A 107,932-nucleotide genomic window follows, 5' to 3' on the forward strand; every position below is an offset into this window, starting at 1 on the left:
TGGTAGACTGCCTCAAAATAGAGGCTCCACACAGCAAATCATGATGAACCATTAGTAGTCACACCCTCCATGAACTTTTCTAACCCCCTTTTAAATCCAAAGCCAGTGACCGTTATTTGTGGCAAGCAATTCCATAAATGAATTGCATCTCTCAATCCTCGCCTGATCCCAATGTCTATATAGATTTGCTGGTGTAAAGGAAGCTGCCCCATGTTCAGCACTCCAAACAAGGCAGAGTGGGCGACTTATAAGAACAGCCCTGCTGGATCAGGCCCAAGGAAGCCTATCTAGTCTAGCATCTAGTCCTATTTCTAGGTCTAGTCTAGTCCAGCATCCTGTTTCACACAGTGGCCGACTAGATGCCACTGGACGCTTACAGGCAGGAGTTGAGGGCATGCCCTCCCTCCTGCTGTTACTCCCCTGCAACTGGCACTCAGCTCAAAGTACATGTTTTCCCTTATTAGCAAAGTAATGTGTGAACCCATCCCAGGTCAGCATAGGAACACAGGAAGCTACCTTACACTGAGCGAGACCATTCGTCCATCTAGCTCAGTATTGTCTACAATGACTCGCAGCTGCTTCTCCAGAGTTTCCAGCAGGATTCTTTCTCCACCCTACCTGGAGCAGCTGACTTTGTGATCCACCCAGAGAATGATTATTACCACCACGACCTGGAGATGCCAGGGATTGAATTTAAAAGCTTCTGCATGCAAAGCAGATGCTGTGCCACTGAGCTATGTCCCCATTGCCTGAACTCCTAACCTAACTTCTGCTTTAAAAAAACCAAAAACTAACTACTACAAAAACGTATATACCGCTTTGTGTTTCCAAAGCAGTTTACATCGAGAAATACATAAATAAGATGGGTCCCTGTCCCCAAACTGCTCACAATGAAAAACAAACCATAAGATAGGACACCAGCAACGGTGACCGGAAGGATACTGTGCTGGGAGTGGATGTGGCCAGTTGCTCTCCCCCTGCTAAATAAAGAGAATTACCTCTCTGCCTAGTTATAGCAGGGGAGAGACAATAAAGTTAAGTTGTATTGCTAATTTAAAATCAAATACACAGCTCCTATTCCAAGCAGGGTTCCCTCTAAGGCGTGCAGACATGCCTGTGCTCACAAGTTTTTTTTAATGTCCGCTCAGTTAATTTTAGAGCCCGCTCAGGTTTAATTAAGGAACTCCCACTCTGAATGCATGTGTGCACACACTGCCTTGATACTCCCGCCCAGAACAAAACTCATTCCGTACAGGGATGAAAAAAATTAGAGAACACACTCGATTCCAACATATATTTCACTCGGAGCTCACTCCAGTGATTCGCAGGCCTGCAAGAACAGGTAGGGCACCAATCTAGGCTGTTGAATATACATAGCTGCTCCACATCATGAGCACCACAAGGGTATCCAGAGCACGCAGTATGGGGGTGGGGGAATTAACCTTTCTTCAGCACACTTCTCACCCAACACCAGGTACAAGCAGCTGCCAATCTGGGGGGGCGGGGGATCTTTGTTGTAGCAGATTTTAAAAAGATAATTCAGATTTCCAATACACCAAAAATGTTTTTACTTTTGTTTTCATTAAGTACAGAGAAAGTATATGAACTAGGAAGGGGTGAGGGAAAAGAGTATTCAAGAAAACATTGACATAGCATCTCAGAATATTCTTTTTCATGATCTGTTATAAATAATTCACACAAGGTTAGCTGTATGGAGGGGAAACACATTCCACTTGAGGGGGTAACTGCATGTTGCCAACATCACAGATGCAGGATGCAGTTCCTAAAATGAGTAATGGTGATGAGTGTATTTATCCTCTTACATACAGCTCATTTGCTGTTCTGGGAAAACACATCAACAGGAAAGTAAAAGTATATTGCTTCCGAAAACCATCTGTAAAAACACAAGTTGCTCCTTCATAGGTTTGGTTGCTTTGGAGAGATAGCATGTGACCTTCACAGAAAAAGGTATCACAGATATCCTGCTACATTTTGTGGCTTTTGGAGAATCATAACAGTGTGAAGAATTGAACAATAGAACAGAGTGAGGAAGCTCTTCATCCCGAAGGAAGAAAAGAGTTGTCTTAAGCTGTGCCAGCAATCTTTCCATCACTGCCTACCAGAAAAAACTGGTTTTAGACTGCGACTTCATGGAAGCATCTTGAACATGCCTTGCCAAGCAACAACTTGATGGGCATACATCCCACCGTCGCATCTGTTGCTATTCAGTCACCACCAGTAACTTAGCCGTTCCCAATATTCTTCGCTTGCTCCACTCATGGGGGTAGATCAGTAAGGAGCACACGTGTTTGTGGAAGTTATTGATTTTGCTTCTGGCTCCTTCCTTCTGCTCAGCAATGGTGATGAAAGCTAGTCTTTAGCAACAGCACAACAGTGGGTGGGCTTAACCTCAGCATCCCGATTGTAGGATGTCTCCCCCTGAACGCTTCGTCACTGACAATGTGGTGAATATCTAAAAAAGAGAGAGCAAAACCAGTTGGATCATGTGGGACAGGACTGCAAAAACAGCAGATAACGGTGAAACCACCATCACAGGAGGTTGCACTGGATCTTCACCAACAATGCAATTTCCCGCGGTTAAGGTTGTGAGAATGTCACAGCCAAACTCACGTGCTGCATCAATAATGTAATACACCCAAATATTCATATTATATTATGGCATACTTGAAGTATCAAATTAAACTTTCTTCATTATGTAGTCATGTACATAAGTGTGTGAATATTTGTTTATTTGTTGCATTTTTATACTGCCTTTCTGCCTTGACACAGAGCCACCCAAATAGAGAGGAAGGGAATACTTACAACTTTTATAAAATCAAATAAATATGTAAAAGGCACTTTGCTTCCTAGTATAGCATTCTCAAACTTGGGCTACAACTCGAATCATCTACCTTCAGCCATTATAGAGATGGGGGAAGAGAGCTGGTCTTACTGCTGGTCTTACTACTACTACTACTACTACTACTACTAGTATTTATACACTGCTTTTCCACCAAAGTACTCAAGGCGGTTCACAGAGGAAAAGATATAGTGAATAAATATGGTTCCCTGTCCCCAAAGGGTTCACAATCTAAAAAGAAACAAGATAGAGGCACCAGCAACAGCCACTGGAGGGATAATGTGCCGGGACTGAACAGGGCCAGTTGCTCTCCCCTTGCAAAATATAAGGACTATATATTTTATAATATAAGCCCTGCTGGATCAGGCCCTCCAGCATCCTGTTTCACACAATGGCCCACTAGATGCCACTGGAAGTCTACAGGCAGGAGTTGAGGGCCTGCCCTCTCTCTTGCTGTTACATCTCTCCACCATCTCTCCCCTCTTAAAGCCATCCAGGCTGCTGGCTGTCACCACATCTTGTGGCAGAGAATTTCACGTTGATTATACGTTTTGTGAAAAAGTACTTCTCTTTGTTGGTCCTAAATTTCCTGGCAATCAATTTCCTGGCATGTCCCCTGGTTCTAGTGTTATGTGAGAGAGAGAAGAATTTGTCTCTATCCACTTTCTCCACACCATGCATGATTTTATAGACCTCTATCATGTCTCCCCGCAGTCTTTTTTCTAAACTAAATAGCTGCAGGTGTTGTAGCTTTGCCTCATAAGGAAGGTGCTTTAGGCCCCTGATCATCTTGGTTGCCCTCTTCTGTACCTTTTCCAGTTCTACAATGTCCTTTTTTAGATGTGGTGACATCTAAAGGTGTGGCCGCACCATAGTTTTGTATAAGGGCATTATAATATTAGCTGTTTTATTTTCAATCCCCTTCCTAATTATCCTTAGCATGGAACTGGCCTTTTTCACAGCTGCCGCACATTGAGGCGACACTTTCAACGAACTATCCACCACGACCCCAAGATCCCTCTCCTGGTTAGTCTCCGACAGCTCAGATCCCATCAACATATACTTGAAGTTGGGGTTCTTCATTCCAATGTGCATCACTTTACACTTGCCAACACTGAATAACATTTGCCATTTTGTCACCCACTTCCCCAGTTTGGAGAGATCCTTTTGGAGCTCCTTACAATCTGTTTTGGATTTCACTACCTGAAAGAGTTTGGTATCATCTGCAAATATGGCCACCTCGCTGCTTACCCCAATTTCTAGATCATTTATGAATAAATTTAAAACCACTAGTCACAGTACAGATCCCTGGGGGACCCCACTTCTTACTTCCCTCTATTTAAAGAACTGCCCATGTATACCTACCCTCTGTTTTCTCTCCTTCAACCAGTTACCAATCCACATATGAACCTGTCCCCTTATCCCATGACTGCTAAGTTTTCTCAGGAGTCTTTGATGAGGAACTTTGTCGAAAGCTTTTTGGAAGTCCAAGTATACTATGTCAACTGGATCACCTTGATCCACACACTTGTTGACGCTCTCAAAGAACTCCAAAGGGTTTGTGAGGCAAGATTTCCCTTTGCAGAAGCCATGCTGGTTCTCTCCCAGCAGGGCCTGTTCTTCTATGTGCTTTACAATTTTATCCTTGAGGATGCTTTCCATCAATTTGCCTGGAACAGACATTAAGCTAACTGACCTGTAATTTCCCAAGTCGCCCCTGGATCCCTTTTTAAAAATCGGTGATACATTTGCTATTGCAGGGATAAGTTATATATTTTAGCAAGGTGGTCGGCAATTTCACACTTGGGTTTTGAGGACTCTTGGATAGATGCCATCCAGCCCTGGCGATTTGTTAGTTTTCAGTTTTTCCAGACAGTTTAGAACATCTCGACACTTCTACCTGACTCAGTTCATTAGCCTCCATCAAAAAAAAACCTGGTTCAGGAACAGGTATATGCTCAGGATCCTCTGCCATGAAGACGGACGCAAAGAACTCATTTAGCTTCTCTGTAACCTCCATATCCTCCTTAATAATCCCTTTCACTCCCTCATTGTCTAATGGTCCAACCACCTTCCTGGCAGGTTTCCTGCTTCTGATGTATTTAAAGAAGTTTTTGTTATTCTCCTTGATGCTTTTTGCTAAATGTTCCTCAGACTCTCTTTTCGTCTCCCTTATTGTCACCTTGCATTTCTTTTGCCAGAGTTTGTATTCCTTTCTGTTCTCTTTATTTGGACAGGCCTTCCAATTTCGGAAGGAAGTCTTCTTCCCTTTTATGGCTTCCTTGATGTTACCTGTTAGCCATGCTGGCAGCCTCCTGGACACCTTAACTCTGGTTGGTTCCAAGACCAACTGTTCTAGGGCAGTCATTCAACATATCTAGAAATTTGACCTCTTTGTCATTACCTGACTGTGAATTTACCCAGTCTATGTGTCGGTAATTGAAGTCACCCATTATTACTGCCCTGCCTCTCCTTGACGCCTCCCTGATTTCCTCCTGCAACTCCCAGTCACTGTCAACGTTTTGATCCGGAGGACTAAAGCACGTCCCCAGTAGCACATTTCCCCAGTAGTTCGTTAAGATAATCACCACTTTATATTTGAGCTCTTTAAGATATGGGGCCAGTGGAAGGGCACCTACTCCGCATGCAGAAGGCCCCAGGTTCACTTCCTGGCATCTCCAAATAGGGCTGAGAGAGACTCCTGCCTGTAACCTTGGGAGAGCCACTGCCAGTCAGTGTAAATAATACTGAGCTAGATGGACCAATTATCTGAATATAAGGGGGCTTCCTATGTCCCTATGATGGGACATAGGATCAGTCTGAGAACCAACCCTGGTTGGTGACAGTAGTTTATGCTAGGTTTTACACCTCTTGCTTGCACTCATCCTCACAACAGGCCTCTAAGATAGCTCATGATCAGAGTTCTTTAATAGTTAGGGAACAGGCAACTGGTAATTTGCTCGAAAACATCCAAGTGGGACTGAACCAGCTGTAAACATCCTGCCTATTTGGACCATGCCGCCCATTGTGCCTGCTGCTGTCTAATCACAGGTTTCATTGCCAGGAAGAGGATGTGCTGCAAGAACACCCAAAGCAAATTCTTGCTCAGAGCAACACACTGCTATGGAACAGTGCCTGCACTTTCAAAGAGAGACAGGTGAATCCTGGGTGTTCCTACTAATCTTATTCATAATCTGGGGGCTGGGGGAGGAAAACACACACATACCCCCTCCATAGTGCATGCATTTGCTAAAGACAAACTGAATGCTCTCATCACACAGTAATTCCGCTCGGAAGGCTTCTCACTCCACAGAATAGAAATAATTTAGGACAAGATCACGTGGCTTTCCACCATATGGGCCTCTTAACTTTATGCACTGAATGAAGATACCAGAGATCTCTGAAACTATACACTGAACAGTGTGCTGAAAATTAGTGAGCAGCTACTGATATGTGGTCAAATATTATTTGCCCTGTAAGGAAATGTAAATCTGCTTAGGACAAAAAAGTTTCTTGATTAGGACCCACTGAAAGGAATGGGGGCCCAGTCAAAGAAGTAACTGCATCCTAAGTTAAGTACCATTTCACATGTTCTAACTCCTACACTGAACTGAAGGCAAATTATCATATGTGTGATCACACCTTTTGCCCTGTATGCACACAAGCTGGGAAGCTATAATTTGTAGGTCATAAAACACTCACGTGTGCAATTATCACAAAAGAATCTATGCACAAGTTTCATTTTAAATTACATTTTTATCCTTTCCTTTGGGGAACTCAGGCAGCATGCATAGTTTGCCCAGTCTTGCTTTATTCTCACAACTGCCCTGTGAGAGGGAAGACTGAGAGCTGGTGACCAGTCACCAGCTCGTGACCAGTCACCCAATGAGTTTTACAGCTGAGTGGGGATTTGAACCTAGTACTTTTCACCCCTAGCCCAGAGTAACCAGTACACCACACTGGCTTTCTATTAATGACAGCTCCTAAATGGAAGTCTGTTCCAGATAATGATTTTGTAATATGCAAGATGGCTCTCAATTTGGGCTGAATGACACACAGTATTGTTATTTATAAGGTGGAAATGTTAGACCTGTGCAGGTTCAGAAAATTCAGATTGGGATTCGATCCAATCTGACTTTGATGATGTTGGATTTGGATTCTATGGGTGCCAGTGATATCTATTTGGATTCCAAATCCAAATTCCAACTTCAATTCAGATTTCCCCCAAATTGGGGGGGGGGGTTCCCCACAAAAAATCATAGGTTGTCCTAGAATATTGAAACATGCCACACATGTGGGGAAGGCGGTCAGGAGCCCCTGTAGTGAATTTGAAGAGAATCGGTCAATTTCCTGATTTTTGGTGGATTTTTTTTTTTAAGGCTAAAAATTGTGAAATCTGGCTTGTTTCAAGCCAGAGTGTTACAAAAAGTTCTGGATCTGAAGCCCCTCCTTAGACAGTCATTCCACCCCATGTGGAGGGAAAAGGACATTCCTTTGATTTTATTTTAATTTTTCTCTTCCCCATTTTGTGAAGGTTCCATTACAGGGGACCCTGACCTCCTTCCCCACACGTGTGACAAGTTTCAAGGCTCTAGGACCAACCAGTGGTTTTTGGTGATCTACCCCCACCCTCCCTATTTCCCCATTCACCTCTACGAGGAAAAATGGCATCAATTTGTGAATTCCAAATTTCCAAGCTATTTCCAAAATTAATTCGGACATTTCAAAATTCCAACTTTACTAATCTGATTTTCAGGGGGAAAATCGGATTTGTATTTTGCAGATTTTAAACAACTTTGGGCAATTTCAGATAAAATCTTAATTTCCAAATCCAAATTTTCACAGGCCAACAGGTAACTTTCCCCCACCTTTTTCAAGTGGTTAAGTGGAAGTATTACTAGATCAGCTTCCCATGTCATTTTCTGGGATGTAATAATAGGCAATTGTACAGAAGGGAGAAGATTCACCAAATCACTATGAGAAGGAATGCATCATTTTTCTCAGTTTCTCTCATGTATACTAAACCCCTTGGTAGTCCTTCCTAGTAAAATTAAAACTACCAACTATTTTTGTAAATATTTATTCACAAGGAAGATGATCCTGACTCCCACATAATTTAAATTGGCTTTGCTTTAGATGCATATGAGAAGAGGCAGCAAAAATATGAAGCTGCCTTCTACCAAGTCATACCACTGGCCCCTCTAGCTCGCTACTATCCACATCGACTGACAATGGCTCTCCAGAGTTTCAGACAGGGGTCTTTCCCAGAGACTGAACCCAAGACTGTCCACAAGCAAAGCAGGTGAACTATTACTGCTGGACCACACAGTTCTTACATCTGTAGTGGGTCTTGAACTGGTGACTTGTGAGATCTCAGGTGTGGAATCACCCGACTCTGGCCACAGGAGTGAACAGCCATACTAATCAAGGAAGCCTTGTTACCAATAGGTGAAGAGTTGTGTGTTGCTCCCCAATTCCTATTAAAACAGGGGAAGTGAAGCTCTCCAACGGACTATAGCTCCATCACCCCCAGCTGCAATTTATGAGGAGAGTTTTAGCCCAACTTCTCAAGAGCCTCCAGCTTGGCCACCTCTGCTATGAAAGCTTGTGCGTTCAAGTCAGTGAGCAAATCAGAGATTTACTCTTTGCTGGCTACAAATAGTCTTCATGGGATTTAGGTCTGATGCTTGTTGGCTCACCCGCCCCCACACTCAAAACGTTCACTCTCCTTACGATGCTTTTTAGTTCCTGGTTTAGAAAGGAAATTGAAAAGCAAATTACAGGATATCTGGTAAGCTACCTTTATGTTGAGTTTTATTGGGCAACTGATATATGAATACAAAACAAAGCTAAGTATAGGTAGGAAGATTACAGGAAATCAAATCCACTTCAGTCTAAATGCTTCAAAGCAAAAGTAATTAGCTGGCATCAAAGTCCTCTCTAAGGGAGAATAAACTGAGAGCAGAAGAGCATCTGCACCCATTAGCCATGCAAATAAGCCTAAAGCTCCTGAAGAAAACAAAGATCTGAACATACAGGCAAGCCCAGGCTGCTCTGTATGTATATAATGTCATGGGTGTACAACCACTGTTAAAGTGCATAAAATTCCACATACAACCAAATATTCTTTTTTAAAATGCAAACTATTATCTACAGTCATTCTCAGGAAACCTTTTCATCTTTGGCCTGTTCATCACCACAGTTACATAAACTAATCTTTGATAAAACAAGTGCAGGTGGCTCTCGTTATCTGCAGACTCACAGATTGTGGTTTCACATATCTGTGGTTGGGTCTAGAGCCAGTTTCTTTATCTGTAGGTAGAAAAAACAGATGCAATTTGCCTTTTTGAATGGCCAGAAATGACTTTGATGTCATTTCTGGCTGCCATTTTATAACGGAGAGCCATTTTGTGGCTCTTTTTAAAGTAAAAATTGTTGGTGAATATTCAACTGTTTTTCAGTGTCTGCATGGCATTGCTGGAGACCTGAAGATATTGTTATTCGCAGTTTCTGTATTCATGCCTACAGACGAGAATAGAACACCCACAAATAATGAGGGCCACCTGTACCAGAAGTTACCAATTTTGATATGTTGGTATGTGTAACAAGTCTGTAACAGGAAAAAGTAATTAATGTGGGTGGGGAAAAAGAGAGATGAGTAAACATCACATCCAATCTCTGCAGATTGTTTTTTTATCATTTACAGTTCTTTTGAACCTATTTTGCCTATCCTACAATTACTGCTAAAAATTACAACTAATCACCCATGTATTCAAGTGTCCAGATAACAAAGATAATTCCCTTTTGTGCATCATACATGCACATTTTCGATTGAGCAAATGCTTCCCACTCTGGTATCTTCCATTTCAGGGGCTCTGAAAAACACAGAACTCTTTCTCTCATCGTTCTAATAGCTTATAAGAGCAACCTGGCATCGCTACGAAAGGTAAAGTTTATGCGGCCAAGTACTTTCTTGGTGTAGCGGGGAAATGACTTGACTAGCAAGTCAGAGGTTGCTGGTTCAAATCCCCGTTGGTATGTTTCCCAGACTATGGGAAACACCTATATCGGGCAGCAGCAATATAGGAAGATGCTGAAAGGCGTCATCTCATACTGCATGGGAGATGACCATGGTAAACCCCTCCTGTATTCTACCAAAGACAACCACAGGGCTCTGTGGTCGCCAGGAGTCAACACCAACTCGACAGCACACTTTACCTTTACTTTCTTCTTTGCTTTGCTACTGTGTACACAATGGCTGGAAAACCCATAGTACAGGGGAGAACCCATGCCATAATGCAGGGATTCCCAACCTCAGGTTCCCAGATGTTGTTTAACTACTACTCATTATGCCCAGCCACAATGGCCAAAGGGGACTGAGGGAGTAGTCCAACAACATCTGGGCACTCAAGGTTGGGAACCCTTGTCATAATGTATAAACCATGAATTGTTTTAACATCTCAACTGGAGCCTGCCCACAAACGCTGGTTTGCTTGGGGCCAACAAATAACAGTCTGATATCAAAGACTGAAGCTACAGGTTTATGCCAACATTGGTTTCCTGTCATGTCTGAATTCAGAGACCAGGAACTTACAAGTCACAGTAATGGCTCTGGCCCAACAGGCTGCTGAACCATGTAAGTGGGTACAACTTTAAAAAGCTGGGATGGGGCCATAGCTCAGTGGTAGAACATCTGCTTACATGCAGAAGGCCCCAAGCTGAACCCCTGAAATCACCAGGAAGGGCCAGGAAAGACTGAAACCTTGGAGAAGCCACTGCCAGTCAGTATAGACAATACTGAGTTAGATGGACCAATGGTTTGACTCAGTATATGGCAGTTTCCCAGGTTGGGTCCTGAGCAAATAAAAACAAAAGCATCTCCAAACCATGGTTTGCCTGTTGTACATCTGGGAACTAAAACCATATGGCTACCTATGGTTAGCACCAACTATGGTTTTGCATTATGTCTAAACCCAGACATTGTCACAGTCATGTGGGTCTGATGAGAACTTGAGACAAACGGAAGCTTCAACTATAGGAATATTCGGGTCATAGCCACGGTTCATTGGAACCCGGCCCTAGGATTGGTTTTTAATCTCAAGCCTTGAAAATGTGTTTCATTACTAAAAAGTACTAAGAACGCCTTGAGCTTGTGCAGGAGCAGCTTTCCTCCATATAAACTCACTACCTACTATTTTAGGATTAATGTGCAGGACCACTGGACAAATTGCATGGTTTCTCAGCAAGGTCGAGTCTGGCTCCCTCACTCTATTTCTTGAGAAATTAAACATAAGACTTACTACTACTACTACTATGTATTTTATATGACATGACAGGATTGAGCCTACCCTTCTAGCCGACATCTAGCTGTCTATGTAAATTGTGGGGGTTTTGCATAGAGAAGTAATCCATCGTATGAAAAATCCAAAGACAGATCTAACTGCGTTATACTGAGTCAGAGAATTGGGCTAGATCGGTCATTTCCAACTGGGCTACTAGGGGTACTTGAATGACTCCCAGGGGGTAACTCAGAGCCCTCCTACCTCCCCATGGTACAGTCACACTATTTGTTCCCCAACTGAGGATCACCAGTTTGAAGACAAACATCTTCAGCAATGCAGAAGGGGAGGGAGGTGCATGAAGACTCTCCTCCCTCTGCTCCCAGTTGGCTGGCTACTTGCTGGAGCTCAGTCTACCCTCAGCTTGAGGGCTTCAGAAAATTAGCACAGAGTACTCCCATTGAAAACAGGACAAGTACACTTGTTCCATTAGTTTATATGGAGATGCTTATGAGTAACTCTGGATGTAAGCCAGTGACTGGAGAAGCTTGTCTCATAACTAACATTTTAATTTGTGTGAACATGTATCTGCACAGACTAAAATCTCTTGGGGTCCAGAAGCTGAAGGTTTGCAACAGAAGGGGTACACTTGTTTTAAAAGGTTGGGAACCCCTGGATTACAGACCAGTGTTGTCTCCTCTGATAGACAGCAACTCTCCAGAGTCTCAAGGAGAGAATTTCCCTACCACCTGTTGCTTCATCCTTTGAAGAAGGAAACAAAAAACTGGGAGATGTTGGGGATTGAACCTGGGACCTTCTAAACGTAAAGTGCGTGCTCAGCTACGACAGTTCAGTCCTTCAAATGGTCCGAGATGGTACAGTGGAGAAAGAGCTTTACCCTCTCATCTCCCATTTATGAGAACTAGGGTTACATATAAACCCAAGACAAGAGATCAGTAGGCCCTCTTCACATCCCACTTCAGAACTATTTCAGGCCCTAGGGTAGTTATTACCGTGGCAATACTTTTGCATTGGATAAATTGAACTCTGACCCACCATGAAAGCTTATGCCACAATGTATTTGTTAGTCTTTAAGGTGCACCCAAGGCTGCTCTTCCCACTGCAACAAATTTAACATGGCTACACCACTGGAATTTAGTACAGAAAATATTAATCACAATTATAACTGGGTGCAACAATGCAGTTTATCGTCTTGCACCCTCCAGAAGCCCCCTCAAGCACTGATTAATGCTGTTGCAATACCAGTACCTGGATGTTACCAGGTACTGGTATTGCAACAGCACTGTTCAGTGCTTGAGGGGGCTTCTGTAGGGTGCAAGACGATAAACTGCATTGTTGCACCCAGTCCCACAAATTGCCATTTCAATGCAGTAGCTCAGAAGAACAATTTGGAGACATTTGCTCTCAAGGTAACTGTCTGGTGTCCAGCTCAGAGAAATTACCTTGTTTGCTACCTTGAGAACCAATTCCTCCCGTTCTATAACCCTGGGCATGAGAGCGAATCCGAGAACGAACATCAATGCTCTCTGTAAGCCAATACTGCATACATACCTCTGCACAGACTGGATGAATTCCTATCGTGCTGTCCAATTGTTCTTTTGTAATTCCACATTTTATGGCAGCCGCAAATCCTTGGGTAATTTCTCCAGCATTTGGTCCAAGCACATGAAAACCAACAATGCGATCCTAAGGAAAAACAGCAGGAACAACCAACTGATTCCAGAAGCCTGAAACCATTATTTTCTTCAGATCGCCTACGGATTACTTGCTCCTAAGAGAATTGTCACCGGATACCTTTCCAATCCTATTTTTTAAATTGGATATCTGTTTAGGAGGTACTGCTTAATCCAACTCAGATAAATTCTAAGGCTCCGCATATAGCAGGATCAAAGAGGCAGCAACAAGAGGCTTTTCGAGCCTGATATAGAACTCTAACACAGGCTAAATATATTGAATGACATCCAGACTAATGAAGCAACAGCACACAGTGAGAAGCAGGTGGGGTTACTAATGTTATTCTGTTTCTGCAGAGGGGTGATTTTTTTTTTAACCTCCCAAGGAAGCATCCCCATCAAGCCTCAGGGACCTACTTCTGGGTTGCAGGGAGCACTTCCTGGGGCAGGGGAGATTGGCAAACATCACCAACACTCCCTATGAGTGTTCACATGGCATTACACTAGAACTCAGTAGCCACACACATGTAGTCTTGATGTCCACCATTATGTTGTTCTGGTTTGCATTTCCTGGAAAACTACTCAAGTGGAAGTTACTTTAGTTTGACCAAAAAATCATGAAGCCACAGACTCCTGCACATTATCACAAACGGCTTTTGAAAAGCCTCTTGGTTTCAAAATTAGGTTTAGCAGAGGGCACAAGGATCTGCTCTTATTATATCGACGCTGCCCTTCAAGATAAATATTTGCAGGGTGGCTCATTGTAAAAACACAAATAGCGAAACAATGATTACAAAGAGCAGATAAAAAATAAGACCCCAATTTTAACTATATAAAGGCCTAGAAGAATAAAAGTGCCTGATGAAAAAATGACAGAATGGGTGTCATGAAAGCATTGGGGGGGGGGGGCGCGTTGAAGAATTTTTTTTAACTTGGGCAGCACAGCTGTGAAGACCTCAGCTGCCACTTCAAGTCAAAACTGCTATTTGGGCAAGTAGAATGTGTTGGACAATCCTTTGAGAGCCAATGTGGTATAGTGGTTAGAGTGCTGGACTAGGACCAGGGAGTCCCGAGTTCAAATCCCCATTCAGCCATGATACTTGCTGGGTGACTCTGGGCCAGTAACTTCTCTCTCTCAGCCTAACCTACTTTATTTAGGATTGTTGTGAAAGAGAAACTTAAGTATGTAGTATACCGCTCTGGGTTCCTTAGAGGAAGAGAGGGATATAAAATGCAAATAATAATAATAATAATAATGACCAAAATAATCCCAGTGGTAATTGGCGCCCTAGGTGCAATTTCAAAACAACTTGAAGAGCACCTCAACACCATAGGGGTCATAGAAATCACCATCAGCCATTTACAAAAAGCAACTTTACTGGGAACAGCCTATATTCTGCGATGATATCTATAATAACAGCAACAACAATGATAATAAAATTCAGTCATCCCAGGTCCTTGGGAAGGACTCGATGTCTGGATCAAACAAACCAGTCAATAACACCTGTCTGACTGTGTAAATAAATAAAAATAATGACTACAACTGTTGATGCCTAAACAAAGGCATCAACAGTTTTAGTCAGATACCATCTTAAGCACCATGATAAAAAGAGGAAGATAGCTCTTAATGATAGAAGTACGGCCAAGATTTATTATCTAGTTCACAGAGTCACTGCAATTTAGAACTGAGTTTGTGAGTATAGTTGCTATTTTTAGATAAAGTTCAAGACAATCACGAATATGAGAGTAGTTTTATCCTCGGCCAAACTGAATCTCAGCATTATCATCATGAAATTGATTATGAAGATGGTGCAATTTTTTTAGCATCACAGGCATAATTATTTCAGTACAAACAAAATGAACATTTAATTAAAAAACAACAACCTTCTCGCTAATCCAGGAAAGCAACTAGAAATTTGCTGCATACAATACTGTAGTTACCTTATCTCGAATATGGCAAATGACTTTTGCATAACATTTGTTGTTGTCCCGGGATGGGACAGTCCATTCCAGTGGCCAGAAATAACTGTGGTAAACCTGGAAATGCAATAAAGACATTGAAGTATTCATACAAGTATACAGTTAATTAAAGATAATACAAGTGCTAAATATAAAGAGGTGAAAATAGCAGCAAATCGATTTGTGCTAATCATGATTTATTCTCCCAACCAGGATTTGTTTTCCAGATATATGGACAGGCCATAGGAAGCTGCCTTAGACCAAGTCAGACCACTGGTTCATCTCGCTCAGTATTGTTAACACTGATTGAAGCAGCTCTCCAAGGTTTCAGGCAGGAGCCTCTCTCAGCCCTACCTGGAAATGCCAAAGAGAGAACCTAGAATCTTCCGCATGCAAGCACGCAGATGCTCTTCCACTGAGCTGTGGTATCATCCGCTAAGAGGAATATTTTACAGCTCTCACATGAAGTCACCCACCCAAATGTAAATTAAGGCAGACCATGCTTAACAAAGGGGACACATGGATGCTACCACAATCCCCATGGGTTATGTAGTTCTCCTCTGCCTTCCTTCAGAATCCAGAGATGCTTTCTCAAGCAGTAGCCTCTGAGGACAAAGCACCACTCCAATCCATGAAGGTGCAACACAAGACCACCGTTTGCTCAAACAACCTCAAATTGTGATTTCAGAATTTGAACATTTTGGCACAAGACATGTTTTTTCAGATGATATTGGCTTCATATCATGCTCTACCCTGGTTTGGCATTCCATCTGAATTATCTCAATGAATCAATCTCAAAAGTGCAAACGTAGGCCAATTTAAATGTGCCACTTTATCTCTAATCTGCAAATACATGTGAACGCCTAAACAGACTCTCTCCAAGAAAATCAGCAACACTCAGTCCCGGCACTTAGAAAAGCCTTCAGAATGCTCCAGGTTAGGCCCCTTATCTTGGACTAATGAGATGCTCTTCAAGTGTTGGAAATGTGGGCCTAGTGACTGACAGGCCCAAGTCTCATCATGAGTGGGCTGAATTTATCCTCCTTCCTGCATTGTTTGGCTGAAACTCTAGATCTGCTTAGAACTTATTCTGTTATGTGTCCAAGAAATAGTGCTAACTATTTGCCTCTGCATGCTCACATTCATTCCTGATCGATTCTCAGTCCTGTTGCACATGGTGTAACAGGGCTAATATCTCCCTGAGCATTGCGTAAATGGCCCAACGAGAGAGCAAGAAGCTTAGCCTTTTAGGAGGACCAGTCAGTTCCTAACCTGCCTTTTGAATTTATAGCATGGAACATGCAGCAGTTACTTGTCATTGAGTGGTGGGTGCTGTTATGCAAATAGATGTGAAAAGAGGTAACTTTAGTGTGGTTTTCCTTTCTGTAGTTCCCCAGGGCAAGGGACATTTGGGAACAGGGGGTTCTCACAGGTGAAAGGTTGCAACCTGACCAAATTCAGGCCATTAGGCTCTTCTCCTAATCAAGTTTCCCATGGATAATTCTCCTAGTGAAGCTGTTCAGGAGATGCTAGACAGACTGATAAACATGTAACTTCAGATGCATAAACTTTAGCGGGAGGGTAGATCAGCAGAGAATGTAAAGAGCCATTTCTATTCTCTTCATCAAAGATTGGTCACAGAAGCTCCATTTTGTACATGGCTAACACAGCTGCTAAGTGTACACCTGTACCACACTGGTATTCCCTACAGCAAACACAAAGTGTGGATGACATACACGCATTTAAAAACCATCTGTGTACTTGCATACGGAGATCCTAATTGGCAGGGACCCACCATATTTACATGGGTGATAAGGTATTTAGTGCTTACTGCTGGAAACGCCATACCTGATGCACAGGTGTGGAACTAGATTTCCCTCACCTGCCATTTGATCACTGGAGATGGTTGGGGTACAAAGCCAAAAGTGGAAGCTCCAGTTCAGAAAAAGGAGGAGATAAGCCATGAAAAACAGATGTCCTTAAAAAGTGTACCTCAATATTGTCCTCCCCAAATTTCTCTATGGCTTTTTCTTCGGAATAGCCACAAGCTCCATATTCCAGAGGTGTGAAGACTGTGGTGGGAACATTCACATAGTCACACTGTCAAGAGAGAAAAGTGTTTACATTTTCAGAACTACTGGAACACCAGCAATATCAGAAATAAAACAGCAGACTTGTCACAGGAATAAGCAACCTTTGCTCTGTGTGTTGGTAGATAGGCAACAATTTACTGTGGCTGGGGATGATGGAAGTTGTAGTTCAACAACAGCTGGAGTGCCAAAGGTTGCCTAGCCCAGCTTAACATCTCACCGAGAACTGTTGGCTGGTTAGAGTGGGGGGTAACAATATAGGAACACAGGAAGCTGCCTTCTACCAAGTCAGACCATTGGTCTATCTAGCTCAGTATTGTCTACACAGACTTGGCTTCTCTAAGGTTGCAGGCAGGAGTCTCTCTCAGCCTTATCTTGGAGAAGACAGGGAAGGAACTTGAAACCTTCTGCTCTTCCTAAAGGGGCTCCATCCCGAGTGGATTATCTTACAGTGCTTACATGTGGTCTCCCATGCAAATGCACCCAAGGCAGGCCATGCTTAGCTAAGGGGAAAAGTCATGATTGCTACCACAAGACTTGCTCTCCTCTTGCTGGTGCTACTATAAGGCCAGCTCTCCTCCCCATATGGTCTGTCTGCAGCAGGTTTTCAAATCCTTTGGAAATGCAAAACCACAAAAAACAAGACCTCCAATGAGGCAAGATCTCAAAGTCATGGTAAAGCAGCCAGTTCCAGAACACCCCTATGCAAATCAGAAACAAATGCATAAAGCATGCTGGGAAATGTGCAGAAACAGGTATCCAGAATTACCAATAGTTTGAAGCACCATCTCTTTGAGGAATAGCTATTCTGCTTGAGGCTTTTTCATTCCGAGAAAAGACGAAGATCAGGGAGGCATGCACAGAGAGTTATAAAAGGATACATAGTTTAGAACAACAGTTCTTAACCCTGAGCCCTCAAAATTATGTTGGACTACAACTCCCATCATTCCAAGCCAAAAGTAGCTAGGGATGATGGGAGTTGTAGTCAAATATCTGGGGACCAATGGCTAAGAACCTCTGGTTTAGCTCTTTAGACCTTAAGAAGATCTTCTCACACAACACTAGAACTCAGGGTCCAGCCAATGAAAGTGACTGGCAGGAGAGCCAGGCCAGACAAAAAAGGAAATACACAACACACTTTATGGAACTCACTGCCACAGGATATACTGGACAGCTGGGGCCATACTCCCTGAGTGCACTGCAGCTCCTCCTCACTCGCTCCCACACATGCCCAGGAAGCATGCCACTGAACACCAACTGCTGGGGAGCTCTAATGGGAGAGGGCTACTGCTTTCAAGTCCTGTTTGTGGCCTTTCGATAGTCATCTGGTTGCCACTGTAAGAAACAGAATCCTGGACGAGGTGGAACTTTGGTCAGCAGGGCTCTTCTTGCGTTCATATGGTGTCTCTTGGCCCTCCACACTACCAATATGTAAACAAGGGTGTGTGGAGGAAAGGTGCAGCAGCTTCCATTATTTCGGATAGGAAAAGACTGGTTGGTGTTTGGAAGGACTAGAAAGGGACAGGCCAGGGCTTGACAAGTCCCAGGCACCAGGGAGCCACGGCACCTAGAAATTTAGCTGTGGTGCCTCGACTAGTATATTCAGAGGTAGGGTTCAAATCCAATCCTTTATTGCAGTCAAAGGCCAGTACAACAGCAATACATACACACAGAAGAGGTAGGGTTATTTAATAAAAGATGTGTTTGCCCCAGACAGCCCTGTTTCTGTTCCAAGTATATTCCTTCTCAAGGGCATAAAGAAAAGCCCATTTATCCTCCCCCTCCACAATGTCCATCAAGAAGTCTCGGAATTTTGTCAAGTATCCATTGTCTGGCTCTTGAATTGATCTAGGAGTTGGCCTGGGTCCTAGATCTAAAGAAAATCTCTTAGGGTTGTTTTGTATAGTCAAAACTGGCACACAAACTGGGAGGAAAGGGGCCAAGGAGGAGCTTGCTCCTTCCCTATTAACTGCTCACACTGCTTATGGAGACCCACTTCAGTATGAGGAGAATCCAGAGCACAATCGAATCTGGAAAGGGATCACATCTGCTAATAACTGCTCACTCACCTTTATGCGTGATCCACCGTAAAGCCTCCGTACCAAGAGCCTCCCTGCATGAATTGCCACTGGCGTCAGTTCCATTTTGCCTTCCAACACATCTCCAATGGCATAAATGTAAGGCACATTTGTTTGCTCCCCATCATTGACAGGGATTTTTCCTGTTCTGTAAACAGACAAGAAAGAAAAAAGGACATTAAGCAATTTGCAGGTTATGAACTGAAATGATCTGGTTTGCCAAAATGTTTTGTTCTGTTGCCAGGGGGAGGAGCCATGCTATGTTGTTCTGCGTAACTAGGCTAAAAAGAGTCACATGCAACTTCCTGCCAAGGGATGCATCAGTGTAATGCTGATTATTTTAAAGAGGTGCAAGAAGGCATTGAACACAAGTCAGTTTTCAGGACTAGGCTGGGCCCTCTTATTAATTCAGTAGTTCAATTAATGATTGGGCAAGCTTGTTTTTGCACATAGGCGACACTGAGCTGCCACTTCAACAACACTGCCTTAAAACAGCTTCTCCTATAGGCTGTTGAGGATGGGGCCAAAGTTCAGTGGAAGAGCATCTGCTTTGCATGCAGAAGGTCCCAGGTTCAATCTGAGATCTTCAAGTAGGGCTGGGAAAGACTCCTCCTTGAAACCTTGGAGAGCCACTGCCAGTCAGTGTAGACCGGGACTGTTCAACTTGGGCCCTCCTGCAGATGTTGGCCTACAACTCCCATAATCCCTGGCTACTGGCCACTGTGTCTGGGGATTATGGGAGCTGTAGTTCAAAAACAGCTGGGGTGCCAAAGTTGAGCAGACCTGGTCTAGACAGTGCTAAACTAGTTGGACTAATTCTCTAAGTTAAGGCAGATTCCTATGTTCCATAGTTTGATTATCCCTAACCCTGAAGCCTTGGTGTTCTCCAACTGAGAGTAAGTGTAGTGTAATGGTTAGTGTCAGATGAGAGACCCCCAGGTTCCAAACAGCAAAGCAGTTTCTAAAACAAAAAGGTATGAAAAAAGTGATTTCCTGACCATAAAGGGCTCCCACAAAGAAAACACCAGGAAAAGCCTCTGGAGATATGCTTAGCTGGGCCGAAAAGGGATAACTGACCTCGCTGCTAAGATGAGAGCCATCACTTTAAAAGGTGCCTCTTTGTCCAGTTATAGCACAGCTAACACAATAGTTGTTTAGAAAGGAGAATCGTTCAAAGTTCAGCTTCTCCCATCACAGCAGTTCTATGAGGAGGAATTGCAGCTTGCAAATTCTCCCTCTTACATGATGACGGAGTCCTATCCTGTATCAAACTTTGCAAGATAATGGAGAACACATTTTACAGTGATGACCACATTTTTGTCGCTGTAAAACTGAAGTGTGCTTTTTCTTGGTGCTGTGAAACTGACAAAGAGATAATGCAGGAGCCTTGATTGCTGGCATGTTAGTCATTAGCATTTTAATTATTGCAAAGTTTGCCCTTTTGGCACGCTCAGTAATGGGTAGCTGTAGATTAAGAAGTTCCTTCTTACTGCAACAGAAACAGGCTGGCAAGGAGATTTAAGTGCCCCTGAAAAATGAAATCCTTTAAGCCTGTGCAATTGATGTCCCAAGAAAACAAGCCACACAGACTCAGTAATTAGATGGCAGAGATTTAGCCTTACTTCTCATTGATCTTCACTCCAACTTCCTCCAAGCCGATTTTTCTTGTGCATGCATCCCTTCCTATAGCAAGCAATACCTGCAGAACAGCAACAGTAGTGTTAGTTATTTCCTGCATGCTTAGAAGGGTGTTCTTCAGGGCATTTGTTTATTGTTGCATTAGGGTACAGACCAGAAGATCTGCCTGGATGCAGTGCCCATGATACTAATTCACAGTGGAAAATGTTCAGACAGTGCTTTGCACAGGAGCAGCTGCAGCGTTGCCACCCAAATGGTGATACACACCAGGCTGCACACACACAGCACCCACAGCCATTTCTACAACTACACTTTTTATAGTACCCACATTGATGCAAACAGCTGAAACTAGTCACAGCCCAATTCACACCAGCCACAATTCCTCACACACTTACAGATATGCACAGGGTCATGACTGCTCACATGTATGAAAACTGACGATGTGAACCAGCCCTGTCCAACATCAAAATGTTAACACACACACATCCCATCTCTCAAAGCCATTCAGCGCACAATTTTAACAAATGGACAAATGCAAGTTACTTACTGTGTTGTATTCACCCTCAATTACTTCAGAGTTCTCTGCAGAATGAGCAGTGACTTTCAGTAACCCAGGATACCCTTCCTTGATCTGTTCAACCTGAAGTTCAACATATAAAACATTGCCTTCATATGGCAGAAGCAGATATATTGATTCAATCACAATTTATTGATTCAAATATCCAAAAAGACGTATGAATTCTTTCCCCTGCCTTACTTTCTAGCAAAGCTCAGTTAGGAGAAAAGTACTTGGGCTGGAAAACCACAGAGAAGTAAGGTGAAAGATTCTCCTCATGGTATAAAGTAGCTTCCTGTATTCCTAAGTTAGACAATTGGTCCATCTAGCTCAGTATCGTCTACACTGACAGGCAGCAATTCTCCCAAGTTTTAGGCAGGAGTCTCTTTTGGCCCTACCTGGAGAAGCCAGGGATTGAACCTGGGACCTTCTGCATGCAAACATATGCTCTACCACTGAGATATGGTAGGGATGTGCACAAAACTGGTTTGCCCGACTTGGCTTGAATCCACATAGTCACACAGAAGGCCTGTGTGCATGTGCTGTGGCCCAAAAACATGACTGGCGCGTACACAGAGGGCCAACCAGCCCCAAACTGGCCAAACCAGCCCCAGGAGACTTGCGGGGAGGCAGAGGCATCAGAGACAGCCCCCTGCAGCTGCAGCCAGTGGTAATTAATTCATTTACACACAATATTTTAACACCCCCACCACCCTTAAACCAGGCCAAAACTGGCCCGAGAAATTTGGTTTGATTTCAGATAGAACTAGGTCTGGTTCGGTTCAAAGTCTAACATCTGAACCGGCCTGGTTCGAGTGTGAGCCGGTTCGATATAGAACTGGTTTGCACATTGCTAAGCGATGGCCCTATCATCCTACAGCGCTCACATGTAGTCACCCTTGCGGACTCAAGGTGCACAAGGTGGACCCTGCTTAGCAAAGGGAACAATTCATGCCCCCTCCCACAAAACCACTCTCCCCTCCATTTCATGTTAAAATTATAACTCTCCCACCCTAACCCCTGTTTTATATGTAAATAGGGCAGATATGAAAGACATTTTTTCACTCAAGCTTTTAAACTAGACTTGTGGGTTTAAATCGTTAAGACTTATGTCTGTTTTAATTTATGTTGTTGTAAACCGCCCAGAGATGGACGTTTGGAGCAGTGTACAAATATGTGGCAACATGACCAACACATGTAACATAGCTCCAACTGCCAGCATGGATTAGGTAAAAAAGAAAAAGACGAGAAAGATGTGCATTGAGGGAACTTTGAGCATAAGCCCTAAATTTCTACACAATCTAGAAAAAGAAAAATGAATCAATGTTGCCTTATGAAATATAAGCTTCCTCTCTGCTGCTGCAGCTGTTAAAGGTCTTCAGTGTTAGGTTGTATGCGATATGCAGAATTTTGCTCTTCACAAATAAATATGTCGTTTCAATGACAGTTCTGTGAACACTTTTATAACTTAACTGTAGGGGAAATGAATATAAGTGTGGTTGCTATTTCCATTTTCTATTTATAGTGCAGCATCTGAATTCAAATATAGAGATAGAGAATGGGGCTCTTACAAACCGTAAGAAAATTGAAAAGCTATACATAATTGGAAGTGCAATCTTCAGAATACAAACTAGCTTATTTCATCTAACGAAAGGCCTTTAACCTCCTTCAGTGACAGCCTAAAGGTGCTTATAATAGCTTTGTGATAGGAGAAAAATTCATTACATTTATATACAGCCCACTCAAGTCTCTAGGCTGGGTTTTTGGTTTTTTAAAAAAATCAACGCTTAAGTTTGGCAGGTTTCTGCTTTCCCTTTGCTCAGGACAACTGTCTTTGGCCATCAGGTGGTCTAGCCCTTCCTACGATTGAATCCATTTGACACAATACCCTCTACAATCCCGTTCTATACCATACATTGGTACAGTTATTCATACATTATGTTGAATGCAGGTACAGCAGTACACTTTGTATCTGTATCCTGCATTGGAGGAACCTTTACCCAGGTTCACTTTTAAAGTGAACATTTGTATAGTTATTCACATGTGTCTGAGTGCACAGACATTTGTACACTTGGACAATGTAATGTCTGAATATAGCTCCTGTCATCTTGAATATTTTTAATAGAGAAGGGACTCATTTATGAACAAATAAATGCACCTTGCAAAGTTGCACACAGGAACTGGCTTCCCCTCATTTCTTCTGGGAATCCAAGAACATTTTCCCCACTCCAAGAACACACTGCACCTCACAGATCAATGACAATAAAGGGGCTGATATTGCATTGAAACTACTTAATGTAGCTTTATCAAAGTTGAAGTGTTTTGCTTTCTTTTTAACCCAGCTACTGATACAATTTATGCACAAAAGCCAAACATAAAATTCTCTGATTTCCATTCTGCTCTCTCCCAATAAATCATATTTTTAATCAAGGGGGCACATTTGCTCAGCAAGAGCTAGCCAGACATATTGTGATTTCACCACTTGCTGAGCTAAGAGCAAGACGGAGGATACATGTTTAATTTAATGTTCCGATCTTTGGTCTCTGAAAAACTATAATGCAGCATTGGCTTAATGCCTCACTGAAATTGGAGAACCATCTACCTCCCATTGGAAAATTATTATGTATTTATCATTGGGGGGAGATGTTCCCAAACATAATCATCTGTTTATTCGCTCTCTCTCCCTCTCCCCAACTCCCCCCTAAAATTACAAGAGCATTTTGGGAAGTTCTAGAATTCAGAAGGGATGAAAGATCTTCAGTATACCCAGTTGGAGGGAAGAGCAGAGATAGCTGACAAGGAGTTGACTTGGCACAGAGAGGCAAGAAGAACTGGAATAATGGGTTGTGGGAGGAAGGAACTAAGTGGAAGAAGCTTGTATCTGTTATATATTTTGAAGTTTATGGATTTGTTTGTTCAAAATAAAGTCATACTTCCTGATTACCTAGAGATACCAAATTTTGCATAAACAATCCTGCCACTTAAATTAGCTGAATACACTACTTTTTACACCAGAATATGCTGGGGGAAAGGTTTTTTCAAAAATGTATTTTTAGAAGAAATTCTGGTTACAATAATCATATTTGAACTGTTCTCCACAGATTTTGAAGTCAATGATCAGATCAATAATTCAAAAATGGCATGTTCAAGAGAAGCAGATCTTTCTCAAATGTAAATTTATTATGAGTCAAATTTAACATATATGGTAATGATTCAATAAAATGAATAATGTTTGAAGTTGAAACCCTACAATTTCAAAGTGTTTTTACTTCCCTTTTTCAAACGAAGTAATAAAAAATTCTATCACATATATTTAATTCCTTGAACTTTCCTATAAGCGTAATCTACACAAAACAACTTTGCTGGGTCAACAGGCCTCACCCTACTAGTTTGTTTATATTTATTGTCTTTATACTCTCTTCTTCCTCCAAGGAGCTAAGAGCAGTGTTAAACAGAGTGATCGTTAGTCTAAATAGCTCAGCATTGCCTAAAATGGACAGGGATTTCCCATGTTCTCAAAGAGAGACTTTTCATAACCCAGCTTCGACATGCCAGGGAATCAACCTTGGATCTTCTGTAAGCAAACCATGTACTCTGCCACTGAGCACAGCTCCTCACCCAAGGAGTTTTAACATATGGTTCCACCCAATTAATGGTTTGGGAGCATCTGATGCTGTATTAGAGCGGAAGCTAAGCAAACGCAGACCTAATCAGGTATTTGAATGGAAAACCACTGGGGCTTTTATAAAGTGGAAAACAATTTTAAAAAAAAAGTAGTTCCCAGGTTAACAGCACCAGAACCGTTTCAAATACCATAGGTAGCCCTCGTAACGGCCAACAGCTGGATGTGAACCTTGTTTTAGATGGGGTGGCGCTGCCCTCAAAAGAGCTTGTTTGTGATTTGGGGGTCCTTTTGGACTCACGCCTCCTGCTTGAGCAGCAGCTGGAAGCTGCAGCCAGAAGTGCTTTTGCCCAGCTTCATCTGGTTCGCCAATTACGCCCTTACCCTGATAGGCAGGCATTAATGACAGTGACCCATGCCCTTGTTATCTCCCGTTTAGACTACTGTAATGCTCTCTATCTAGGGTTATCTTTGATGACGATCAGGAAGCTGCAGCAGGTCCAGAATGCAGCGGCTCGTCTACTCATGGGTGCCAGGAAATATGACAGGGTAACACCTCTCCTACAGTCATTGCACTGGTTGCCTATTCACTCAATTTAAGGGTTCTGGTTCTGATGTTCAAAGCCTTGCAGGGCCGGGCGCCTGTCTATCTACAGACCTGCCTCTCCCATCCAGTTACATCCCATCCGGTTAGATCAGCTCAGATGGCCCTTCTGTCGGACCCTGATTTCCGAGATGTTAGGGGCTCTAGGACCCGTGAAAGGGCCTTTTCTGTTGCTACCCTGCTCCTTTGGAACTCTCTCCCCCTACAGATCCGGCTAGCACCTTCCTTACCGATCGTCAAATCGCTATTGCAGACTTTTCTTTTTCGCCAGGCCTTTACCAGAAAACAGAAAAATGAACTACAGGGCAGTTACTTTAGTTCTTTAATAATTTTTAATTATTAATGTAATGTAATTTTTAATGTTGCCTGTTGTACACCACCCAGAGTCCTCGGAGTGGGCGGTATATTAAATGTCTCAAGTAAATAAATAGCCTCCAACTCTTAAATAAAGGTTTGGGAGTAGATGGGAGACTATGGCTCTTTTCATGTGGCACTTCTATTAAAATAGTAAGATTAATCTAGGTCACTGTGCACACAAGATTTGCACAAGGAGTTGTGAGACAATACAGCCATTATATATAACAGCCATTACAAAACAGTACAACCATTATATATCACACAACTCCATTTGCGCAGAAGTTATATTCCATCACATGCCTAATGTTGCACAGTAAGTCAGCTAGTATGACATTTTAGCTGACACAGTATGTCAGCTAAAGTGCGGGGGCGGTGGCCAGGACGATGACAAATGAACACTGTTTTAGGGCCTCTCAAGAGTCTTAAAAAGCCATGCGTAAGACTGAATTAAAGACATTTGTACAAAAGTTGCTTTTTAAAATCATTAATCCTCATTGAACCTTTTAAAAAACCTCTTACCTTCGTGGGCACATATCTTCTAATGAACTTGACACCATGTTCTTCCATGTGTTGCCCTATCTGGTTGGCCATATCCTGATCAAAACCTCTTAGGAGAATGGAACGCACCATCACAGTCACATCTAAACCCAGACCCGCAAGAAATCCTGCACACTCAAGGGCAACATAGGAAGCTCCAACCACCAACGTCTTTCCTGGACAATAAGCCAGGGAGAAGAGGTCATCACTGGGGAAAAATAATAATGCAAATGAATATTGGAACCAATATACATGGGAATGCTACTATGTCCAGGGTAGCCAATGCCAGGCAAACAGAAAAGAGCAGCACAAAGATTAAAATATAGTGGCTTCCGCCATCTCCTGATGCAGAAACAACAGCTTTCCAATGGGAACCAGTAATGGACTGTGTTGTCACTTAAACTTTGCCTCTATGTGCAGCATTGTAAGCTTTGATTCACTTTTGAGCCTCACAATGTTAAAGCAGAGGGAAAAGTGGAGAGGCATTTGCAATGGAAATGAGCATTCTATCCAATGTAGGTCTTACATTTCACTGTACTAGATAACTGAAGCAAGAACTGCCTTAAGCTTTTGAATGAATACTCTTAAACTTGGAAGAGCAAATCAAAGGGCCATTTTAAAATGCTTACAGTGTAGGAGAGACCTCTCAATGGACTGTATCATCTCAGTTTTCACCTGGGCCAATCAGGTTTGAAAGTGCCCCCATGCTAAAGTCAGGCCATGCATTAGAACTTACGAAGCAGCTTGAAAACTGGTCTTCACGGTGATGAGGTACACAGGATTATGCATCCCTCATTCCCTTGAACACTGAAGTTCCAGGAACTGTGCAGGACACCCGGCACCACACAGATCTCCTCCTGAGCACTGTTTCCTCTAAGGTGTGCACACACTCACGAGTTTTCTGATGTCCACTCAGTTAATTTTAGATCCCACTCAGGTTGAATTAGGAAGGCCCCACTCTGAATGCACATGCGCTCACTGTGCCTTGATACTGCCGCCCAGAACAAAACTCATTCCACACAGAGATTTAAAAAAAATTAGAGGGACCACTGTTCCCCAGAGGTCTCATTTCCATTGCCATTTTTCAGAGATTAAGAAACAGCAGGAATCCTTTCTAAGCAGTAGGAGAGGGCTCCCACTGTTTCTTACCATCTCCCTATCCCAGTGCAAATGACAGAAGACTCATTTCTCTCCTAAGCCCGCAGCCTGTGTGCTAGCAAAGGATCTAAAGGAAGCAAAAGGATTAGTGGCAACTACAAACAATGGCTGACTAGTGAGTTAAGTCTAAATTTGTGGATCCCTGCTGGAGACTTCGAATCCAAACACATTACTTTCTGTTGGCCACGCATATCACTGTTTTATTTTATAAACAGCACGTGTGATGGCATACAAAAGACTGGAACCATAGTGAGGGGATAGGGAGGCTTTGTCACGTTACACCCCGACAATGGTTCCAAGTCAAATTGTGCACTCCCACATGTGCTATTGATATTAGGGGAAAAGGTTCCATTAGCACTTTGCTTCAGTGTTATGGAATAAGCACCCCACAGGACATGAACATCAGACACTATGGAAAAGACACTGTATGCCAGTATTGTACAGGTGAAACTCGGAAAATTAGAATATCGTGCAAAAGTCCATTAATTTCAGTAATGCAAATTAAAAGGTGAAACTGATATATGAGACAGACGCATTACATGCAAAGCGAGATAAGTCAAGCCTTAATTTGTTATAATTGTGATGATCATGGCGTACAGCTCATGAAAACCCCAAATCCACAATCCCAGAAAATTAGAATATTACATGGAACCAAGAAGACAAGGATTGAAGAATAGAACAATATCGGACCTCTGAAAAGTATACAGGGTACTGTGCTTGATTGGCCAGCAAACTCGCCTGACCTGACCCCATAGAGAATCTATGGGGCATTGCCAAGAGAAGGATGAGAGACATGAGACCAAACAATGCAGAAGAGCTGAAGGCCGCTAATGAAGCATCCTGGTCTTCCATAACACCTCATCAGTGCCACAGGCTGATAGCATCCATGCCACGCCGCACTGAGGCAGTAATTGCTGCAAAAGGGGCCCAAACCAAGTACTGAATACATATGCATGCTTATACTTTTCAGCAGTCCGATATTGTTCTATTCTTCAATCCTTATCTTCTTGGTTCCATGTAATATTCTAATTTTCTGAGATTGTGGATTTGGGGTTTTCATGAGCTGTACGCCATGATCATCACAATTATAACAAATTAAGGCTTGACTTATCTCGCTTTGCATGTAATGAGTCTGTCTCATATATCAGTTTCACCTTTTAATTTGCATTACTGAAATTAATGGACTTTTGCACGATATTCTAATTTTCCGAGTTTCACCTGTAAGTGGGTGTGGAAGACCCACCCCATCAATCACCTCACCCATCACCACCTTCACTGCTCATGGTTTCAGCAGCATTACCCTGAAGAGGCAAATACCATATCCACAATGGCACCCCAGCCTCCCCATCACATAAACGGCAGTGATTACGCTTACAGCATTCACCTCTTCAGGCAAATGTCATGGTAAGCATGAAGAGTGTGGGCAGGAGGGTGAGCGACGGGATGGGTGTGGGTGGGAATTCTGACCTGTTTGTCATGATGCAAGCATGTGTGTACAGCAGCGTTATACGCAACAGGGCTATGGAGTGCATGTTATCCTAGGTTTCCTTTTGTAAGCAAAAGCTCCCTGATTAAAAAAGTATCACTGGAGCTATAATTCAGTGGTGGGATGCTTGTTTTGAATGCAAGAAGCTGGAGATACTTTGCTTTTCCAGTAAAAACGCAAGTTGTGTAAAACAAGTTACTTCCTTTGTTCACAATCTTATGGCCATTTCATGCATGACACAGAGACAAACCCATGTCTGCCACTGTCCTTTTTCTCAAACAGCTGCAGTCAATCATGACTTCTAGGTACATCCATATAATATGTTTGCAATCGCTCATTTGTTGCATTCAGACATTACATCCACTGGTGCGGACTTAAAACATTTTAGGTATATACCTATTATGTAACATTTGAAATGATCCAATTCATAGCTTTCATCCATTTTACAGAAAGAGCTCTGTCTGAAATCTCCCCTGACTCAGATGGGATTTTGGTCTAGGTGTTTAACTTCAAAGAACTGAGTTCTTTGCAAACTAGGAAATTCACAGACAGCAAATCACTTTCTTCCTTAGAGGCTACAGATTTTTCCTATTCAAGCACTTTATTTTACCTGGTGATGCAATATTCTTTGTCTCCAGGGATGCCCAGATAACGAGGCCTTTCACCAGTGGCAATCAGAAATCTCTCTGCAGTGTAGAATTTCTCTACTCCTTTGTTGTTCGTTGCCTGTGAATAAAGTAACAGACCACAATCAGTTTTTATTATAAGCCTAGGGGAAGGAAATGGAAGTCCTCTGCAATGCTGCACTCTCTCAAACACACTGGGCATTCATCTACGGAAGGACTATGCAGTGTGCCATTAATGGACCTGCCTGTGGCCCTTAAGATCTCACTTGTGCATGTGAAATAAGATTGTGTCTATAAAGCACCTTTAGCAATATTTTTTTGTACATGAGCCAGGCCAAGGCTTCAGCACTTTGGAAACCTAAGAAAAATTAAAATAGCCCCCTGCATCAATCCCTTGGATTCTTCTTTCATTTTGCTCTTCCTTGTGGTTTGACCAGCACACTGGAGCCTCTTGTATTCTTTCACCATTTTTCAGCTAGCCATTAGCTCCTGAGGTCTACCTTTCTGCCCATCTTCCCTGCACATCTGCGGGCTGCCAATATTGCATCAGAACTAGAAGGGCAGTCATGTTAAGCCTGTTGCAGCAAAAAATGAAGAATCGTGTCACCTTAAAGGGCCAAACTCGATGCAACTCAGGAGCCCCCAATAGAATTTTCCCCCTCAAAACACAGTCCTATTTGCATGGGAGCTGTGGCACAGTGGGCATTACCCTATGTCCTGCATTGATTGACAGATTGCTCCCCTAAACTGGTGTTCACCATAGAAGGGTGAAACTTACAGGAACCATTTTTGTGCCCCTAAGTTTCCCCCATGCAGCTCAGAGCAGTTTTGGAGTGGAATCGGATTAAAGACATGGCACAGGGGAAAGGATTCTCTCACACTCCACCCTAAGACTGCTTTTTGAGAAAAAAATTTGTCTGGAACAGTCATATCACAACTCATTTGGCCCAAAGATTAACATTTATTAGGGCAGAAGCATTAACAAGTCAGGGTCCACTTTATCAGATGCTCGAATTATTCTCAATTGGAGGATATACATATTTATATTACTGTAGAGAGAGAAAATGTCGTGGGGCCAACACACCATGAAATGCAAGGGGTAAGCAGCTGCAAGTATGTGCCATTACTATGCAGACAGAGGACGGCATACACAGCAGTGAACCAAGTGAACTATTTAGAAAAGCAGTCTGTGATGATAATTCTGAGTAGCTTCCAAACCACGATCCTTTGTCTTAGAACATTTCATATCTGCAATTATTTCCCCCAATGCACTACTTCCCTCTGTTGCCCAGATGCATGTCCCCAAGGGTCATATTTCTGCGAGGCAGCAGAGCAAAGGGAGGGACTGGGGGCAAATCGTTACATGTGTTCAACTTTCCAATGAGACAGTAGCATTATTCTTCATGCTATTCAGTGTCTGTCTAGCTGTGTTAAAGCTAATTCAAGCCCAATAGGGGGAAAGAAACCCATAGTTGTGATTAAGTCAAAAGGGAATCAAATTTGCTGATGAATTTTCAGCACACAGTTCCATGCTGAGGTTCACTCTGAGAGGTGTGATAACTTCAAGGTCAGTCAAAGAACATCCTGATAGACTGAAACCATCTCCCACAGATTTCTGAATGCTGCTAATGCTGATGTCAGTTTTATGCCCATTTATCCTGTTGCATTGAGACTGACTTGCTTGTCCTATGTAGGCAGCCAAGGGGCATTGCTGGCAGCTGATGGTTTATATTGTGTTGGAGGGTGTCCAAGTGCATGAGTCTCTAATGGAACAGCTGACTTATTAGGTTCTTTACGAGTGTCTGGGTAGATACAGGGACAGAGTTAGCAATTGGATATGCTACACTGCCTGGTCCATGGGTTTATCTCTCGGTAGATATTATTAGGGATTACAGTCTAAGCAAGGGGAGAACAATTTAGATCAGGGCAGAAATCTCAAACTGCTGCCCTCCTGCAGATGTTGGCCTGCAACTCCCATCATCCCTAGCTACCAGTCATTGTGGCTGGGAATGATGGGAACTGTAGTCCAACAACAGCTTGAGACTCCTGGATTAGGGGTTACTGGATCACATACTGACTAGTATCATGTATGCAGACAAATGTTTCACTCATGCGCAGAAAATAGGAGAGACTTTCATCACCCCCCTAAAAATAGGTCCCTGAGAACTGGAGAACCTTTGGAGACATTTTCAGCAGGCACTAGGAGCAGTGGCATGGAGGTGTCAGCAAAGTTCACCCTTCTTCTCTGTGCACAAGTGAAATGTCTATTGTGCGGCCCATTATCTGTAAGCAAGAACAAGCCAAACACCTAAGGCTGAGAGTAAATATTTGTTTCTCAGGATAATACACTGGAGCAGTCAGTCTGTTGTCATCATATACATTTAGTAGGTCTGGACAAAATTTCTTTGAATCTAGGAGCTAGTCCAAAAAATTAGGAGCCAGACAAGGGACACTTGACAAAATGACCGGACTTAGTGATGGACACTGGGGCAGGGCATAAGTGGGCTTCTCTTTATCCCATTTAGAACTAACTTACTTAGAACAGAAACAAGGCTGCCTGGGATAAAATATTCCATTAAATAATTCTGCCTCTGAATATTGTAGTCCAGGGATCATGGTTAAATTTCTAAGTGCCATGGCCCCCTAGCGCCCGGGATTTGTCGAGTCCTGCATTTAGCATCTGCACAGAAATGTTACAGATCTACGACTACCTCTTGCATTCCATGGCCTTTTGATGCCAATGTTCATAATTGTTTTCCTTCTGTATCTGCGTGTCCACTTCAAGTGAGGTTACACTCCATGCTTCTGACCAACTGGGGCTCAAGCCCACAAAACTCTGAACCACAATAAATCAGCTTGTGTATTTAAAATATGTATACACGGCCTCTTCATTGTACTGGTTCACTGGAGGGCCAATATAAAATGTCACAATCAAGATATAAACATCTCAGCAATGAGTGTCACCATTGTATTTATTTATTTAACTAACATATTTTTATACTACCCCAAACTCACGTCTGACAGCATAACGTCAGTAGCATCAATGCATATGAAAAGGGGGGTGGGGGAGACCAGTGTTTTCAGTTGCTTTTTAGAGGGAAGCAGAGAGGAAGCCCAGTAAATGCATGGGGGGGGGGACATTATAGAGACGAGGTGCCACAGATCAGAAGGCCCTGTTCTTGGTTGCCACTTCCTTATTTCAGAAGGTTGGGGCACACTAAGCCGGGCCTTGAAAAGGAGATTAATATTTAATTTTTAAAATTATTTTTAAAATACATTTATGTTCCACTCTTCCTCCAAGGATCCCAGAGTACAAAGTTAAGTTTCGCCTCACAACAACCCTGTGAAGTAGGTTAGGCTGAGAGAAGTGACCGGCCCAGAACCACCCAGCAAGTCTCATGGCTGAATGGGGATTTGAACTCAGGTCTCCCCGGTCCTAAGTCCAGCACTCTAACCACTACACCAATAGTCAGACAGGTTTGTGTGGGAGTAGTCTTTCAGCTACAAATGCACAGACAAAAAATCTGCAGCAACAGTGTTGTCAACAAGAACCACTCTCAAGGGAATAGGCAATTAAAAAAAAAATCAGCTCAATCAAACTACCCTGCAAAGACCTCAACAAACAGAGGTCACTGTAATAGTTTTATTTAGCTGGTTGATGAAGGAATTGAACATTCCCTTGAGAAAGGCATATTAAGGACCTAAGAATCGCCCCGCTGGATAAGGCTCAAAGCCTATCTACTCCAGCATCCTGTTTCACACACTGGCCCACCAGATGTCTCTGAGAAGCCCACAGCAAGAGATGAGGGTATGCCCTCTCTCCTACTCTTGCTCCCCTGCAACTGGTATTTAGAGGCATTGAAACATGTTGGGAACACAGTCTTAGCAGCTGTCCTGTCTATGCATTTGTTGTTGGTTTACAGCTGTCTCTAATCCACTTCCTTGTTTGCTATCTAGTCTTTCGCCTATCCTGGTTCCAAGCCATTCAAGGCTTTCAAGGTTAGAATCACCACTTTGAATTGCACTCAGAAACAATTTAGCAGCCAAATGTAGTTATCCAAGAACTACCAAGGTTCAGCCCCCTCACATCTGAGTGTTTTTTGCCTTTGGCAGAGTACCAGAAGTCCATTTCTTTATGGCAAGCTGCTCCAAGGGCCTTATCTAGCTGAGAGATGTGCAGAACAAGTACTATAATAAAGTAAATTGCTGTGTCTTAGCAGACAAATGTACCAATGGGGTATGACTGGGAAGGAGAAGCCCCTTTTACTTGCTGCTTCAACAGAAGTGCTTCCTGTTACACAGCAACACCCGACTACCACCTACAACTACATAGAAATAAAAAACAGTCTGTTCTGAACTAGCTGCCAAGTTTGGTTGGACTGTCACATTTAAAGCAGACTTGCTGTCCCTTCCCTGCTCAAATAGAAAGTGAGTAGAGGAGCCGTAATGTGAGCAAAAGGGTATGACAAACTACTCAGAGGAGCTTCAGTACCTTAATTTTGTGTGGCCCAACGAATTCTCCATAAGCATTCTCGTACGTGACATTATTCTCTCGAAGAGACACTCTGTAGCCCCAGTTCAGAGAGCCAATGTAGTTTTGAACCGCTTCCGTCATGGTATCCCAGCTGTGATTTACTGTAAAGGATTTTTTTTTTAAAGGGAAAGAATGAATTGAGCTTTTCAACTGTGTGCCTAGTTTCCCACACAGCCTTCAATTTACTATTATCATGCTACACAACAGTACATGTGCTGATCTTTCATCATAATAAACTGAATTGAATACACAAGAGAACATGCAACTTGGCCCATGGCTGGGCCCCTCCTACTTTAAGTTTAATTTTCCAAGGTTTGTGGGATTTTGCTGATATTATGCAAGCATGGATAAATATGGCCTAGAGTATTTTGTAGATCATGCAACATAATCTTCTGAAGCCACGCAAGCTCTAATTTCATATTTCTTTACAAATAAGGAGATCAAGTTTACTTGGATATCAGTAGTACTGCTGTACTGATCTCTCTGCTATGAACCATGTTTGATCATTGCCTCCATATAATCCAGTGTGTGGCAATAAAGCTCTTCAGTCTTCGGTTATTAAGTGGGATAAATAAGTAACAACAAATGCTCTTAGAGTACATGGCTTCCTTACAATTTAACTTTTGAATATATTCAACATCTCTGAATCCTGCCTGACCCCTGCATTCCCCTCCAGTCCAAATTCCTGAACAGCAGAACACATATAGACAGTGGGGATTACAGGTGGACCTCACTATACAAGGTACCGCTATTCACGGTTACTCTTATCTGCAGGTGCCTAATTGACAACTGACCTCATTATCCGTGGATAAAAATGGTCAAAACCCACATATCCATGGTTCATAGGTGGCCGGAAATGACCTCAGGGATCTTTTCTGGCCACCATTTTGTGGCTTGTTTTAAAATGGCATTTCCCCCACAATTTTTCAGGGGGGAAACTGGGGGACATTCCTAGACAGCTGGAGACCTGCGGAGCAAGTAGCACACTTTCCCACACCTTTTCTCATGTTTTTTTTCACCCCCTTTCCTGTCTCCAGGAACCTCCCCAATCCCACTGACTTTAATGCCCCATTATCCACAGTTCCACTATGGAACGAAATCCCCGCAGATAACATGGTTCACCTGTACTATGGCCATACCTTTCTCATCCAACTGCCATCCAAACTTCGGTGCATCTTTTATGGCTTGTCCAAGCAAAGCTGTCTGATGCATCAGCTTTTTAGGGATGCAGCCTACATTTACACATGTTCCTCCAAGACCTGCAAGAGGAAGACATGTCAAGTTTCATATAGCAACTTATGCTGTCATTTCCACAAAAGAGATCAGCCAGCCACTTAGTAATCAAGTGCACCATCAGCAGAAACAGCCATCTGTAGAACAGGGCTGCACAACTCTGGCCCTTCTGAAGATGTTGAACGGTAACTCCCATCATCTCTGGCTTTTTGCTACTGTGACTGGGAATGATGCGAATTGGAGTCCAACAACAGCTGGAAGAGCAAAATTGTGCAGACCTACTGTAGACCATTGCTGGATGCCTTAAAGGTCTTTACCAAGGGAGGTGGCTCAGCCTCCTCCAGGTAGACAGGAAGAGCCATACCATCTTTCATTTGTAACCAGTCAGAACTCTGCCTTCCCAGCAGGACACAGGTGCTATTGCCCTTGGTCTTATTTCTATGGTATGCAAATGGCGAAAACAGGAAGCCATGACAAAGCCAGCAAGTTATTAGCCTGTATGTACTGTGAAAGGTTGTAATCAGAAAGAGTAAAAGGAACATAAGAAGCTGCCTTATATGGAAGCAGACCACTGGCCCAACTAGCTCAGTACTATCTACACAGACTGGCAGCAGCTTCTCCAAGGTTGTAGGCAGGAATCTCTCTCAGCCCCATCTTGGAGATGCCAGGGACGGGAACATGGAACCTTCTGCATGCAAGTGCTCTTCCCAGAGAAGCCCCATCTTCTAAGGGGACTATCCTACAGTGTTCACACATCTCCCATTCAAAGCAAACTAGGGTGGACCCTGCTTAGCAAAAGGGGACAATTCATGCTTGCTACCATTAGACCAGCCACCTAATAGCACAGTGGGGAAATGACTTGACTAGCAAGCCAGAGGTTGTCGGTTCAAATCCCCACTTGTATGTTTCCCAGACTATGGGAAACACCTATATCGGGCAGCAGCAATATGGGAAGATGCTGAAACTAAGATACTCTCTCATACTGCATGGGAGATGGCAATGGTAAACCCCTCCTGTATTCTACCAAAGAAAAACCACCGGGCTCTGTGGTCGCCAGGAGTCAACACTGACTCAACGGCACACTTTATTTACTTTAGCAATAGACCAGATCTCTCATACACAGTTCAAGAGAGCACAGAAGGGAGACTGGAATAAATGCACATGCATCATTGCCCTGCCCCTCCCAGCTGGAGCTGAGTCATGAAAAGCAGAAGAGACTCCTGTCTGAGACCCTGGAGAGATGCTGCCAGTCACAGTAGACGATACTGAGCTAGACAGACCAAGGGTCTGACTCAGCAAAAGACATCTATCTATGGATCTTTGATCCAATCCAGCACAGCTGCTTTTATGTAAAATAAAAATTGGGTGCAGGGGAGAAAGCAGTTTCCTGCAATTAACATGCTAGCTTAAAGGAAGTGACTTTTGGATCCAGTGCAAGATCTGCATGCCTCTGACCTCTATTTCCTTTCACCCTTGACTTGACTTCCTAGAGGCAAGCTAGCCATGGAGGAACAGGACAAACCACACTATGTGAAGGGAGGTGCCTCCTCCCACTGCCTGCCTTGTGTATTCCTCCCTGGAGATGCCAGGGATTGAGCATCCTGGGACCTCCTGTATGTAATGAAGATGCTCTGCAATTGAGCTACAGATCTAGCCATATCTGTTCAGGTATTCAATTTCCCAACCATATGCCTTTGGCAAGTCCACCACCAGACATGAGGGCCACAGTACTCCCCCACTATTCCTTCTCCACTTCCAGCTTTCAGAAATACCTTCTGAATGCAGATTCCATTTAGTTATCCTAGCTACAGTCATCCCTTGCCACCTGTGAGGGTATCATTTTGGGAAAACCTTGTGCTTGGCAAGGCATTAAAACCGATGGGAAACAGGGGGTTAGGGGAATTGCGGCCGTGTAAAGACCACAAAATACAGTTAAAAATAGAAAAAATCACCTCCAGAACTCCTGGAATTCACTCCTGACCACCCCCCATCACAAAAAAACCCAGATTACCAAAATAATCTCACCAAACTGCAAATACGCAGGTCGCAGTTGGCGAGACCTTCCAAAATTTCCCAGCCGCGGATACTTAAAACTGCAATTGGGAAACCTGCAGTTGGCTTGGGATGACTGTGGAAAGTTCTTTCCTTCCCTGAATTTCCCTAATCTCTTTATAAAACCATCTAAACCATCATCACATCTTGCAGCAGTCAATTCCATAAATTAATTATGCAGTGTCTGATCTACTGCCAGTCAAGTCGCAGTGGCATGGGAGAGGAAGAAACAAAATCAGCAGGTGCCACAAAGTCTAAGGCCTGCAGTAAATAATGAATCTAAGCGACTGGCTATTCCCAGAGCAGCAACAGTTGAGAAGCATCAACGTACCCCATCTCGTTCCCAAAGGTGTAGGGACAACAAAATCCAGCACCAAGACCTTCTTCCCAAGTTTGGCAGCTTCCTGGGGAATCAAACAAAACAAGACAAGCCATTGAACACCAGACGTTATGAATGTGCACACCTCTTATATGGCTGAAAACCTAAATCATAAGTTATAAACAGTGTTGAGTGAGTTGCAAAGAGACAGCTGCTGGTTCTCTAGGTTGTAATTCAGTGTTGAAAGGCAGAAAAGAAGTAGTGAAGGGCCGGGAAGAAGTGAAAGGGAATATGTAGAGATATGTACAAACAGACAGAAAGAAAGCTTATGTAGCTTGTTAGTATGGAGCAATGGCAGCTCATTGAGCAAGCGCAGTTGCCTCTACCAAGAACTGAAACCGTCCACATACTTGCTCAAGAATAAGCCCACTGAGATTAGTGAGACTTACTCCTGAGAAAATGCAAAAGCAAGAGTCATAAAGAGAAACCAGGAGATTAACTGAGCTGCCCTGCTGTCTTCAAGAACAGGGAACACTGTTCCGTCCAAGGCGTGCACATGTGCATGCACTCACAGGTTTTTGGATGTCCGCTCAGTTCATTTTAGATCTCGCTCAGGTTGAATCAAGAAGGCCCCATTCTGAATACATGTGCACACACACTGCCTTGATACTGCCACCCAGAACAAAACTCATTCCACACAGAGATGAAAAAAATTAGAGGGACCACTGTCAGGAAAGGAAAGTCTATATTGGTACCTGGCCTACAACCAGTGCCATGTGAATGTGAAACAGGAAGAATAGCAGCAGAAGAAACAGCAGCACACACCACTCGCAATGAAACAGAGGAGTGCACTGACAATACTGGAGGATGCAGCCACTGAAGCAAGGAAGGCAAAGACCCACTGGCATGCAGCAACTATGATAGCAGCAAGAAGTAGACTTCCATGGAGGCCATAAGAACAAAAGAACAGCCCTGCTGGATCAGGCCAAAGGCTTATCTAGTCCAGCATCCAGTTTCCTACTCTGGCCCACCAGATGCCTCTGAGAAGTCCACAGGCAAGTGATGAGAGCCTGCCCTTTCTTCAAAAAGGTCCAAAACGTTGTGGAGACAATTCAGAACTTGAACCCATTTTCAAGACAAACAAGCATTCTGCTTTTTCATTATTATTTTGTGGCCAGGTTGGCGAACCTTACACATATGCTGGAAACCAGATGTGGTCCCATCTCAGCCATTCCTGGGAGCTGTGAATTGCAGTCCTGGCCAAGAAACAGACTAAAGGAAGCCATATTCCAGAACACTGGCTGACATCCTGACCAAGTTACTCAACTACAACTACTCAGGAGTTACTCTAAAGGACTACTTAACTTCAACAAAACTACTTAGGAATAACTTAGTCTGAACATCAGTCACTGTCTCCAATAGGTGGCCAGGTATCAGAGTGCCCATTCATTAGAGCACCTGAACTGACTCAACTTCTACATTGCCTGGGTCAGCAGCTGCTGGGTACTGAAGAACTGGGCAAGCCAATTTAAAAAAACACAGAAAACTCCAGTTCCCATATAACAGTACAAGGGTTTCGGTAAAACAACTCTCTGGCATCACTGCCATTATACCTTGCTGTTATGCTAAATATCCATGGGCCACATACTGATAAAGATCAACACAGGATTTTGTTAGAGCATGAATGATTCGACATCACAAGGGGCAATTGTTCCTCCGTAAGCAGGTTACTAATTGGTATGACAGTCAAAACTATTACAGAAAAAGAAACATTGGTAGACTTACCGTGAAGTGTTCTTTTTCAAGGTATGGGGAGGGCATCCTAACTTTATGGGTCGTCAATCCCGACATGCTTCGAGACAGGGCCAATCAGAATTGATTTCTGCTAGCACTATGCCAGGCCAGCCACCATTAACCCAGTTCCGGGACTGTGACTGTGGAAGGACAACGATGCTCTGAAAGGAGGCTAATCAGAACTACACATAGGAAAAAAGGGCAACAGGCAAGCAAACAGAAGGTAAGAAGTAACAGGGATAGCCAAACTATAACCCTGGCAGTCGGCCACCACCCACAGGCAGAAAGAAAGAAGAACAAGGCCTTCAGAAGATGAACCAGGTAGCATTGCCAGGTGGCAATGAACCACTCAGCTGTCATGAGTAAATGGAGAATCGGCTGCTGCCGAAGGAGGCAATTGCGCCCGCACTGCCCGAAGCTGCAACCTCTCACTCAGCAGAGCCCCGCCGGAGGCCAGCTGCTTTTTCTTTTTCTTCTTCTTTTCAGTGGGCTCCTTTAAGTGTTTTGCCTTCTTTGCCGCTTTTCGCGGCAGAGCCAGCTCTAGGCGCGAAGCCGTCTCAGAGCTTGGGGCGTTCGCGGCTATAGCCGCGCTTTCAGAAATGGCCCCTGGTGCAGCGGGCTGAATAGAGGCCGGGGACGGCCTAGGAGGGGGGCCTGGGATAGCCTCTGACAAAGCCCCCTCCGACATAGCCCCTAGCAGCATATCGCCACAGTGAGAGGGATCCATCCGGATAGGAACAAAAAATATTTAAAATAATAATTTTTAATTTAATATTTTTTTTTAAACAGAGGAAGAAAGAGAAGAGGATCAAACGAACTCCCTTCCCACCCTGCACACAGAGAAGAAGAAGAGAAGGTAAAGAAGGAAAATTCCTACTAAGGGAGGCTGGCCACAGACTACTGTCCAGAAGCAAAGACAGGACCGGAACTGGGTTAATGGTGGCAAGCCTGGCATAGTGATAGCAGAAATCAATTCTGATTGGCCCTGTCTCGAAGCATGTCGGGATTGACAACCCATCAAGTTAGGATGCCCTCCCCATGCCTCGGAAAAAAACACATTGTCAAGATCTGTCATTTTAACTTTGCCCGAAGTCTTTTAGTACACATGGGAGGGACTTTTCAGGGCAATTTCATTCAACCCCCCACCCACCCCCCCGGCTTTCATTTTCTCTCTGATGCAAAGACAAGATTGGATTTTCATGGCAATTATTTCAATCACAAAGAAAACACCACCTAGCTAAATGCCATGGAGGCAAAGCAGGGGGAAGGTGTAACAACATGAACTTAATTAAATGTTGGACGATAATTTGGCTGCTTTTGAATGACTACAACTGGGACAAATGATGGGTTGAATTCTATTGTATGAACGGTTCCCAGAAGTATTTGCTTCTCGGTCACATGCTATTTAAGATGATGCCAGCGTGGTGTAGTGGTTAGAGTGCTGAACTAGGACCGGGGAGACCGGAGTTCAAATCCCCATTCAGCCATGAAACTAGCTGGGTGACTTTGGGCCAGTCACTTCTCTCTCAGCCTAACCTACTTCACAGGGTTGTTGTGAAAGAGAAACTCATGTAGTACACTGCTCTGAGCTCTTTGGAGGAAGAGCAGGATATAAATGTAAAAAAATAATAATAATAAAATAAAAAAACAACAACTACAAAATTCCTTTTTGAATTAAACTTTGCCTTTGGGCCATTAAAGTGATGTGTTTATTATCAAATGGTGCATGGCAAACCGGAAGTATGAATACTCTTTCTTTATCTTTGTTACAGTCACTGACCAATACAGAGAAAGAAATACATAACAAAGTGAGTACTCTAAATCAGGCCTGCTCAACTTGGGCCCCCCAGATGTTTCTGGACTACAGTTCCCATACTCCCTAGCTACAGTGGCCAATAGCCAGGGATTATGCGAGCTGTAGACCAACATCTGCAGGAGGGCCGAAGTTGAGCAGCCCTGCTCTAATTGCAAGGATGAGCCCAAGGTTCTGATTGTTTCTCTGGACTGAGTAAGCTACTGTCCAGGACTGTGATAGTCAGAGGTGGTCATCTACCAAAACTGAACCTGCTCATCTCCCAGTATGGCTACTGCAACCACAGGCCAGCTGTGACAAAGCTGAAGAGAAATTGATGTGCTAGAGGACCCAGATTCTAGAGACATAGTCTTGTTAATCTATGGCAGCAGAAATAGCAGATTGGTGGCACTTTAGAGACTAAAATGTCATGCAGAATAGTGCTTCCCGGCTAGATTCCACTTTATCACAGAGCTGCACAACTTCAGCCAGCCAGCTGTTGTACTACAACTCCCATCATCCCCAGCCACAGCAGTCAATAGCCAGGGACAATGGGAGTTGTAGTCTGAAATTTGCAGGAGGACCAAAATTGTGCAGCACTGCTTTATCAGATGCATGAAGTAGTATTGTCTTTAGGGAATAGATTATATAAATTATATCTTTCCTCTGCTGCCGCATGCACATGTGCATACACATGCTTATAGGCAAAAGGTGGCAGCATGAAGGAAATATTATGAAGCAAGTCCGGGAAACCAACAATGAAAGAGTCCAGGTGTGTTGCATTACAATACAGAATGCAACTGAATGCAGTGATCAAAAGAATAAAAGATCCAATCATAATGGGTGTTACCCACTTCCAACAGGAGATGAATTGGCAAAGCAAAACAAATAGTGTACATAAACACAAACACACACACACAAAATTAGGTTCTAGAGTGAGTAGCCACTCCCAGTCTCTATCAGTGTTCCCACTAATTTTGTTCATTTGTGTGCAGAATGAGTTTTGTTCTGGGTGGCAGTATCAAGGCAGTGCACGTGCACATGTATTCAGAATGGGGCCTTCCTGACTCAACCTGAGCGGAATTTAAAACTGAGTGGACATCAAAAAAACTTGTGAGAGCGTACACACACGCGCCTTAAAGAGAACACTGGTCTCTACTGAGTCGAATTCCACATATTCATTGTATATTCATATTGGAGTCTCTCTCTGAAATTTTTGGTAAAGTTTAGAAGTTTTCAAATCTGCTGCAGAACGTCCAGAGACTGAAATATTTCTCCACTTGTTTCTAAAAGCTACCATTTTATATCTATTTGTGCTCATGTATTCTCTTGTTTGGAAACTGTCCAGTTTAGCCTATAAAATTGCTTAAGGAGGCATTGCTAGCAGAGGATGGGTGTCAAAAGATGTTTTCTGATCCACATTCAAATAAGAACATAATCAAAAACAGCACAGCAAAAGGAGCAAAATGGCAGCTATAGCACAGTCCAAATGTTCCTCAGTAGGCCTCTGTTGGGACACACTCAGGTGGGAAACCAGTACATCTATCTTCTGAACCATTTGTATGTACTACCAGTTCCATCCTGTGTTGGTCTTCCATCTGGTCCATCTGTGCCCAATTACAATGCAGAGCATGGAAAATATGTGCAGTTAAGATAATGCAATAGTTATCTATATTTTCCAAGTAACTAGTCCATTGCTTCAGTCAATCACCACTTCCTGCCCCACCAAAACTCCAATGTTATTGTGCTTATTTGTTTAAGGTACATCTTCTTTGTCCACCTGTTTTCACTTTGAAACTGTTTCCCCCCCAGTAGCCTTCACACTAAATTAAAAGGTAAAGTGTGCTGTCAAGTTGATTTCAACTCCTGGCGCCCACAGAGCCCTGTGGTTTTCTGTAGCAGAATACAGGAGGGATTTACCATTGCCGCCTCCCACGCAATATGCGATTATGCATCTTCCTATATCGCTGCTACCAGTGGGGATTCGAACCGGCTACCTTCTGCTTGTTAGTCAAGCATTTCCCTACTGCGCCACTTAAGGTGACAGCCTTCACCCTACAACAGAGATAGGATCAGAACCAATGACTTGCTGATTCATGGTCTCTTAATGGTTATGCAACGCCATATCAACAGCTTGAAAAAGCACATCTTAACTACTTCACGGACATGGTGTTGCAGTACATTGAACTGTTTGCTCTCTCCCCCTCTCAAAACAGATGGACCTTTTCTTTTTGCTAGCACTGCTCCTTTTTTCAGATTGTGTTATGCTTGCTTCAAGAACACTAGGACTCAAGCTGGTGATAAACATAACCTGCTGCAGATGACCTATATCACTATCGGTTACATTAAGTTCTTGTGCTTCTATTGCAATCAACCATAGAACCTGTATTGTCTGCCAAAGCACCAGAATCGAACCAAACAATCCCCTCATATCTTATTGTTATTAATCACCAGCCCATCTCTTTTAAGCTATCAACTACATCAAATAAATCAGAACTTTAGAATAACCAACCCACTCTGCCTGGAGCACCAAGACCTATAAATCCAGTTTAATTATTCAAGGGGGCAGGGGGAGAAAGTAGAGAAGACAGGAAAAAGATGGGAGCTCAGTTTTGAAAAAGATGTTTTAAAAGAAAACAGATTGTACTCCTATCTAACAAGAAAAAGGCCTAAGTGTATGCTTGGTGAGCAGTTATTAAATCAGATGCTCAAAATATGCAATTTAATGTCATTTTAAGCGGGTCTGTTTTTAACTGCCTCATTCCAGCTTCTGACACAGGCAGTAATACTTAGAACAAGACTAAATGAAAGTAGCAAAACCACCCACCCAAAAATATTTTATAAGTGTAAGCCAATGTAATTCTTTGAAGCAAAAATGGGATATAAGTTTTATGCTCTTCAAAACTATTCTATAAAAACCTCTTGTTCTATTAGCAATGAGGACCAGACTGAAAACATAACCAAACATTTGTATAATAAAGTGTCATTTTAGGGTTAATATTTCAAATGATAAAATATTCCCCAATAATGTTGTTACAACTGCTAAAACCTGCTTCAGGATTCTCAACAAAGAGTCTTATTCAGGAAGCATTCACTTGCCATCATGGCTATTTCACTTTTTCAAGAACTACAAAAAACCGAAGAGGCACCAGGACATGATTCTAAAAGAACATCTTCTTTACTATGAGCCCTATCGCCCCTTGAGATCATCTGGAGAGGTCCATCTGCAGTTGCCATAGCGTGTCTGGTGGCTACTCAGAGGCAGGCCTTCTCTCTCATCCCAAACCTTTGGAATGCACTCCCTATTCAAATAAGAGCCTTTCCATCTCTGAACATCTTTTAGAAAGTCTTTATTCACCCAAACGTTTAAACTAGAATTGTGGTTTTAAATTGTTTTAATTTTTGTTTCATGTTGTTGTAAGCCACCTATGTCTGGGTTGGTTTACAGATAATAAATAAAATGCAAACAGGAACTTTCCCCAGTGCGATTTGGATCCCTCAACATCTCTCTTTACATCAGAGAGACACTCTATGGTCACTTACCGAGATAGATAGTCTGGGATCCCACTCAGCTGGAATTCAAACAACAAACCTAAGCCCCATTTGAGGCAGAAAGGTTTTTGGAAAGCAGGTATTTCTGAGTACACTCCAGAAACAGTTCCTGAGGTGAACCCAAATGGCTTGGAAATTTCCCCAGACCACACTAGCCTTTATCTTGAATGTCTAGAAGCTTGAAATGCAAGAAGTCAGTGGTGTAGCTGTCACACTGATTTGAGGACATGCACAAAGATAACTACCTCTGCTAGACCTCCCTGTATCCAGCCAGGGTGGAATGCAGAATCAATTCCAGATTCCACAATCTACTCCATAGGCTGGGCAGACAGGAATGGATCCATTCCTGGCTTGGCTAAAACCTATCAGAGCAGAACCATGCTCTCATTACCAAGTTGTTCGTGAACACGTTCTTGTTGACCATACCTTGGAAGCTGCAAGTCCACCTGAACCCCCGCCAATGACAATCAGATCGTAGTCATATGAAGGCTCCTCTACTTGTCCATTCACTTCAAGGAGCTTAAGAAATCCTATTTCCCGATGCACCTGAGCAGAGAGAAAAAAAAGATAGTTTCCTATAAACAGAGCCTAAGATTGCATGGATTGGAAGTGAAAGAGGAAAATTACTTCCAAAAAAGAAGAGATTGGGAACACCACACTGCAGCTGGAGGTTTTATTTTGATCACTGAGGTGCGGCCACCAAGAACTGCTTTCTCCGCAGCCTTGCTTTCCAAAGATGCTGCAAGGGTGAGGTGCCATTTGGGAAGGGGGCACTGCTGGTCATATCCCATGATGTTTCAGACCACAAACTAATGTTCCTAAGGAACTAATTATATCTTTATCAACTCACTCATTCCACAAACCGAGCAATTATTGTTATAAGCAATTAAAATTCATCTGTGCACTAGCTCTGTAAACAGAGTCGCGTTGCTTGAACATGGTGACTCCTCATCCTCAGTGACAGTGCTGCTATAGTTATTGTAGTGATGAAGGACGCCAAAGTAACCATAAGAAATCCTCTTAACATACACTACTTTTTTGCAATGTAATCTTGATATATCTAACTTTAAAATGTTGCCAAGAAGCTTACCCCCTCCTACACACCCTGCTTCTGAAATGGTTCTTTGCTATAATAAGATTGTTAAGATGGCCTTTTCAGTCAACTGCAGCAACTCAATGAGGCACGAGGGAAGAAGCAGGTTGCTCAGAACCCCTCCAAAATGAGCAAAGAGACGCCTTTTAAAGTGGTGATTCTCTTATATTTAGCAGTGGGACAGCAACTGGCCCTATCCCACCCAGCACAGTATGTATCCCTCCAATGGCTGTTGCTGGTGTCTTACCTTATGTCTCTCTTTAGACTGTGACCCACCCTTGGGGGACAAGGGACCATCTTATTTATGTATTATCCTATGTAAACTGCGTTGAGAACTTTGGTTGAAGAGTGGTATATAAATATTCATAGGTTCTTCAATAGGCAGAAGCACAAATCCTTTGGGGGCTCTGTATTAAACAAGCCCCTTGAAGGGGGTACCAGGAGGACACTGAGGGGGCACGAGGAGGTCTCTGCAAATGTTGCTTGCTCTTAGCACCCCAGGCCCAAAAAGAGGCAGCTTTGCATTCAGATAGGGCCCATAGCTCAGTGGAAGATCATCTGCTTTGCATGCAGAAGGTCCCAGCTTCAACCTCTGGCATCTTTGGGTAGGACGGGAGAGCACTCTTGCCTGAACCTTGGAGAGCTGCTGCTAGACACTACTGAACTAGATAGACAAATCATAGGAAGCTGCCATAGGCTGAGTCAGACCATTGGTCCATCTAGCTCAGTATTGTCTACCCAGACTGGCAGCAGCTTCTCTAAGGTTGCAGGAAGGAATCTCTCTCAGCCATATCTTGGAGATGCCACTCCTATCACTGTTCCCTCTAAGGCATGAGCATGCTCACAAGTTTTTGGATGTCCGCTCAGTTCATTTTAGATCCTGCTCAGGTGGAATAAGGAAGGCCCCACTCTGTATAAACATGTGCACAACAAAACTCATTCTGTACAGAGATGGGGAAAAATGAGAGGAACCACAGACTCTTAGTATCTCCAGTTAAAAGAATCAGGTAGGAGATGCTGGGAAAGCTCTCTGCTGAGTCCCTAGAGACTAATGTGAACAGATAGTGTCCAGCACCAAATCAGGCATATCCCTGGGAAAGGGATCACCTTTGGAATCTGTGGGAGAATGCTAGGGTTTGCAGAAATCTTATCAAGGTGGCTGGGGGGGTGGGCGCGGGGGGAGGATTACAAGGAAAAGGATTTTAGATCCTAGGCCTTTGTCAGAATCTTTGCTTTAACACAGTTTCTATCCCCCTTTGTTGTGGTGTGGTGCTAACAATTGTACCCATATATTTTCCTCTACAAGGAAAAAAGCAACTGGGGAGAGAGAAATTAAGCAAAGTAAATAAATAAAAATAAATATATATCTCGCAACTGGAAAGGGTTAAGCAGCTGCCTGTCTTGCTCACTCTCCCTCCCCATTCTTCCATTTAAACTTGAAATCAGGACTGCTTCTGGCTTTAAAAAAGTCAAGGGCAAGTTACACATCACTACATGTCACATCTAGTTTGGGCCTTAATCCAATCCTAGAACTTTTTCCTGCTAGGGTGTTGGCATTGTATAATCATTCTTTTTAAAAGCATCTTTGCTGCCCCACTGACTGTCTCCCATGAGCAAAGCTGCACTCCTCATATATAATATCCATGCCTCTAAATCATTAACAAACCTGAACTGCCAGTCTACCCGCATAGGGATCACATCTGCATACAACTCTTTGCATTCAAAGATGATCCCTGCAATTTTATAATAGCTGCAGGCATAAGGTTCAGGACCACAGAATGACTACCCCAGTGCCAGCTCTTTGGAATGTATACAAGTATCTAGACTGCCTTTCTGGGAAGGTGAGAGGTATTATGTCAGAGGCCCAGTGTTCTCTTTCACAGGGATTCGCAGATGTTGTTGACTACAATTCCCATCATCCCCAGCTAAAATGACCTCTTGCTGGTGATTATGAGAGTTGTATAAGAATGTAAGAACAACCCTGCTGGATCAGGCACAAGGCTTATCTAGTATGAATGTGCATGAAACCGATTTTGCATTTTGTTACGAGCTCCAAACAAAACACAAGATGGCTGAAACATTTCATCAAAAAGACAGCCGAGCTGGCCGTTTCAATGGAACTCAAATGTTTTGAGTGTTCCAGCCATAGGGAACAATTGGGAACTCGAGACATCCAATTGTTCCCCATGGGTAGGTCCTAAAGACACCAAAGTGGGCTGGGTGGCAGGGCATAGTGGGGGCCACCTACCACCCAACCCACAAATGAAGTGGGCAAGCAGGCAGTTCTCAACCAATTTTTAACTTTTCCCCAAAGGCATCTTTCCTCTGAGGCAGGAGGTGGCCTATATAACTATCAGACTAGTAGCCATTGATAGACCTGTCCTCCATGAATTTGTCTAAGCCCCTTTTAAACCAAGCTAGCAGTCATCACCACATCCTGCGACAGAGAATTCCATAGATTAATTACACAAAAAGTACTTTCTTTCATTGGTCCTAAATTTCTTGGCAATCAGTTTCATGGGATGATCCTTGGCTCTACAGCTGGGAGAGAAGGTGAAAAAAATCTGGAAATCCATGTTACAGGGAACATTGCAAGGGTTCAAGTTACCTTTTGCAGAGAGCCAATAATTATGTGCCACTGGGGCTTTCTGACCCTTACAATAAAGGGGGCCACTTTATTGGTCCACAGTTGGCTTGAAGTATATTTCTGCATATGTGCACATCAGAAACAGTCAAGACACTACATTTTTCAACATGCACTTTTCCTTTACCGACTTTTGGCTTCTACTCCAGAAATACAGATGAAATCAAATGCTGTTGCAGTGTGCTGCAGGAGAATTTGGCTTGTAATCTACATCTGTCGTTTAGCTGCCATTATTCTGCTTTAATTATTGTCCGAATTTCACAAATGCATTTTGACAGCTAGGGTTTGCAAAACACACTCCATTAATCTCCATATCCCTCAGTCGTATTGTGTGCACATGCCCACACTTCACCAGGAGCAAAATCTGGTTTAGCAATCCTGCCCCAAGATAAAGAATTCAACTACCATAGGCCTTAGAGGTACAAGAAAAGGACGGCAAGTACAGGCCAATGCCGAATTAGGACATATCCAGACTCCAGAGCCTTAATCTTTGGGAATGGGAAAATTTGTTTCAACACTTCCAGTACCCACTCTGGAAGATCAGTATAGACATAAGCATACACTGTGCTTATGTCCATATTGATCTCTACATGCTGACAGACACAGGACAAGTGTGGGACGGAGCTGTTGCTCAGTAGCTCTGCTTTATATGCAGAAGGTCCCAGATTCAATCCCTGGCATCTCCACGTAGGGCTGTGGAAAAACTCCTGCCTGAAACCTTGGAGAAACTGCTGCCAGTTGGTGTAGACCAGGGATTCTCAACGTTGGGTCCCCAGATATAACTGGACTTAAACTCCCATAATCTCCAGGCCCAGTGACCTTTGGCTGGGGATTATGGGAGTTGAAGTCCAATAACATCTGGGGACTCAACATTGAGAATCCCTGGAGCAGACTACTAAGCTAGATAGACCAATGGTCTGACTGCTAAAGGCAGCCTCCAATGTCCCTATGTATGACTGGCAAGACTCCACGTGTGGTCTGAACACAGAAATGTATCAGGGGAAAACCCTTCCCCAGGTCATTTCCTGTACACCTAGGTGAGCACCACAGCACCCAGCCAAAGGTACAACAGGCAGCTCAACAAACCCTTTTGTGATCAGGGCTTCTATTTCCCATGCCAAAAGATAATGCAGTGAGACCTATTCTGTGTGGGCCCCTACACACTCCCTTTTAGCTCAGTCCTCAGTCTGCCCCCTACACTGCTGTAACCAAGCATGTCTAACCAAAATTAAATACATATTCCTCTCCCATTTGACCTTTATCTCCATATCCCCACCCCGCTCCATGGTCTCCTCACTATTTTAAAGCCTTCATTATATATATTTTAGGCCTGTTTCACACAAGCTAACTGCAGTGGAGTGGCTTGAATGTTAGAACCCAGTTCATTCTGCTATGGCACTTGAAAGGTAGCCTTGGGTAACACTGTCTCCCAGCCTGACTCATCTTGCAAGGTTATTGTGAAACTCGAATACTGCTCTGAGCTCATTTGAAAAAGGGTGGGTTACTCACACAACAAATGATTATCTCACGATCAACTACCATGTTACGTCGGGCAAAGATCAAAGTAGTAGTTTAGTTGCCAGTGCTTTTCACCATATGTACTTCAACAGGAGTAGGCAACCTTGGCATTCCAGCTGTTGTAGAACTACGGCTCACATCATCCCCAGCCACAAATTGTTGTGACCAAGGACAATGGGACTTGTAGTTCAGTAACAGCTGAAGTGCCAAAATTACATCCCACTACTGGAGTGAGAACACTCGGCCATTTTTATGCTGAAACCATGAAGAATTATAAGAAGATGAGAAGAGCAGTGCTAGATCAGGTACAAAGCCAATCTAGTCTAGCATCCTGTTTCTCCACAGTGGCCCACCAGATGCCTCTGAGAAGCCCAAAGGCAAGAGGTAGTGGCATGCCCTCCCTTGCAACTGGTATTTAGAAGCATCTTGTCTCTGAGGCTGGATGTGGCCTATAGCTATTGAACCACTAGCCATTAGTAGACCTGTTCTCCATGAATTGTCTAAGCCCCTTTTAAAGCTATCCATACTAGCGGCCATCATCACATCCCATGGCAGATAATTCTATAGATTAATTATGCGCTGTCTGGAAAAGTACTTCTTATTGGCCCTAAATTTCCTGGCAATCAGTTTCATGGGACGACCCCTGGTTGATGAGCGTATGGGAGAAAAAATTCATGTCCACATGAAGTCAGGGGACACGAAAGACCTGTTGATAATGGATCTCACTGGATTATAGAATGATTACTACATGCGAACAATGATTGGAATGTTAATTGGGGTTCACAAGGTTTGAGAGAATTCCCTTCCTTGTTTTAAAAAAAATACATATTTTTAAGGTCTGTTAATTATGCTATTATTATCCTTATTTATGCCATTATATTTATACTACTGATAAACATTTTTTTGGAAAATGAAAATAAACTAGGCAGAACTTAAACACAAGGGACCAAGTACTACTGCTTTCTCGAAAACTTACACAACAATTGTATAACCTCACCCTGGCTAGAAGGTACAAATTATCTTCTGCATTATCTCCCACACTAACCGGAATCACCCATGACACAGATATCACGAGGCAGCATCAAAGGGGCTTTTAATAATCTCACATGAAAATCTTCCAAAACTCCCTAGCCCCAATCCGAAATGCAGAGATGCATGGCAGTCACTTAGCCCTGTCAAAGAAGCTGCCAACCAAGCCAATGGGGTAGTCTGGCAAGATAGGAGAGTGTGGAGGAAGTTACTCCAATCCCTAGGGACGTAGCTAGGGGAGACGGTGCCCTGTTCACCCCTCTCTCTGGTGGCTTCCCAGAGTGAGGGAGATAATGAAGAAAATAGGGATTAGAAAATAGCTCCTGGAGGGCCCTCAGGAGCCGGAGGACCGGGTTCTTTGAACTCATCTGCTCAATTATAGCTACACCCCTGCCAGTCCCACACCCACACACAATTGCTCAGCACAAGTGGACAAGACTGCAAGTGGGCATGTGTGGTTCCTCATCCAACTGGGGTTATACACATGGGACGCAAAGCACATGGAGTTACATATGTCTCCCTTACAAATATGGCCCTAGATAGCTTTAAAGCTTTGAATACACACATGTCTAATACTAAGTCCTACCAGGGGTGTAGCTATAATTGAGTGAAAGGGTTCAAAGAACCCAGGTGCTCCAGCTTGAGCCCTGCCTATTTTCTTCAATATCTCCCTTACTCTGAGGGACCGCCAACAGTGTTCCCTCTACAGCATGCACGCATACCTGTGCTCACACATTTTCTGATGTCCGCTTGGTTAATTTTAGATCCCGCGCAGATTGAATCAGGAAGGTCCCACTCTGAATGCACATGCGCGCACACTGCCTTGATACTGCCACCCAAAACAAAACTCATTCCGCACACAGATGAAAAAAAATTAGAGGGAACACTGGCCGCCAGAGAGAGGGGTGAACACGAGCCCCCTTTCCCCTAGCTACACCCCTGAGTCCTACTACTAAGTCCTACAGGGATGTGCACAAAATGGTGCTTGGCCAGTTTGGCGGTGGCAGGAGAGGGTGTTACCTTAACGGAGCAGGGAGGATGCTCATCCCCAACCCAGCCTTTCCCCCACTGGCGTGGTCACCAAAGCTGTATCTCCTTGCCGCCCTGGTCGGCGTCTGACTGGAAGTGCCCAGTGCGCATTCATGACGTGCTCACTGGCCACTTCTAGTCCAATGCTGACCAGGGTGGCAAGGAGACATGGCTTTGGGGAGAGCACCAGCGAGGGAAATGCGTTGGGGGGTAGGGATGAGCATCCTCCCTGCTCCATAAAGGTAAACCCCACCGCCACCACCAAGCCAGTCGAGCACAGGTTTGTGCACATCCCTAGAGTCCTATTTACACATTATGTTCAACACACATGCAACCTATGTTCAACACACATGCAACCTACTGCATATACACACATAGATCTGCATGCATAAACAGACCCAGGGAGAACTGTACAGAACCAGGGAGACCTGAGTTCAAATCCCCATTCAGCCATGATACTAGCTGGGTGACTCTGGGCCAGTCACTTCTCTCTCAGCCTAACCTACTTCACAGGGTTGTTGTGAAAGAGAAACTCAAGTATGTAGTACTGGGCTCCTTGGAGGAAGAGCGGGATATAAATCGCCACAGGGCCACTAGCACTACAGCCTCTGAAGGAAAAACTTGTGTGCCTCACCAAAGGCTAATCCTCTTTCAAAGCCACACTATTCATTCTTCAAACAGAAAGCTTGTGAGGGGTTTGCCTTATGAAGCGTTTGGAGAGGCGTGCAGAGGGAAAACCCAGCTGGAGGAAGCCAGAGCCTGCCCCAACCCAGCCGCGCCCACCCTGCTGCCCTTCGCGCCACGCAGCATCTAAGAAGGGCGCGCGACTCCCGCCATTGTCCCCAAGCCCCAGAGGGCACGTGAAGAAGCGGGAGAGAGACACGCGTCGCCTTACCACCACCACTACTGCTAAGACCTTCACAGAGCTCCGCGAACACTCCGCTGCCCCCTACCTACCTTGACAGTTCTCTCGTAGCCGCCTACTTTGGTCTGCCGAGCATACACGACGGGCACCGAGCGCTCCATGGCCAGTTCAAGGAGCACTACTTCCAGCCGCTGCCCATCTTCTGCAAATGAAAGAGAAGAACCGCGCGTGAGGTCTCCCTTTTATGAGGCTTGGCACCGCTCCGGCAAAGAAGCATTGGCCAGGGGGCGTGGCCTTTCTTTCACAGCACACGCGGACTTCGCTCACTTCCCCGTTCGCAGGGTTCGTTTCCGGCAACTGCCTGACGCTTAAGGCTAGAGAATGAGCTGCCTCGCAAGCATGACTTGCTGTTTTTCCCCGCGCACCCGCTCCGCGCCCTTCCCCCGCCCGCTACACCATCTGCACCCTGCTGGCGTGGTCACATTCCAGCCCCCTGGGGTTTAACGCCAGGCTGGGGACCTCAACCCCAAGTACACAGTCCTCAAACACGCTTATAGCACAAACAGAAATCGACTCAAAAGTTGGTCTCTGCGTTCTTACTCTCTAGAAATCCTAAACTTTAGGATTGCAGCTGCGCTCTGCGAGTAAGCCCCGCTGAACGCAGTGACTTTTCGTTTTAATTTATTTAAAGTATTTTATACCCCGTCCCTCTTACTCCTCGGACAGCTCACATCAATTTTTAAAAAAATACAATGTAATATAAGACTAGTAAAGCTAACCAAATTTAAGTTAAACAAATTAAAAGACCAAGCTAAAACCATATTTAAAATTACTTTTTAAAAGAAAAAGTTTCAAATTATGTTTTTTTAAGCTAAAAACTAAGAACTATAAACACTCTTGCTATCAAGTAAACATGCTTAGTTTTTAACATTAAAAGCAAAATGTCAATATTTTCCTGTGCCACTTCAATAGAAAAATATATTCTATTTTTGAAAAATGTCTCTTTATATGAGGGATGAGCCTTTTTATTCTCTTCCAGAGAAGATATTGTTTAATCTGACAGTTAAAGGATCTCCCACCCCTGTCCCGCAATACATGAGCATCAAACTACAAAATCATTTAGGCTGCACCGGAGAGGGAAGTTGAGGTTGACTTTTCCATCAGAAAAAGAAAGAGACTGCCTATTTTTTAAAAAAATTCAGTTATTTTTACATTTATATCCCACTCTTCCTCCCAAGGAACACAAAGTGGTGTACATGGTTATGTTTATCCTCACAACAGGCTGTGAGGTAGGTTAGGCGGAGAGATAAGTGACTGGCCCAGAGCTACTTATTTATTTATTACAAAGAGGGGGGGGGCTGCCTATTACAAAGGTGGCTTAGATCCCACCTTTATTTATTTATTTTTACATTTATATCCCGCTTTTCCTCCAAGGGGCTCACAGTACATGGTTATGTTTATCCTCACAACAACCCTATGAGATAGGTTAGGTTGAGAGATACATGACAGGCCCAGAGTCACCCAGTGAATTTCGTGGTTGAATGGGGATTCGAACTCAGGTCTTCCCAGTCTGAGCCCAACACTCTACCACTATGCTATGCTGGCTCTCTTAGCAAAGCACTATCTCTCTCACTCTCTCATTATGACAGTTCACATTTAACCCACCCTGGATGTGCTTACTCTAAAGAATTCAGCAGGGGTGGGGCTGGCAGAGGTATCCCAGGCAGAAGTGATTATATCTCACTTCCTCTGGGGGAGGCTCTTGACAATGCTGGGAAAGATATTTTGAGAACCTTGCCTCTTTTCTCTCCAGCAATTGCCTTTGGGACAAGGAAGTTGCAGTTTGTTGGCTCATAAGAGGGCTGCAGCCTTCTGAAGTTTAGGGTTCCTGCTGCTGCAGCCTTTCCTTCCTTGCAAGTGGATAGGTTTGGCAGGAGAAGCTGCAGCTTGCTGTGCAAAGTGGAAAGCAGAGATCACTTGCTGCCACCAGATCTACTTGCAAGTAGGGGCTTCAGCTGGCACCTGTGCTGAGGCTTAGTGTTTAAAGGGCTAACAGGCAGAGACGTTTACTTTAAATCACCTAGTGCCACCTTAAAGAGTAAAACAGGTTTACTGTGGCATTTTTATTTGATTTGTTTTTATATATTATATATATACATTTATATCCCACTTCTTCTTCTGAGAAGCCCAGAGTGGTGCACATGGTTATATTTATCCTCACAACAAGCCTGTGAGGTGGGTTAGGCCAAGAGATAAGCAACTGGCCCAGAGCCACCCAGGGAGTTTCATGGCTGAAGGGGGACTTGAACTCCGTTCTCCCCGGTCCGAGTCCAACACTCTAACCATAGTATGCATTTTACCATATGCACGAAGTGTGATCCACAGATGACAGATTGTAGGTATAGGACAGTATTCTGACTAGTAAGTCATGACCAAGCACCATTAAGAGAAAATGTGCCAGGTGAGGACTGGGCATAGCTAAGTGCAAGAGCTTCTGTTTTGCATGCAGAAGATTCCAGGTTCAATCTCTGCAATCTCCAGGTTAGGGCTGAGAAAGACCCCAGTCTGAAACCTTAGAGAGCCGCTGTCAGAATAGACAATAATGAGCTAGATGGACCAATGGTCTGACTGGTAAAAGGCGGCTTCCTAAGTTTGATTACTTTTAGTCATGAGAAAGTCCAAATGACTTTTTCTGTGTGGGGCTTCTAAGATGGCAATAAAGTGTGGGATCTGCAAAGATTTTGCACAAGTTCCAAGCTCAATCTTACAGTTGAAGACACTCCTGCAAGTTTCTGCGCTCCTTCATAACTCAATCTTACCCCCTGTACACACACCAAAGCAGGAACCTCATGTGCTTTCCACAGGGTCACTTGTCAGTGACCCTCTTGCATTCTGTGAAGAACCCACCCTTTCCACAGTTGCCATCAAAGTAGTAATGAACAAGTTGTTCTAGTAAGAACTAATCAGCCTGCTTTCCTTTTACTGTCTCTACATCTAGACTAAATTTGGTGTAAATCGAGGCCCACAAGTTAGATCTCTTGCGCCACAAATGTGCATGTGTCCACCATCTTGGATCAGGGTGGATGTCATCATTACAAATTCAGAGAGACATCTGGACAAGACCTTCAGGGACATGGTAGAGGTATCCCACTCCAAGGCTGATAGCTCCTCTGCTGTCAGAGAGAATAAAGGTCTCAGAAGGAGGACACAGGGGATACTCCTCCGGGGGGGGGGCCTCGTGTAGGGATGTGCACAGAACCAGTCTGGAGGCCCTTTATGGGCCTCCAAACCAATTCAAAGGAATGGTGGTTCAGCCGGTTTGAAGGTGGGGGGGATAACTTTAAGGACTGGGGAAGATGCTCTTACCCCCCCCACACACACACACAACGCACTTCCCCCACCAGCACCGTTCTCAAAAACAGTCCCACCAGGGCGGCAGCGTACCTCCTTGCTGCCCCAGGACATTGTGGACCTGAAGTGGCTGCTGTGCATGCATACAGCGCAACAGTCACCAGTTCCATGCACATCCCTATCTCCTTGTAGTGGGCGATTCAATCATTAGCTGTATCAACAGATGGGTCTGTGACCCACATGTAGACCGCACAGTGACCTGCCTGCCTGGTGCTAAGGTTGCGGACATCGTGCAGCATCTAGATAGGCTGTTAGGCAGTGCTGGGGAGGAACCAGCCATCGTGGTGCACATCGGCACCAACGATGTGGGGAAATATAGCCGGGAGGTCCTGGAAGCCAAATGTAGGTTGATAAGTAGCATATTGAAGTCCAGGACCCCCAAGATAGCATTCTCAGAAATGCTACTTGTTCCATGCGCAGGGTCAGTGAGACAGACAGAGTGGAGGGGTCAATGTATAGGTGAGACGTTGGTGCACGGAGGAGGGTTTTAGAATTGTTAGGCACTAGAATACATTTAGAGGCAAGCAAAGCCTGTACAAGAGGGATGGGCTGCACTTGAACCAAGCTGGAACCAGACTGCTGGTGCTTAAAATCAAAAAGGTTGCAGAGCAGCTTTTAAAATGACACCTGTGGAGTAGCTGACAGGAGCTGGGCAGTATCCAGTTCGACAAATGCCATCCCTTAAGGTGTAAAAGATTCAGATATAACAGAAGGGGATAGAGTAGAACCACATAAAGGGCAGACAGGAGCCTGTGCTAGCTGGTCAAAGAGATCAGAGAGCTAAAAGAAAGATAGCATACACCAGGTAATTCAGCACATAGGTGCTTATATGTCAGTGCCAGAAGCTTCTGAGCCAAGATGAGTGATCTGGAGTGCTTGGTTGCTAATGAAGAAATAGAGTGGGCATAACAGAAACATGGTGGAACAATGAGAACCAGTGGGACACTGTTATCCCTGGATATAAACCCAAGGGAGGGGCACCTTGGAGGTGGAGTAGCACTGAATTTTAAAGAAGGGATAGACTCCAATAAGCTAGAAAACCTAGGAGGACCAGAGTCATCCTCAGAAACCCTGTGGGCAGAGGAGCTCTTACCCCTGGACTTTAGGGCCAAAGTCCAGGGCCTCCACAGCCCCTGGGGCCCTCTAAATCCTCTTTAGTTGTCCTAAAGAGTCTGTCTGTCAATCCTGGGTAGTGTGGTTGCCTGGCTGAGCATGCTGATGCACGGAGGGCCTCCAAAGGCCTTTAGGACCAGGCTCCAAAGTTACCTAGGTGCACCTCTGCCTGTGGGTAACAATACAAGGCCTGAAAGGAAATGTGCTACTGGGGACGTGCTATTGCCCTCTGGATCAAAATGCTGACAGTGACTGGGAGTTGCAGAAAGAAATCAGAGAGGCTTCAAGGAGAGGCAGGACAGTAATAATGGGTGACTTCAATTACCGACACAGACTGGGTAAATTCACAGTCAGGTCATGACAAAGAGGTCAAATTTCTAGATACGTTGAATGACTGTGCCCTTGAACAGTTGGTCATGGAACCAACCAAGGAAAGGCAGCCTTGGACTTAATCCTGAGGGGCACCCAGGACCAGGTGCGTGATCTCAGTGTCATGGACCCTTCAGGGAACAGCTACCATAGTGTGATCAAATTCAGCATACATGTGGAGAAAGAATCAGCAAGGAAGTCTAACACAGACACTTTGAATTTCAGAAGAGGAAACTTCTTCAAAATGAAGACTATGGTGAAAAGAAAACTGAAAGGGGAAATCAAGAGAGTCACTTCACTCCAGAATGCATGGAGTTTACTTAAAACCATAATACTAGAAGCCCAGTCTAGAATGGATACCAAAAAGGAGGAAAGGTACCACCAAGACCAGGAGGAGGCCAACATGGGTAACAAGTAAAGTCAAGGAAGCTAAAAAGGGCAAGAAGACTTTCTTCAGAATTTGGAAGGCCTGTCCAAATGAAGAGAACAGAAAGGAGCACAAACTCAAGGAACACAAACTCTGGCAAAAAAAAATGCAAGGCGACAACAAGGGAGGTGAAAAGAGAGTCTGAGGAACGTATAGCTAGAAGTATCAAGGGGGAGTAACAAGAACTTCTTTAAATACATCAGAAGCAAGAAACCTGCCAGGGAGGCAGTTGGACCATTAGACAATGAGGGAGTGGAAGCAGGGGCGTAGCTATAATTGAGCGAAAGGGTTCAAAGAACACGGGCCCCCAGCTCTTAAGGGCCCTCCAGCTCCACCCCTCCCTATTTTCCTCATTATCTTCCTCACTCTGGGGGGCCGCCAGAGAGAGGGATGAACATGGCCCCCTCTTCCCTAGCTACGCCCCTGCCTGGAAGGGATTATTGAGGACATGGAGGTTGCAGAGAAGCTAAGTGAGTTCTTCACATCTGTCTTCACAGCAGAGGATACTGAGCTTATACCTGTTCCTGAACCGGGCTTCTCAGGGACAGAGGATAAGAACCAAGTCAAATAGAGATGATAAGAGATGACATTCTAAACTGTCTGGAAAAAAATAAAATCTAGCAAATCACCAGGGCCAAACAGGATCCATCTAAGAGTCCTTAAAGAACTCAAATGTGAAATTGCCAAGCTCCATGCAAAAATATATTTTATCCCTACAATCAGGCTCCATACTGGAGAACTAGAAAGTAGCCAATGTAAAGCTATTTTTTCCAAAAAGGTATCCAGGGGTGATCTGGGAAATTATAGGCCAGTCAGCTTAACGTCTGTTCCAGGCAACTTGATGGAAAGCATACTCAAGGATAAAATTGTAAAGCACATAGAACAACAGGCCCTACTGGGAGAGAACCAGCATGGTTTCTGCAAAGGTAAATCTTGCCTCAATAACCTTTTGGAGTTCTTTGAGAATGTCAACAGGTGTGTGGATCAAGGTGATCCAGTTGACATAGTATACCTGGACTTCCAAAAAGCTTTTGACAAAGTTCTTCATCAAAGACTCTTGAAAAAACTTAGCAGTAATGGGATGAGGGGCCAAGTACATATGCGGATTGATAACTGGTTGGAGAACATGCACTTAGTGCATGCTTGTGCACACGCCTGGTGTGCGCATGCACACCAGCTACTTCTGGCCACTTCCGGCCAGGGAGCAGATGGGCAGCAGGGAGATATGCTGCCGCCCCATAGGACTTTGTAAATACTGAGCGCCAGCGGTGGGAAAGCGAAGGGAAGAGTAAGTGCACCCTTCCCCACCCTTAAAGTGCAACACATACCCCACCATTGAACCCCCCCACCTGATTCCATGCACATCCCTAACAGATGCAATACAGAAACTCACCAATGTAGTGTTCTCATCCTCTATAATAAAGAGGTTGAGTGTGCGCCCGTGTCCCTGCCCGTGTCTTTCTCGGCCGTTCTGGGCATGTGCGGAGCGCATGCCCAGAACGTCCGAGAAAGATACGGCCGCAGGCACCAGGCAGCCATGTTGGAGGAGGAGAAGCGGCGGGCCGAAAACGGCCTACGGGGAGGGCAGATGCGGCAGCGGCAGGACCGGCCCTGCCGCCGAAAGGGACAGAGGCGGCGGCGGGTTTGGACTGACTGCGGGAAAGATGGTGGTGGGTCCGACCCGACCGCGGGGGAGGAGAGATGGCGGTGGCGCCACCGCCGCTGAACAGGGTGAGGAGGCAGCAGGAAAAGGGGCCGGGGCCGCCGCCGCCAACAGATGGAGGGAGGATCCAGCAGGGGAAGCTGGCCAAGGCGCCGCCGCGCAGAGGAAGGAAGCAACCGAAGAAGCCGGGTGAGGAGGCGGCAGAGCTGCCACCGATGAACAGGAGAAGGAGGAAAATACTAACTGCCTCCAAGCCCAGAACAGCCGGCAGCCCACATTCATCCCCGCAAGCCGCCATCTCCAAACCCGCCTGCCGCCGCCTCAGACCTATATTGTGCAGCCAGCTGCTCAAGCACCTCCTGCTCCTCCTCTACCTTCTCCTCAGCTTCTGAGGAGCCCAGATACTGGGGCGGAAGGTGTGGGGAGAAAGCTACTAGCGCCCGTTATTTCAACGGGCTGAAAGATACTAGTCTTATATAAATAGCATTCCCACAGGGTTATCAAGGACCTCCCTCCTCAAAGGTTTCCAACAGACTAAGTAACTTGTGATAAACTAGAGCTATTTATAACAGCTGTGTCAAAATCTATTAGTTAGACCCAAAGTTCTTAAAGGGATAAACCATTCCATATATTGAGAATCAAAACAGCAGTCTTAAAAGCATATAATTATTTTTTAAAAGAGTATAGTTATTTCTAATCCCATGAAATTGATTGCCAAGAAATGTAGGACCAATAAAGGGAAGTACTTTTTCACACAGCGCATAATCAACTTGTGGAATTATCTGCCACAAGATGTGGTGACAGCCAACAAACTGGATGGCTTTAAGAGGGGTTTGGATAACTTCATGGAGGAGAGGTCTATCAGCTACTAGTCTGAGAGCTATAGGCCACTTCCAGCCACAGAGGCAGGATGCCTCTGAATACCAGTTGTAGGGGAGTAACAGCAGGAGAGACAGCTTGCCCACAGCTCCTGCCTGTAGGCTTTGCAGCGGCAGCTGGTTGGCCACTATGTGAAACAGGATGCTGGACTAGATGGGCCTTGGGCCTGATCTAGCAAGGCTGTTCTTATGTTCTTAAGGAAAAGCATACACTAACAAGTGTATCTCACTTACACGTGATACAATTAAATCATGTCTTGTATCTATTTCTAAAAGAGCTGAACATGTTATGATCTATATGGATGCATAACTGTAGCACCTATGGGTGAGAGCAGGTACCAGAAAACTTGGGAGTAACCTGCAAATATGTTGCTTTCACAAAAATCTGAAGAAAAAAACTAAGGGGGTAACCCCACCCCAAAGCTGCCCCAAAATGTAACTCAATGGAGTGGAATGTTCACAGAATCAGAGAGTACTTGACAGATAACCAGGTGGGTGGGGCTAATGGAACTCAGTGATGTTGGGGGCGGGGCACGGAAGGAGGGCTTGAACAGAAAGAGTGGGGTGTTTCTCAGTGTGAAAAATACTCCAGCAAGATAATCACAACCCCCTCTGTTTCTGAGGGGGAAAGGCACCTAATACTTTCACCATCAGGCACAGGCTCGGTAACACATGCACACCAAGGATATACTGCAACATTTTGTTGTGGGTCCATATTTGCTAAGCATATTAGGCTATCTGTACTTATGTTCTGCAGTTATTTTCTGCCCTTTTAGGACCCTTCACCCAGGGGCGTATCTATGGGGGGGCAGGGGGGGCATGTGCCCCGGGCACCACTTGAAGGGGGTGCAATTTCTTAAAATTAAATAATTTTTAAAAATGGCCACCAAAAACAAAATGGCCACTGGGCATGCTCAAATGGCCTCTGTGAGGCCCTAGGGCATGCCACGCCTCGCAGAGGCCATTTGAGCATGCCCAGTGGCCATTTTGTTTTCAGCGGCCATTTTTTAAAAAAATATTTTTAAAAATGACCACCGCACATGCTCAAATGGTGCCTGTGAGGCCCTAGAGGCCAGTGGGAGGAGGGGGAAACTTTGCAGACCCCCCACAGCCTTTAAGATGTCCCCCGAAGGGGCTACAGGTATTTTTTTTAATTAATATAATATGTCACTGTACACATATTCAGATTGGCACTATGTACAGAGAATAAGGGCTTGTGAATACTGAGCTGAAGTTTATGAGCTAAGATTGTATCCATTTGCTCTTACTTTGCTTCTTGTGATAAATGAGTTAAATGTGATGTCTTAATAATATGGCTATTAATGGTGAGTTTGTCTTTGAATCAATGTGAAATCCTTAGTATTAAGGCCCACTGGGAGTTTCTTGCTCTTTCTCTCATTTTTACTGTCTTTCTGAAAGACTAGAATATATTCCAAGCAGTGACACAGTTTACTCTGCATATCATTTAATTATTTTCAGAGTATCTGGGAAAAGTCAAATTCTCCATTTATTTTTAAAACTTATGTAATCGTGATGCTACAATGCATAGCAAAGAATTAGACAGGCACTTCTTTTAGTTTTTCCAAGTACAACTCAGCATAATATTTGGGGATTTCATGAGCCCCAGCATACTGAAATTTGTCGTTTTCCAGCATTTTAACCTGAGCTATCCAAACAAATTAATGATAGCCCCACAATTTGGATAGTTTTAAAAAATAAATCTGAAGTGGTAGATAGGAGCTTGACCACATGTATGATATTGGTAATTTTTGTAATTTTTTAAATTTTTAAAATAAAAGTTTTCTGAAACATGTGTGTCAGTCAGATGTATGTTGGGGGGGTGCGGCGGGGGGGTGCAATTTCAGTGCTTGCCCTGGGTGCCGTTTTCCCTAGTTACGCCACTGCCTTCACCACAAAAGTTCTGGCCACGTCTGGTGTATATGCAACTAATAAAGTCAAAAGGAAGAAATAATCCCTTATCACCTATACTATTGGATCACTTGCCTAAGGCCTCATATAAATCTGTCAGTGTATTTAGGAACAAGTTCCATCAAGATCTAAAGGGGGGGAAAAGGGTGCAGTGTTTCATACGGATCAGCCAGTTAGGACCATATCTAATCCTCTTAAATCTCATAAAGTACCTTTTAAACAAACACTTAATTATCTGTCACTTCCCTGAAATTACAGGATAGTTGTAGACATGGGCCGAAAGCAAAACATGTATGTGGAGCGCTTCAAACTGCCACTCCCTCTTGTACAGGGCAAGCTGCCAGCGGCAGCATGACAAAGCAAAACAAAACACAAAACAAAGGGGCTTTTTGCAATATTGTGGCAGGGATCTAAAGCACACGTGGTTCTCTCCCACCACATACATAGCCAGAGCTCTCTCTCTCTCTCTCTGCCCTTCTGCAGATTCCACTGTCCGGATATAAGGCTGATAACATCGAACAATTGCATCATACTTTTAGAGTGTCCCAAGCATTTCACCTACATTGTCTCGGTAATCCTTATAACACCCTGTTAGGTAGGACAGTACTCCTATGCCCATGTTGCAGGGTGTTGTGGCACCTGAGGCAAGGTGCCAAATGCTGCCTTGCTCCAAACCCTGGTGGGGGTCAGCTCCTGTTCAGAACGGATCTTTTCAAAGCTAGCAAATGACTTGAGAGGCCAGGAGGGGGGAAGCTTGCCAGCAGCCTCCTCTCCTCTCCTTGAGCTTCTTACAAGTTTTTCAAGGAGTGCAAGGAGTGGAGGGCAGCCTTCTTTCTTCCGCCCCTTGCTAGCTTTGTAAAGAGCAGGAAAGTCCATCCTGGAGAGCTGCTCTGATGGTGGTGGCAGTGGTGCTGGAAGCGAAGGACTCTGCACTGCCTCATGCCTCAATGACAGAGGGGGACAGATTAGTGAGTCAGAGGGCTAGAGGGGTCAAGACATTGGTCATTCCTCCTCTCTACTGCTCTGACACTATCCCTTTGATATGTAGATTGCTACTTTCAGGGACTTCCTTCCTGCCTGCCTCCCTCCCTTCCTCTCTTCTCCCTAACATACACACACTTGCCTCTCTCTCTACACCATGTGTGCAGAGATGCAGACAGCATCTCTCCGCATCCAGCTAGCTAGCTAGATTAGAGATTCTATCTCTCCACTTTCCTATCTAGAATGGAGTTCTCCAATAAAGACTCCTTATATTGATTCGAAACTATGAACTGGTTCCAAGTTTCTTTTACTCTCAGCAAACACGCATGCCTAGTCAGACTCTGCTGTGTTTTGCCTCTGTGCACTCTGCTGTAATAGAAGGGTATCTCTTACCAGAGAGAATTCCCAACAAGTGGGAGACATCTTGCTGCCCTACTGGTGTCCCAATAATTTGCCTGAGGTAACCGTCTCACCTCACCCCATGAAATGACCACCCCTGCTTAGCAAGTAATGTTAACACAAGACCTCATATATTTGGGGATGGGGCTGTAGCTCAGTGGAAGAGCATCTGCTTTGCCTGCAGAAAGTCCCAGGTTCAATCCCTGGTATCTCCAGGTAGGGCTGGAGGAAAACCCTGTCTAGAACCCTGGTAAGTTGCTGCCAGTCAGTGTAGATATTACTGAGCTAGGTGGATCAAAGGCCTGACCTGGAATAAGGCAGCTTCCTATGTAACCTAATATATATTATACATCCATATTCTAATATATAATTACCATATATTATACATCTCTCTTCTTTGGATTCTGACCCATGCATTTCCACCTCCTATTCCACTGCTTGAAGTTGTATGGTACCAACTGACTACCTGGAATTGTGTGTTTTGGAGAACACCAAATATAATGGTCCAAGAGGAAGATTTGGAGGAAGATGACCTTTTATCACCTAAAGATGGGACTTTACTTTTCCAATATTATTAAGGTCTTCCAATATTATAAGGAAATATTATCCAACTTGGCTTCTGTTAGCTCTTTACCTAGTACATTGCCTAAAATAAATCTCCAGTGTTTCTCCATAAATAAATCTCCAATGAGCCCCTGGTGGCGCAGTGGTAAAACTGCCGCCCTGTAACCAGAAGGTTACAAGTTCGATCCTGACCAGGGGCTCAAGGTTGACTCAGCCTTCCATCCTTCCGAGGTCGGTAAAATGAGTACCCAGAATGTTGGGGGGCAATATGCTAAATCATTGTAAACCGCTTAGAGAGCTCCGGCTATAGAGCGGTATATAAATGTAAGTGCTATTGCTATTGCTATTCTAATATAAAAGCCCTATATAGACATTATGTTGACTGCTCATACGAGTGTACAGTGTAATCTGTATACAGATCTGTACACATTATGTTGAACACAGGTACAGCAGGAGACTTCCTATCTCTACCATGCATTTGAGGGCCTGTACCCAAGTGCATTTTTAAAATGAATGCAGGTACAGTACTTCAAACAAAAACATGTACAAGTGTACACTTGTATAGCCCCAAAAGAGGAAATTTACATCATCCTTCGGTACCTGCTACTGCCACCATTGGGGAAGCCAGCTGGACCTCGGCAGGAACATCATCTGGATGTTTCCCTGCTGCAATTGGCAATCGCCCCCAATGGGACAGCAGCAGCAGCACACAGAAACACCCCTTTGAGCAGTGATGTACAGTAGTTGCAAACGGAGAAGTGCAGGGGCTCTTCATGACAGCCCCCATGGCCATGGCCATGCCCACCCCAACAGCCAGAAGTACTGGCGTTCCAGTACTGCATGCCCAACCATTACTGGAGAGCCCTGGGTTGGCCAGCCTGTTGCAGGCTTTGAAAATGCATAGGTTTTGAAAACTCCCATCCCTGGGCTGCCTGATCACGCTTGATACATTTCATCTATCTGTCTCTTTATTACATTTTGATACCACCCTATCCATTCAAAGGCTCTGGATGGCACATGATAAATTTTAATAGTCTTTTTCTTGGTTTTTCAGTAACAAACCATTGTTGTGGCAGGCATTAATATATGCCAGACTTCACTGTATGACACACGACGGTACGGATTTGCTTTTATGTGCAGCTACAAAGGTAAATGGGGAAGGGGGGAAAGAGGGAGTTACATCAACTGGTTTTGTTTTGTTTGTATAGTTACTTACCAAGTGTAGATTGTATGTATTTTACATGAGAGATCTAGGTGATTCTTTTCCTTTCTCTAGGTATGATATGAATGATTGTCATCTAAAAAATAATAATAATTTGACTGCACTTTATTTTATTTTCTGTTGGTTTGATTACTTCTAATTGTATTGCTTAACTGTATTTTGCGCATCTGTGGGTTTTTTTTTTTCCCTCCCTCTGCTGCTGTGTTGTACTTTTTGGGTCCTTTTAAGTTTTGAAATGTTGATATTAACTGCTTTTATAAATAATTTGAAAAATATGCTGAATTGTTATGATTGAACTGCTATGGAATCGCTTTTAAGAGTTATGTTTTGAAATGAACAGATAATAGTTTGTTATTGCGAGGAAAATGTAGATGTAACATTGTTGTCACGCACATTAAATGAACTATTGTGATGTGCTGTTTTGCTATGTTTTGTTATTTCTGTACCTGTTAATGTTACATCTCATTCTCTATATTGTAAAACACTTTGGGCATAAAAGGTGGGAAAGCAGCATACAAGTAAAGTGATGATGATATGATACAGTAACCCAGGGCTGCTCAACTTCAGCCATCCCACAGATGTTGGCCTACAACTCCCATAATCCCTGGCTATTGGCCACTGTGGCTGGGGATTATGGGAGTTGTAGTCCAAAAACAACTGGGGGGGGGCAAGGTTGAGCAGGCCTGAGTTGCCACTGGTGCAACCTTAGGTGTGTGTGTTGTTATTGTTTACACAACGTAGTCTCTACATAACACCTCCCCCATTCCATCTATCACAGTCTTCAGACCTGCACTTTTCAGTATTGTCCAAAAGACACCCTTTTCTTTCTCTGATCCTTCTATTTTGTTTTTCATTTTGCCCAACAACCAGACTGAAGATGAGTTCTAGGAAACTAAAAAAATTGCTCACTGTCTTATGACATTTTAGTTGGAAATATCATAACTAGAGGAATTACCCTACAGTTATGCTTAGGTTCCCCACCACCACCAAAAAAAGGGACCAACACATATGAAGCTGCCTTCCACAGAGTCAGACCACTGGTCCGTCTGCTCTGACTGACAGCAGCTCTTCAGGTTTTCCCAAGAAATTTAGCCTGGGGTCTTCTGCATACATACAAAGCAGATGCTGTACTACTGAGCTACAGCCCCATCCCTTAAATATGAAGCTGTCTTTCTACTGAGTCAGACTATGGTCCATATAGCTCATTATTGTCTACAGCAGGGATTCTCAACGTGTGGGTCCCCAGATGTAACTGGACTTCAACTCCCATAATTCCCAACCAAAGGCCACTGGGGCTGGGGATTATGGGAGTTGAAGTCCAATAACATCTGGGGACCCACACGTTGCGAAACCCTGGTCTACAGTGACTGACAGCAACTCTCCAGAGGGTCAGACATGAGTCTTCCCCAGCCCTGGAGATGCCAGGGTCTGGACCTGGAACCTTCTGCATATTAAGCAGGCCCTCTGCTACTTAGCTACAGCCCCATTCTGAAAGGTAGCATGGCTTCCTGGTTGGAAAACAAACAAATGGATCATGGAACAAATCAATCCAGAATTTTCACTCGAGACACAAATGACCAGGCTCAAACTATCATACTTTGGACAGATTATGCAAAGACCCAGCTCCCTCGAGAAGTCCACAATGCTGGGGAAAGTTGAAGGAAAAAGAAGAAGAGGACAACCAGCAGCAAGGTGGATGGACTTGATTACGCAATGGACTTGATTACAGCAATGAATGCACCACTGAGAGACCTAAAAGGTGGTTTGTTTGTTTAACTGAAAGGCAGATATAGATATTTTAATTTAATATTTATTATTTACATGACAATGTGAACAGTTGAAAAACCGGACTGCACTATCATTACATTAGAGGAATCATATTGAATCACATTAGCCACAGATAGTATTAGGATAGTATTAGAATCACATTAGCCACAGATAGCATTAGGATTGTCCAGATGTGATTCTGAATGCACCCAAAGGGGGGAGCAGAATTGCGGTCCCTTGCACTCACTGGCCCGTCCTCCTGTCCCCTATGCACATTTGGCATGACATTTGAAAGAGCCTGTGTGTGTACAATTTATACATTTATAAGAGCTGCAAAAGAGATGCAGCGTTGCCGAAAAGGCAGGGTTGCTGTCAGCGCAGATAGTTTGCACTCATGTAGACCCTTTCAGACATTATGCTGAACACACACTTTGGTGTGGCAGGGCTAGTGGGTGTGACCCCTCTCCTCCTGTATGCACATTCAGAATACTGTCTGAACAGTGCTATACTTTCAGGATAAATACAACATAAACATTTATTTAAGATATTTATATAATGCTCTTCAACAAAAAAACAAGCTATGAAAACAAAGTGGTTTGCATAGCATAAGGAATGAGAAGATGCTTCCCTCTCCAAAAAAGGCTCACAATGGGGGGGAAAACCCCAAAGAGGCGCCTGAAACAGTCTCTGGGAGGGATGCTGTGTTAGGTTGCTCTCCCTTTGCTAAATAGAAGAGAGTCACCACTTTAAAAGGTGCCTCTGTACCCAGTTAGAAGGGACAAATCTGTCTTGTGAGAAGGCATCCTTAGGGTGCAATGAAATCAATTAATAAGTAATTAAATGCAGTAATTATTATTTTGGCCACCTAATGGTGCAGTGGGAAATGACTTGACTAGCAAGCCAGAGGTTGCCTGTTCAAATCCCTGCTGGTATGTTTCCCAGAATATGGGGAACACCTATATATATACAGCAGTGATATAGGAAGATGCTGAAAGGCATCATCTCATACTGCACGGGAGATGGCAATGGTAAACCCCTCCTGTATTCTACCAAAAGACAACCACAGGGCTCTGTGGTCATCAGGAGTTGACACCGACTCAACAGCAAACATTACTTTAATTATTATTTAGAGTATTTTTATACCACTTTTCAGCAACAAAAAGTTCACAAGGTAGCAGGGGTGTAGCTATAATTGAGTGGATGGGTTCAAAGAACCCGGGCCCTCCAGCTCCTGAGGGCCCCCCAGATCCACTCCTCAATATTTTCTTCATTATCTCCCTCACTCCAAGCGGCCACCGGGGAGAGGGGCAAACACGGGCCCCCTCTCCCCTAATTATGTTCTTGCAAGGTAGCAAAAAGAATTAGAAGATAATTCCAGTCCCCAAAGGGCTCACAACCTGAAAAGAAACACAAGAGAGATACCAGCAATAGTCAATGAGAGGGTTACTATGCTGGGACCAACAGGGACAGTTGCTCTGCCTTAAACGCTGCCCCTTTGTGCAATAAGCAGGGGTCATGCTCAGTAGCGGAGTCAGGCCAGCAGCGGCCTGTGTCCAGCTGCTCCACCAGCCACACCCCCTACATCTGATGTCAGACATGGGGGTTAGCCATGCCCCCTACATCTGATGGCAGACGCAGGGGGCATGGTCTGGTTCCCGAACGGGGCCGCATGGCACCGCTTGGGAGCTAAACCAGCCCTCCCAGTATCTGACATCAGACGCAGGGGACGTGTCGGGGACGTGAGGAGCGGCCCCTGAGGGTCAGTGGCCTGGGTTCTTTGAACCCGGTCACCTAATGGTGGCTACGCCCCTGGTCATGCTACAATCATATGCATACTTCCTTGGGAGAAAGCCACATTGAATTCTGAGGGAGTTACTTTCAATAAATACACAGAGGATTGGGCTGGAACACTCCTTGGCAGACTGGTAGGTGGAAGAACAGGGAGAAAGAATCAGGTCAGTCCTTGACCTTCAAACAACTGGTTGTGTAACTTCCTGAAATGCTTGTGAGTGAAAAGGAACAACAACTTAAGTATGAAAATGCTGTGGTTAGTAATCTTTACTCTACACCTTAACATGCAGATCTAAGATTAAGATCTTTGCTCTGTCTGTGCATTACAGAGTGATAAACAAAAGCAATCAGGAGGGTGAGTCTAGAAATGAGAATCTTGCTCAGGCAGAAGTCTGGAGAAACAAATAAAATGGATGCCGACACCACAGCTGCACCATGGAAGATGAATTTAGAAAATAATGAGGGCTTGACATTTTAAACAGATCTGTCAGTGTGATGGTTCTACACATTAACTGACTGCAATCCAAAATAATGGGTATTTAACTGAACACTAGAGTCTTCTGTAAAGGTTTTGCTAAGAATGTTGGGGTGCTTCCATTTGGAATAGTCCCCAATGCTGTGTACAGAGCATGTGCATGTAGAGCTGTGTGTGCACAGAGTCCCATTGTCCCCTTCTGCTGAATACAGAGAGGCTGGGAACAGGACCAGCATTTGCAATCAGGGCTACTGAAGCAGGTGGCAATGAAGCTAACAAGGATATGAAATGCTACACACATGCACACAGGGAGCATTTTCAGAGAGCAGGCTTTACTGCGGGTTTGAAGCTGCCCCCCAAAAAACCAACGCAACAAGTGGATGCTCTTGGCCTGGATATAAATCGGGCTACATTCTCAACACGCAATGAAAAACCCGAATTTTGTGTGAGGTGCTCCCCAATAGCTCGCAGGGACTTTGGGGTAACTCTGGCAGATATGTGAACACGCACTCCCTGTTCCAGAGAAGATGCAAACTAAAAACCCTGTGTGGAAAAGTTCAGGTTGAAATTCAATGGCTTATGTAAAACCTAATGACAAACGATGGTCCTGATTTGATATCTTGGTTTCTTCTCAGTGTTTCCCAGCTGTTTTCATCCCAAGGCACACCTACATTAAAAATAAATTGGGTTATATTGTCCCGCTGATATACACACCTTTTTTTTTGGGCGGTGGTAGCCAAGCCACCACTTGATTTTTATTTAATTTGAGTCAGCTCCAAAAGTGGGTAATTTAAACTGCCCACTTTTGGAGCTGGCTTATCCCATAATACACTAGGGAGGATGTGTCCCTCCCAGTGCATAAGGGAGTGAGTCAGCTCCAAAACTGTGACATTTAACCCCCCGCAAATCAATGTGGAACATGGGCCAGCTTCAGTTGAGAGAAATGCTCTGTTAACCAACTGAGTTTGTATAAACCACAGGGCCAGTTCAGATTATATGTTTGCCAGCCCATCCTAAATGCATGGGAGAAGAGTGTGGGTGCACACATCTATCCCCACCTGGCACGCCATCCAGATGCTGCCTAATCGTGCAACATGCATATTGGATGCAAATTGAATACAGTGGTGCTCTGTGCAATTAGACAGTGGAAGGATGGCACATCAAGTGCGGGGAGAGATGTGCACACCCATGCTCCTCCCCCGTGCATTTAGGATGAGCTGATGGAAGTATCATCCAAATCAGTCCAGTTCTGGGATGAAATGGTAACCTGTGGTTGGTTACAAACTGTAAATGGAAGCTTCTAGTTATGTGAAAAGGAGGGAGGGAAGAGGCGGCGGGAAGCTCATGAGTCCAAGCCTTGTATGTGCCCATCCACATAATAACAGACCACAATTAGTCATTACATCTGAACTAGGCAATTCGGTTTTTCCATCCATAAACAGTGCAATAAGCTAAACCATGAATGTCTGCCTCTCATCTGAGTGTTTCCTAGGTGCTTTAAAGTAAATGTTCAAGACTTTATGCATTGGGCCACACTCTCTCTTACACACACACACACACACACACACACACACACACACACACACACACACACACTTACTTCTGAACTGCTCTAAAAGCTTCCCATGTACCTACTTAAATATCTCAAAGCATCTTTAAAAGATTCCATTTCTGTCACTTCCCAGCAGCGACAAACAGGTACAAGAAGGAAGAATGTAAGTCCTTTGTGTGAAGTTGCCACTCCCTTTTTGCACTGTGTAAACTGCTAATCACACATGACATAGCAAAAAAAAAAAAAAGGATCTAAAGGAAGTACATGTATATTGGGTTCATTCCTACCGTATGCATGGCCAGAGCCCACTCTTTTTTTCACTGCAGTGGTGAGTGTTCCCACTGTACTGATAGAATAATGATATTTCGTATGCATGTGTTCTTGCAAACATGCAGTTGAAATCCCATGGCTGAGGAATTGCTTGGGTACGTTATTCTGGAGCAGGAAAATGGCAAGCTAGAAAAGGGTTAAGTTGTGTATTCTTCCTCACCTCAATTTCTAATTGCATCCACCAGAAACAGCTTTTTTAGTACAAAAGAGGCTATCAGACTATATATTGGTATGCAGTTTGTTATGTGAGCTTCAGACTTAGGGAGGATCTATTACCAAGCGTCCATGTGCTATGAACAAGAGCCTGCCAGGAAGGGGAGCTGCTGGAGGCAGCGGGGAGTGCGGGGGGAGAGTTACTGCAGATCCCACCATTCACTGCCCTCCCATCCACCCTCCCTCCTGCTACCAGCCTCTGCAGCCCTGCTAACCATCACAATTGCCGCAGTTGGTTTGCTTCCCTTTGTCAACCGCAGCATGGCAGAATGATATCATCGCCCGACACCTGTTATCCCAGGGAAAACAGGCACCAGGCAGTGATGTCATTACACAGGGCCGCAGCCAGCTTACTTCTATTTGCTGGCTGCGGCACAGGGGAGCCCTGAAGATTAGCAGAGGACAGTGGCGGTAGGTGAGTGGGGAGGCAGCAGTGGCAGTAGCCCACCAAAACATTCGGCATGGCCACTGCCAGTGCTGCTACGCCACTGAATCAGGCCTGTTCCTTCTTCCGATATGACCGTTTTTATGCAATAAAGGCAACTAAAGTTGATATTGTTTTATGACTTTGGATACCGAATTAGTCCAGCAATTGCTCCAAGGAATGTCTAGATCCTAGACATTCCTATATTGCCCATGCTGGTTCCAAATATTTCTGGATGATTTTCTAGGGTTTTGCAGAAATACACCAGAGAGTGATGAGTCAGCAGAGAGTGTAGTGGTAGACGTAGTTCCACTATTTTTGAGAAATGCATCAATGGATATTAGAAATGGACCAACTGGTTTCAAATCTGCAGAATCCCCCCTCTGAAAGAGACCTCCAGGAAATCAGCATATATGCCCTACTGACCCATTGGAAGGAATCAAAATTAGGAGGACAGTTGGGGTGGAAAGATGCTACAAGCAGGCTTTTCTTGCAAGGAGATCCTGGTATACCTCCACTTCAATTGGGGTGGAAAGAGCCATAGTTCAATGACAGAGCACACACACTGCATGCAGAGGATGTTGTTGTAATCTTTGGTTAAAAGGATTAGACTGTAAGCTTGTGAGCAAGGCTTGTCATTAATGTTATGTTCATATAGCGCCTTGCTTTCAGCTATACAAAGAAGTAACCATTATTATTATTATTATTATTATTATTATTATTATTAGAGTTCAAATAGGTGATGATGCAAAAGGTCTCTGCCCAAGACCCTGAACAGCTGTTGCCTGTCACAGCAAACAATACTGGGCTAGATGGACCAATGGTCTGATGCAGTATGAAGCAGCCTCCTATATGTAAGAGATGGAGATTCCTGCAAAATTCACCTAAAGCAAACAAAAAAGACGAAAGGGTGCAAAGCAGGAATTGGGTCTTGCAGTCACCTTCTTGATGTGTCACTTTCTCGCAACCACCTTCACACACACAGGTCATAAAACCAATGTAACTCATCAACATGCACATCGAAAAGGACAACTTGTGATGGCTTCTTTAATGGTGGCACTAACTGGCCTGGAGTATAATCTGTGGGCAAACTGTTGGAAACAGCAAATGGCAGCTTCCCTCATAAACACAAAGTAGTCTTAGTAGTTTAACTAATACTTTATTCAGAAACAACTCCATTTTTAGCCTACTTTCCAGTAGGCATTCGAAATTACCCAACATTCCATGTCTGTGTCCTCCCCACCCCAATCAACTTCACAATGCCTGTACCAATCTGAACCACATCAAGTACTGTTGAAGGGACACATAGGGACACCTCAGTGGTGTAGTTTGTGATGATGTCATCCACTCCAATTCAAGATGATCGACGTGTAAACATTTGAGGCCCAAGTGGGCTAACTTGTGAACCGCTTAACTGTTTTGAACCAAGTTTGCTACAGCTGTAGGGACACATACTGATGCCTCAGTGGCATAGTTTGTGATGATTTCTTTCACCCCGATTCAAGATGATAGATGCGTTTGAGGCACAAGTGGGCTAACGATGACATCATCACAAACTATGTGTTTGAGGTGTCCCTATGTGTTCCTTTAACTGTACCAAATTTGGTCCAAATCGGTTCCCACTTGCACCTCAAACATTCACGTGTCTGCCACCTTCAATCAGGATGGATGACATCGTTACAAACTACATCCTTGAGCCATCCCTATGTGTCCCTACACCTATAGCAAATTTGATTCACATAAGTTAGGCGGTTCACAAGTTAGCTCAATTGCGCCTCAAATGTTAACGTGCCTACTACAACATAGTAGTATGTAAATACAGTAATGTATGCAAAATCTTGCCTCCTTCCCTTCAGGCTTTAGCTCAAGGCCCAGCTCCGGTTCAAGCCTCACCTCAAGTCCCGAGATCCAGCAATGAACAGCAGACAACTTGGGTGGTTCTCTACCTCAGGACTGGATTTGGTCACAGATGTCCATGACCACAGCAGGAGGAGCATCCTTACAGGGGCTAAAGCGTTTTGGTTTTTTTTAAAGGAAGATTTTTTTCTGCCTTCTTAATGCCAGCCATAAAGTCAAATGTTTTAGCAACAATTGATACCATCGGCCTTTGGAAACTGTAATAAAAAAGGCTGCCCTTTTGCTTTAATTTAAGGCATCTGCTCTTCAGTGACTTGAGCATCACTCCCAGTCCCGATGATTGAATGTACAACCAATGAGGAAATAATCTTGCAAAATAACCAAATGAGTACATAATTTGGCAGGAGGGTTCGTTTGCATGCAATGATATTTGAATGTAACTGCCTTACCTGTTTGGTCAAGTTCAAGAGAACAGTAGGGAATATTCATGGATTTGAACAGATCCTTCACCTACATAAAACACATTATATAAATACTGTTAGAAATGTGTTGTTTGAAAGGTGTCCAGAAACTACAATTGGTTCAAAATGCAGCTGCTAGGGTGTTGACTGGTGCAAGGCGCATGGAACACATAACACCAACTTCATAGGCTCCCAGTTGGTTTCTGGGCCCAGTTTCATATGCTTTGACCTTTAAAACTCTTAGGCCAAGGATAGCCTAAGCATCACCTGTTCCTGTATGAACCTACCTGTATACAATGCATGCTCATAGAGTAGTCAAACATTATGTTCAACACATGTACAGTAGTACATTTCTATCTATAGCTGCATTTGAGGGGGCCTGCAGCCAGGTTCATTTTTCAAATACACACAAAAAACGTGTACATATGTAGACATCTGCACAGACATTATGGAAAGTCTGAAGAGGGTTTTTATGGCAGAATCTTCTGGTCCCTGGTAGTTGATCTACCCATTGGATCTACCCATTTAATTAAGAGATAGCATTTAATTAAGAGATAGCATATTAAACCTTTAAAACCCTTCAGTCCTGTATAAGTAGGTATTTTCAGGTGGTACATATTACCAGTAGCCATCATTTGCTGGATGATTAGGTGGTCCACACTGGGGTAAACAAGGGGTCTGCAACCTTTCAAAGAAGAGCATTTTTTCTGGTCTTTTACCAAAATATTTTGAGAACTGCATCATGCACATAGATGCATATAATGTATGCACACACACACGACTAATGGATACTAGTGGATACTAATTGTGACTGATGTAAGAGTCACATGGGGGAATTAAATGCAGCTGATAAATAAGCCCCTTCTATTATGCTTGTTATTCATGACCAAAACTATATTCATGTTGTTATTTTTTCTGAACTTGTAATATGACTTCTGCTCTTCGACTTCTTTAGAGAGTTCCTCCATGTTTAGGGAATACGCTGAAATTGTCATCGTCAGGCAAGACTCACATCTTTCAGCTGGCTCCTTAGTTTGTATTTTATGAAATTCATGTTAGAAAATAGTTGCTCACAACAGTATGTCGAACTGAAGATTTAGTTATTTATACCCACCTCCCCAGTGCGATACTGCTTGGGGGGGCGGGGAGGCTAGATTGAGAGAAGCCCAAATGCTATTTCTTCAGTCCACTTCTTCGGTCTACCCACTTTGAAATTCTTGGCGTTCATCTTCGATGTTTCTCTTTGCCCTTGGTAGCTCCATGCTTGAATGTTTTTTTTATTTTCTCTAGTTTATTTCCAGTTGTGTCCCAGCATCTTCTGTGACACTGCAAGGAGTCCTCAGGGCCCTTCCGCTCAAGCGTCTCTAAAATAATGTCACCTCAGGCAACTGTGGCCCACTGTCATGAAACTATAAATCAGGACCAAGTGAAAAGAGATCCCAGCCTTGTTCATGGCCTGTCTCCTCTGCACTGGAGCGTGCTTTGACCTGTGTATTATCTCGGAAGGTTGTAGATGCAGCATTTATCAGTGTTCTCATGATTAAACATTTTTAGAAGTACTACTTTGAAGAAGCCCAAAATCTCCCCTTATGTTACAAAGTATGTGAGATAATACCATCAACTGGCATTGCAACTGTCTCTCATATCCATGCTCTGACTTCCTCTATACTCCAAAATGAGAGGATTGTAGTTTACATTTAGCCTCTCTTGATTATGCTTTGTTGCTAGAAGAACCCTCCCCCAAATCTTTAGAATAGATAGCACAGATCACAATTAAGACACACATGCAGCATATTCTATCAACTGTCAAATATAGGATATGAAAGGATCATAGGAAATCTCTCTCAGCCCTCTCTGGAGATGCCAGGGAGGGAACTTGGAACCTTCTGCATGCAAGCAGGCAGGTGCTCTTCCCAGAGCGGCCCCATCCCCTAAGGGGAATATCTTATAGTGCTCACATGTAGTCTCCCATCCAAATGTAAACCAGGGTTTACCCTGCTTAGCAAATTCATGCTAAGGGGGGCAATTCATGCTTGCTTCCACAAGACCAGCTCTCCTCCCATAAGGCACATGGTGTAGCAATGTGCTTTATGGCTAATCAGCTAAACACTGACGTGGTCAATTTTTTTGATGGGGGCATGCCCTAGAACCCCATGTATCTCACCCTGAGTTCCATGGAGAAAGGCAGGCCATGCATGTAATAAATTGTGAATCAACTTGTATTTTGCTTATAAAATATAACCATAACTTATTTCCAAAAGAAACCAAGGAACAGTTTGTGCCTTACTTTAGCTGATTGCATAACAGGCATCTAAAGCCATGGGAAGGGCAGGAATGAACAGGGAAAACCCATTTTTATTTTGGTATCCATCTAAAAGGTGTGCTCTCAGAAGCACTCTGAGCTTAAAACTATCAGAGGGATGAATGCCTCTACCCCAGACTTTGACAAATGTTCTTTGGCGCTGCCAGCAACCAGTCCAAAATTTAGGGGCCAGATTGCCCTCTGCTCCATGGACGGGGTCAGACTCACCGCCTGCTGCTAGCAATGCCCTTTGCTCCAGGGGTGGACTCCCTGCCTTGTCTGTTCATTCTTCCTCCTGGTCGCATCTGTCAGGCAAGCAAGCCAGACACAACCAGGACGAGGAGTAAGCAAAGCAAGGCAGGGACGGGCTGCCCCCTCCTCTTCCATGTCGTGTCCAACTGGCTCAGGCACACGATGGACTGAAGCAACCAGGCGGCAACCTGAAGCCACTCCTCCTCCTCCTCCTGCTCACATTCTTGTAAAAGAATATTCTCCTGCATTATTTGGAGTAGGGGATAATATTTCTGAGAATTATTCTACCCATTCGGTTAATTGCATTGGAGAATATTCTTTTCCATGTGGCTTGGCTCAGATGCCACACTTGACTTTATTTATTTATTTACATTTTATATCCCGCTCTTCCTCCAAGGAGCCCAGAGCGGTGTACTACATACTTAAGTTCCTCCTCACAACAACCCTGAGAAGTCACTTAGGCCGAGAGAGAAGTGACTGGCCCAGAGTCACCCAGCTAGTATCATGGCTGAATGGGGCTTTTCAGGCACGACCATGAGTTGGCATCTTAAAATTGTCAAGCCCTGCTCTACCATATCTCACACACACACACACACACACACACACACACACACACACACACTGACACTCACACTCTGCTGGTTAAGACTGACTGATCAGGCCCCACTCAGAGTCCCGACATCCAAAGCAATCAGGATGGTGCTAGGGAGCAACCAGGCCCTTTCCACAATGTTTTCTGCCTTTGCGTACCAATATGCCTCCTTGTTAGCATTCGGGAAGCTTTGTCCTATTTATGCAGGCAAACTTTTGGAAGCTGAGCTGGTTACAGCTGCTAAAGACAATTAAATGGCGCAGCTGGCGGGAAGGAATGGGATTATTTGTTAGCTTTATTGCTGGTTATTGGTTGTTGTACGATTGTCGGGCTGCTTTTCTTATGCTTTTGTTGCAAGCTCCTCGAGCAATGTGGAGAAACAGAGTGGAAAAAATACTTTACATAAACAAATAAAAAGTGAACCAAGAGCAGTGGCAGGACAAATGCTTGAGAGAATCCAGAAGCTCTAATTCACTGGTCTTCATTATAAGGCCCGGGAGCCAGTGGCGGCCCCCTTCAGCCTTAAGTGCAGCTCTCTGACTAATTGTTTATTGGGCCTGTGTGAAGCTTGGGCCGAAGGGGAATATTCTGCAGAGTCCCCCTGGCACCAGGCGAAGATGACCATTCTCTCTGTGCTTTGCCCAGCACCAGGGGGTGGGGTGGGGTGGGGTGGGGTGGGGTGGGGGGAGGTCTTTTAAGGGAAGCTGAACCCTTGAGTCTGTGCCCCATCTTGGAAGGAGTGCATGAAATGCTGGGAAATGTAGCCCTTCCCAAATATTTCTCCTAGAGCTCTTAAAAGGGCTCCATCTCTCGTAAAGGCCCTCTCAGCTCTGAGAAAGGTACAGCACTGTGCAGAGGTCAGCACCATGGGAAATTGCTGATCTTCACCTACCCAGCCCCGGGAGACTCCGATATGCCCTCCGGCTCCAGTTTCCCCCAGGAGCCCTGCTCCTCCGCCCACCGACGCAGCAGCAGCAGCAGCGGGGACCACTTCTCAGACTCAATTCGCCCACCTTGCTGGCCCTCTGAGCAGTGCTTGCTGCATCCAGCATAGCAAGGGTGCTCTAGAACCCTGCACATCCACTGGGTACTAAGGTGATTCCCTTCAGCCCTGAACCACATTGGCAGTTCTAGTCCCTCGGCCCCGTCTGCCTCACTTATGCCCCCTATGCTGGTCACAGAACAGACAGGCCTTTTGCTTGGGTTTGTGCCAAATCAAATCCCGGAGTTAAGCTGCTAGTTCTCAAGACTCGCCAGACGGCCCTTTTGTTTACTAAAGAATCTGATTCCAGAGGCCCAAAATTCTGACCAACACGTTCTCTTCATAGGTTAATATTTACACCTTCACTCCCAATATTTTTTAAAAATGCACTCCACACATGTTTCCTCTAAGGCGTGCGCATGTGGAAGCACACACAATGTCCACTCGGTTAGTTTTATTTTTTAGGAGAGGAGAGCTGGTCTTGTGATAGCAAGCATGACTTGTCCCCTTAGCTAAGCAGGGTCCGCACTGGTTGCATTTGAATGGAAGACTAGAAGTCTGAGCACTAGAAGATATTACCCTCAGAGGATGGAGCTGCTCTGGGAAGAGCAGAAAATTCCCAGTCCCCCCCTCCCCCCGCTGGCTTCTCCAAGATATGGCTGAGAGAGATTCCTGCCTGCAACCTTGGAGAAGCCGCTGCCAGTCTGTGAAGACAATACTGAGCTAATTAGACCAATGGTCTGATTCAGTATATGGCAGCTTCCCATGTTCCTATGCTCTCATGCTGAAGATTTTGTGCCAAAGTGGCCTCCACTTGAAGAATAGTGAAGATCACTAAATAAAGTAATTATTTTTAATTACAAATGCTCACATACAGTGTTATAAGACTATAAGTGTGCGTGTGTGAAAATCCCAGATTTATTCCAATGGAGAAGTACAGTTCCCCCCACCTTTCATTCTCAAGGCCAGTCTTCTGACAATGGAACAACTATCAGCAGCAAAGAGAGCAGAGACTTCATGGACTGTCTCCTGAACCTTCTATGGCACTCTGAGGAGAGGTTTCCAGAAATAATGACTTGTCACCATTAGATCTTGTGTGGATTGCTTATGTCAGTATCTCTGGATAGAAATATCTGAGAGCAGAGTTAATATAGCTGTCCATAGTGCTCTGAGTGATTTAAACCCCATAATATTCAATGGATACTAAATGATGACATATTTGATGGGAAAATATGAAGAATTTATGCTTAGAAAATGGCTCATTGCAGACCCGGATTGTAGGTGGTGTTCTGTTCCAGACTGTGGGTAAGAGGTCTGCCTTTCCCGCACCCCATGTTCCCACCCATTGTGGTGAAGAACATGACCCATTTCCTTCCGGCTGTAGGAGCTGGCGAGCCAGGCTGTCTCCCAGGGCACCTACCTGAAGGGGGCGCTGTGCTTGCACAAGCCACACAACTTGGCAACACTGGTAAGTTAGCCTTTGAGAAGAACGCTGAAGGCCTACCCCACCCTAGCACTACTTCTCCTAGGGCCGACTCTGTTCACTCTCAAAACCATTTGCCTCGCCTCGCCCTTGTTCTCAACGATTCCTGGCAGACAGTGGTTTGCAAAATGAGAACAGTTTTTACTGGAAACTTTGAAAAAGTGCTGGTATGCAGATTATTGTACCATTAATATGCCAGAGTACACTGCTTTATAAAATTACAGAAACATATTTTCAGGAGGATCTGCATCTCTGAGAGCTTGCCAACCAACAGAAGTGTTCAGCAAGCTATCCATGCCAAAAGAAAAAAGGAAGAAGCAGTGAGGTTTCACCAAGGAGATAAGCCTCAATTAATCAAACCCAGCAAGCATGTACAGAAACTCAGAAACTGCCCAAAGGTTTCACAGATCAGCTTAATCACAGGGCAGTCTCCACAGTACATACAGAATCTAAGAGACACTGATGCAACAATGAAACTGGAATGAATAAAGGTGCTTCCAGATGATAAAAAAAAAATCTGGGGGGAGGAGCAGGAAGTCATATTATTTCCATTTAGAAAGTAAAGGGCTTTATGTTCCTACTACGGCGACTCTGGGTGAAAAAAGCACCAGGACTGTGTCCCTGCCTGCCCTATGAAATACAAAGCCTCTGTGCAGGCCTTTATTGTTTGGGGTCCAGGCCTAGCTGAGTCTCAAAGCTGGGGGTAAAGAGGTTCCAACATCCTCAGTCTTCACCTCTCAAAGCTGCTTACCTTCCCTCAGTCTCCATTTGCTTCCCAGGCTTACACTAGAGTCTCATTATAGCAGCCCCATCATCAGCCCCATTCAGACATTATTCTGTATGGGTGTACAGATGTCTGTGCACTCATGCACGTGTTTGTGTGAATGAATGTACCTGTGTTCATTTTTTTTAAAAAAGAACCTGGATAAAGGCCCTTCAAATTAATGGTACAGATAGGAAGTGTACTTCTGTACCTGCATTCAACATAACATGTGAATGACTGTACCTGTGTACAGATCTGTACCTCTGTACACTGTACACACATTGTACGAGTGTTGAACATAATGTGTGAATGGCCTATCACTGACTCTGCTATCCTTATATAAAAACCCCTGGCTTCCTGGCCCAGCCTCTTCCTCTCTCCTTGTCCCTCTTATATGAACTTCCTCTTTTTCAGCCGCTCTTTCTTTATTTGCTTCTTTTGCATATGTAGCAGCCCTTGTTTATACAACAACCCATTTTCCCAACCCATCCCAGCCACCCCTCTCCCCCGGCCACATCCAGGTAAGTCCCTTGTTTGGGAAACTGCTGCTTGTTTGTGCCTTGAGGCCATGACACCCTACAGTACTACACCATTGGGTCCTCTGGGCAAAAATCCTCAAATCACAGAAACAATACAAGCAGATATTAAAAGTGTCAAAATGTTTTTAATAACTTCAAGTATCTCAGTGGATTAGGGAAGCAGTAGAAGTACAACATATAAAGAGATATTGGGGTCATTCAGAGGAGTTTGGGGGTTGCACACTCACTCCCCCCCCCTTGTGTGTGAAAGCACAAACCGCAGTTTGGCTGTTTAGACAAACCAGCAAACTAAGGTTTGCTGCTAAATGACCACCAGAAGCTCTGATCAGAAACACGGGGATGGCAGGCACTGTAGCTCAGTGGCAGAGCATTTGCTTAGCGTGCAGAAGGCTCCAGGCTCAATCCCCGGCATCTGCAGGTAGGACTGAGAAAAATTCCTGGCTGAAGCCCTGGAGAGTCGCTGCCAGTCAGAGTAGACAATACTGAACTGGATGGAACAATGGTCTGACTCAGTATATGGCAGCTTCCTACTGTATATTCCTAAATTACTTGTACTTCAGACACACATATACTAAAACTGGAAAAATACAGAGAAGATTAGCATGGCCCTGTACAAGGATAACAGACACATTTATGAAGCATCCCATCTATTCTGTGGGGGCGGGTTGGGGACTGTGGCTCAGGGGCAGATTACCTGCTTTGCAAGCTGATCTTCTCAGGTTTCATCCCCTATATTTCTAGGCAGGGCTGGGAAAGACTGAAACCTTGGAGAGGCATTGCCAGTCCGTGCAGACAGTGCTGATCTAGAGGGACCTGTGGAACTGACTCGGTATAAGACAGCTTCATATGCTCACTAATCGCAGCATGCAAGGGGAGGAGGAAGCATGGAAGTCAGTTGTGTGATGTCAAACCATGGTCTGATGTTAACATCTGCAATTGCTCAGTTGATTCCGTTGCGGAGTTCCTCTTTACATAAATCATGTCAGGGGCGTAGCAAGGTTGGAGTGGGCCCAGAGACAAGATTTTAAAATGGGCCCCCCGCTCACTGAAGCTCAGCTCATGAAGTAAAGAAATCTTAAATGAGGCTGAAGAGTGGTAACAAAAAGCATAGTAAATCCTTTGTGCCACAACAGAATATTATCCTAAATTATTTTTTAAAAGGTTTTGTAAATTGTGGATGATGTGAGTCATTTAATGGTCCTAGAGAAAGACATGCTGTTCTGGTAGCTCCAGGTCTTAACACTCACATCAGTTTCGGAGGATGAATACAACTGAAGGAAGCCCGGGCGGGTGCGCAGCTGGGGGAGTCAGTCATGTGACTTGCCTCTGGGCGCCCCCCCCAAGGCAGTGGGCCCCCAGACAACTGTCTCCCCTTGCCCTATTATAGTTACGCCCCTCTTGCTAATTTAGCAGCAAACAGCAGCATTTCAACTGGAAAGTTCTAATACAATAAGCTGTGTCAGTTACAGATTTCATGTTTCCAGTTTGATGTGAATAACAAATGCAAAAAATAACCAATTATGTCCATTTCAGGAGCTGCCTAATAACTCTATCCGCAGCATTGACCTCTTCAGCTATCAAATTCTGCTTATCCTTGCATAAAAAGCAATGCATTACCTTAGAACAGCGTTTGCAAGTTGAACGGCTGAAGATCATAACATTGTTATTATCTATGAGTGTCTGGATCGTTACTTCCAAGTCTCTGGCTGTGGCGTTACTGTTTTTCTCTGAGCCATAAATTATCCGGGACTCTGAGCAACAGGTTTCAGCTGTCTTCTGAGGAGTATGGTAATAATCTTCTGTTACTATAAGAAGCAGAAACGATATTGTACAGGCAACACAGACCAGAAGTTCATGGATAAAAAGGAGGCTGACAGTTTATCCTCAGCATTTATTAAAGGACCAGTTTTCCCCCAATTAGCCACCCATTTCACCTGTTTTTTCTCATCACCTCCTTGCAGCTGCTATACATTTATATGGGACATTAAATTTAGAGCTGTTGGAAAAATAGCATTACTCTCCACAATGTAAAGAAAATATAAATGAGATTAAATAAGTAATTAAAACCTCCTTCCCTGCAAAGAAAAGGACTGAGTCATTAAGAAACAACTGAGAAGCTATCCATCACAAATGTGACACTGTGCAATTAGAGGAAGAAGCTGAAAGAAGGAAGCTCCTATAGAACTGGACCTGACAAGGATTTAGTTCTGAGTAAACTAAATCCTTGTCAGATCCACTTCTGCTTTAATCAGATGGATCTTGGTCACAGAGGAAAACATTGCCAGATAATATAGAGCTGTATTAATTATAATACTTAGCATTAGTACAATATCAGTATTGTACAACTTTAGTACAACATAGGGATCATTAGGAAGGGGTTTGAAAATAAAACTGCTAATATTATAATGCCCATATACAAAGCTAGGGTGTGGTCACACCTAGAGTACTGTGTACAATTCTGGTCACCACATCTAAAAAAGGACACTGTAGAACTGGAAAAGGTGCAGAAGAGGGCTACCAAGATGATCAGGGGCCTAGAGCACCTTCATTATGAGGCAAGGCTACAACACCTGGGGCTATTCAGTTTAGAAAAAAGACAACTGCGGGGAGACATGATAGAGGTCTATAAAATCATGTGTGGTGTGGAGAAAGTGGATAGAGAGAAATTCTTCTCCCTCTCACATAACACTAGAACCAGGGGTCATCCCATGAAATTGATTGCCAGGAAAATTAGGACCAGCAGACAGAGGTACTTTTTCACACAACGCATAATTCACTTGTGGAATTCTCTGCCACGAGATGTCGTGACAGCCAACAACCTGGATGGCTTTAAGAGGGGTTTGGATAACTTTGTGCAGGAGAGGTCTATCAACAGCTACTAGTCAGAGGGCTATAGACTACCTCCAGCCTCAAAGGCAGGATGCCTCTGAATACCAGTTGCAAGGGAGTAACAGCAGGAGAGAGGGCATCCCCCAACTCCTGCCTGTAGCTTCCAGCGGCATCTCTGGTGGGCCACTGCATGAAACAGGATGCTGGACTAGATGGGCCTTGGGCCTGATCCAGCAGGGCTGTTCTTATGTTCTTATCCTTTGAGTATGCAAAGGGGTTCACACAAATTATTCCGATGCAACATTTATAACAACCCTAAGAGGTGTTATTGTCCCCATTCTGCAACTGGAGAACCAAAGTAGAGAGGGAGTGACTTGTCTCATAGCCCCTGGTGAGTCCAGGGCTGAGGCAAGATTCAAGCCAGGGAAGTCCAGATTCGAAGCTCAGTCTCTTAGCCATTATGCTATAGTAACTGTCTGATCAGGGTTATTAAGGTGCTTGAGGCAAGGTGCAAGAGGAGCGAAGGTTGCTAGCAGCCTCCTCTTATCGCCTCCTGCCTCTTGTAAGATTTGCAAGGCGTGTGGGAAGGGGTGTTTGCAAGGGTCAGATCAGTGCTCAAGAGCTGCTAAGATGCTGATAGCAGGGGACATCTCACTGCTCGACTGGTGCCTCAATAGTCTGCCATTTGAGATGACTGCCACATCTTGCCTTACGAAAAGGTCACCCCTGTCTCTGATCTATTGCTGGGGAGCACCACTGTTTTAAATTCCACTTCTGATTGCTGAATAGAAATCTGGGCTACTAAGCCTCACATCCCTGATGAGATAGTGAACCAAAGTTACTGTTTAGGATGAACTGATGGTTTTTGGAATGTGTGATAAGGAGGGGCTTGGGGGAACAATGAACAATGGGATTACTGTACTCTGAAGAGCCTACATGTGTAGTTGGGACCATAATGTATCATGTCTAGAAGAACCATGATTGGTCCTTCTAGTGGGGAGGATGCTCAGTTTACAAGAGCCTATGTATAACTAGAAATTAGCATAAAGATAAGAATGAGTATATACTATGTCTCCACCATTTTGTGGGGTGCTTCACCCATCACCTGCATGTGTTAGGTGAAGGCACGGCTGTGATTCTCATTACGTAATAAAGTGCTTTGAATCTGACAGAAAGGGAGTTGGCATCTACCTAGAAAGGACCTAGAGTGTAGTATTTCCACTACAATAGCAATACCTCTGCAACACTAAAGGGCCCTAGTGTAGAAGCCGCCAGTATATGAAAAACAATCATACTTTTGGCAGCAAAATTATGCAGTGCAAGTTTGCATCAGAACCATGAATGCCCATTTGTGTAGAATGGTGTTGTTGTGATATTTCTGTGAAATGTTTACTTCTGCATTGGTGGTTTGCAACACAATCATAGGAACATGCCATATACCAAGTCAGACCATTGGTCCATCTAGCTCAGTATTGTCTGCACAGACTGGCAGTGGCTTCTCCAAGGTTGCAGGCAGGAATCCCTCTCAGCCCTATCTTGGAGATACCAGGGAGGGAACTTGGAACCTTCTGCTCTTCCCAGAGGTCTATCCCCTAAGGGGAATCTCTTATAGTACTTACACATCAAGACTCCCATTCAAATGTAACCAGCGTGGACCCTGCTTAGCAAAAGGGACAATTCATGCTTGCTATCACAAGACCAGCTCTCCTCCTTGACCACAGCTCAATTAGTCTAGAGGCCTTGGATTTAAGATGAAGTCTCACTAACTCCAATGCCAGTTGGACTAAAGGCATATACACAATACTAAGAAGCATGTCTGAGCTTCTTATGCACTTCTTTTTTCATGTACAAATTACAATAATGTGGGCTCTCATTCAGAAAAAAAAAATCAAATCTCTATTCCAGACAAAGGGAGGAGAGCTAATCTTGTGGTAGCAAGCATGAATGGTCACCTTTGCTAAGCAGGGTCTGTCCTGGTTTGCATTTAAATGGGAGACTACATGTATGAGCACTCTAATATATTCCCCTTGGTGGATCGGGCCGCTCTGGGAAGAGCATCTAGCCTCTCCAAGATAGGCTTGAGAGAGACTCCTGCCTGCAACCTTGGAGAAACCATTGCCAGTCTGTGTAGACAAAACTGAGCTAGATGGACCAATGGTCTGACTCAGTAGAAGGCAGCTTCCTATGTTCCTAATGCAGGTTTTACATTCTCTTAGGAGCAAATTTAAGGTTCATGCTCAGCTGAACCCAGTTCACTTTGAATCATGCTCTTGCATTGTTTTCAGATGCCACATTTACACCAACAAATCATCCTAGGGTGAAGTAATCTAATTATGACAATTATATGAATGCTCACTTAAGGCTGTTTCACACAATCAATGCACTCAGGTTTGCTACTGTACACTCAGCTAATCCTGGCTCTCTAAATACAATTACGATGAATATTTATATACCACTTTTCAACAAAAGTTCCCAAAGTGATTCTCTCTCTCTCTCTCTCTCTCTCTCTCACACACACACGCACACACACACTCTTACACTTTAAAAAATTGATTAAATATACCTAATCAATATATCAACATGACCCACATTTTCAAACACATGTCACATTCCACACATTATATATTTAGTTTGCATCTAAAATAATAATAATAATGTGTGGCAGGGCTTAACAAAATTATGCGTTAAGCTGGTAGCAGAATCATAAGAGTCTGTGATTTAATAACTTTTAATTTGAAACTTTAAAAACTGTAATTCTAATTGTGGTTTTAGTTTGTATTTTTAAGTTGTTTAACTTAATCGGGTTGATTTTATTAGTCTGACTTTACATTGTAACTATTTTATAAATATTGTGAGCCACCCCGAGCAGTAGTGTACTGGAGGAGTGGGGTATAAATATTTTAAATAAATAAAAAATAAAATAAGAGTCTCCCATCAAGAGTGTTCTGACCACAGCTGAATGAGAGGATCCTTGAATGAACGGTCCAGGGGCCACTAAGAAGCAGCTAAAAGTCACTGGCTGACATCTTGAGTAAATTTCCCAATAGTACTACTCAAAGAGTGGTCTAAAGGAGGACTACTACACTTCAACAGGACTTCCTCTTATACAGGGCTGAACAATTATTGTTGGACTACAACCCCCATCATTCCTGACTACTGGCCCTTGTAGCTGGGGATGTTATTTATTTATTATTTATTTATTTATTTATTACACTTCTATACCGCCCTATCCAAAGACTCTGGGTGGTGCACAACAAGTAAAATACAACAAACACCATTTAAAAGTAAACAAGTGAAAAACAATATAAAAACAAATCTAACACAATTCAGAGCCATTTAAAACCAATTAAAATACTTAAACACAATTTAAAAACCTTGGAAGGCCAAGCCAAACAAGTAAGTCTTTAGGGCTTTCTTGAAGGCCAACAACAAGCTCAGACTACAGATATCTGCTGGGAGTGCATTCCATAGGCCAGGAGCAGCTACAGAGAAGGCCCGGCTCCAAGTCACCACCAGATGTACCGGCGGTAACTAGACACAGACCTTTCCGGATGACCTCAACATGCGGGGATCAGACAAAAGAAGGCGCTCTTTCAGGTAGCCTGGACCTAAGCCGTTTGTGAGTTCTAGTCCAATAGTAACTGGAGGGTCAAAGTTGTGGAGCCCTGCTCTAGTAAATTTAGTCAGGATATCAGGAGGACCAACATTAGAGTGTTAAAAAAAAAGGCCAGTTCAGCCATCCATACCCACATTAAGCTATAAAAGGGTCAAAGGAAGTATAGTTGAACATTAAAGCTCACTAGCTGGGCTGGGCGCAGAGCATCTGCGCCTCTAGTTTTCACCACCTGCCCGCTGCCACCGAATTCTTTCCCTGCCCACCGTTTTCTTCCCCTGCCCACCCACTGCCATTTCCTCCCCCCCCCCACCGTTTTGTTTTCCACCTCGCCCCCTATCCACCGGTGCCACCGCTTTCCTCTCCCCCAGCCAGCAGCTCACTCGCAAACTCTCGCAAGAGCTGCCATGCATGGGATTAGCAAAGGTTATGCCTTAGATAGATAGATAGATAGATAGATAGATAGATAGATAGATAGATAGATAGATAGAAAGACAGAAAGATGTTTAAGGGTGTACATTGGTGACATAATGGCATCTGTCCAAAGGAAGCTTCATGTCTCTCTCCACCAGGGGATGGTCCATTAGGGGGTGGCCTATGGGGCAAGGGCCCCCAATGAATTGGTTGGAGCCCCAAATCTCATCAGTCACCTCGCTCCTCCATGATCTCTTCCAGAAGTACAGCAGTGGAGGCACCTGCACAGAGCAGGGGAGAGAGTTCCGAGCCTCACCTAACTCTCTGCTGCTTCTACCTTCATAGGTGCTGTATTATAATATTAGAGACTTTTAAAAGCTTACATAACTATTCTCAGGGGGATATGAAGGAGTTTATCAAAAGGGGGGTGTTCTGGTCCCGGGCCCTGGATGATCTTTGAAGTACCTAGCAACGCCCCTGTGCCAAACACCACAACATCAAGATGATGTCCAAAAGCGGCATTAATCAGAGTCAGCTGAGCACCGTGTGAAGCATCACTAGCATCTGCTTTGATCGCTTTATACATGATTACAGCCTATTTTCAGCCAGGTGCTTGGGGATTCAGTTGTTCAGCTACAATTAAAGTTAATAGGCATGTTTTTCGTGAGACTAAATAAATTAGGTTTTAACCTCAAGACATTCCCCGAGTATTCATAACACAAATTACATACTTCTAATGGTAGAACAGGACTCACACAAATGAATCCTGTACTTCCTGAATACTGTCCTCCTTTCTGGTGTAAACAACAAAGGTTTTTACTACCATGCTTTTAAGGAGCAAGAATAAATTCAGAGCAGGGGCAGAGCCACCGTTGTGCGGGCAGGTCCAAAGAACCTGGCCGCCCCGCCCCACCCAACCTAACCACACCCCCTGCATCTGACATCCGACTTGGGGTGTGTGACAATATGCAGAAACAGGGCCATGTAGCCCCATTCCCAATCTCTGGCTTTCAAGGCAGGGAAAGGTGTTCCCAACCAGGCTGGAAACCCAGCGCGGGCTGAAGTACCTAACAAATGGGGCAATGGGGCCCTGTTTCCACATATAACCACGCCCCTGTGTTTGACATCAGATGCCTAGGTGGCTACAGCAACTAGGGGACACCATCGCAGGGTTGCACCCATGCCACCGGCGGCTTCCTACGTGCCTGATTCAGAGAACAGACTCTCATTTTCATAGGAACACAGCAGCAGGCAGGATATAAACTAAATTCTACCAGTGGACCTTTGAATTATTTGCAGATTGCCACAAAGTTTTAACCTGCTGGTGCCTGGGATTTTTGCAAAAAATAAAAATAAAAATCTGAACTAGGTTCCCACTATCCCCACCAAACAAACAAACAAACAAACAAACAAAAACAGAATGCTAAACGGGGGATGGGCCTGCAGCTCAATGGTAGAGCATCTGTTCCACATGCAGAAGGTCCCAGGTTCAATTCCTGACATCTCCAGGTAGTGCAAGGAACTGCACTAGCTGAAACCCTTTAAAGCTGTTGCCAGTCAGTGTAAATAGTACTGCGCTAGATAAACCAATGGTCTGATGGCAATTTATTATAGGGTAGAGAGTATGCAATAAACTGTGGCTCAACTAGATATAGACCAATGGTCTGATTGGGTATAACGCAGATCCCTATGTATCTAAACTAGATGGATTTGGATATAATCTAAAAAAATACTCAGGCAAGAAAATATTATCAGGTTATTTATGCCTTAACAGTGCAGTGCTAACCGTCAAGAGGGTCTACACCTCTGACTCAGTATATAGCAGCTTCCTGTGTTCCTATGTAACAGACCGTCTGCAGGGAGATAAGCTTTTTAAGGCTTTCTCTCTGCTGACCCAATAGCTCTTTTTTCACCCATCGTGAGAAAGGGCTCTTCCTGTTAGGGACTGGGATCCATTTTATTGATAGTCAAATGGCTTGGTGGCTTTTCTCCTCCCCATGCTCGATGTGGCAGAAGGTAGTTTGCTTCTTTGAGTCATGTTTGAATGTGTCTCTGCCTGGCCTACAGGCAGCTCTGGTGTGGTGCCCTCTGGTCTTTCCTGCTCTTTAATTTGGATGGTCACAAATTGACATTCCTCCCTTATATGGGATTACATACATCAGGGATGCTTGGGAACGTAGGATCCTCTGTCCTCGCAAGGGGTTTTGGTTAGGCCACATCTGCACAAGAGCTTCCTCCAGGCCTGTTTTGGCACTTGGGTATTAAAGAAGAAGTTCAAGGTGTTAATTGTCTCGGAAAATGAGCCAATGTGGTGTATTGCGCAGGGTATTGGAATTGGACCAAGGAGACTGGAGTTCAAATTCCCATTCAGCCATGAAACTCACGGAGTGACTCTGGGCCAGTCACTTATCTCTCAGCCTAAACTGCCTCACAGGGTTGTTGGGAAAATAACTATGTACACCACTCTGGGAGGAAGAACAGGATACAGAAATGTAAAAGTAAATAAATAAATCCACACCATGGAATGTAGTGGAATAAATTCACTTCGTGGAACTGTCCTGGGCTGTCTTGATGGCCCCAGTGCTAATTCCATGTCTGCCAGGAGTGAGATCAGCAAGGGCTGAGGTCAAGCACAGAGTGAATAGTGGAGATTAGATGCACAATGGATGTAATAACAAATCTCCCCATGCTAGCCCATGTAGAAGCCTCTTTAGATCAAAGTGGAGTTTGCAACATCATTTTCTCTCTGTTCTGCACTGGTCAGACCTCACTTGGGATTCTGTCTCCAATTGTGGGGCCTACATTTTAAGAAGGATATTAATACAACAACAACAAATATTTACATACTCCTTTTCAACAAAAGTTTCCAAAGTGGTTTACAGAGAGAAATAATAAATAAATAAGATGGCTCCCTGTCCTCAAAGGGCTCAAAATCTAAAAAGAAACATAAGATAGACACCAGCAACAGTCACTGGAGGTACTGTGCTGGGGGTGGATAGGGCCAGTTACTCTCCCCCTGCTAAATAAAGAGAATCACCACGTTAAAGGTGCCTTTTTACCAAGTTAGCCTGGAATGGGTTCAGAGGAGGGCATCCAAGACGGTGAGGAGTCAAGGAGGAGAGCTGACCTTGTGGTAGCAAGCATTAATTGTCCCTTTTGCTAAGCAGGATCCATCCTGGTTTGCCTTTGAATGGGAGACTACATGTGTGAGCACTATAAGACATTCCCCTTAGGAGATGGGGCCACTCTGGGAAGAGCAGCTAGGTTCCAAGTTCCTTCCCTGGTATCTCCAGACCAGGCTGAGAGAGACTCCTGCCTGCAACCTTGGAGAAGCCGCTGCCAGTCCCAGGCCTGCTCAATTTAGGCCCCCCCCCAGCTGTTTCTGAACTACAACTCCCATAATCCCAAGCCACAGTGTCCAATAGCCAGGGATTATGGGAATTGTAGGCCAACATCTGCAGGAGAGCCAAAGTTGAGCAGCCCTGTAAGACAATCCTGAGCTAGATTGACCAATGGGTCTGATTTGGTAGAAGGCAGCTTCCTATGTTTGGAAGCCAAGTCCTATGAAGAATGGTTGGAGGAGCTAGGTATGTTTAGCCTGGAGAGACGTAAGGGGGAATATGATAGCTATCCAAATATCTGAAAGGTTTTTATCACACTGAAGAAGGAGCAGATGACTTCTCTGTTGCTTCTGAGGGCAGGACTAGATGGTTTGGTCTATTAGGAGCTTCCTAACTGTAACAGCTGTTCAGCGGTGGGACAATCTGCCACATCCAGTGGCAAGCTCTCTTTCACTAGAGAAGGAACAGGCAACCTTGCCTCGCCAGCTGTTGCTGAACTACATCCCCATCATCCTCAACCACCCATAATAAATTACAGCTGGGGATGATGGGAGCTGTAGTTCAGCAACAGCTGAAGAGCCAAGGTTGCTTAGCCCTACACTAGAAGTTTTCAGAGGTTGAGGTGGCCATCTGTCAGGGACTGCTGTAGCAATTTGCTTGGACTGGAAAAATCTCAAAATCTGGAGGGGTCCCACATCTTTCTCTGTAGGCCATGGCCCTGATCCAGATGGCCTTCCTCCCGTAGCTGGGCCTCATGCTCCATTTTGAGTTCAGAAGCCAAGAAAACCAAACACATTTCCCAAAAGCAATTTCCTGGGTCACATTTCAAAAAGAAGCCCCACCTGCATTTTGCAATCCATAAACAGACGCCTTTTTATATGCAGCATATCCATGCTCAGAAAGGCTTGTGATAGAAAGCAATCCATTTCTACATATTATTTAACAGAAGTCAAAATACAGCTGGAAAGTCCCTTTTGATTTATCACACTGCTTTTGCTCTCGCTATTCCTATATTCACTTTCACAGACTTCTGAATCCTTGTGCCAAACAATCAAAGCACTTTCCTCTTGTCTATTTATAGAACAGAGCTATAGGGAGATTTGCATTTGTAAGGCACTTTGAAGATATGATTGCCATCATGAAACCACTTAGCTTCCCACCGTCCTTGGGTCCAATCCAGTTCCTCTTGGGCTGGGCTTCTCACCCCCACCCCATAAATAATGGACAAAAGTGACTTTTAGTATCTATTCTGTGGAGTTATACAGCAATGTAGTTTATTTTACATTTTTAACTCAACTCTAGTTTAACTCAATGGGACTTACTTCCAAGTAAAAATACCTAAGACTGAGCTGTAAGGCTAGTAAAAACTTTGAAATAGTTCCTGTTAAAACAATTCCAACTCTGCCCTTTTCAAGAACATTCAGTTGGTTTACTGGCCTCACGAAGAAGGCATTATCTATATCTCTGGCCAAATTCTGAACACTCCGTTTTATGTCAACAGCTCGAGCATGAAACATTTTTTGTTTCCAATTGCCTCTGTCCAAAGAAGAGTTCTGTGTAACGCCAAAGCTTGCTTTTTAAACATTTTTTTAATCTGTAAAGGTACTGCCTCCCTTCTTCCATGTTTAATTGGGTGGAATGAACACACCCTCTTCATGCATTATGCTGCCTGCATGGATGCCATCAAAACCCATTTCTGCCTGGTGAAGGACTTAATATGGGAAGGAGTTTGCTCAGTAAGGAGTCTGTGTACAAGCTAAAGTGGTTTGTGTGTATATGTGTCTGTCTGTCACTGGTGTGGAAACTGCACAGAAGTACCATGTCGCCCTATTCAGACAGTATGTTTTACTTGTGCTGAGATGTCTGTACACATGTACATGTTTTTGTGTGAATGGCTGTCTACATTCATTTTATAAGTGAACCTGGGTTACAGTCTCTCCCTGAAATGAAGTGTACAGAGAGGAAGTGTAGTGCTGTACAGGGGGTAGCTACAATTGAGCAGATGTGTTCAGAGAACCCCGCACCCTGCAGCTCCTGAGGGCCCCCCAGCTCCACCCTCCCTATTTTCTTCATTATCTCCCTCCCTCTGAGGGGCCACAGGGGAGAGGGGCGACCCTAGCTACGACTCTGCAGCTCTACCTGCATTCACCATCACATGCGAATAATTGCATCTGCAAACAGACCTATATCTCTGTTCACTGTACACAGATGGTACAGCTTACAATATAATGTGCGGACAGGGCTTGTGTGGAAGTGATTTCCCATGCCAAGCCAGCTGCTGGCACAAGCCTTCTCTCTCTGACTCTGGAGCCAACTCTGGTATAGGAGTGAACAGCATATCAGATCTCGGCTGATGGGATCTGGAGAACTCTGCCATGATCCTAACTGGGTAATCTTGTGCCGGACATCACTAGCATCACACTCTTGAACCATGCCCGGCACCCATCATATGTAAGAAATGCCAACCACTCTCCTATTAGGATATATATACCGGTAGAGAGAGAGAGAGAGAGAGAGAGAGAGAGAGAGAGAGAGAGAGAGCGAGAGCGCCTAATAGGAGAGAGTATAAATAATTTTCCTGGCAAGGTTCCTGTGTTTAAAAGCTGCAGGGCAGGACAAAAAGCCTGCAAGGGTCACTTTTCGTGGCATAGAGATGAATGCTGGAAAGACCCCCACCTGTTGAACTCCTGCCTACCAGCTGCTCAGGGAAAAGCAGGTGGTACCCCTAATTCAAACATTATGCTATTATTATTCAGTCAAGGATTCAGCTAGTCATGACTAAATTCCCACTGAAATCAATAGAACAAATGTTAGTTATGACTAACTTGACTCATGAATCGCATTAATGATGCCTCTGGATGGCTCAGCAGTTGTTTGTTTTTGTTTGTTTGTTTTAATAAAGTACATTTTAAAAAGCCTAGTAAAATAAAATAATAATATTTATTTATTTATTAATAACTGTTGAAGGAAACCTTAATGCGCCCTCTCCTCCCTTCCAGGAGCAACAGAGGTGTGCGCGCGCGGAATTACGCACCTGCGGAGCGCCTGGTATTATTCCCGTTCCTCTCCTGCTGCCGTCGACTGGCTGTGGCAGCAGGCGGGTGTCCTCCGGTCTGGCGAACCACTTTCCCCTTCCTCACTGAACTGCCCATGGCTACGCTCTGAGCACCTCCTACACACGTTCACACGCAAGGAGCACTCGTGTCTCGGTTCCACCCGCTCGCGGCGCCCTCTGCAGGCCGCTCGGCGCAAACACACCACGCAACAAGCAGGGATTTGAACGCAGAACCCATGCGAGAGTCTGTCCCCTCGTGTTTGTCTCTCTTAAAACACTAGCTGCTGCGTCGGAAGCTCCCGCGAATGTTCGGAACGAGGCTGCTGCACTTTTCGCAGACGATCTAGAGTTCCGTGCTGATGGGAGAAAAAAGCTACCTTTTCCTTCTAGCAGGCAGCGGTGGCTTGCTTCTCTGCCATGCCGACAGGCAGCCGGTTGCGATGGCAATCAAAGCTCAAACAAGGGCATTCTGCTTGGGACTGGGAAAGGGAAGCTGCGCCCTCTGCTGGTCGAAGCGCTGCTTCTGCTTCCTTACTATGGGCCATTTACGTTGTGTTGTAATGTAAATCGAGGAGTTGACCCACGTTTTGGAATATATATATATATAACTTGTCACTAAAACAAATAGCAAATGAACATAATTCTGTTATTTCGTTTAGGAGAGCTGCCCTCTAAAAAAAGCTATTCTGATTACTATTACTGTAAGTAAGTAAAGTGTGCCATCAAGTCGATTTTGACTCCTGGCGCCCACAGAGCCCTGTGGTTTTCTTTTGGTAGAATACAGGAGGAGTTTACCATTGCCTCCTCCCGTGTAGTGTGAGATGATGCCTTGCAGCATCTTCCTATATCGCTGCTGCCCGATATAGTACCAGTGGGGATTCGAACCGGCAGCCTTCTGCTTGTTAAAGCATTTCCCCACTGCACCAGGGGCAGAGCCACCATTGGGCCAACGGGTTCAAAGAATCCAGGCTGCACCCAATCAGGGGCCATGCTTTGGGAGTTAAATGTCCCCTTCGGGAGCCCTGTGCCAGCCTGACTCGCTCCCGAACGGAACTGCAGGGCTCCGTTTGGGAGCCAGGCCACGCCCCCTGCATCTGACATCAGACACAGGGGGTGAGGTGAGTGGGGCTGCTGCCGTGGCCACACACAGACCACTGGTGGTCAGCCTCCACCACTGCACCACGCCACTTATTACTGTAGCTGTAGTTGTTGTTCTCATTTCATAGACTTTGTAGAAATTTGGCCTGCTAATGGATTATTGGTAGGTTTCTTTCTGATAAGGAGGTGGGGGTGGGGCCACAATATATTTTAAATCCCATTTTACCCTCTTCTCAACAACATAGTGAAGTAAATTGGACTAAGTAAATTGGACATAGTGAAGTAAATTGGACATGCACCATATGTTACCATATGGTGCATGTCACGCCCTCGGTCTCAGATAGCGAGGAGGAAGGGGAAGCTGACAGCCTTTCAGCTGATGCAGGGGTGCCTGGGGGGCAGAGCCCAGCTGTCAGTTCCCAAGAGACAGCTGAGGAAGGTCCGGCTGACGTTTCAGAGCAGGCACAGCAATCTGAGGCAGCAGAGACAGCGACAGACAGACTAGAAGATGACCTGTGCAGGCAACCCCCACTGACTCCACAGCAAAGGCGTGTCACAAGGTGAAGAGCACAGCTGGAAACTATCAGGAGGAGTAAACGCCTCTTGCAGAGGGCTGATAAGCCTTGAATCCCTGCCAGCTGAGAGTTATCAGCTTGGACTATAAAGCACACCAACAGCTTTCTGTTAGCCGCTGGAAGACAACATTTGTCAACCCTTGTGTTGACAGCTTTCAGCCCAAGCCTGATATAGAGAACTATTCTGAGCTGTGTTTCGTTTCTGCAGCCCAGTTTGTATTGTGGACTATCTTCCTGGACTTCCCTTCTGGGTGGCCAGATTGCTGACAGTGCATGGGAGACACCTAGCTTATTGACCATTGACATTTGATAGGCATATCCGGGATGTAATTCTCCATTTCAGAGAAATAGGAGGGGGAGTTCACTGGAATGAATCCTTGAGTGTAAAGGATTCACCATCCACTTTGTTATAATGTGAGACAAACTACTCTTTCCATATAAGATTCCTGGGTGGGTGAGAATAAAGTGGCAAAACCCACCCTAAGGCATGTGACTAAGGCAAGGTGGTTGTTTGGGTTCCCAAGTACCCTATGTTACTCGTAGGGTCCTAGGAAGTCACTTTGCAAAGTTTGGTCCTGATAGCTCAAAGGCTGTGGGAATGTATAGGAAACAGACAGACAAACAGACATTCAATTATATATAGAGAGAGAGTCTACCTGCCATGTTCCAATCTGAGCCTGACCCTTACACACTGTTTTCAAGGGGTTCCGGAAAGACTGTAGAGACACAGTGGAATGTCATTCATCCTCAAACACTAAGATTTCATTGTAGAATTTGGTATGTCTGTTTACAACACATTTCTATTTGCAATTCAAACATCAGCTTGACCCAGCCAAACATCCAGCTGGACCACACACATCCATTTTAAATGGGGAGTGGAATGTAAAACACTGAGATATTAGAAAGATAGCTGGAACACCAGCTCAGCCCCCACAACTATTTTCGGAACCAGGTGGAAACATGTAAAATAACAAAAAATACATTTCACACATATCTGAAGTGAGACCTCGGAGTATGTAAGTTTGTGGATATTTCTAATGTAAACTGATAAGCTGGCAATCCTATGTGCATATTAACTTCCAAACAATTCTTTCCACCAAGACCTCTTGATTTGTGCAAAAAATAAAATAGCATTCACCAGATGTTACAGGTTAAAAGCAAAACAGTTTCAGTGTAAAGTATACCATCTTCAGGGGCTGAATACAGACTGTCTCAGTGATTCTTAAATTCCTTCCCATGAGATAAGCAAAAGCCGGAGGAGAAAAGAGGGAGGGAGACATCACAGCTGCAGGGGAAAGAATAATTAACACAGCTTCCATCATTCAAAGACTAATACATATCATAGCCAGAACCATTTCATAGCTAATGTACTCAACAGTACAGTTCTCTACAGGGAATTCATTCTGAGTAAATTTGGGTTAAAGCAAGGTTTTAGATCCAACGGGGGATTCCAAACCTGACAATCACCAAGTTAAACCATTCTGATTCCAACCTCCTAAAGGGCCTTAAGAAAGAACTTCAGGGCCAGAGCACATATAATAATTACCTATTACTGCCATGCCTTATACAAAATAATTGACCCCCAGACTTGCTGATCAGACTTGCAGCTGAGCAGGGCTGATCATTAGAACAGCGTAGTCATTAAAATACATCTTAAAGTCCTTGCTTGCACCACAGTTCTTTACTCCCACACCCAAATTAATAAGATATCTCTTGTGGTTGTAGAAATGCTTGCCCTTGCTATGTCAATACCCTGCAGAGGCAGCTGATGAAAAATGACTGAATTTTTCAAAGATTAATGCTCATTCTTAATAGATTAAAGCCAATACTGTTCAGAGATATCTTGGAGTTTAACAGCATTAAAGCAAATTGTCACTTTGTGTGGGGAATTTTAAGAGAAGAGAAGATATGTTCTGGAAACTAGGTCTCTGCAAAAAAAAGAAAGAAAGAAAGACCTGTAGGAAAGTCAGCTTGGGGTTTAGGATTGCTGATTATGAAGCGCATTAGGTAAAGGTAAAGTGTGCCGTCGAGTCGGTGTCAACTCCTGGTGACCACAGAGCCCTGTGGTTGTTTTTGGTAGCATATAGGAAGGGTTTACCATTGCCTCCTCCCACACACTATGAGATGATGTCTTTCAGCATCTTCCTATATCACTGCTGCCTGATATAGGAAACATACCAGAGGGGATTTGAACCAGCAACCACTGGCTTGCTAGTCAAGTCATTTCCCTGCTATGTCGTTAGGTGGCTTATGAAGTACATTAAGGCCTAGTAATTTGCTACACACACATGTACTTCTCATTGATTTCAGAGGGAGTGATAAGTACTTTCTTACATCTGCATGCAATCTTGTGCAAACTTACTACAGAGTAAGTCCTACTCAGGCAGAGTCAGTGCCAGATTCTGGGGGTTCCTGGGGCAAAACTCTGTGTTGGGGGCCCCAATGGTGCCTGACCCACTGCTTCCCATGGTGCCTGGCTATATCACAAGGGCACTGAAGGAGAAGCATCCATCCACTGCCCTCTTACTAGAAAGTGCCCCGGTGACATAGCCAGGCACCATGGATGTGCAAACAGGTTCGGGGGTTCGCAGTTTGCGGTTAGGGGGGTTGATGGTTCAACCCCCAGACCAAACACCCCCTGGTTCGGTTCTGCCTAGAATCACACCACCCTGATGGTTCCGGGGGGGTGGGGTTGCAAAACTTTTTCAAGTTTTTTTTTTTAAAAATTTTAACCTTAAAGGTTATTGTCGAGGCAGTGGGAGTGGTATACGGAGGTGTTCCCCTCCCCCGCCTTCAAAAAGCCCTCCTCGGGCCTTTTAGGGCCTTCCTAAAACAGCATGGTGGCCAAAATGGCACCACACAGGCACAAATGGCCTCTACAAGGCCTGGCATTTTCAAACTGTGAGCCCTTTGGGGACAGGCAACCACCCTATTTACAAAATATTTATTTTTCTATGTAAATTGCTTTGAGAACTTTTGTTGGGGGGGGAAATATAAATATCCCTAGTAGTAGTACTACTAGTACAATAAATGTACATTCCCCCCCATTTATTGTGCTTGCTTCTCATGACAAGCCTCGAAGTTGCACTAATCTGTGGATTTTGCTTAATAACTCTAGGGTGTATCTATACTGCAAACCTATACTAGTTTTAATGCAGACAGAAGAAAATACCAAATAGAAATAGACAGAGACTGACAGCTGGTGATAAGGGAAGGGGACAGGTAGATAAATCGAGGGAGGAAGGGAGAAAAATCAATGGGGGGAGGGGGGTCAATGATGGGAGGGGGTGGGAAAACCAAGTAAGAGAAATATATATTTCCATTTGATTTGTTATTCATTGGAAGTTATTAACAGAGTTTTGATAAGACTATAAAATAAAATAAAATAAAATAAAATAACTGCACTAATCCAACACTCTAACCACTATACCACACTGGTATATCACACTTTATATAATATAATATCATACTGTGCATGATAGGTCCTAAGAAAAACTGTGAATTTTGGTGTGGTGCAAATAAGTGCAAATCCACCTTTAATCCTGCAGCTCTTGAATATATGCCAACAAAACATCTATCTGTTTATTCAGTTTCCATAGCGCTCTTCCAAAAATGGCTCAGGGCGGTTTACACAGAGAAATAATAAATAAATAAGATGGCTCCCTGTCCCCAAAGGGCTCACAGTCTAAAAAGAAACATCAGATAGACACCAGCAACAGTCACTGGAGGTACTGTGCTGGGGGTGGATAGGGCCAGTTACTCTCCCCCTGCTAAATAAAGAGAATCACCACATTAAAAGGTGCCTCTTTGCCAAGTTAGCAGAGGTTTAATCTCAATTTTTAAAGCTATGCATATGCCATTTCTTGTTAAAAACTGCTTACACCAAAACAAATGCAGAAATGTGAAATAAAATCAGTGGTGCTTTGGACGTCATATGCATTCCCAAGATGAGCATTCCAATCCCCTTGCACAACAACTGGCATGTTTCCATGTGCCACCCACTGTGTTGCTTGATGTAAGTTTGGCTGGCAAGATGCAATCGCTGCTTGATAGCTCTGGCGCTCAGCCCCATTCTGGGAAAAGATGGGGTGTAGGGTTGCCAAGTCTACTTGAAGCTATTCCTGGCGATTTCCTCCTTTCATTATATTTTTCCCCAATATGTTTCACAGTTTCGAGCCATTAGAATATCTGGGATTGCTGGATCCTATGAACAGCCTGGCCTGGTCAGTCCAGGGCCCTAGAACTCCAACCTGGGTGCTTTCCAGATTACACGCTGCAACGTACTCGCAGCGTATCCTTCAAGTTGCCCTCCAGATTGCCTGTGTTTCCACATTGGTGTTGCTGCATTCTCAGCAGGGTGCCGTTCACATTTTCCCAGCCTTGATACAAGTCCATTCGATGCATTTTTGCCCTCCAGCGTTATATATGTGCTGCAGGAAAGTAGCTGTATTTTTCCATTGTAGGAAGCCTTTCCCCACACATTTTGTGCATTGTAGTGTTTTGCAGTATGGACAGTTCTTGCTTCCTCTGCCACGGAAAGAGAAACAGGCAGGGAGAAATGCTAGCTTTCCCCTCCTTTGCTCTCCACAGATCCCAAACCATACACCTCCCACCACCTCTGCTTGCTTCCAACATAACTTGAGCTTGTCAACACAGAAGCGAGAGCAGCTGAGCAGATTTCTGGATCCAACCCTTACTTGTGCACTCTTTACTGAAGAGGAAGCCCATTGAATGAAACCATTTACTTCTGTGCAATCCCAATTGCTTAAGAGCCTCCCCATCTCTGACAACTTTTAAAAAGGCAGCCAAGACACATTTGTTCACCCCAGGCTTTTAATTAGGTACTCTTTTAATGGTTTGCTTATTTTTAATAGTTTGAACATTTTGAATTTTAAATTGTGGTAATGTTTTAACCTTTTTATGTGTTGTTTTTTATTGTTGTAAAATGCCCAGAGACTTGCATTTTAGGCGGTATACAAATATGTTAAATAAACAAACAAATAATAAATACTACAAGGCAAAGGGTAAGGAGAGAACAGTCACTTACTTACAAGGAAGCCCATTGAACTGAATCATGATTCATTTACTTCTTGGAATCCCACAACCCTGACTGGAGGGACGCTCCCCTCCCCTCCTCCTCTTCCCTCCTAGCTATCTATTTCTCTGGAGGTGAGCCACTGCCATCCTCCCTCCCTCTAGGGGTGTGCACGGAACCGTGGAGCTGCGGTCCGGCACTGGGGTGGGGCGTTCCATTAAGGGCGGGGGAGGGTTTACTTACCCCTCCCACGCTTTCCACCTTTGGCGCCGTATTTACTTTAGAAATTGGGCAGCAGGATATCTCCCTGCCGCCCCTTTCTCCCCGCTTGGCTGCTCCTGTTAGAAATTGGGCGGCAGGAGAAAGCCTTTTGCAGCCAAGCAGGGAAAGGGGTGGCAGGTATCCTGCCGCCAAATTTCTAACAGAGGCGGAGCAGCCAAGCGGGGAGAAAGGGGCGGCAGGGAGGTATCCTGCCGCCCAATTTCTAAAGTAAATACGGTGCCAAAGGTGGAAAGCGTGGGAGGGGTAAGTAAACCCTCTCCCGCCCTTAATGGAACCTCCCACCCCAATCTTTCCGAACCGAACCTCCCCGTGTCTGGACCGGTCCGGAGGCTTATAGACTGGCCTCCGGACCGGTCCGGGCACATCACTACCTCCCTCCTCAGGAGAAGGCCCGGCAGGAGGGAAGCAAGGGCAACGGCAGAGAGGAGAAAGGCAGCCGCCACCCCTGCAAGGCTCCCTGGCACTAGCGAGGCTCTGCCTGGGGCACCGACTGAGGAGGAGTGGTGGAGGCTGCTGCTGCTACTACAGCCACCCTCAACAGCTCTGGCAGGGGAACTGAGGGGCTGCTGGCTGCCACCGCCATTGAAGAGGGCACCCACCCAGGCGCACCAGTTCCTCTCTTCTCCCCTTGCAGGCTCGCCACAGGTTTCCTTTTCGCTCGCCACAGGCCTAAATGGAGCAGGAGGAGGGGCAGATACATGCGTTTCAAGGAGAAGATGGTCCTTCCAGCCTGGAAAATACGTTTCAGTGGACGGTAAATATGAATGGCCACCAGCGTACAACGAAGCATGAAACAACCCTTTACTCTCATTTTGAAACCGTTGCACTATTCCGTCACTCACACTTTGCAACACATTAACCCCATTGCAAATCTCGTCGTGGGGAAGGCACCCAGACAAGGTTGCAGTCATTCAGCTGACTGCCACCGGGGGCAGCAGGAAGCAGGTCTTCAGATTCAGGGCAGGCAGTGTCTGACATTAGGCTTGTTATGGCTTCTCCAAGATAGGGCTGAGAGAGATTGCTGCCTGCAGCCTTGTAGGAGCCGCTGCCAGTCTATGTAGACAATACTGAGCTAGACGGGCCAATGGTCTGACTCAGTATATGGAAGCTTCCTATGTTCCTATGGTTGCAGTTTAGGCTGCAACCTAAACCTAAACCTTTATATTCAATAAAATAAATAAATAAATAAATAAATAAATAATACTTACCGTATTTACCAGAATAGAAGGCTATGAGTTTAAGACGACTTCCTTAAAAAATACAGATGAAATCCAGGTCACACCTGTATTTACCCAAGAGGAAAAGGACTCTGGAATTAAGATTCCCCCCCCCCCAAAAAAATTCTAAAATCAAATAATTTGGAACAATCTTAGTCTTGGATTCTGGTAAATAGAATCCAAAAATCGGGGAGGAGAGCTGGTCTTGTGGTAGCAAGCATGACTTGTCCCCATAGCTAAGCAGGGTCTGCCCTGGTTGCATCTGAATGGGAGACTAGAAGTGTGAGCACTGCAAGATATTCCCCTCAGGGGATGAAGCTGCTCTGGGAAGAACAGAAGGTTTCAAGTTCCCTCTCTGGCTTCTCCAAGACAGGGCTGAGAGAGATTCCTGCCTGCAACCTTGGAGAAGCCGCTGCCAGTCTGTGAAGACAATACTGAGCTAGATAGACCAATGGTCTGACTCCGTATATGGCAGCTTCCTATGTTCCTAAATACAGTACTAGAAAGAAGGGCATTCCTAGGTGCTTAAAAGATCTGGGCCCTGGGCCCACAGCCTCCCTTTTGATAATTAAACTCAATTATACCCGCCCCACCAAGAACAAATGCATATGTTTTTAAATGTCTCTACTATTATAATACAACACCTATGAAGGTGGAAACAGCAGAGAGCTGAGTAAGGCAAGGAGCTCTCTCCCATGTTCTGAGCATGTGCCTGCACTGCTGCACTTCCTTTTTCTAAGACGTCATGAAGGAGGGAGGCGGCTGATGAGATTCAGGACTCTGAGAAGTCCATTGGGGGCCCCTGCCCCTGCTAGAAAGTAAGTTCTATTGCATTTTCTTCTGAGTAATAGTGCACAGTGCATGAAGTGTACCTGTTACCTAGTTTCCACTGATCTCACAAGTGTCTTTTATATTTCTTCATATAAAATATTTCTTATGCCAATGTTAGCAGACGTGTAAGTCTGAAAGTTATGCAGCCCTGACTTTTATCAAGTGCGCTTTATGTATCAGTTCCAACATTTCCTGGAAGACAGAGATCTAATAGGGATCCTTCATGTTTTTCTCACCTCCAGGGCGATTGCAGTGTGATTGATGAGGAGCTCTTGAAAAGTATTTGGAAACTCCATGGGATTCAGAATGCAGCCGCTCATCTTTTGACAGAAATCAGATTGCACAAGAGTAGATAAGATCTATATTAAAACGACTGCAATGGCTTTTTTTTTTTTTTTTGCTTCCAGGCACAAATTTATGCAAAGTGCTGATTTTGGTCTAATCAAAGGCTTGAATCTCTCTGGGGCCTTCTTTGTTTTTCTGAAACTTCCCACCTATTAAGACCATCCAAGTGTGAGGGTGGCGGTGAGATTCTGTTTGGAATATTGTTTTGTATTGAAGCATCTCAAGGAAAGAGCAGAACATTTTCAGCAGTAACCATAGCATTATGGAACCTCCTCTCTATCCTTCACTTATTTGCATGGATGACTCCAAGGGGTAGCAAAGATGTAGCGGGTGCTCCCCCAAAAGATGTTTCCTGCTCCCACTTTCACACACCCCTCCCCCATCTACCAGACTGACACTTTACAGTAAAATGTCAACCAATACAGTCATAGTATATTATGGTCCTATAACTTGAATTAATAAGGCCTCCATTGTGTAAATGGAGGCCTCATTATGGTGTAACCCTAACCCCTGCCAGCTTGGCAAAGAGGCACCTTTTAATGTGGTGATTCTCTTTCTTTAGCAGGCAGAGAGTAACTGGCCCTATCCACCCCCAGCACAGTACCTTCAGTGGCTGTTGCTGGTGACTATCTTATGTTTCTTTTTAGATTGTGAGCCCTTTGGGGACAGGGATCCATCTTATTTGTTTGTTATTTCCCTGTGTAAACCGCCCTGAGCCATTTTTGGAAGGGTGGTATAGAAATTGAATAAATAAATAACTAATAAATAAATAATAAAGAAAGCTCATTCACTCACTCTTCTACCCTAGAACAAGAAGCAGAAGCCAGTGCAGCCTGATAGATAAGAGATTCCTCCAGCCTCCCAGGAGCCAGGCCAACCCCTTAGTTTCCTCCTGGCCAGGAACAGAGCTGTGTCAGACCATGTGTGCAAGGGGGGCACAGGATCATCTCCCCTGCAGATTTCAGCTGGCCTGGTACGGACCACTCTCTCCACTCTAGTTTTTCCTGCCGTATGGTCTTGGACAGGAAGAGAAATCATTAATAAGGTAAATAAACTAACAACATTCAGTGCCTTACCTCTGTAAGTATTTAATATATAGCAAAAGACTCAATAACATTCTTTGCCACCACCTTGCTCCCCCAAACTAGTTATGCTAGAGTCATCCCTGGTTATCTGGGTTAATGAATGTGGATCTGATTACCACCGGTGTGATTTTTGTTGTGGTTGGTTTCCTTGTTAAATATTTTGATTTTATGTATTATTAGTTATGTCTTTTATGTTTTATTGATTGAAAACTGCCTTGATGTTATTTTAGAAATGCAAGACACTCCAATTCATATTACAATATGATTTGCAAAAGCTAATAGGGGATGTGCACAGAACTGGTTCAGAGGCCCTTTATGGGCCTCCATACCGGTTCGAATGGTGGGTGGTTCCACTGGTTTGAAAGCAGGAGGTGCCACTTTAAGTGCGGGGGAGGGTGAACTTACCCCTCCTGCCGCTCTTCCCCAGCCGGCGCTCCTTTTTCAGTAAGTCCATGGGGTGGCAGCACACCTCGCTGCCGCCCCATTTACTAGATATACCCAGAAGTATCGGGTGCACCTGCAAACAGGGCGGCAGAGAGGTATGCTGCTACCCCATGGACTTACTGAAAAAGGAGTGCCGGTGGGGGAAAAGCAGCAGGAGGGATAAGTTCACCCTTCCCCGCACTTAAAGTGGCACTCCTCCCGCCCCGCCTTTGAGCCTCCCCCACCAGATTCCATGCACATCCCTACTCCATAATCCTTATTTACAAGAGAAGCTCCTGAAGCACAAGCCATGACTTGCCACAAGGTGCCACAGCCCTTTTTGACCCTGGTGCTGAATGGTCATGGGCATGCCACAACATGAAGGTGGAGCCAGGTTGTATAGCTAAGCTATGCTGCAGAAAGCAGCCCAAGAGCCTGCATAGGTGAAAAGTGATGCACCAAGTAGAAGTGACTTTACTCTTTTTGCTGCTACTCTTTTCAGAATAACAACCATGGTTACCTGCTTCCTCCTGGAGGTAGGCAAAACCAGGGGAGTATCTAGGGTAGGGCAGGCAGGGCATGTGCCCCGGGTGCCACTTGAAGGGGGCGCCATTTTTTTTAAATTTAAATTTTTTTTTAAATGACCACCAAAAACAAAATGGCCACCGCACATGCTCAAATGGCCTCTGTGAGGCCCTAGGCCATGCCAGGCCTCACAGAGGCCATTTTAGCATGCATGGTGGCCATTTTGTTTTCAGCGGCCATGTAAAACAAATATTTTTTAAAATGGCCACCACACATGCTCAAATGGTCCCTGAGAGGCCCTAGAGGCCAGCGGGGGAGGGGGAACCTTTGCAAAAAAAAAACACCCACATGGCCTTTAGGAAGCCCCCCGAAGGGACTACAGGTAAAAAATTTTTTTAAAAAAAATTAATATAAGTCACTGTACACATATTTAGTTTGGCACTATGTACAGAGAATCAGGGCTTGTGAATACTGAGCTGAAGCTTATGAGCTAAGATTGTATTCATTTACTTTGCTTCTTGTGATAAGTTAGTTAAATGTGATTTATTTTATTTTTATTATTATTATTATTATTATTATTAAAACTTTTATACCGCCCTTCCAAAGGGCTCAGGGCGGTTTACATTAAAACACCATTAAAATCAATTAATAATTAAAACAAAAATTATAAAGCATAAGAAATAATTAACAAAAACATCGTAAAACAACAATTAAATAATCAGAAGAATTTAAAAACAAGTTTAAAAACTTGTAATATGGCTATTAATATTGCTATTAATGGCGAGTTTGTCTTTGAATCAGTGTGAAATCCTTAGTATTAAGGCCCACTGGGAGTTTCTTGCTCTCTTTCTCTCATTTTAACTGTCTTACTGAAATACTAGAATATTTTCCAAGCAGTGACACAGTTTACTCTGCATATCCTTTAATTATTATTTTCAGAGTATCTGGGAAAAGTCAAATTCTCCATCTATTTTTAAAACTTATGTAATAGTGATGCTACAATGCATAGTAGAGAATTAGACAGGCACTTCTATTTAGTTTTCCATGTACACTTCCACATAGGAACATAGGAAACTGCCATATACTGAGTCAGACCATTGGTCTATCTAGCTCAGTATTATCTTCACAGACTGGCAGCCGCTTCTCCAAGGTTGCAGGCAGGAATCTCTCTCAGCCCTATCTTGGAGAAGCCAGGGAGGGAACTTGAAACCTTCTGCTCTTCCCAGAGCGGCTTCATCCCTTGAGGGGAATATCTTGCAGTGCTCCCACATCAAGTCTCCCATTCAGATGCAACCAGGGCAGACTCTGCTTAGTTATGGGGACATCATGCTGGCTAACACAAGACCAGCTCTCCTCTCCAATAGTATTTGGGTATTTCATGAGCCCCAGCATACTGACATTTGTAGTTTTCCAGCATTTTTTTGGTCTGCCTATGTCCATTGCTAAATAGTTTTTGAAATATTAAAAGATTAACGAACTTAGCTTGTATTTTCAGCTGATATTAGTTATCTGAAAGATGGGCACCAG

The 107,932-nt window shown here is 44.3% G+C and overlaps 1 protein-coding gene and 1 non-coding gene across 3 annotated transcripts; one reads left to right on the forward strand and one right to left on the reverse strand.

The window, feature by feature from the left end:
* Positions 1–1,544: 1,544 nt before the first annotated feature.
* Positions 1,545–95,122, reverse strand: TXNRD1 (thioredoxin reductase 1). Of its 2 annotated transcripts, none has more exons than XM_053257441.1 (17): positions 94,969–95,122; positions 83,355–83,542; positions 74,813–74,873; positions 53,091–53,200; positions 45,247–45,366; positions 37,695–37,767; positions 35,218–35,337; positions 34,037–34,179; positions 29,529–29,644; positions 26,257–26,482; positions 21,146–21,238; positions 20,583–20,659; positions 18,952–19,108; positions 16,785–16,892; positions 14,775–14,870; positions 12,712–12,846; positions 1,545–2,473 (listed from the first exon to the last, which is right to left on the reverse strand). In XM_053257441.1, the coding sequence occupies exons 1-17, from the start codon at positions 95,084–95,086 to the stop codon at positions 2,411–2,413; spliced, it is 2,004 nt and encodes a 667-aa protein (XP_053113416.1). In that variant the 5' UTR covers positions 95,087–95,122; the 3' UTR covers positions 1,545–2,410. The 2 variants fall into 2 exon arrangements, with proteins under 2 accessions (XP_053113416.1, XP_053113417.1); XM_053257442.1 differs by having other exon boundaries at positions 83,355–83,536; positions 94,969–95,117.
* Positions 82,287–82,390, forward strand: LOC128328650 (U6 spliceosomal RNA). The gene has a single exon (XR_008309358.1). It is a non-coding gene; the product is annotated as a U6 spliceosomal RNA (small nuclear RNA).
* Positions 95,123–107,932: the final 12,810 nt, after the last annotated feature.

This window comes from Hemicordylus capensis, chromosome 5 (genome assembly GCF_027244095.1).
Source record: "Hemicordylus capensis ecotype Gifberg chromosome 5, rHemCap1.1.pri, whole genome shotgun sequence".
Lineage (NCBI taxonomy): Eukaryota > Metazoa > Chordata > Lepidosauria > Squamata > Cordylidae > Hemicordylus > Hemicordylus capensis.

Excerpts from the sequence above, each read along its gene's own strand:
- TXNRD1 (XM_053257441.1), bottom strand. The coding sequence starts at position 95,086 with ATGGGCAGTTCAGTGAGGAAGGGGAAAGTGGTTCGCCAGACCGGAGGA. Across the intron at positions 53,201-74,812 it reads TCTTGAACTTGACCAAACAG|AAGATGGGCAGCGGCTGGAA; the intron begins GTAAGGCAGTTA and ends TTTCATTTGCAG. Across the intron at positions 20,660-21,145 it reads TTGAGGGTGAATACAACACA|GTATTGCTTGCTATAGGAAG; the intron begins GTAAGTAACTTG and ends GCTGTTCTGCAG.